The sequence below is a fragment of the Triturus cristatus genome, chromosome 11, assembly GCF_964204655.1.
Source record: "Triturus cristatus chromosome 11, aTriCri1.1, whole genome shotgun sequence".
Lineage (NCBI taxonomy): Eukaryota > Metazoa > Chordata > Amphibia > Caudata > Salamandridae > Triturus > Triturus cristatus.
The window spans coordinates 785321792-785465970 of NC_140594.1; the positions used below are offsets into that span (position 1 = coordinate 785321792).

The 144179-nt window shown below is 45.9% G+C and overlaps 1 protein-coding gene across 1 annotated transcript; it reads left to right on the forward strand.

Annotated features, from left to right (window-relative positions):
- Window positions 1-11009: 11009 nt before the first annotated feature.
- On the forward strand, window positions 11010-100162 carry LOC146785439 (uncharacterized). The gene is made up of 3 exons (XM_085633046.1): window positions 11010-11259; window positions 78890-79044; window positions 97528-100162. The coding sequence occupies exons 1-3, from the start codon at window positions 11010-11012 to the stop codon at window positions 97978-97980; spliced, it is 858 nt and encodes a 285-aa protein (XP_085489172.1). The 3' UTR covers window positions 97981-100162.
- The last annotated feature ends 44017 nt before the right edge of the window (window positions 100163-144179 follow it).

A 144179-nucleotide genomic window follows, 5' to 3' on the forward strand; every position in this document is an offset into this window, starting at 1 on the left:
GATGGCAGATGGAGTAAGTCAGTTACCGACAGTGACCAGGCCAAGCTCATTTAATGCAGGAGGAAACCAGAACCAGTTAGTGCAAGTGCCTCAGCCTCCAAGAATTCCACAAGACAATCTGATATATCATCAGATACCCTTGATGGAAGCTATGGATGGATTTGATCCAGACCTGTCCTTGTGACGGTGCCTGAGGGGGAGGGAGACTGTACACTTAGAGGTAGACCAGAGTGGACCAGATGTACAGGCAGACATAGATGGTCATCCCATTACATTCTTGATTTATACAGGGGCTACCTGTTCTACTGTGAGATCTGCAGTAACCTCATACCTGCCCCTCTCGGGAATATTGATCCAAGTTGTAGGAGTCTCTAACAAAAGAATGACAAACACAATGATGGGAGCAGTCCCATTAAAAATCAGAACTTTCAGGATCCTCATCAATTTGTGGTGTGTGATTCGAATCCAGTCTGTTTGCAAGGGCATGACCTGCTATGCAAATTGAATTGTTCCATCTACTGCACACCAAACTGAATCGATTTTCAGACTAATGATGAGGACATTGCTTTCAAATTGGCCAACAAGAATGTCCCAGGATGCTTGTTTCCGGTTTAGTGAAGACATGGCTTGGCAGTTCAGGCTGGACTGTTCCCACGAGGCACAGGGTCAAGACTGATTTGCATATGGCTGTGTCTGAACCGGGGTGGCAAGGTGAGCTAAAGAACGATGACGGATTCAACCCAGATCTGTGACTGGGGGTGAGTGTTTGCAATGTTCAGCACTCCGTTCATCATCTCCTTGTGTCAACAAGAATGTTTGTACTGCCTTGTTTCCTATGTTGAGAGTGTGAGACATGCCGCTGGATCTCAGAGAAACCGTCTATCCAGTAGTATGGTACTTCTTAGAGAAAGAGATCCAACTGATTTGAGGAGTGGAGCCGTCCACATACACGTCAAGACAAATGTAGAGTTTCCAAGAACACCCCAGTACAATCTGACCACAGAAACAGTGTCAGGGACTACACCTGTAATTGAATCCATGCTTGGGCAGATCATCCTAAACTAGATCATGGGAAGTCTTTGCAATTCTCCCTTATGGGGTTGCAGAAGCCGAGGGGGAAATAATGCATTGTCCAGGACCTTAGGAAAATCAATAGCATAGTGATACCATGTTGTCCTGTGGTACAGAATCCATCTGTAATCATATTTCAGATTCCTTGTGAAGCTGAATGGTTGACAGTGATTGACCTCTGTCAGGCTTTTTTCTCTATCCCATTGCACGAGGAAAGACAATTTTTATTTTCTTTCTGTCTGGAGAACCGTGTCTTAACATGGTGTCATGTCCCGCAAGGGTACACTGAAAGTCCATCTGCCCCGAAACTCAGTGTTTGTCCAATCCATTGATGACCATCTCATCGTGTCCAAGGTGCGAGAGGCTTGCAGGGATGATACCATTGCCTTAGTGAACCATCTTGCTGATAATGGACATAAAGTGTCTCAGAGTAAGCTTCATTACTTTCTGAATAAAGTATAGTACTTGGGCCATCAAATCGAAAAGAGCAAAAGAAAGGTGTCACCAGAAGGAGTGAAACCGATCATGAAAATAAATCCACCCAGTATTTATAAAAGAAGTCAGAATGTTCTTGGGACGGGTCGGCTACTGCCGACAGTGGATTCCTAATTTTTCTTTGATGGTGAAACCTTTGCAGGTGCTGACTCACAAGGATGAATGTGATCTAGGACCTTGGCATAACGACGGTCTACTTTCCTTCCTGGAGTTGAGAGAGTGTCTGTGTCTCGCTCCAGCTTTAGGAATACCTGATTACAACAAAGAGATTTTGCTATTCTGCCATGAAAGGGAAGGTTGTGCTCTATCTGTACTCATCCAGACATGTCCGTAGATCAGTGGCCTATTTCTCAACTATTCTAGATCCTGTAGCTGCAGCGTTGCCCGGATTTTTCAAATCCGTTGCTGCAACAGGTGTCAGTATTGAGCAATGTGAAAGCATTTTGATGGGTCATCCTCTTACAATATATGTACCACACTCAGTTGAGCTTTTGTTGAGGAGAACCAAAACACATCATCTGACAAATAACAGGCTGACAAGGTAGGAACAGGTGATTCTTGCTGCTGAAAATGTTTCTCTGAAGCGGTTTTCTGTGCTAAATCCTGCTACCTTGTTACCTGTTCCAAGTACTGATGGGTAAGAGTGAGAAGACCATGGCTGTCTGGATGTCACCGAGCTTTGTACGAAACCGAGACCTGACATTGTCGATGAGCTTTTGTCTGATCCCGATCAAGTCCTCTTTGTTGATGGTTCGTGCTTAAGAGACAATGAAGGAAATTTTAGAGCGGCGCTTGCTGTCTGTACCATCTCTGGAGTGGTGGAAGGTGCTTGGTTGCAGGGAGTACACTCTGCACTAGTGGCTGAAATCATTGCCTTGACCCATGCATGTCACGTCTCTGAACAAATCAGAGTCACACTCTATACCGATAGCCAGTATGGTCTTGGTGTAGTTCATGATTTTGGCAACTGTGGTCGCAGAGAGGGTTCCTAATGTCATCTGGGTCCCCAATACAAAATGGGGAGTATCTTAGACAACAGTTGGAAGCTCTGCAATTGCCAAGAGAAGTGGATGTTGTTAAATGCGCATCCCATTGAAGGGGAAATAATTTTGTTACAATTGTAAATAGGTATGCTGACGAAGTTGCACGTTACTGTGCTCTTCATGCATGTGTTTTCAATGGGAAATATACTGGCGACAGAGAAGACCAAACTCAACATTATGCTAGCAGCTGCTGAAACATGGGATAAAGTCAGGCGTTTGCAAATGGAGGTCACAGAGGAGTAACAAGCAGGTTGGATCAGAGCAGGTTGTGAGAAAGGGATTGATGACATTTGTATATCGGCTGATGGCAGGGCAGTATTACCGGATTGTTTGTTACATCCAATGGCAAGGCAAACTCATGGAGCAGCTCATATAGGAAGCAATGCTGTGGTGAGATTGTTCAGACAGACTTGGTTCAATTCAAGGTTTTGAGTGATTGTGGAAGCTGTGTGTCATCGGTGTGTCACGTGTCAACAAAGGAACGCTGGGAAGAGGAATGTTGTTGCCTAGAGTCACATTGGCAGATCCGGGGCTCCCTTCAATCGGATCCAAATGGATTTTATTGAGATGCCTCTGTGTAATAGATTGAGATACATTTTGGTTGTTGTCTGCATCTTTTTTTGATGGGTCAAAGCCTACCCGACTAGGAGGTGTACCTAAGTTGTTGCTGAGGTAATTAATTCCTAGGTTCTGTTTCCAACTACATTGGAGTCGGATAGAGGTACACATTTCCACAATGAAGTTATGAAGTTGCTGTGCACCGCCTTGAATGTGGATCAAAGACTACATTGTGGCTACAGACCAGAGGCATCAGGAATGGTGGAGCAAATCAATGGTACCTTGAAATCAAAGTTAGCTAAAGTGTGTGCGTCGACATCTAATGAGTCTGCACAGCATTCCTGACAGAAGAACTCGTTGTCGCCTCATGAGATATTTATCGGAAGAGCAATGTGTTTGCCTGCTGTGCCTGCTACCGTATTAGTGAACATCACAGATGATTTGGTCCTTGACTACTGTAAAGGATTGGATGATGTGGTTCGTTCTGTGTCTCATCAGGTTGAAGCTGTGACCACACAGACTTCAAAAGATCTCTACCATGACTGGAGATTGGGTTCCCATCAGAAAGAACATTAGGAAAAATTGTCTTGATTCTCATTGGCATGGCCCAACTCAAGTGATAATGGTGACTACAATTGCTGCGAAGTTGGCAGAGTGCCAAATTCGTTCCATGCCTCTCACACCCGACGAGTCTCAGGTCCCTCTGATGAAACAGCTTCTCTACCAGAAGAACTTCCAGCCATGACCGAGAGGTCACGGGAGGGGACAAGCCAAACTGTAGAGGTACCTGAAGAGGCTGGATATGCACCAGATTGATCTGAAGGGTGCCAAGCTACACAAGACTCTGGTATAGACTCTGAGGGAGATGGTAACATTGCGAGCGACAAAGAGTCTGACTCAGTGGAAGAGATTGGTGTGACAAGTGGTCAAGGAAGAAAGATGCTTTAGGTGAAATGTGGCCTTTGAGACAGACAAGAAAGAACTTGGCTCTTGTATCTGAAAGAGAACTGCACCAATAGGTGAATGTTCAGAGTCCGATTTAACTGAGACCAAGAAAAACACAGAGAGTGCGAGAAGACCCAGGAGAGCTTGAGTGACTTGTCGGAGATATTCCTCTCCCGAGTGGATTTATCTGGTTGCAAATGCTGGGGAGAGCGAGGTCTGAGAATTCGGTGCTGATTGTCGAGATCTTGCTGAGAGTTCCTGGGATTGAAGCCAATGCACTTCTGTCTTTAACTGTACCTTTCCCATCAAGGCTAAGGGGCTTACGGACTCTGATTCTGGAAGACATTGAATTCCCAAGCTTCTGAGCACCACAGTCTCCTCAAGAGATTGCAGCATTGAGAGCTGAACTGTTTTTTTTTTTTTTTAATGAACAATAACACAGGCATACACCATTGCTCGCCTACAACCCGGAGGCCGGCTGTTTCATTTCTAATAAGCACTTCACAACGCAGCTTATCCCACATCCCGGGGGCTGGGTATCACTGTCTTTTTCTGCAGTAAGTTGGCAACTCGATCAAAAAGTGTAGCCCATCTCGACCATCCTTATATTCTGGCCCCATTTAGGGACTGTAAAGTTTTCTACTTAAATCAACAGGAAAAACTAAACATCAAACACCCCCGCCCCGCCATTACTGTCGGAGGATCCCGTCAGCCGCTCACAAGGTCCCACCCGCACATTCAATGCCTGTGCATGTCACGCTTTCTAACCAGCCCACTGCGCCCAGCCAGTACGTTCACAGTTTAATTTGCTGGGCGGTCTCTTATGTGCACTACTTCTCAAACTGTACCGTGGAGCGCACGTCCCCCTCGTATACATCAATGAGCTGAGCTCGCCAGCTGTATTAGTTCTCGACTCAAGTCGCACCGGCGCCATCCGCACTCAGAGACTACAATTCTTCATCCCCAGCCCCAGACTTCTCCCCCGTGCCACTCCTCTTAAGGTATTCAACATACAATCCCCAAAAATTCTTTGGTCTACTTCTCGGGGGCAGCAGCTCACTATACGTCTCTGTCTGTGTACAGTAATAGAGCACGTCCCTTTTCCACTGCGCCAACGTAGGCAAGGGGCCCCGCATCCAACATATAGCTACCCTGCGCTTGGCAATCAGCATGCCCATGTCTACTAGTCTACGCGCTGCCTTAGGGAGCCCTCTCGAGTGTCCCAGCAGTGCCACTGCAGGATCCTGAGTTAATTCCAAGTCAGCTATATCTCCGATCTGACAGAATATCGCTTCCCAAAATGTGCCCACACGGGGCAGTACTACGCCAAGTGCATGAAGTCTGCAGCTGGGTGTGCACACCTCTCACAAGTCGAACCCTCCCGCAGGCCATATCTATGCAGTCTTTTGGGCGTGTAGTATGTTCTATTTATGAATTTGAAGTGTATAAGTCTATGCTTGCAATGAAGTGATATCCGACGTGTACCAGCACAACAGTACGACCACGTGGCATCATCTATCACTGTGTTCAGGTCCCTTTGCCAGGCCAGACGAGCTTTAGTATAGTTCTGGGATCTATGCGACATAGCTATACTATATAGCCTAGACATCAGCCCGCGAGGGTTTTTGTTCTTAAGTAAAGACGATAATTCCAGAACCTCAGGGGGTTCAGCCATATCCTCGCCTAGGTGCTGTCGCCATGCGCCTCTGACCCTGTGAAATTGGAATCGCTGTAATGGGGTGTAGTTCTCCGACGTTGATGCCACCTCGTCCCATGTTTTAGCGACACCACCCTCAAACAAGTCTCCCATCACGCGTATGCCTAATCCCCGCAGGGACCGCACAACGCTGCCATCCCTGCAAGGGGATAGCCACACTGCCCACTCGAGGGGCATGGCAGGCATATATAACAATGCTCCCGCAGTCTGCCGAAGCAGCCAATTCCAAGCATACCGAGTGGCGTTTAGGGAATCTAAGAAGCCAGTTCTGCGATCAGCTGTCTCAAACATGACCACGGGTAACGGAAGAGGCGCCGCAAACATTCTCTCAAGTTTTAGGTATGGGATCGTATCATCGCCGTGTACCCAGGCGTGCGCCTGCGCTCCCTGTGCGATCCTGTAGTATAGTTCCATGTCAGGCGTCCCTAGGCCCCCCATGTGGTATGGCAGCGTTAGGACGTTCCAGCGCACCCTGGCTTGCTTCCCTGCCCTCGCCAACCGCAACAGAGACCTATTCAACCTGGCGAAGAAAGTGCGTGGTAGGACTATCGGAATGTTGGAGAACAAAAATAAAAAATGTGGCAGCACCACCATTTTGGCGATGGAGATACGACCCATAAGCGACAGGGGGAGGCCAATCCATATCTCCATATTGTCCTGCAGTTTGTTAATGACCCTCCCATAGTTCTCAGTGAAGACCACTTCAGAATCCCTGTGCAGTTGTATCCCTAGGTATCTGACCGAATCGTCCGACCACTGCAGTGGATACTCCATTTCAAACAGGACAGTGGACGACGTCAACGGGAATGCAATGGACTTGTTCCAGTTGACCTTTAACCCGGACAGCGCCCCGAACTGCACCACCTCCCGCAACACCGGCGCTAAGTTACTCTCCGGCTCCCTTACATAGAGCAAAGTGTCGTCTGCATACGTGGAGACCACTATACGATACGATGGAAAGCTAACGCCTCTCAGGCTGTGGTACTCACGCAGGGCCCGCGCCAGTGGTTCCACCACATTGAGAGCTGAACTGTTACAACGAGTCGTTGAGGAGATTGGCTCTAACCTGATAAGAGATGTGAATTGAAATGAGGACTTTAAATAATTTGTTTGGAAACAATAGCCTAGGCCCAAGTGGAGGAAGAATACATTTAGGAATATCTATCTAGAAGAAGAAGAAGAGCTGGGGAGCTCTTCCAAGCTATGTAAATACTGTAAGCAGAGACTGTTGAAAAGAACTTTCCAAGATTTCAAAAAGAAATTTGCTAGAGAATATTGTTATACATCGATAGAGGTGGAGAAAAGAGACTGTATGTTGATTCTCTTTCGAACTGTGAACTCAGCTACTCTAAAACAGAGTCCAGCAATTTGAATCGTAGGCACAAATGTAATGTAGGTGCACTCATTGTAGGGGTAGTTGTAGTAATAGCTGTAGTCATTATAGAGTAGATTTTAAGTTCACCTGAGTGCAGGGAACATGGGGTGGGGGTACAGGGGACATCTGCACCTACCACTGCTGTCTCAAAGGAGGGTACACTAGGATCTGAGAAAGGCTTAATAGAACAAACTAGTCCGTTCTTTCATGTAGACCTATCCAAGGGGGATTATACATCGAATGCTTATGCTAAGTTGCTATACGAATTTGTGGACACTATGGAAGTTAGACATTGCTATATGTGCATGCAATTACCTGCCTCGTTGAGGAGGGAATACAATACCATCACTTACCCTTGACTTATGGTATTAGTTGTAGTTTACTTCTTAGCATGTTTTATGGAAAAGGCCATTACTAGTATTACTTTTCAAATTATGACGTGGTACTTTCAGAAATACCTGAATATAAACATCTGAATAGATAGGATTACTATAAGACAGTAGAAAGAATGGAACATTACTTCTCACCAATAATAAAACTAGACACTGCTTACAAACATAGGCATAACTTAACATGCATATTAACAGATAAAGAAAATAACTTCATAGATCAAGTAGAAGATAGGCGTAGAGATTAGATAATATTGTTGACAATAAGGACAAGGATTCTGATTGGACCAAGAAGTTAGGTCATTAAGCTAAGGGAAGTTCTGGACCTATAGCTTCAGATTGGTAACAATGAGGCAAGCTTTGCATACGTCAAGCTGAGAGTTGTTATGATTCACTATTTGTGGGATAGAGTGTGTGTGAGAATATCTTCTTAGTTAAGGGTCCTTGGAAGATGTTTTTGCAAGAATCAGTTTGAATGGTACCAGGAGTATATTTAGTGTGTGTAAAGAATGCATATGTCTGATTTCAGAGCAAATGGCATGGTGCTTGTTATTTGGAGTTTGTGTTTCCAAAAATATACCATGTGGGTGGCAGGGAGAGTTTTGTAGGAAAGTCGAACAGCAAGGAAAAACGCGGACTGAATGCTGGAGGGGCTCTGGGAGATATATTTGGAGTGATAATACCTAGTTTGGGAGCGGTGTTGAGCTACATCAAGATTAGAAGGATGTCTAACATAGTGGATAAATTATCTGTTAACACAACTCAGTCTTTGCTACTCATAGATTGGGACATGTTCTCGATAAGGGTAATGGTGATGCAGAATCAGCTTGCATTAGATGTGTTACTTGCAAAAGAAAGCAGAGGCTGTCAGATGCTGAAGGTCATACAGTGTTTTACTGATATCCCTGATAGAAGTAAAGATTTGAGGGTATATATTAATAACATCACTCACATACATCATGAAATACAGGACTTGGCAGCTGAAGAGTTTTGGGATAACATTGGAAAAGGATTTGGTGCAGTTGAAAATTGATTCACAAACTTGGGAAGAGGCTATCTTTGGAAGCATTTTGAAACTGATAAAATTTGCTATAATCTGTATCATTGTCTTGGTAGGGATGATAAGAGCATTTAGGTGACACACAATGAGGCAAGTGGTGAACTCCTAAAGAGAAAGAGAGGGAAGGATGGAAAGACTGCAGGATAGTCACTATGAGAATTTGGAGCGACTGGAGGAGTTCAGGCAGAGAAGATTAGCTACTACATGTTTAGATCGGTCTACTCTGCTGGGGTGTTTTGAAGGGTTTTATGATGACTCAACATCATCAGAGGGGGAACTCATGGAACGGAAATCTCATTTCATTTGTAGGGGTACATTATAATCATGTGTAGAGCGCACTTGCATATAATCTTGCAACTATATTAACGTGAATTGTTAGAATTGAGATATGTATTACAGTTACTTTGTGACGTATTTAGGTTATTGACAAGTAGTATGGAGAATTCACATAGGAAATGAATGTAGCTAGTAGAAAACGTTAACATGAAGAAATTGTGATGTGATGCTGGCAAATACTCATGTATTAAAAGTGTTTATTAATGGTGACATTTCATACATAGGTAAATGCATTAGTTGAAAATGTATTGACTATTATATGAATTCGTAAAGCTTACATGATGCTTTCTTATGTTAGCTGAAACCGTATGCCTGAAAAGCAAGCCCCTGACAACTCTCGCTTTAGAATTAATAGTTTGAATTTCATGTGCGGTTTGGAGCTGTTCTTTCTCACATTTTGTATTGCAGGTGAAGAAGCATTCTTTTATGCAGAATAATGTCTTTGTTTTACCAGATAGGCATGGAGAGAAGAAGTTACAGTTGAGTGACTTGGGTTGGTAAAGGAAGGACATTGGGTTTCACGTGGGTGAAGGCCTTGGAGCCAAGGACGAAATGTTACAATGGTTACACATGAACAACACTGTTAAAAAGTACGCCTAGTACTGTACCCAGAGTGAATGGCGTGTGCAAGGTGCACTATGGGAATTCCACCTGTGGATAACTGACTGTTAGAACTGTCTTAATGTTTTAATGGATTCCACTCTATACAATGCCATTTAATCATGTTTTAAATGTATTTATGTATTTATGTCTTTTTATGGTATTTTACCGAAATAAAAGTTTTTGACTGACTGACTGACTAGGGAAATGGCCCCACTTCTTTCTTGCCTTCATAGAGAGAGCATCCAAGAACAAGGTCTTTCTTTGAGGTAGTAGCTTTATGCTATTTGACCAATTGATGGTGGAGAGGCTTCTTAGGAAAACTCCACATACCGACACTTCTGCTTTCCATTGAAAATGTTTATGTAGGGATGTCATCAAAGTGCTAGAGTCGGGATAGATTTGATGCTTTTCACTTACCAGACCTCAATGCAGGGAAACTTGAAATAATACTTTCTGATTTTCTGTATCCTACTTCCTGGATTATTAGTTTTGTTCATGCTGCACCTTCTTAATTGGATGCGTATATTTGGCTTCATGCTAATTCCTTTGTATTTCTATACCCTCATGTGGAGGTGTCTCTATGTCCAGTTATTTTTGGCTTTGTAATTAACTAATTAACCTTAAGTAGTTGTCAGTGGGTTATCATGTACCAAAGAGAATTATTGGCTAATTAACTGTTCATTAACAACTTTTCTCTCCTTTACACTTTCATGCTGCGAAAAAGAACCATCGAAGTGTGTCTCTAGAAAAGGTCTAGAACTAATGGGCCCGGTCCTCTCATTTCCAAACCTTATGTTTCTGGGAAACATTACACCACTGTTATTTACTTGTTCACTTGCCACATGCCTGGGTAACAAGCATCAATATTGTTGAATGGCTTAGTGGTTCCTATTACTGCATTTAATGGAGTATGATTGTCTCCCTACTTTTTATGGATTGGCTTGACAAGCTCAACTGTCTACATAACCTACTGTGTCCAAATCTTCTAAAATATAAATCCAGTGGGCTTTTACTCAGGCTAGGCGAATATTTCTTCTTCCCCTTATGCTATTGGCTGATTGGTGTCGTTCTATTTTCTAAGAAAGGCTCAGACTATTTTACACTGTGGAAGTCAAAGGAAAAGAGACACATTAAATTCTTTATCTCATAAATGCTTTGCACACAGAAAGCAATTCAATTCTATTTGGCTTTTTTTTCACTCCTTGAAGCTTTTTTCTATAACATTTCAGTCAGGGCACAAAATGCAAGCCAGACCTATTGGTTTAGTGCATGCATGTCTTCAAAGATGACAACTTTAGATTTAAAAATAATTGTCCGACCATCCAATAGCTAGAAAGTCCAAGTGATTTGCAGATATCCATTTAAAAGAGACCTACCTATTCCCTGAAACAACAGAGAAAACATAGTCAGGTTGAAAATGAAAGTGCAGGTCTCTTCCAAGAATTTTCAAAAAAGCGGGGAGTTTCCACTGACTGCCGAGAAGCTTTCTGCATGCAAGCGTTCGCAGAGGACTGACAGCTTCACACAGGTCACATCCAAAGAAGCGCCCCGATCAGAGCCTCTGCACGGCCAGTTCGACTCGAACCCTCGGTTCATGGCCACATCGAAGCTCAGTCACGTGGATCAGGCTCAGATTAAATTTGTCCAGGGGAGGGACGACATTGCAGGTAGGGTGCGTTTTAAATCTGTTTTCAGGAACTGTAACTCACTCTCAGAAAGGTCTTGTTTTTATGTGTTTATCGTGAAAGTGGGAGGTCCGTATAGCTGCTTAGTTTTAAGTTGGTTATGTGTGACCTTTCCATGATTCAGTGTGCTTATAACTGATTTATTCCACTGCCAATGTGTACCGCTTAAAGTGGCACTGACAAATAAAAACAAGCATTGGCATAGCCAATAGGTCTCGCCTTTGGGACCTTATAAGTGTTTAGCCATGCAACAGTTGCATAATAAATACTTATAAGGTCCCAAAAGCGAGACCTATTGGCTATGCAAAGCGGCGTGCGTCCGCGAATGTTAAAGTGATCACGATCGGGATCACGATCAAACATCAAAGCGGCCGTGCGGCCGCGAAAGTGAAAGTAATTGCGGTGAAGTGCTGCGCGCGCGCCCGCGCACATGCACTGTAGCTCTAGGCTGGCCTGTTAGCACTTTTTGGAGCCCTCTCAATAAGTCTCGCCAGACCAGCGCATGCGCTGGGTCAGGCGAGACCTAACAAAACAAGGAAGTGTGTGTAAAGTCACAAATACCTCCATTTGTGCAATGAGAAGCTCGAAGAACGCATTGAAACAGCTGCATAATCCCTTCAAGATTGAGGTTGCCAACTATTTGCAAGTATTGCCTTGGTCATCTGTGTGGGCAACAATATATGAAATTACATGAAAGGTTTTGTTTTTACCTTCAGTAATCCTCTGCTTTATCCTGCTACGGTACACACTATGTTTGCACAGTGAAAATGTGCATTACGCTGCTCAGTTTAGGTTGGCATGAGTCAAATCATTTAGAAAAGTAATTGCAAGTGCCAATATTGATCGTGATCTTGTCCTGTTTGTATATATGCAACACGTTCACATGCATTGCCAATACTGTGGCTGTGTTCCTTGTTGTTACAGTTATTTCCCTACAGACATGGGTTTGTGTACATAGTCTAGAGGGTTTTTCACTTTCCTAGTGTCTGAAGTTCTTGTTGATGGGTTTGTGTGCGGCAGAAGTATTAACACCACACAGTATATGCACAGCTCATGAAACAAGGGGTTCTCTGTGATTTTGTCCAAGGGTGTAATTTGAGCTTCCTGTGATTGTCTCCCACCTGTGTGAGTTTTAAAAACCCATCTTTTACCACACCCCCATCTCAGCTCATAGTGCCTCTGCAAATGTTCATTGTCCCAGTTAGTGACTCCATTGGCATTTATTGTAGCCTGCATTCTTTTCAAGATGGCTTTCTTTATCATTTGATGGACTTTGTGGGCTGTAAATGTTTGTGCCGTATGGTCGTGTAAGCGAGAATGGATACAGATCGATTTTCTCCTCAAGCACTTCACGGAATTCTGTTCAGCACACGATTGTGCAGAACTAAAGGGATACTGAGAGCTGTGATGTCATCAGATCCCAACTTGCAACTTTTAGGGGTGATAAGAGTCATTTGCAAATCAACAATAATCGATTTGCTAAATAGGAGTCACGGTCATTGCAAAATATTCTGACTTTGAACTTCGCATCAACTCGCCTTTGTGCTAGACCTGGGCGGTAAATTCCGTTCCGCTCGCGGAATTTGTGGAATTTCGGTAATTTCGCGTTCCGCGGAGAACGCGAAATTGCCCAAAATTCTGCTTTCCGCGACTTCGCGAAATTTTTTCTTGTTCGCGTTCTCAAAATGCGTGTTCGCGAGATATTTTTCCCCGAGCATGCAAACAGCAACAGTGAACAGGAAAAAAGCATCGCGAACAAGCAATTCCACATGTTCGCGGAATTTCTGCGTGTTCACTGAGATTTTTTACCGTTTCGCGGAGATTTGAATAACGCGATTACGCAAATTCCGCCCACCCCTACTTTGTGCGCAGCTTGCAAAAACAACTGCGTTTTCCTTTATTTACAAGCAGTCGCGGCACCTGCAGGTAGGCGCATGGGGGTAGGGGCTGGAGAAGAATCGACAGATGAGATAGTAGGATTTATTTACTTATTTTATTTTCCCTATTTTCTCGTCTGTAGACTTCCCCCGCACCCACCCCCACCCACCGCGCTTACCTGCAGGAGCCGCGACTGTTTTTAAGCCTAACCAAATCACATTTTTTGGATGTGGAATTGGGCCCCTGGGGCGTTGCTTTGTCTACTGTTTCTCATTTTGATTCATGATGTATGTGGTCTATTTATGTGAGGTGTGGCCCCTGTAATTTTCTGGTCTACTTATGTATAGGTAACATCCATGTTCTAGTGCTTATGTTATCAACAGTTTACAGAACGGGTTGTTATTTAGAAAAACACGTTTTCCATTTTTAGCTTATGTTTGGCATTAGCTATCCTTTTGTTTTCATTAACTTTATGTTTATTTGATATGCTAACTTGTAGGGGTTTACAGTCACCCCTCTCCATCCATTGGTCTTTTGTGTCATTCATATTTTTCGTCACCAAATACAGGATACATCATAGGCCAATGAGTCAACCCACTTCAGCCATTGGTTAACTTCACAGTGACATCATTCTACCCTTTCACAAGGAGGACACCTGAACACAAAGTAGTACCCTTCTATGCCAGGGACTACTATGGCAATGCGAGCTATTTGAGTCTAAAACATATGTTCACTTTTAGACCTTGTTTTTGTTATATATTAGGAACGGCCTCGTAGTTTACCCCAAGAAAATTGTTTCACAAACAGGATGATGAAAACAAGCATTAAAAAGGCTGGCTGCCAACCCCAGACCTATTGCCTTTGCCAATGCTGGTGTTTCGTATCACCTCTTTGTTGTGCTTGTGTATTGCATCATGTATCCATGTCAGATAAATGTCAAATGTTGATTACCATAACACTAATAGCTAAAGGAATGCAAAGCAAACCAAATCCCTGCATCAAAAAACAAAGTGGAAGGTCAAGGAAAAGGGACCCGAGGAGACAGTGGTATTGCGGGACTGAGATATATGGAATGTTTCTTACATAGATGAGTGCCATTGTAATGAGGCAAGACCAGCACTCTGCATACTACGGACAAGGGTTGTAAGATTTAATAAGGCAAGAGACCAAACAGTGCTCAAAGTACATATCAGTCTGTCGATTGCAAGTGTGAGAGACTAATTATGATAACTGGAGGTAAACTGGTTCTATATTTAAGGAGCCATACCCTATTTATGCTTGTGAGTTTTTTTAAATTATGAAAATAACCTTTTAGAGTTAACAATTTAGAGCCTGTGATTTAAGCAATTGTCACAATAGCTCGGGAATAAGCTGTACTCCTGATACTGATTCAGCTGCTAAAATTAACATTTTTAGGACATATTTGGTACTGGAAAATGCGCGCAGCCAGGATCGATCTGAGTTTTTTTTCCAAATCAAATATCTATGAATGCGGAGACCTTTGTAGGCGATGATGAAATTGATCTTCGTTTGGAGTTGCCATGTGGACACTCCGATCGCTGCCCCGAGTTCCTTATTGCAGTGGTGCTGTACTTGCTTAGAGTAGGTAAGAAGGGGGAGGTTGATAGTGTTGTTATGTCAGATTCATCCAGTCATTGATATTATGAACTACCGGTGTCACTGATATTGGTGTTAAAATGTAATAACTTCTTACGCAACATTAATAACCATTTCACTGAACACCAGTTGCGCAATGAGCAGGTAAGCCCAAGGTTTTGTCAAAGTCTCTCAGACAACTGAAAAATGTATTTTTCATTTTATCAGAAAAACACACAAATCTATAGTATATCATTTTCCTGTTGACAAGATTAGGCTCAGTGAAATTTCCCTCAGTTCAGCTCTATAAAGGTAATTGATAATTGCCTGGTCATGCTATAAATATCTCCAGACCTCTCTTCATCTGCCACAGATGGGAATTATTGAAAGCTGGAGGATTTATCTTTTACTTTAGATAAGAGTGTGTGCACAAAAGTAATCTGCCACTGTCCAAACACATTCGACTGTCCCAAGAAAATTGCTGAGAAAAATGTACTGGTGAGTTGTAAATCTACTGGCAGCGGGTACCACTGTTACATTATTCTCCAAGGAGACTATAAAACAGCTTTGGTTATGCTAGAAATCCAGGCCTCCATTTGACTATTTTAGTCTGAGCAAAAGGATGGGATTTCCCACCTTGTCCTAAAATCATCCTCCCCAAGGATGTAGGGGATCCAGACCCAGTCAGGGGAAGACAAAACCCGTTATACACCCCCCCCACCCCCCCACAGAAGGTGTTTATTCTTAGGAATGCTTGTTGAAAAATCCATAGAAGATTCTAACCTCCATGGCACAAAAAGATCCATGGTGCAAGAGGCCCATATCCTTGTTTCTTCCTGGAGTACAGAAGGGACATGCTTCCAAGAGCTGTGATCTGTCAGGTACTTTGAGTTACAATGTTCCACCACATTTACCTGCATTGCAGCTGCATAGCTGGATACATCATTTTTCATTTAGTACTTCTCAGGTGGTTGCTCTACGAGATCTTCACCTCTTAGCGCATCCTGAAAAGCATGCTCTATTGGATCATCTCTTTGTCCATAAATTTGACTTCCTGGCTTTAGAGTGACCATTACGGACAATTAACATGGTCTTGTGCGAGCCTTATATGTTTTTTCTTCAAGCCAGGGTGATCATCTACTTGAACTTCATAGGGTGCAGGGGATGAATGGCTCCACCAGGGCCAAACACTTCAAAAGAGCAATTATACAGTTTAGGATATATCCAAATATTCATATAAATCAGAATATGCTAATAAAAGCATGCCAATGCGAACTTATTTTTCAAAATGATCACTTCATTATTCCAAACACAGAACTTCAGCAAATGCTGTTGTCATCTCGGCATCTGGGACTCTTCTAAAAGGATTCGTTCCTGAACTGAATCCCACGGTTCCCATTAACCCTGCATGCTGATGTGATTGCTGGGAAATAGGCATCATTTCCCAAACTATGGTGTAAGGAAATCTTGTGAAACATAAGAGAACCAATACGTTTTGAAAGGACTACATTGAGTTCCAAAGGTGAGCTAGGTCTCGTAACTAAATGGCAGGAACTTTTAATCACCTCAAAGAAGTCTTTAATAACAGGGATTCTGAAAAGAAAAGTAGGTGAAGGACGATTCCTGTAACTAGTAATAACTGCAAAGGGTACCTTAATGGAGAGATGTGCAGCCGTAGAGAAGATATGGAGTTGATATGAGCTAATTCTAATGGGTGAGACTTTGCACCTTTTTGTTTCAGCAAAGAAAGTAATCTTCGAAGGGTGAAGTTATTTATAATAGTGTGTAAACAGGGAAAAAAGACACTACTATGCACCTCGGCATTGTTTTACTCTGAACTACACAGGAATCCCTGGAAAGAACACTACAAATACAATTACCATGTCTTCATAAAGTATGGTGGACAGGGACAGACCACAAGTATTTTCTTATAACAGAATATAGCTTTATGTAGACTCAGTGAGACATATATGCTTTTCTAATGTAGTTATAAAGGGTCCTGTCACCCTGTAAAGACAGCCTAGCACTGGAGTAATTAGCTACATCCGAGAGAGAGAGAGCGAGAGAGAGAGTTGGGAGCTAGTAAGCAGTGGCTAAAAGGTGAATCTTCAAAGCATTCGAACAGCGAGGTATCAACTGAAGGAAGATTTGAGGGGTTTAGCATCATTGTAATAAATTAATCTCAGTTAGAAAAATCTGAGACTGAATAGCGGCAAGCTCAGTGGACTAGGCACAGACGGTTACAGTAATGTAACTGGGAAAAGGTACACAGAACAAAGAAGCTGACTAGGAGAAAAGGTGAGAGTGGCTCAGTAGATGGAAGATCACAGGCCACTGCACCCTGGGTTCTGGACAGTCTGGACAGTGACAGCACCAAAAGGCCCTAATTAAGAGGGTTTCAATAATCCAGATGTGAAAGAATAGTGACTTTGTGAATAGTTTTTCATTCTGACTAAGTAATGACAGGGTAATTTTACAAGGAAATCACAAATGACTGAAAGAAGAATATAAGAAACTTTGCTTATTTGGGAAGATATAGAAAGAGACAGATCTGAGTAGAAGCCCATTTTCCTAAATAAGGTCACCGGTGAAGGAGAAGTGGCCAGGTCTGCATGCCACCCATTTGTGGACCTGAATGTAGAATCTTTACCGACAATGAGGATCTCAGTTTTGTCATTATTGATTTGTGTTGCAGTACATCACATTCACAAGACCACTACCGAGAGGCAGGAGATGAGATTCGCATGGAAGATAGCCTCTATTTAATAAGGATTGTAGATTGCATGCAAAAAGTGGCAGGAAGAACCCTTCTTAATAGGATTCATTACTGGATGGAGGAGGGGGGAATCCTATCAGAATGCCAAGCAGGTTTTAGGAAAGCCACTAGCACCATAGACCAAGTTTTCCGACTACTCTTACTTTATTGGAAAGTGGTAGTCATTGCTAAGGGGAGACTATACCTTGCATTTATCGACCTTAAGACGGCATTCGATCTTGTTCCACGAGCGAAGCTGTGGTCTGTTTTACAGGAAATGGGAATCCCTCCTTACATCTTAGCCCTTTTAGTTCGCCTCCATGACGATACCTCTGCTAGGATAAGATGGGGTGATCGAGGACAGATTACAGAGAGTATTCCAGTAAGGAGAGGCGGCCGCCAGGGCTGTGTCTTGGCCCCCACACTATTTTCTCTTTTTGTGAACGGTGTGGTGGATTTTCTGAGCCAAATCCCAGCAGATGCCCCAACCCTGGCAGGGAAAAAAATATGTACGCTTCTCTTTGCGGACGATACTCTCCTAATTTCCAAATCCCCCATGGGTCTTCAAACGTTACTCACTCGTTTCCAGGCTTTTTGTACATCAAGGGGCCTCACTATTAACATCTCAAAAATAAAATGTATGGCTTTTAATCCTGGGAAACAGTTTAGACCTAAACTTGCTCTTGATGGTTTATATCTTGAGCAAGTCCACTACTTTGATTACCTGGGGATAAGGCTGTCGGATAAGATGTCATGGGGGCCCCATCTGAGCAAGATGTTACTAAACCACAAAAGGGCAGCGGGGGCAATTCTGAGAGAGCAGCGTTTGTCTTCCTCTAGATTGGTCTCCCCTGTCCTGGTCGTATATGAGAGCAAAGCCGTGAGTTCGGCATCCTACGGTGCGGAACTCTGGGGGTTTGAACAAACAACAGAGATCCAAAGGTCGGAGAAAAAGTTCCTAAGAGACTTGGTCGCCGCCCCCCCATGCACTCCATTAACACCTTTGTATCTCGACATGGGGAGACACAGGCTGAGCGAGATAGTTAGATTATGCCCCCTATTGTATTGGGCTAGACTAAGATCTACCCCCGAGTTATCCCACTATGCGGCAGGTCTTAGCGAACTGATCACTCTGGACACTGGCAAAAGGGTAAAATGGTTAAGAGAGCTTAAGGAACTCTTATTGTCTCTGGGCCTAGCTGATGCGTGGGAGAACCAAGTACATCTGCCAAAGGCGGAACTAAAAAAGATCTACTGGAACTGGGTACATCAACGGCTCCTACTTCACCCGAGGCATGGGAAATTAACTGAGGATTTTCTTTTTCACAAACAAGTTGGCCAATTGGAACCTTATTTTGATTTTATTAGAGTTCCCATGGACAGGAAGTTGTATATGCTTTTTCGGTTTGGGTCCCTATATCTAAATGCTACAGTTGCTCAAAGGGATCCAGCCAAAAACCTTTCACCAAGCTGCCCGTGTTGTAATGATAAGCAAGAAACCATAGCCCATTGCCTATTTGTATGCCCGGCCTATTGTCAGCCTAGGAACAAATGGCTAAAACCGATCTGTGTTCAGCTGGGAACTAAGAAGTACCAAGTTGCACTTCGCATTTTGAGATCTGACGCATCCAGGCCTGCTTTTGTGTGTGGAGTTGCTAAATTTCTGGGCTGTGCCTGGATAATTCGTGCAAAAGCCATTACCAAAGCTGTCTAAATATATGATGCTGCTATATAACGATCTTGTAACTTTTACTCTTGCAAGAGGGTAGAGGGGATGAATTGTGCATACTAGACCACCTATTGAAACGAGTAATCTGTTTACTATTGGGAATCTTCCCTTTCATGAATTACTGTTTTAATTATTTGCGCTACAGTCTGTCTTTTAATCTTTTAAAATTTCTTTTAAGTACCAAAAAAAAAAAAAAGTTTCTTTTTTAATTGTATAATATTGATCTTATGGATGCAGAAGCTTTTATGGTATTAATTATCGAATAAAGCAAGTCAACGGTTCAAATAAGGATTATCACAATCTGAGACTTATAGACATAGGTCATGAAAAGAAGACCAAAGGATGGGTTATACTAGCCCGGAGAAACAAGTACATCAAGCAATGTGGGACTAAGTGAAGATCGTTGAGGAACATCATACTTGGCTTACTTGAAAGAAGTAGGTGGATTCTTTGCAAGCAGTCAGCTAAATACAAAGCACTCCAAGAAAGAGTGTGGTCTGCAATACCCCCCCCCCCCCGTGCTGGGAGTCAGAAGTCTAGTTAGTAAGTGTCTAACATTTTGTGGCATTATAGAAATTTGAAAGTAATTTTCTCCAGGATCTTGGTGGGTAAGGGAAGCTGAGATATGGGGTGGAATTTTCTACAAATAGTGTGATTGCCTGAGGGATGTTTCAATACAGGAACAACGAGCACTGTTGTAGACACTGTAGAACTGGAGAGAGACAAATTGCAGAACTCTTGAGAAGCAGTACTGGCTGCACTGGGGATAAGGTACCTAAATGTGTATTCAGACAGAATATCGAAAACAAATATCCCCATACCAAAATATTGAGTCTAAAATATCATGATATGAAATATCATCAGCAAGAATATCAATGTCAAGAATATAGATTTTAAGGTAAGTAATATCGATTTTTAGAATATAGAAGTAATTAATATTGTTTGCAAAAATATAGTTGTTTAAAATATATTTAAATTATTGTTATGTAACTTAGTTTATATTTTAAATCTGTATGATGTACATTTTTTGTATAATTATTGTTTATATTTTTTAATACATGTGTTAGATTTTTAGTAGTTATTAAGTTTAATTTATTTAAATATTCAGTTTTTTATTAACTTTAATATATTTAAATATTCCGTTTTTTAGTTCCGGAGCGGGTTGTGGGTTTATAGGGGTATTGGTGGGAAGTAATTTAATTATAATACATTAATGTTTATTTTTTGTTTATACAAATTTATTTAATGGATATTTAATTATGTCAATTGTGCTTTAAATATTTTTGGGTACATTGTATTGCGGTTTGTAGGGTTTATACGGGTAAAGGGTGGGAAGTAATTTATTTTAAAAAAATCAGTTGTTAATTAATATTGATTAATTAGTTGATAATTAATTATGTTAATTCTTTTTTTTTTTTAGTAGTGGGTTGTGAGGTTATAGGGGTAAAGGGTGGGAAGCTATTTATTTTTAATAGTTAATATTAAGTTGTCAAATAATATTAATTAATTAATTGACAATTGTGTTTATTGTGTAATTCATTTTTTTAGATGCGGGTTGTGGGGTTTACGGGGGTAAAGGGTGGGAATGTATTTATTCTTAATCAATAATTAATTGGTTGATTATTAATATTAATTAATTGATAATTATTTATGTTAATTGTTTAATTACATTTTTGGAGAGGGAATAGTACATTTTACTCCTCCGCAATCCAACACGTTCCCTGCTGTTGCACTCATTGGGGTGGGAATTGGAAATGTTACCCCTCCTCAATCTAATAATTTTACTACTGTGGTAGTGATTGAAGTGGGAGTAGTACATTTTACCCCTTCACACTCCTTTTCCTACTGTTGTACTGACTGGAATGGGTATAGTAAATATTACATATCCACAAACCAATCCTTTCACTACTGTTGCATTAATTGAAGGGAACTTTGTAAATTTTACCCAGTTTTATTATTTTTGCGTTGTGTGAAGTGGGAGTAGTACAATAGTTTGTGCCTTTTTGGATAAATTGTAGTATGAATAATATATGTATTACATTTTATATTTTATAATGTATTTCATATTGTTGTAATTTATATTATTATGATTTTGTCTATTTAATATGTTAATATTTCTAATTATTAATATTTTAAGGTGTAAAATAATTTTGACTAAATATAAAGAATCTTAAGTTGTTTAATTTGTTTATTTAATCAGAACAGCTTGTTTTTTAAAGATTTTATGTTAATGATATATGTGTATATATATCCATATATATCCATATATATGTATATATATATGTATCACGTAGAGGCCCAATGATGGAGTTTAAGGCATTTATTCACAGGCTCAGCAGCGCTTTCCATTCCCCATTTCCTTACGCGTTTCGGCGTCAGTTGCCTTGCTCACAGGTGGGGACCATTGAATGAGTAGTTCCATGCGTGCCTTTTAAATCAAATAGTCACATAGCCGGCACTTGCAAAATACAATTACCATGGTGCATTTCACTGATAGTCAAAAGCCTGTTGCACAGAATCTTAGAATATTTGTATAATACGATATTTTTAAAAGTTCCTTTTCCAGTGCATGTATCCGATTGTCATGTTGGGTCATTTATTTACACAGCCAAGTGAAAGAATTTCTTGCATGTTGCTAAATACCTTAGTCCGCCTTGTGAAAATGCCCCGACTCCAGCACGATCAGAGTGAGAGGTTCTCCCTCTCTGAATCCCTTCCTCAGTCATTTACACTTACGCTAAATTAGCATTCCTTGTTAGGCTTGTAATGACGAGTGGGTCTTGCTCCCGTTATTGAATCCAAACAACAAGCCTCCGAGCAAAGGAGCCCTGACCCTTCAGGGCGGCCTCTGTAAATGGGCACGGAGCAGCCCATCAAATAACCATCTGTTAAACACCACGTAGAGGCCCAATAATGGAGTTTAAGGCATACATTGTATTTTGTATTTGTATTATTGGAATAAAGTGGTAACACTTAAAACATTTAATTTACAAAGGAACAAAATGAGGGGGTTCATTTTGCCATAGAAATTATGATTAGTGCTGCATAAAGAAAAATTAGGGCACATTTTGACTTCTCAAATCCTCTTCTATTCCATAAAAAAATTCTGACATGCAGACTGAAACATGCACTTTGAATACCAGCAGCAGACTTCCCTGGTGAGCAGTAGCTTTACTACAGTGATCTAATGAGCAACTAGAGTGCTAACATTCAGAATTTATGGCAAATGTGTGACACATCTGAATGCCTTCTTGATGGAATCAAAGTAAAAAACTGAAAGCATTTCCTACTGAGGAGACTGCAGTAAATGAGGAAATTAGGAAACTTCATAACAAATAAATCTCCCAAGATGGCCACCAGAGACAAAAGAGCCCAAATGCAGCACAAATATCACCCAGATGTAGCCCACATGTAGCCCAATGACAGAAGTGTGCAAAACACTTATTTTTTGTGTATTTGCAGTTTTATATAGTGCAGACTTGTCAGGTATTGGAGTGCTTTACATGAGCATTGGTTACATCACACAAGATCAAATTCATTTTGGTTGTAGACATGGGGAGATTAAGTGATTTGACCAGAATCACAGAATGTTGCGCTGAAGCAGAAACTCCAACCTGGTTCCCCAGTTGCAAAGTCTGCAGCTCTGGAAGTAACACCACATCCTCTCCCCTAGGTGCAACATTTAATCAAGTGGTAGGAGAGTGCAGAGGCAACAATTTGACCACACTGGGCAGGCAGGAAGGGTAGTGGCAGCACAACAGACTATGGAGGGCAGTGGAAAGGGGGCAGGGGCATCAAACCAACAATACAGGACTGGCAAGAGAGGCTGTGGCAATATAATAGACCATTGTGGGCAGAAGGAAGAGGCAGTGGTAGTACAACCATACATGCCAACAGAACCGTTTCAGCCAGGAAACGTCCAATGTTTTTAAGCTCAAATGGGCTTTATTTGATCTGTCTCCTGTCTACAATCTCAATGTAACTCAAAGGGGAAAATCAATACCCCAGTTTTTTTTCAAAATCTCCCTCTTACCAAGTTCAAAATGTTCGCAAGTATGGCACATTGGATCATGGTAGGCAGGAGGAATTGGGGTAGGGACATGGACTCGGATAACAGAGGACAGGAGGGACATGGAGAGGTGCACCAAACTGACCCTTCAGGGCAGGCATCAGGGTTTGCAGCAGCACAATATTCCACACAGGGCATGCGGGACAGGAGTGCAGCACAACTATCCATAGAAAGAAATAGGGACGGGACAGGACCATGCACATGGACAACAGAGAACAGAGGGGAAAGAGGCAATGGTAGCTAGCTGACCATAATGGTCAGACAGGAGAGAAAACTGCAGTATAACAGACCATAAAGGGCAGGAGGGACGGATCAGGGGCATTACAATGGAACAGACAAGCCAGGAGGGAGGGAATAGGGGTCTGCACATGAAAACAGAGGGCTGGGGGAAAGGGGGCAGGGCAGGAGCAGCAAGATGACCATGGAGATCAGGCAGGATGGGCACTAGAAACAAGACACACCATGGAGAGCAACAGTGAGACTATGATGGCATACACACAGACCATGGAGGGAAGGTGGGAGGGGGTCAGGGGCAGCTAGCTGACCACACAGGGAAGGTGGGAGGGGCCATGGCAGCACAGAAGACCATGCATGGCAAGCGGGAGGGTTAGTGGCAGCACAATGGCTATGATGGGCAAGAAGGAGGGTGCAGGGGCATGCACAAAGGACCATGGAGGATAGAAGGGAGGGTCAGGACCTGGGCACAGACAAGAGAGTTCAGGGGAAGGGGCCTCACAACAGACCGCGCGGGGCAGGCAGGAGGAGCAGTTGCAGCACAACAGACCAGGGAGGGCAGAAGGGTGTGGCAGTAAAATGGACCATGGAGGACAGGAGGAAGGGGATAGGGGCATGGCATGTGGACAGGCAGGGTGGAGGTGGCAGGGACAGGTTACAGTCATCTGACAATGCTAGGCAGGTGGGAGGGGAGTGGCAGCTCAACAGAACACTCAGAGTAGATAGGAGTGGCAGGTCCATGGAACATGGTGGGCAAAAAGGATGGAGCAGGGGCATGCACAAAGACATCGGAGGGCAGGGGGAAGGAGAATAGGGGCAACAAGCTAAGCACAGAGGCTAAGCAGGAAGTCAATGATGGGCCATAGAATTGGGCAATGGAGGGCAGTAGGAGTGGACTGGTACATCACGCTAAATGGAGGGCAGTGGCAGCACATCAGACCATGCATGGCAGGAGGGAGGAGGCTAGTCCATGGATTCAGACAACAGAGGATAGGGAGGAGGTGGATGGGGCAGCAAGCTAACTGTTCAGAGAAGGTGGGTATTAGGAACTTTATTGTTTTTAAAATATGCGTCTGTGCGAACTACTTAAAATATGAACAAGTATGCAGCATAATCTCACTTTTATTCAGGAAGAAGAGGACGTTTGTGACTGTGACTCCAGGCTCACTTGGCAGAAACACCCCCTGACCCTCCACCCTCCATCGCAAAATGTAATGCCCGTGAAAAGGGTAGGTGGACGCAGTGTTATATAGAACATAGTCCTGAGAGCACGATTGAAAATGAAAACTAGATATAGTATATGGTATAAACTATGCACCAAAAAGTGTGATATAAGATGAACTAGGGCGTGAAATATAATATGCAATACATTGTGCGCAATGACAGATTCATTGGAGAGAGCGAGATAGCTCAGGCACTAGCGCGTGCTATGCGATATGCGCCTTGGAGTTTAATATGCACAGGGCAGTGTTGTGTAACCTAACTAGTCTCTAAAGTTGTAATATAAAATATGTGCTGGAGAGTGTAACATTGCATATGCACTGTGACAAAGATATGGATCCCAGATTGTAATATGTATGGCATAGCACTGTGCGTTATAACATAGGCATCGAGGAAGGCACGTTAGATGTGGCAATATAACCCGTGCGAAGGCAAGTGTGGCATGACATATTCACGGGGTGGTGTTACAGTGCACATGGGCTAGAGAGTGTCATAGCATACACACTAGCTGGTGGAATACAACACAGAGGTGTGTGGCACTCGGCGGGCACTGGTGGGTGTAACATAGCATTGGGCTCAGCCAGGAGCACGCTGTATCTCTCAAGTGAGGTTCGTCTCCTTTCCAGAGAGTACAATAAAAAGTATTACACATCCGGCGGTGGATGTGTGTTTTATTAACCGTGAGGGGGGTTTCTTGCATAGTTTGGTCGAATTTTTGTTGAATCCCCTTTGAATGGCTTGGTGTTCGTGTGTATTAAATGTGCCCGTCAATAGCTACCCATGTTTGTATAAATAAACGATAAGGGTATCTACTTGGAGAGTACCCACCGACAGGGGCGCCGGGATTAGGCATGGTAGGGCGTCAGACACGTCAGAGCTTCACTAGCGGTGTAAATACATTCCACGTGGATTCATTGTATGCATAGTCGCCTTTTAATGAATATCACGCAAATCGTCATGGTGATGTCCTAGGTGTTTCTATATATTTAAAAAAATAATAATAACAAACAAAGGCCGGTCCCGGGGGATGGGGTCCCCGGGGCCATAAGTGGCCTGAGGAGGGGAGCAACGCAGCCCCCCTCCTAAAGAATAAAAAAAAAAGGCCATGACCCGGGGGTTGGGGTCCCCGGGGCCGATTAAGGCCTTGGGAGGGCCAAATTTATTTTTTTCAACAAAAAACATTAGGGTGCAGGCCCTGGGGGATGGGGTCCCCAGGGCCAATAAATTAGAAAAAGAAGGGGGGCCACACAGCCCTCCTTCTTACAAAAATAAAATAAATAAAAGACCGGCATCGCGCCGGAGGCCACGCCCCCTCCTTGCAGCACTCTGCAAACGCCCCCCCTGGCCAGTTGTAAGTTGGGGAATTAATTCCCCTTCAATACTGCGGGTCCCTGAGGGCCAACTAGCCCAACAGGTATCTCCAGTATGCGCCAGGGAGCTGTGTTGCAGACAGGTGTTCTGAGGCCACGCCCCTTTTTACACCTCTATGCAACACAGCTCTGTGGCGCTTACTGGAGGTACCTAGTGGGCTAGTTTGACCCTAGGGACCCTTAGGATTCAAGGGGACTTAATCTCTCAACTTAGAAGGGGCCTGAGGTAACGTGTGCAAACGAACCCTGAGGCGCGTTTTAAGTTGGGGAAATAATTCCCCTTCAATCCTGAGGGCCCCTGGGGGCTAACTAGCCCACCAGGTGCTTCCAGTAAGCGCCACTGAGCAGCGTTGCAGAGAGGTGGTCCAGGCCGTGCCACTTTTTACACCTCTCCGCAACGCAGCTCTTTGGTGCTTACTGGAGGTACCTAGTGGGCTAGTTGGACCCTAGGGACCCTCAGGATTCAAATTAACGTAATCTCCCAACTAAAAACGGCCACAGGGCGTGTTTACACAGTGGTGAAGGGAGGGGACGGGGCCTGAGTTAACGTGTGCAAACACGCCCTGTGGCACGTTTTAAGTTGGGGAAATAATTCCCCTTCAATGCTGAGGGACCCTGGGGGCCAACTAGCCCACCAGGTGCTTCCAGTAAGCGCCACTGCGCTGCGTTGCAGAGAGGTGGTCTAGGCCGTGCCCCTTTTTACATCTCTCTGCAACGCAGCTCTGTGGCGCTTACTGGAGGTACCTACTGGTCTAGTTGGACCCTAGGGACCCTCAGGATTCAAGGGGACTTAATCTCCCAACTTAAAACGGCCACAGGGCGTGTTTACACAGTGGGGAAGGGAGGGGACGGGGCCTGAGGTGACGTGTGCAAACACACCCTGTGGCGCGTTTTAAGAGGTAGTTTTAATCCCCTGCCCTATTATATACTAGGGGCTTACAGAGGAGGTCATGCTAATCACAGGGGGACCCCAACGCATAGTGTTCCCTAGTGTATATAGGTGTTTTCACTGTATTCTGAGTGTCTTTTAACATAGCACTGGCTCTAGGACTGGTTAGTCAGACTCAGTTACCACCAGTATCCGTCTGAAAAAGTTGAGGGTACAGGATGATTTTGCAACAAGGCTTCTTTCTGCTCTTCTGTTTGTTCTTTCTGCACGTTATCCTTCTTCCTGCACTTTTCTTCATCTTTGAGGACCTCTGTTGCTTCTTTCTGCATTTCTATTTTTCTTTCTGTGGGTTTTTACTTCTTCACATGTCTTATCTCTGTAGGCATATTTAGAAATTAGCATTTAAAAAACCTTTGAAATTCACTGAAAAAACCATAGGTTTCAGGCACATTATAGTTAGGAACTAGCATTTAAAAAACCTTAGAAATTCACTGAAAAAACCATAGGTTTCAGGGGCGTTATAGTTAGCTGGACTTATCAATCATACAAAACCATTGAGGTGCATTGCGGGCGCGCAAGTTATAGTTAGCTGAACTAACTATAACGGGGAATTCCAATGGTTTTGTACAAGTGAAAAGTCCAGCTAACTATAACGCCCCTGAAACCTATGGTTTTTCCAGTGAATTTCTAAGGTTTTTTAAATGCTAGTTCCTAACTATAACGTGCCTGAAACCTATGTTTTTTTCAGTGAATATATATATATATACACACATATATATATAAAACGGAAACTCCGCTGGCTGGATATCTTCTCATCCAAACAATCATGGACACGGACCCAGATCAGTGCTCAGAGGTATTTTATTCATGCGTTTCGGCTCCGTAGAGCCTTGATCACATGACATGGATACTTGGGTAAGTGCAAAATTTAAAGGGAAATGTGCTCACATTCAGGATACCTTGTGATTATAGACACAGAAGACATCTCTTTTTGCGTTACTTATTCACATGTATTTGCACATGAGGAATGTCACATATTTCTGTTACTTCCTTGAATTGTCTTGGCCATTTCGAATATTTCCAAAAATAGCAGCAAATTCAAGACTTTCATTTCAATACTGGTAAAATACCAAAACATTCTCTAATACCTATATATGTATATATTTAAAAAACTATATTTACTACAACTATATTAATGACAATTTTTTTGAAAGATTTTTTTTACTTACCATTATAAGTATAGGATGGCCATATGTTTGACATCGATATTTTGGTCACAATATTTAGCTATGGGGATATTTGGGGGGTCGATATTTTGTCAGTGCACCAATATTAGCCAGACAAGGGTCAAGGAAGGAACTTGATTTGATGGTAGACAAATATTGCAATGTTGTCTCAAGTGAAATAAGGTAAAAGCAAAGTAGACAGAGACCTTCGGGGGTAGGTGGAACAGGGAAGTCAGAAGTGAGACAGAGTCCTGGGTTGGAAAAGAACAATAGACATTAACTACTTTCTCATAACAATACTGGAAAAAGCATTACAATGAGACTGGCAGGGTACTGAAGAAGGAAGGAGTAGCAAGAGAATTGAAAAACTCATATCTATTTACATTTGTCATGTGCCGGCGCCATCCGGCAAACAATCAATTCCTATCAATTTCCAAGCATGCCACAAGAAATATCAGTCTATCCCTCTTTTTACTCACAGCTAGTTTGGAGAATACCTCTCAGCACAAGCATGTTTACAAAAGGCAAACAATCTGTAGTCACTATAGTGAAAACCGAATTGTTCCTACAGTTGTTACAGTACCAGCAATTCTAGAAAGTTGGTCTGAAGGTCTATCTCCGTCAATGACATGTTGTCTTCAGTAGTTACACCCCCCCACCTTTTTTTTCAACTCAGTTTTATTCATCCAAATCTGTGACAAGATCTGGAAAGTTTCAGAAGATAGTTCCATCATCCAGTGTTTATAAGCTCCATGTGGTATGACCATTATTAGGGGTCTGCCTGTGGTATTTATTTCATGTCTACCAAACCCTGCCACAAGTGATAGATCATAAGCCTTTGTATTGCCTTCTAGTGAATGACCACTTAAATATTACTTCAAAGAAGCAAGACAATATGTCCACTATCCTTGTTAACTCACAGGGCAAGATCATGTTATCACACAAATCTTTCTTATATGTGAAGATTTTCTTTTATAGGACTTTAGAGAATCTCCTTTGAGATATTCACCATCCAATCAAGGAAAAGCTGCTGCAGAGGGGTTATCACTGTTTTGTTTTCAACTTGTGACAAAGTCCTGGTGTTGCAAGAATAATCTAAGTTTAGGGCCGAAAGCCCTTGCATAGGAAGGAAAAAGGCATCACCATGCACATGTTTGACTTTTTATGCCCTGTCTGTTTTTTTCAGCAGTGGACTAGACAATCTGTGAGCTGACATGGGGTGCTCCGCATTTATGGTGAAGTCCTTCTGCACTGTTACAGGATCTTTGTAGCTAGGGGAAGCTCATTGTTTGCCACACACTATTGGAGGGCTACTGTACCCTTCAATAAAGTAATGCATACAACAGACTGTAAAGACGATTTTCCTGTACTGTTGAAGGGGAGAATTCTTACTACCACTCATATAGAACTTCCCTCCAGTCTCCTTACGTTTGCCACCCTACTTTAGTACGGGGGTGTGGAGTGTTTTTGTGTGTATGTGTGATGATGTGTTGTGTGCTATGCACAATGAAGAGTGTGGTGCATAATGCAAAGTGCGCATAGGCTGCCTTTGTTCTCTTTTCTTTTTATTGTCCTCATTCGCCTCAGGCCGCAATGAACAAATGAGCCACCCGTACCAAAACTCAATACTGAAAAAAAAGTAGGCTATCGGATAGGGACCAGGATGAGCGCCCTGCCTACTGGTACCATAACAGGCTCGAATGACACTGACTCCAGAGTACAGGGGGTGGTCGCTCTTCGAATCAAGCCAGGTAAACCTGGTGACTATTAGCGTTGGCGTCTTGGGGGAGGAAGGAAGTTGGAAGTGCCAAACATGGTCGGAAGAGTTCTAAAGAGGCATAATCATAGGACCCACAAATCCTTTTAAGGGTGATTAAACAATTGGATAATTAGATGATAAAGGTTGAATATGATTGAAATAAGGGGGGGGGGGCATATGTCTCACCAGACTAAGAGGTTGACCACTTTTACAAAAAGTCCCAAAATGCTTTTTTTTTCCTGCACTGAGTTCTACGCAAATCCATCCTAGATATCTCAAACAGAGAGGCCAACCACTCAGAATGCTGGGGGGGGGGGGCTTCTACCCATCTTTTACATATTTGCCTCTTAGCCGGCAGCATAGCATAAAACAGGAAGGATCTGGCGGGACCTGTGATATCGTTAGATATGCCAAAAATTATCAAAGCCAAGTTTATTTGGATCGGCAGGCCTAGAAAATCCGCCACAGAATTCCCTACTCCTTCCCAAAATTCTGTTATGGCCGGACACTCCTTGAACATGTGTATGTCAGAAGTCTCCCACCAAATCACATTTTCTACAACTAACTGGAGGCCCCTTTGACATTTTAGTCAGCCTCAATGGAGATAAGTAAGCCCTATGAACTGTGAACAGATGATTCCTGTTGAGCCAAGCTGGCCTTACAATGGCAAACAAGATCTCAAACGAAGTTTGCCACACATGTTCCCACTGCTAGTATGGTAAAGAGACCCCCTACAAATCTTCGGCCAATTTAAATTCTCCGTCTACGGCCTCCTCGATGATCCAATACCAGTAGGAGACCTCCTTCCTCCCAACCGGTCTTGCCACTAACTGCTCCTCCAAGATGTTTCCTCTGCCAATGGGTATTTTCAAGTTTTGGGACCAACTCTGCAGCTGAATATATTTAAACCTGGAGAGCAGCATATTTGGCAGGAAGTGGTGAAAAAGGTTATTTTTGCCTGCAAAGGTGGGAAAGCTACAGGGCCGGATGGGATCCCTATAGAACTCTATAGATCCCTGGGTGAGGCGATAATTCCGACTTTGACATTACTTTTTAATGAGATTCTATTAGAAGGCTTAAAGCTTCCAGGTTCTGGGGGAGAGGTCACAATCACCATGATTTTGAAAACCGGTAAGAATCCAGCGAACTGTTGGTCTTATAGGCCCATCTCGTTGTTTAATGCTGATTTTAAAATCTTTGCCGGGATTCTGGCGGCCAGGCTGGGTTCGGTCGCAGGAGATATGCTTCACTCTGATCAGAAGGGTTTTGTTAAAGGTAGGAATCTATCTGACCTCACCTACGATTTTATGGGCACGATAGATCTCGCCACTACCTACTCGCTCCCTCCCGCAGCTATGACACTTGATGCGACCAAAGCCTTCGACAGGGTCAACTGAGTTTACCTGTCGGCAGTCATGGAGACATTCAACTTGGGCAGGAAGTTCTGTTGAGCCATCCAGCTGATTTATCAAAACCCGTCTGCCATACTTCCGTTTAATGGCACCTTGACTATACCTTTTAAGATTACCAGGGGGACCAGGCAGGGCTGCCGTCTTTCTCCTCTCCTCTTCGACTTGTATATTGAGCCTTTTGCTCAACAGTTGAGAGAGGAGTCTAGTATTTTGCCATTCAAGTACGGGGCTTGGGAGAGGAGGGTGGCCCTGTATGCGGATGATATTTTGATTCTCTCCGCAGACCTCGCCATGACCCTGCCTGCAGTTATAAGGTTGGCACAGGATTTCGGACGGGTATCCGGTTATGAGATTAATGCAGAGAAAACCGAGGTCATGACTTGGAATCTTACGGGGAGTCTGCCTTTGTTCTCTTGTGCAAGTGACACTCTGCAGGGTACTGTCTCCGTGTATCAATTCCAGGGACCCTCTGCATGATTTAATAAGTTTCGTTCTATGTCAGTATCAATTCAGTAACAGTACTTGGGGTCACCACCCATTTAACTTGCGTGACACCGTCCAGGGACTATGCAATTTTGTAATTGAGAATCTGACTTTTCTCAGGCCATTTGTTAAGTACTGGACGCATTAAAGATCTCCTTTTTGATTTCCTGTGGAAAGGGCTAATCCTTCCATTAGCACCGCTCACTTAACACAGTCAGGTGTCTCTCCTTTAGAGGGTACCAGTCAGGAAGACAAAACACATCCATGGCAGTTTTATAACTATTTACTAAAAATTAAGATGTGTGCTCAACAAGACAAGCAATGTACTAAACTTTCCCTAACATCAGGGAAAGGAAAAGAGCCGAGCAATCCATTGGAAAATTTGGTTTCAAAAACTACAAATCAAGAACAAAATAGGAGCAAATGGGAGTGAATGTGACAGGAAAATAAGGAAGTGAGTGCATTGAGAGCTAAAGATCACTCTTTAATGCCTCCTTTATGTATGATACAAACAGGAACTCACATCACATAAGAAGACTCAATTTAATTTTCAATTGGGAGCCTTATGCAGCAATTCCTGGACAAACCGCCATCTTGGAAAGAGGACTTCATAAGGCTTGGTCATGCCTCTTTCTTCTAACACACGGGTCCATTTTAGCAAAATGGCCAAACTTACTACGCTGAGTTGTGTGAGAGAGCAAGAAAGAACTACATCTTCTCTTCCCCAAATAGTTCCTCCTCCCCTCCCCTGCCATTACTAGCCCTTTCAGCGCGGGGATGCCTCCGGGTCACCAGGCGCTTTACAAATCGCTAATAATAATAATATGGTACTATCCTGTTCTCTCCCTGGCGCATAATTAGGCTTCCGAGTGCTATGCACACACAACATAGTGCAAATGTGTTTCCATGAACCCAGCATAGGTTTTGTACTGGAAGGATGCCATAGCATGGTAATGGTAGTGAGGAGGCAGCTTAATGGGAACACAGTGGTACCAAAGCCAATGACATAGACCATTCTTCTGAATCAAATGACATCAGCAATAATGTAGAGGGAATAGGTACATATAACAACAAAAATTAAGGTACTCCAAATACCATTCAGGCGGGGGATTATACAAAGTATAATCTTATAAAGATGTCTCAATTTCTTCAATGTTCACCTCAGACATTTTTCTATGCGATAACATTAATCTTAAGAAACAGAATTTTTTGATCTACGAGAATTAAGTATTCTGAAGCGAAAAATCAAGACATGGAGGCACAGTTATAAGTTCATAATGTGAGAATAGTGTACATTGCAGATCACAGTGAGCAACCTCTGTTGCGTCTAGGAGAGTGATGCCTCCAATCATGACTGTCTAAGATCCCTCTGAAACTTAGATTAGTGGTGGCGTATGTGGTGCTATATAAGTCTGGGCAAAAAGAGGGAAAGGAAATGGCGGGTTGAGTTCACCGAGGGCCCGCTTCATTCCGCATCTTCCTGCTCACCGCCTGGCAACTGCTGAGGCGGCGTGTGGCTGCGGTCTCACCGCCGCCTTTCTCCATCAGATTCTTCCGCTTGTTAGAATCTTACCTGGACTGTGCTATCGCATCTTGGAGCATCGGCAAAAGGCGCCAGGGGGGGCATTGGACCTCCATCTGCATTTGCTGGATGATATCGACGGCATTTTTCCCGGCTGCATAACGTGCTGAGCGCTGAATATAGGAGAACCATCAGCATCCTGCTGCGATATCTTTAGCTGCTTGAGGGTATATTTTTATGGTGGCCCCAGGTCCTGGTCTGTGGCTCTTTTTTGGTCTGCCTCTTTTGTTTTCTGCTAATGTAGCAGTGACCCCTTGCAATAATTTCCCTGAGGATGCATTCCCCTGGTGGGCCCTGATGGCTGTTTTTTCCTGGGTCACCACCTTTCTTTCTGATCCTGCAACTCTGTGGGCACCGATTAGATGGCCTGGTGTTTTTTGTTGTGAGTTCCCGCCTCTATCTGCATAGCACACTTCTACAAGATGCAAGGATGGCCCCACAGAAGACCAATGCCTCTCAAAGGGACCAGGGCATTCGAGTGGCTCCTAAAAATCAGGGGGAAGACGTAGCAGTGCTTCAGGTGGAGAATCTAGGTTTAAACCAGGAACCCATATCCCCAGTCACTACAGCCTCACAAATGGGGTGCCCTATTATGAATCCACTTAAGACAGGAGCAGTACAAGAAACGATTATGGCTGCATCTAAAGATTTATTACCGGGGGATGTGTCCAATCTTGCAGAGGTGTTAATGGAAGCAGCGGTGGCGACCCCGGCGAGCTTATCTCCTTTTTTGCTCCAATTACATGGTCATAACCAGGCACATAGTGTGAATCAGGATGCGGACCAGGATGCGGTGAAGGGACAAGAGCCCATGGCAGTCAAGTTAACAGGTGATCGTCAGCGATCCCCCAGTCCTGTTCTACTGACTCTTCAAATCGGGGTCTTACCGGTGGCTATGGTGCTGCCCCATGGGCAGGAATCTTCATCAGAGACCATGCAGGGTGTTACACGATTAACAACTGTAAGTCCTGCCTTTAATATTGCTCATCCTCTAGGGAGGGGGGGAGCCGAGGCGACTGAGTCTCCATCCACTACATGAAGGGAAGACCTAGTGGATGATTTGGGTCTGCAAAGGGTGGTAAACTGGGAGCCATTAGACGCTACAAATGACAGTGATCATCCACCTGCATCAGGGAGTATGGCCTCCGCCCGCAGATAGATACTATCTCTACTCAAGGCATCTCCCCTCCTGATAAACCTACAGTAGCCCAGACTAAGCCAAAAAAAGAAATCCTTGGATCAAAGCGTGTTTCACCCCGCATCCAAAACTTTAAAGCACCGGCAGACCAAGTACCTAAGGGCCTAAGAGTAGCCCACTCAGGAAATGGGTTACGTCGAAGGGAGAAGTTATATCAAATATCTCTTATCTATCTGCAACTTTTTCAGAGCCTATAGGTGGGCATCAGCACCCTGAGATCCAGACCCTCCACAGGTGCTCAACCCTGAATGCGGGCTCTTCCTCCAATATATCATCTGGGACAATGTCTGACCACTCTCCCTCACTTACAGTCAAGGAGACTACAGGAGGTATGGAAGGGGCTGTGCAGGAACCAACTTTAAAAACAATTATGTTAGCCCTGCAGGCTCACAGGGCTGAGGCGCAGGCATGCTATACTCAGGCAAGAGTAGACACTGTGCAGTTACAAACGCCTTTGGAGGAGGTTTCGGGTCGAATTTAAAATCTTACAGCAGATGTCAGTGAACTACAGAAAAGAGTGGTTTCTAGTGAGGAGACAATAGCGACAACAGCTAAGGCTACCGAGAGCCACGAGGGCCATATTAGATTCCTCCAAAATAAGATTGAGGACATTGAGAACTGACATAGGAGGAATAATCTTAGGGTCTTCGGGATATCGGAGGGCAAGGAAGGCTCAGATCCCTGAAAATATATGGTGCAACTATTCAGAAGGGCCTTCCCGGATCTGAATGACTGGGACTGGGATTCGCAAATACAATGTGCCCACCGGTTCCCTTTCAATTTATAGCCTCGACCCTTGCTGATATACATTGGAAACTTCCTTCTGCGACAGACTATTTCTTTGTCAGCCTGACCAACATACCCAGTCTCAGTAGACGACATGACAATAGCAGCCTGGTCAGACCTTTGCAAATCCATGATGGACCGGCACTGGAAGCTTCAACAGTTTATAGACCCATTGAAGGCTGCTGGTGCACAAGGTTTCTTACAGGAACCTGCTCATCTCAAGATTGTGATGGACGGACCTGTCCAGATGTGCTTCTCTATGGAAGATGCAGCACAGGTACTTACTCCACTAAAGGAGGCACAGCACTAGCATGGTTAATACTCTATATACATTCTCTCGCTTTTTGCCTCATTTTTCTTTCCTTCTTTTTCTTTCATTAGTGGTTGGTGGCGGCGGGTTGGTGTGGATGTGGGGTGGGGTGGGCAGGCAGGGGGTTCTCTCCGGCCCTTCTTTTTTCCATCAATGGCCCATGGTTGGGGTGATTCCTTCCTTAGTCTAGGTGTAGGGTGGGGAGATTCTGAGGGGTGTTGGAGGCACTTGAGGGTGGTTCTAAGCCAATCTATTTAGAGCGGCCACCGTTGGCAGACAGGCTTAGTTGCAGGGGGTTGGGGATAGAGGGGGGTTATAGGTCACAACTTACGGATTTCATGCAGGTTGAATGTTGAGTTTACTATAGGATACTTTAGGCCTATGCTGGGATATCAAGTCACGGGAATTCAGCTATCTTTCTGGTGTATAGATGGCTAAGGCTACTCAGATTCGATGCATGTGCTGGAATGTCTCAGGGATTAATGCACGGGTCAAACATTCAACTGGTCTGGGAGGAGATCGGATACTATAAACCAGATTTGGTGGCACTAATCGAGACACACTTGGCATATAAGGATAGAGCTCTACTGAGGCAGCAGAATTTTAATATAGTCACCTCTACATCTCAGACTACATCAATTCGGGGAGTAGATCTCCTTTCCTCTAAAAAAATTGATGGCCAAGTTTTAAAAACAGCAGCAGACCCTAGGGGTAGATGGGTATTGGCACAACTTATGTTATATTCTTTTAAATATGTGATCTGTGTTGTTTATGATTTTATTGGGAGATCAACTATTTTATGAATTATGGCATTGATTCCACCAACTGCAGGGTGACGTCGAGTAAACCAAGACCTAGGACTTCTTTAAATGACTTGATCAAGCTGTATGGTATCTGTGATGCTTGGCGGACCCTTTATCAATTAGATCCAGGCTACTCATATTACTCTTGCCCGCACAAACACTACTCAAAAATAGACATGTTTTTTTCTTAACGCACTCTGCTAGATAATATACATATGTCAGTGTGTCAGAGGGTAGTCTCAAACCATAGCCCGATTTATTTTCACTTTTCACCTGATTTGAACTGGGATAAGCCTGAAAGTCCTAGGTTTACTTCCCCTGGCATCTATTAACTAATTATTTATTTATACAGACTGGTTCAGGTTTACTTAGAGAGTATTTCTCTAATAACAGAGGATACGCTTCCCCTACAACAGTGTGGGATACAATGAAACCCTATGTCTGCGGTATAATGTTACAATTTGTCTCTAAACAAAATACAGCAACTATTGCAGAAGCAAACACTCTTCTGTAAACAGTCCACCAACTAAAGACACAACATGCCCTTAGAATTGCTCAGGGTGCTACAGATGTACATCAGATATTCTGCCAACTGTTAGATATGCGATGTCGGGTTGGACGCAGATTGAAAGAAAAGGTAGCAGCCAAATATGTAAAACATAGACAGCTTCAATATGAATATGGGGAAAGGGTAGGCCGAGTTTTAGCATATCAAATTGCTGAAAAAGAAACTAAGGGTTGGATGTCAAGCTCTACACAAAATCTAAACTTATTTTGGAGCAATTTGCTGGGTTTTATAGTAAGCTGTATAGCCAGTCACAGTCATTTGATCAGCCCAAGTGTAGGGAATATATCCAACAGTGTCACTTACCCTCCCTTATGGTTGAGCAGGCATGTGACCTACAGATAGGAATTTCAAGTTTGGAAGTTGAAGGAACACTCAGGGCTTTACCCTCGGGCAAGGTTGCGGGAGACAATGCACTCCCCATTGAGTTCTATTAGATGTTTGGAGAAAAATTATGGGGGGAATTTCTCTATGTGGTGCAATATATTCAAGCAAGGGGGGCTGTCCCCAATAGCTGGAATACAACTAACATTGTGGTCTTTTTATAAAAGGACATGCCGGCTGACGATATGAGTTCTTACAGACCCATTTCACTGTTTAATACAGACGCTAAGTGGTTCGCAAAAATATTAGCTTGTCAGCTTGTTCCACTGATATCCAATCTAGTATCCCCAAAGCAACATGGATTTGTTCTGAGTAGAGATACTACAGAGCATATCAATACAGCAATCACAGCATTTGATATTGCCGGTAAGTACAATATGAATATGGGTATGACACTACTTGATGCTGAGAAGGCATTCGACCGGGTGGCCTGGGGTTGCTTATGGATCACGTTGTCTGCATTTGGTATAGGAGACAAATTTATTAAAACGATCTAGGCACTTTATATGACCCCACATGCCAGGGTTGCCTATGCCGGCAGTTACTCTGAGTCTTTTCGCATCTATTGTGGAACAAGACAGGGGTGTCCACTTTTGCCCCTTCTTTTTGCCCTTTATATTGAACCCTATCTACAATCTCTTTTTAGGAATTCAGACATACAACCATGGGTCCATGACGATTGGCAACTTAAACTTACAGCTTATGCGGATGATGTGGCAATTTTCTCCTCCAACCCAGCATTAGCTGTCTCGCAGATTTTCCACGAGGCATGTATTTTCGGATAATTCTCTGGTTACAAGTTAAATTTAACCAAAACACAGGTCCTTTTGAATTTTAACTCTGACTCTCCTATTCAGGGGGCTCCCACCTCGGCGGTTTATTTAGGCATCAAGGTACACCCTCGGTCTCCAATATTGTTAAATTTAACTATGGAACTTTACTATTGGCCACTATTACTAAATAAAAATCATGGAATAAGCTACCACTCACGATTATTGGGTGAGTTAATATTATAAAAATGAATATCCTCCCAAAGTTTTTGTATTTGTTTCGAGCAATCCCGCTGAGGGTTCCAGATTATATTTTTAGATGCCTCGATGGTGCTATTAGTAGTTTTATCTGGGATATGGTGCACTAGGTGCGCCAGTTGATTTATGAAATCCCCCTATAAAATAGGGGGCTTTCACTCCCGGATTTTAGCCTCTTCTTTTGGGCCGCTTTCACCGGCTGGGTGCGCAGTTTATTGACATACCGCAACTTCAATCAAATACCACTATACTATCGGCTTGCTCTAGGAGCAGAAGACATACTTTGTTTTAGTGTCTCCAGGATCCCAATTACTATAAGAAGGTGCGGTTTAAGGTACTGCAAGATATTATCTGTATTTGGAAGGGACTTTACAAGCAAAATTCCCTAGGCTTTCTGAATCAAGATACCCCCATTTGGGATAACCCTGCCCTCTCCTCTTTTTCTGCTGATGCAACCTGCTGAGTATGGTTACATTTTGGTATTACAACAATGGGCCAACTATGTGGCTCAAATGGGTTTAGATCCTTTTCAGACTTGCAGGCAGTCTATAAATTGCCTAATCATTCTTTTTTTAAATATCTCTAAATGAGGGATTATATGCGCACGGGACATGAAACGATGCGCAGCATCGACAGCTCAGGGTTCTCTGCCTATTTCTTTAAGCCTGACATCAAACCAACTATAAGTAAGACGTATCAGGCATTGTCACAATCTGTAATAGATGATACCCGATTATTGGCAGCAAAATGGAGTAGGCTGCTTGCATTTGAGGTGTTGGCAGCAGAGGTTCAGATGTCATTAGAATTGTTGGACCATTCGGTCCACTCTATGAGTCTCAAGCTGCAGCATGGGCGTATGGTTTGTTTTTTATATTATACTCCGGCTGTAATCCTAAAATGGGGAGCAACACCGCCAATAGACAGGAAAGATAGAACTAGGTGCCCTAAGTGCGACCTCCTGGCCGCCAATGCTCTGCACATGTTTGCGCTCTGCCTGGGCTTGGATAAATTGTGGAAAGGGGTGACAGACTATATGTCATTAGGTTTGGGCCTTTCAATACAACTTACACCTAAGGAGATAATGATGGGCCTTAAATATGATTTTATAGGAGTTTACAGCAATTGGTCACAATCATGCAAACATCTGTCCGACTCTGTTACGCCCGAGCATGGATTCTAGAGAATGTACCTTATGCTTTAGAATTGCGTACTCTTCTTTGTCAAATATACAAACTAGAGCTTTTAAAGGCTAAGGCAAGAGGCCTCTCCGCGGTGCTAAAATTTGACCAGATTTGGAAGAATCTTAGATGGGATTGTGTTAATGCTGGTGATGCCTAGGCTAGTTTCAGTTTGATCTCCTTTTTCTTTATGTGTCCACAGTCTATGTTTGGTCATACTAATAATATTTTCAACCTATGTGGCACTCAAGGGATTTCCTTCTGACATGAATTAATGTCAGACATTAAATGGACATATGTACATCTATTCCAGTGAATTGCTTTGGATGGTTGTACTGTGTACTCTCTCTCTTCTTTTGATGGTGCTATCCTGTATGAATTGTGCTGATGTATTGATTTATGCTTTTATCAGTGAAATTAAAAGATTAAAAAAAAAAAAGCTTTGCCACCTCAAACACACAAAGGCAAATTCGGCAAGAAGTGCTTGTGGCCCCATACCTAGTCCCTAGGTAGAGATAAAATATAACTGGGATAGAGGAAGCTAAAATCAGCAGCAAAGTAAAGCTTCTCTTGGAATTAATGAGCAGCTTCACAATTCGGACAAATCAATACAGGAGCAAATTCTAACTTAGTTGAGGAAGTTAGAAGCTCTGTTGACAAGAGTTCTTTTTTTATTTTTTTTTATTGTATCACCATGCCATGGAAAATTCATCATCAAATAATACATTTATACTTTTATAATACCTTAACAAATCAGTAATAAAGTAATATAACATGATTTCATAATGCAAGTCCAGAAAAAAAAGCAAAACCAGAAACGAAAAGAGAAGATGGGAGAAAAAAAAGAAAAAAGAGAACAGAGAGGATCATTCCCCTGCTCCTCGACTAGGTTGTCTCATCCTGTTTTACTCTATCCATCTCGTAATAGGAGCCCACAATTTTTGCCCCAATTCTCGTCTCCTACGTCCTCTTAACCTGTATACTGAGGATTCAATATTGTATATAGCTAATATCCTAGACCGCCAATTGATAAAAGTGGGATAGTCAGAGCTTATCCAATGAGAAGTAATACATAATCGCACAATGGCCATAGCAATGAATACAAATCTGATCTCAGAATGTCCTTGTCCTTGCATTTCCCTCCATTTTACATTCCATGCCCAAGATTACTGAATTTGATGACATTGTTACCGGAATACCCAACACCGTGTTCTGAAAAGACTTGATATCCTGTATGAACTTTGCTAAACTAGGGCAAGCGTAGAACATGTGTATGATATCAGCAGCCTGTGACACACATCTGCTACATGTACCATCCCTTATGCCCCCCCATCTAGTTACCTTTACAGAAGTATAATACAAATAGAAGATGGATATATAATGTTGGGTCCTCAAACTTCCTGTTATTAAAATCTGATTAGATAATTCCAGTGAACCCTTTAAAATGATTCCTTCTTTCCCAAGTTTCTCTCCCATTTGGTATTCTGACTGCATATATCATCGGGAAGAGCTTCTAATAAGATTTGTTAGATTTTCCCAATCCGAGATCTAATTCGTATTGTTTCCACCAGACATATATTTCCCAGGTTTGCAATTAGCCCTTGCACATTTGTACACAAAAAGCTCCGAATCTGAAAATACTAGCTATTTGACCTTCATTGCATACAGCCCCCAGAACATGTATTCCAGCATTCCCCCATCTAAAAGTAGTTTGGTCTTGGAAAGATTGATGGCAAAGTGCCACAAGCCGTGAATGGAGTGTACACATTTATGTTTGAGATCTTCAGTCTGCACCATAGCTGTCTACAAATCGAATAAGCTGCCTGAATTATTTTAAATCTAGTCTTTTTATAGTATCTGGGTTCTAATATCCTGACTAAGCATTGCCGAGCATCGTTTCCCAATGCTATTTTATATATAGTTGGTCTGACTGCCATCGGAATTTCAGCCTTAGCCCCAACTACAAGTATCCCTATATGTTGCAGAAGTGACACCCAATAATAAAGGAGGAGACTGGGTACACCCCATTCTCCCTGTAATCTTGGAAGGATCATCCATTTGGCCGCTCTTCTTGATCTGTGATACCCCCATAGAAATCTAGAGCACACCCTTTCTGCCTTTGCTAAGCAAAATGTAGAGAACTCCAGAGGGATGGTCCTGCAGAGGTATAACAAATTTGGAAAGATCAACATTTTGATAATGTTACTTTGTCCATGTAGAGATAAATGTAAATGATCTAATCTCTCCAATGTCTTATCAACAGTATCGATCATTGGCATAATATTTAATTCCGGTATTAGGTCTACTGCTGCTGTAATCTTAAGCCCCAGATATATTGCCTCAGAAACAATTGGGAGATCTACAGGGAGTAGAGTATCGGAATGCAGAACCTGGGTCTTATCGATATTTAATTTATACCCTGGGAAGGCCCCAAATTGCTCTGCCAGAGCCTTCACTGCTGGGAGAGCCGATCTTATATCACTAGTAAGTATCACGATATCATCAGCATACGCAAATGTCTTATACTTAGTGTCGTTAACCTTCACTGATTTAATGTTCGTGTTTGTGTCTAATTTATTGAGAAAAGGAGCGATGTATAAAGCAAACAGCAGAGGGGAGCAAGGACACCCCTGCCTAGTGCCTCTGCTTATACCAAATGATTTCGATTCTTGTCCCGATATACGAATCCCAGCTTCAGGTGATATGTAAAGTGCCTGTATTGCTTGAATAAATTCAGTACACAGCCCCTTCCATCGCAGGACAGACCACACAAACCACCAGGAGACCCTCTCGAACGTTTTCTCCGCATCCAACAGGACCATCCCGAGCGGTGACTTTGTGGCCTAAGCCCAGTCAAGAAGGGAAATGACACGTCTGACATGATCCGTCGTATCCCTACCTGGGATAAACCCATGTTGGAGAATGGAGACCAAAGGAGCTATGATCTTTCCTAACCTAGAAGCTATTATTTTTTTAATAGTTCTTACTATCAGAATTAATGAGAGAGATGGGTCTGTATGATGATGAGTCAAGTTCAGGTTTGTCTTTTTTTTAAAATACTACTATGGTAGTCTTCCGCCAAGAATCAGAAGTTTGCCCCCTTTGAGTGAGTTGAAATAGAGACACAAGATCTAATCGAAGTGCTTGCCGAGATGTCCTAAAAAGTTCTAAAGGGATCCCGTCTTGGCCCACAGCCTTGCCGGCAGCTTGCGACGTTATAGCACTTTCGACCTCTTCCCATATGATCAGGGCTGCAAGGATCCTATTTTGTTCACATGTAACCTTCATCGTTTCCTGATCTTTGAGAAACTCCTTTAAAGAGTCTTCCACAATCATATCTGCTTCCGCAGTGTATAGTTGCCGGTAAAAGTTCTGAAATACATCCAGAACTCCTGTTGGAGAGTCTTGGATCTGATCAAGATGATCTTTGATCCTACAGATTCTATTCAACACTTCCCTCTGTTGTAAACGCTTAGCCAGGACCCTCCCCGTATTTTCCCCAAGTTTATATGTATCAGCCCTATATTGTACATATTAAATAGCGAGCTCTTCTCCAAAGTGCTAATGTATTCTAGATTTCATAACAGCGATGAGCTGTTGACACTCGTCTGTGTCTTGAGCACCTCCTATTTTCCTCATAAGCTCAACCTCAGCCAACCTGAGCTGTTCAACCCATCCTCTGATCTTTTCCTGCACAATCCTCTGACGGTGAATATAAAAACTAAGAGTCTCACCACGTGCAGCCGCTTTAAACGCACCCAACACTATAGTTTCAGAAGCAGCGCTCCTATTATTTTTTTTGACAATCACATTTATTTGCATTTGAAAAACCAAACATACGTAGGACAGCGCGTAAATGCATAGTGAATCAAAGACTATCTGTGGCAGACACAAAAATCCCAGCCATGATGCAACATCTCCGAGCATATCACTCCCCCTGAGAAGCAATATAACGAGGTAGGAGAGAAATCAAGCAGGTAACTCAAGACAGTAGGTTTAGCCATTTGCCCCATACCCTAAGAAATTTCTCAGGACAACCCCGGGCCTCAAAGAGGGGTTCCTCCTGGGCCGCCCACCAATCCACCCCGTCACCAATTTCGTATAGTAGGGGGTTTGGCCTGAGCCCAGACCACAGCGATGTCTCGCGTGGCCACCGCCACAGCAGTGCCCAGGAAGCGCTTATCGGCTCTAGAGCCATCCAGACCATCAAATATACCCAGAAGAAGGCATAGAGGGTCATGAGGGACCTGCCACCCCAGAGTTTGTGTGAGTTCAGACCCCACGCCCGAGCAGAATAGTGTGAGGCCTGGACATAACCAGACCACGTGGTAGAAGTCGGCCAGAGCTTGGTCGCATCGTGTACAGTCTGGGGAGGGGCGCAGTCCTGCCCTGTGTAAGCGCGCTGGGATGAGATAAGCCATGTGTAGGTAGTATAGTTGGACAAGACGTAATTTAGAGGAGGTTGTCAAAGTTTTGGGGGCCCTAGGGCATCCCGCCAGTCCGCCTCTTCTAGGGGGCCCAGCCATCACTCCCAGCGGGTTCACAGCGAGTCTAGGGTGGTAGGGACATTGATCATGAGGGAGCTATATATCTGTGACACCCCTCCTCTGCCTAAATCCCCCATCAGGACCTGGGCCTCCAGCGGGCTAAACTCAGGGAGCGAGGTGCCTGGTGGAATGCGCGTATGAAGGGCATGGCTGAGCTGTAAGTACTTATAACATTGGGTGGTGTTAAGGGAGTGACGCTGCTGCAGATCTGAGAAGGCCCTGATTTGGTCTCCCACCCAAACGTCCCCAAGGACCGAGATCCCGACCCAATCCCACTGCCGAAAACCCTCAAGGGTCGATGTTTCATGCAACAAGAGGATCACGTTCAGGCTCCTCACCCACGCACACAAGTCTCTCCACAACCTGGGCCCCAAGTACCTCAACGACTGCCTGACCTTCCACACGCCCACCCGCCAGCTACACTCCGCTAGCCTCGCCCTCGCCGCCGTACCACGCATCCGAAGAGCCACCGCCGGAGGCAGATCCTTCTCCTACCTGGCGGCCAAGACATGGAACTCCCTCCCCATCCACCTTCGGCTGACCCAGGACCACCTCGCCTTCAGGAGACAACTCAAGACCTGGCTGTTCGAGCAGTAGCGTCCCCCCCTCCCCCCAAGCACCTTGAGACCCTCCCGGGTGAGTAGCGTGCTATATAAATGTTATGATTGATTGATTGATTGAACCATGTGCCGTGCCATAGAGGTGTGTGTTGGGTAAGTGTCTTGTCCCACCTCATATAGTGCAGAGCAGATCGCCAAACAACTAGGAAAGCCCTGGTAATGTGAGGAATCTCTTGTGGAACGGGGACCCTGTACAAGTAGGCTTGGATTTGTGGGAAGTCCATGGTGCGGAGCTCTACCGGTAGACCGGGTCAGACCAGCCTCCATTAAATCAATCCTGGACAACTATCAGTTTGGTGGCCAAGTAGTAGAGGTGAAGGTTCGTCATGCCAATGCATCCGTCGAAGGAAGGAATCTGACAATGAGCCAGGGCTATATGTGATCTCCCACTCCCCCACAGGAACCTGGTAATTACCCCGTCGAAGTCTCGAAACCAACTACCAGGAAGATGAAAGGTGGTATTTTGAAGAATATACAAGAAATGGGTGAGGATCATCATTTTAAAGAGCGCCCCTCGTCCAAGGGGGTTGAGGGGAAGAGATTGCCAGCGCTTAAGGTCAGTTTTGGCTTTCGTGACCAAGGGTGTGATGCTAAGGGCCAATTCCAGCTTATGGAAGCAGAGCCTCCAAGATCCCCAGATACTTAAACGAGTGTCTCCGTAAAGGGATATTAGACGGCTAATCAAAACGGGCCCTCGAGGAGTTGAGGGGGATCAGAGTGGACTTCGCCGGGATGAGTCGCAGACCTGATACATTCTCAAAGGCCTGGAACACCTCCAGACAGCGGGACCTGAGCTCTCTGGATCAGCTAAGAAAAGAAGGACGTCATCCGCGTATAAGGCAATTTTATCCACCTGGTGGGGATCCCAAAACCAACACCGGATTTGGGAGTCATTGCGTATGAAGCAGGGCAGGGGCTCCATGGCGAGTGCGAATAGAAGTGGCGAGATAGGTCACCCCTGACGCGTGCCTCTGTGGATTGAAAATGCTTCCGAGAGGGCACTATTGGTCAGAACTCTTGCTTTGGGGTTGGAGTACAGGACATGGATGAGACGTCTGAAGTGAGGGCCAAAGCCCATCATGGTGAGAATGTCCTCCAAGTAGCCCCAGCCAACCGTGTTGAAGGTCAAAGTCAATGAGTAACAGGGCTAGATATGGTGTGAGGAGGTGGCGGTGGGCCAGGGCAAGATGGAGACGTCATATGCAGTGCCAAGTGCCGCGCGCTGGCATGAAGCCACATTGGTCTGGATGGATCAATTTGTGCAACAGGAGATGGAGGCGTTGGGCCACGGCTGTGGCAAAGATTTTCCTCTCTGTATTAATTAAGGAAATCGGATGGTAGTCCACGCAGGGGAGAGAGGGTGGCTGGGTTTTTGGGATAACCACTATGGTGACCACATCGGTCTCCGAGGGAAAGGAGCCCTTCTCGGCCACATGCCAGAAGATGTCAACCAAGTGGGGTACCAGTAGATTACGGTATGTCTCATAATACTCTTGTGGGAAACCATCTGGTCCCAGTGTCTTTCCAGAGTGCAGCAGGGAAATGGCCCCGTGAAACTCCTCTGGGATAAAGGGACGGTCGCGGTCTGTCGATTCAGCCTGAGCAAGGCAGGGTAGCTTGACCTCCGCTCGGTCTAGCAAATCGACCAAAGAAGCCTCAGGGGGCCGTGCTGAGTAAAGCTGTGCGTAGTAACCCGCGAATACTTGGGCAATGGCCTTTGATGTGTGGTGGCTCCCGCAGCATCTCAGATTTTAGGGATAATTCTGTTAGCCTTGGGGTAGGAGACCAAGTTGTGGAGCAATTTTCCATTTTTGTCGCCCCACCCGTACACTCGGGCCACAGAGGAGCGCCACAGCATCTTGGCCGAATCGAGGGACACCTGGCAGATCTCGTCCTGGAGCACCGCAAGTTGTCTGGTGGGGTGGGTGTCATCGGAGTCTGCAAGGGTCGATTCCAGCCACGTTGCCTGCTCCTCAAGCTGGGTCAGCCGAGCAGCCTGCGCCGCCCATTTTGCGTGCACCAGGCCTCTGGCTACGCCACGGATAGTGGCCTTACCGACTTCCCAAAGTGTGCCCGGGGAAGGGACTGAGCCGAGGTTGGTAAGGAAGTAGTGCCGCAACTCTACAGCAAGCGTGTCCCTAGTCTTTGCGTCCTATAAGAACCACGCATTTAGTCGTCAGACTGTCTGCGTCCCCTCGGCGGTGCCTCCCATGCAGAGGGAAACGGCGGAGTGGTCCGAGATGCCACGGAGGAGGACAGAAACACCGGAGACCCATTGGCAGTCAGTGGTGGGCAGGAAAATCAGATCGATTCGGGAGTGGGTGTGGTGGGCCACTGAAGTGTGAGTGTATTGTTTCCCCTGGGGGTTTCAAATCCTCCAGGCGTCACACAGACCGAGGGCAGTTGTCCAATCTGACAGCTGCCTGGAGCAGGTTAAGCGTGATGAGGATGGGTGACCCGCTGTGTCAAGTGACAGTTGCATAACTGCATTAAAATCCCCCCAATTATTGTCTGACCCTGAGGCATGGAAGAGATTACCTGCATAAGGTGACGAAGAGTAGAGGGAAGTGTAGCAGGAGGAATGTATGTCGATAAGAGGTTCAGGACCTGACCTTCAAGCTTACCGGACACGGCCACGAAGTGGCCCTGCTCGTCAGTCGTCATGTGTAGAGGGTTGAAGGGAAGACCTCTTCGGGTTAGTATGGCTGTCCCTTCAGAGCCCTGCATGAATCCGGAGTGCCACACCCTATCAAACCCGTATCCTGCCAGGAAGGAGCAGTGGGTACCTAGGAGATCAGTCTCCTGAAGGAGGAGCATCTCAGGCACGTGGCATTGGGCATACTTGAGGACCACTGTACGCTTGATGCGGTCCAGCAAGTCATTCACGTTCCATGAGAGAACATGAAGGGGTCTACCATAGGTATGCATCTTAGCAGTAGCTAATGTGGGGACATGGAGGACCTAAGGGGCCTGGATTTTAGGGGAAGTGGTGCATCGCGGCTAGAGTAGGAAAAAGTGGCATGCGCAAGGTAGTGTGTCGCCTGTCTGCGGTGATGGTGTAAGTTGTAGGCTGTAATGGAAAACAGAAAATAATGGGTCAAACACGGGAGACAAAGGCTCAAACAGTGCCTGATCCTAAATACCTTTAAAAACAACAATGATTCTCTTCCCCAGAACCCCCTGCCTCCCCCCACCCTATACTTCCATAACTGAAGCATCTATCGCCCTGAAAAGGAACAAGTTAACATTAACAGGCAGCCAAGCTAAAGAGCTTAGTAGGGCAGTTTGTGGCAGCAGTGGACCCCTCCATAGTGACGGATGTGGATGGTCATCAGCCTGTTTCTAATGTTCCTGGGGGATCTACCCTGATACCGGCCTGATGAGTGTTCGCCGATCAGACTGTCGCATCTTCACTGAAGTCCTGGAGCACGAGGCTTCTAGAGAGGTCTGAGTCCGACAGGGAAGGGCACAAGGCCCCGGACAGATCCAGTTCTCAGATCAGGTGTTCCAGGGAGTTGGCACGGCTCCGGTCCTCAGTAGCGGGGGGGCCTCCGGCAGCGGATGACTGGGTCCCAAGGCCCAGTGACCGTGATGCCTCTCCCACCTGCCCTCCCCTCCTACGAGACCGAGTACATCTCTGTTGCTGCTTGGGAGGAGGCAGACTGGCCTGCCGAGGGCCGGACTGGGCAGGGGGGAAGCCGGTTGCATTCGTAGAGGCCGCTCCTTAGTAAGCCAGGTCCAGGCCACCTGCGGGGTGTCGAAGAAGATGGTTTTGTCTTGAAAGACGACTCGGAGGCGAGCCAGGAAGAGGAGACCATATCTAAGCCTGAGATTACAGGGCTTCTGTTTGATGTCCGCATAGGAACGGCGCTGGGCTTGTACCTCCCTTGTGTAGTCCGGGAAGAGCATAATGGTGTTATTGTGGTACTTCAGGGGGCCCTGGGTGCGGGCCGCACCGAGGATGGCATCTCTGTCCTGGAAGTTAAGGATCCTCACTTTAATGGAACGGTGTAGGGCCCCATGAGGGGGGCTTAGGCGCTAATGAACGGTGGGCGCCCTCAATCGCGAACCAGGATTTCAGCCAGGTCTCAAAGAAGGTGTCCGCGTAGCCCTGTTTGACCCCCTCCGGAAATCCCACTAGACGGAGGTTATTTTGCCGCGAGCGGTTTTTGGCGTCCTCCCCCTGACGATGTAGCTCCAATGTGCGGTTCTGAAGGGGGGACACCTAGGTCTTCAGCTGTCCAAGTTCATCCTCGACTGCAGAAAGATGGGACTCCGCCTCCGAGATCCGGCCCGTGGCGTTACGAAGATCCTGGCGTATCAGGGCCATGTCCACCCGGACCTCTCCGATCTTACTCTCTACCGACATCTGGGAGGCGCCGATAGCCTGCAGGATGGTCGAGATGTCAGTCCCAGGAAGGGAAGAGCCCCCAGTCGCCCGTCCATTGGATTGCGATCCGTGGTGGTGTATTGGTCCATCTTAGTCTGAGTCTGCGGGGCGGAGGTCCTAGAGGCACGATCCCTACCCATCACTGCAGCAGGCACAGGGCCTCAGATGCCCAGCCAGCAGGGAGGGCCCAGGTCCACCGAGGAGGTGACCCTCCGCCGGAGAGGCACACAGCACCCAAATCGTCTATACTCGGACCCAGGCACCACCCTTGTCCCTGTGTAGGCCCCTCAACACCGAAATACAGGTTCGAAGCAACTCCGGAACCTCAGCTCTCTGCCGCCCTGAGTGACAGCTGATCCGACATGGAGGATGCCCAACTCGGCCCAAAGCACCCCACGGGGGCAGAAGAAGGGAGGGGGTAGAGTGGAGGGGGTACGTGACCTGACCCCATGCTGCTCGATAAGTGCAGCCGAATCCGCCCCCCTGTCAGGTGGAATATGAAGGGGAGAGTGTCGCCCTGCTCAGCGCCCCCTGACTGTCAACACAGGCCCGGGCCCCCAGGGCCTGCAGGGCCCGGCAGGATCTCTTGGGGGCAGTGAAGGAGTGAGGGAGTAGAGGGGGGCCCGTTGCCAGGGACCCACACCGCTCGATAGGTGCGACCGAAGCCACACCTCCCGCTGGTGACCTGCCGCAGTGTGGGCACCACAGGTGCTGAGATCTCAGAGGGGAACCAGCACAAGGACCAGAGAGAGGTGTTCACAGCGTCACAGGAGGCGCTCCGGGGCCGGCTCAGAAGGAGGAGAGGTAGACGGGGCCCTTTCTCGGGATCCCACGCCGCTCAGTGTAGGCGGCTGACTCTAGCCCCTTGGTAGATGGGCCACGGCCTCAGACGCACCCCGCTAGCCAGGCCACAGGACCAGTCGTGCTGCCCCAGGTAGTCAGGCCCCAGTAAAGCCACAAATGGGGGGGCAAAGGAAATCATAGAAACAGGCCCCGGGTCTCAGGGATGAGCCCACCAGATTGGTGCTGTGAAAGGGGGAGGGGGGCTGTGCAGATGTAACCAGGGGCACCCCCTGCGCAGGCAAGCCAGCACCCACCTCTGCTCCACTGGGTGTAGGTCTACGTCCCATGTAAGTGAAAAGGCTGGGTACTGGCCACAGATGGGCCCCGTCGACACCTTCCAGATCAGGCCCCACACTGTGGGAACACAGATGGTGGGCCAGAGGAAGCAAGCAGCCACCATGGGAAGCAGTTCTCGTTGGCCGTGGTCCTGGGCAGATATCCAAGTGCCAGCGGTCACCGACTGTGCAGGCCCTGGGTCGGCCTTAAAGAGTGACTGCTGCTAGCCCCGGATGATCTCAGGCCGTGAAGGGCCTCACGGAGACGTCACAGGCCCGCCAGGTTCCCGACAAGGGCAGGCGCAGGCTGCAAGATGCCTAAAGGGGGGCAGGAGGGGGCCTGGTTCCAGGGGACCCGCCGCCTGATCCGGCAGCTGAACCTCCCACCACCGCACAGTCCTGCCACCACCTGCCACCCACCACTCTTCCAGGCTCAAGCGGACCCCGGGGATCCAGACAGCGGGGGCCGGGGAACTTGATCTTCGGGATGCGGTACTCAGTAAATCCACGCACAGGCGTGGTGTTGCCGGAGCGCCCCTAAGCCTTCAGAGGTACAATCGCAGGCTAGCAGTAGCGATGGAAGCGAGCCTTGGCGGCGGGAATCAGCAGCGCGCCAAGCCTCAGAGCACCAATGCCACCATGTTGGAGTCAGGCGATTCGGCGGCCACAGCCCAGATCACTCTGTGTAGACCTGATGAAACGGCACCCACCGCTCCGCCGGGCAGCGCCCACCGTGACAGACACAGGAGACACCCGGTAGGTGAAGGTGGGCTGCTGATGAAGCAGTGCTCCTATTTATGTTAAAAAATTCCATAATCCACTTAGCCATATGCTCTCAATAGGCCTGATTGAGTAACAACTTCCTTTCAAAAGTCCATGTCCTCTGAGCTCTTAAGAGGCCACTTAATGGGAATTCTACTACTAACGGGTTATGATCTGATATAATCCCAGGGGGGGGAGCTCAATACTAACTTTCTCTGCTATTTGATGTGAAATAAAAAAATAATCCAGACGGACTAATATGTTGTGGGGGGCTGAATAAAAGGTGAACCCTGGATCCCCCTGTCTATGCCTATACCAGGCATCAACCAGTCCATGTTCCCTGACTAATCCTTGAAGATCCTCGAAGGTCCTAACCGTTCTTCCCTGATACGGAGGATTGCTAAAAAGATTGAAATTACTATCCAAATGAATGTTGAAATCTCCACAGAAGATTATCGGATATGGCCATAAAGCCAGTTCTATGCTTAAATAATTTAGGACTTCCGGATCATGCAAATTTGATCCATATAATGAGCAAATTGAGATCAGGGTTTCATTAATTACAACTTCCAGAATCGCCCATCGACTCAATGTATCCTCCTTAACACGTTTACAGATTCCAACTCCTTGCTTTGCTAAAATAGCAACCCCCCCCTTGTTGTAGTACCTTGACGAGTACACGCCAGTAAGTCAAGGCCCAAGTCCCTCAGCCAGCCCTTTTTACTCCAAGGTATGTGGGTTTCATGCAAACATAGCACATTTATCTGCATATATTGCATAACCTTGGCCAATAGACTTCTTTTTTTTCTGTCATTGAGGCCACATATAGTTAGTGAGCAGGTATGAATTTTACCCCTTCTATCCATCATCTTTATGAGATACAGGCTTTTTTAGCAGGACTCGCCAAACAATACAACCAGTGCAGATGAGCTTTACAAGTAACACTGTAAGATACATTCATTTTTGTATTAAGACAAATGCCATGACAATACAAGCAAAACACCAATTGTGCTACCCTCCCAATCCCCCTAACCCCCCAACACCCCACCCATCTACCCTCCACCCTGAAACCTCCCTCCCACCCCTTCCCTGCCACCCACCTCATGAGGCATAAGGACCGACGGTCCCTGGTGATGAAGAGCTAGGCCACCACCCCTTCCTCCAGGCTAACCTCCCCTCCCGATAGGATGACTAAAGGTTCAATGAAGCACAAAACACAAAAAGAAAACTGTAAAGAAAGAGAAGAGAAAAGGGGAAAAAGGAGACCCTACTCTAACACCTAGATACGCATAAATTAGGCACCCCAAGACCACCCCATAGTGGACAAAAAAAGTTGCTAAAGCCATCAAGTTTGCGTATCCGCCCTACATTGATTGCATCAATTCTTTTGCTTGCATTTCAGGGAGAAAGAAATGTGTCTGCCCCTGAAATACCACCTTCAATTTAGCAGGATTAAGAAAGAAAACCTGAGCCCCCTTTGCCTGAAACATTGGAATTAGTTGGTGCAGTTGCCATCTTTTCTCAACTGTCGCCTGACAAAAATCCGGTCTCACAAAAATTCACAGCCGTTTCCCATCCTTTTCCTGGTCTCGCCAAGTCATATAATGCTTCTCAGGCCAGAAAATTATTAAGACATATAAGAATAGCCCGCGGCCTACCAGTAGCTTGTGCCCCTTTTTTATGTTGGTTAAAAGGGAACCGATGGGCCCTTTACAGTTCAAATTTCCAGTCCCATTGCCTGAGTTCTGGGAATGCCTCATCGAAAAGTTCAAGCACAAACTGCCGAGTGTCCGCACCCTCCTTGCCCTCAGGGATACCCAAAATCCACACGTTGTTCCTCCTTGATCGATTCTTAAGATCAGTCAATTTCCAGAGTGTGTCCTCCTTCAAGGCTTTCATAGAGTCAATTCAATTCAATTCAATTCAAATAACTTATATTCGGTTGATATACATCAGCCATATAAGCATAAACGTGAACAGCAACATATAAAAACAGAGTTATCCTTAAGACAAGTACATGGGAGTTCATAAGCATATAATAAACCCAATATGTAAAGTGCAAATGCCTTGATACAATACAAATGGATATAATATTTACTAACGGATGAGAACAATAGGTACAAGTTACTTATTAAAAATGGATATTATGAATGTGACAAATTTATCCTTAATATAAGTACATAAAAAATGTCATACACATATAATAATCTCAATATGTAAAGTGCAAATGCGTTAATACAGTACCAATAAATATCCTTATTTCATAGAGACAGAACAGTAAGTGTACATTAGCAAATTAGCTATTAAAAATGGATTTTATGAAAAAGGTATAACTAGGCAAGGACTATAGTGCAAAATACAGTAATACATAAATAAAAGATCCAAATAGACTAAGGGGCCGATTCCGATCCTGGAAAATATTCCCCGTACAAATCGTATCTGGAGTTTTTTCCGACCGAATCGTACAAGTCCCGTACAAACTGGCAAGTACGATTCGTATGGGAAAAAGTCCATACGAATCGCATTGGCAAAATTCCCCCACACGTCCTTGGGTTGGGAAAAGTCTCCGACACGTCCCCGGACATTTTTACGTACAAATGGGAAAACTGAAGTCCGAATGCGCAAGTACGATCCGTCCCATCCGTCCGATTGTACAACTGTATGGAAAAAAGACCGTCCGGAGCGAACTCCCATAGCAACCATGGAGATGTCCAAACAGGTGCCGGGTACGTGCCGAACACCCCCCCAGCCCCCCCCGTGTGTACGCGCCGTACCCCCAGCCCCCCGTATGTACGGAGCGTACCCCCAGCCCCCCGTATGTACGGAGCGTACCCCCACCCCCGTATGTATGGAGCGTACCCCCACCCCCGTATGTACGGAGCATACCCCCAGCCCCCCATATGTACGGAGCATACCCCCAGCCCCCCCATATGTACGGAGCGTACCCCCAGCCCCCTGTATGTACGGAGCGTACCCCCAGCCCCCCGTATGTACGGAGCGTACCCCCAGCCCCCCCCGTATGTACGGAGCGTACCCCCAGCCCCCCGTATGTACGGAGCATACCCCCAGCCCCCCGTATGTACGGAGCGTACCCCCACCCCCGTATGTACGGTGCGGACCCCCAGCGCTACGTGCTGGGGGTCCGCACCATACATACGGGGTGGGGGTACGCTCCGTACATACGGGGGTGGGGGTACGCTCCGTACATACGGGGGTGGGGGTATGGCGCGTCCATCCGCGGGGGGGCTGGGGGTCCGGCACGTACATACGGGGGCTGGAGGGGGCGGCGTGTACCGGGCCCCCTATACCGCTCGCATCGCGGCGTACTTACCTTTTCCGGCACTTTTTGGGTGCCGTAAAAATATTGCCGTCCGGAGTGCTGTCGGTACGAATCGTACTTGCTGGTACGTAAAAAGCTGCCAAACTCCGTCCGGACGTCACGTCCGCGGTGTCCCGGATCACATTTGTATGTATTTTTCTGTCGGTCGGTCTTTTTTCCGATTCGTATGGAAATGGTGTTTCCGTACGAATTGTACTTGCAAGTTTGTAGGGTTTTTTTCCCGGGTACGAGTTGGACGGAGAAAACGCTCCGACCGACAGTTTGTACCCGGTTTTTCCAGGATCGGAATCGGCCCCTAAATGTCAAGAAATAAATGGACATGAATTTCCTAATCCCTAGGCAGGGACTAAAGTGCAATATGCAATAATACAGTACCTGAGAGGTCCATATGGGCTCTACATCAAGGATAAAAAGACATAGATTTCCTGATACTAATGGATTTTAGAATAAAAGAGGCTAAATGGAAGCACAAGCCTGGGTTTTCTAATTTAAAAAGCAACTTCATAGCATCTTTAACCGACCTGATATTATAATATAAAAATAAAGGTTTCAAATAAAACTTTCTAAAATTTGAGTAAAAATTACAAATTAAAAGAAAATGGCAACAGCTTTGGTGAGATGTACCATCACATGGGCAACATTGGGCAGAACTCTGTTTCATGACTGGGAAATTAACTAGATGATGTAATGTGCCCAGTCTGAGGCGTGTCAGCATATAACGATGTGATGCTCTAGTCACAAATGACAAATAGGGTTGAAAACCATCTTTAACTTCAAAATTTTAGTAGAGCATGACAGTGGTTTGTTTGTTAAGTGCATTAAAACGAGCCTTTGATTGCTGTATACGAAAAGCTAATTTTATCTTGTTTTTAGAAACAAAGGCTACACACCCGGGGTCCGACCGTATATCATAATTAAAAATAATTTTGTACCAATGCGAGATATATTTAAGCCATGGAATTTTTAAATATTTTTCCATTTTAATATAGTCCCGTATAATAGATTGACTAAACCTGGTCTCTTCCTTTGACCAAATGGCTTTCCATAGGAGGAGGGGTCGTAGTGAAGCAGTGTCCGATATGTAAGCAATGCCCACTTCCCGGTGAATAAGTTCCATAGAGGCAGAAGAGGGGACACACAACAAGCGTTTTAAAAAGGCATTTTCAGCATGTAAAAGAGAAATCGCTTGGGTGTGTCCCCAAATGCCGGCACCGTAAAGGGCAGCAGAGGTACATCTAGCTTCATAAATTGTCATCATGTCTTTAATACGGCGGTTACCCAATTTTGTGGTAAATCTAAAGATGCCATTAATATTTCTCTCCATCTTGAGGCAGGCGTTCTCCTGTTCCTGTGCCCATGACCCATTTCCGGCAAAAGTAATACCCAAATAACAGAAAGATTTAACAGTTGATACTTTAAAATCCTCTATATAAAAATGTCTAGCTGTTATTGGGTTTTTGCCGCAAACCATAACAAAAGTGTTTGATTTATTAATCAATAGCTTTCTTTTAGAAATAAGTATAATAAAATTGTCAATAAGGCGCTGGAGCCCAATGGGGGTCCGAGATAATACAACCGTATCATCTGCGTATAAAAGAATTGGGATGGGGTTTCCTTCGATCCTTGGTGCATCAGCTTCAAATTTTTTCAGGGCGGCATCAACATTATTAATAAATAAAGAAAACAATAATGGAGCCAGTACACACCCCTGGCGAATTCCTCTCTTAACTTTAAAGGAGGGGGTATATTCACCTGAAGATCCATACCGCACCTTACTGGTTAAAACTTCATATAATCTTGCTAGAAAGTAAACTATATCTTTTGGAGCACCCATTTCTAGCAAGACGGGCCATAAAATCAAATGATCAACTAAATCAAAGGCGCTACTCAGATCGGCGAATCATAAATATAAGTTGCCCTCCTTTGCCCGTGTATACTTCCCAATCAAAAGATCCATGTTTACACACTGCTCTAACGTTTCAATACCTTTCCTAAATCCATATTGTGCTTGTGAGAGGATCATCTTTTCTTTAGCCCAATCTTCTAATCTTGAGAGCAAGACCCTACTCAGGATTTTTATAGAGGAGTCCAACAATCAAATCGGGCGATAGTTACGAGCATCGGTCTTTACTCCCTTCTTGTATATTGGAATTATTATAGACTGTCCCCATGATGTTGGAAAAACTGTTTCAGAGGCAACATTAAAAACTCTGGTTAAAAAAGGTGACCATAAATCCATATTATTCTTATAAAGGTCAATTGGGACTCCATTGGGGCCAGGTGCTTTGCCGCCCTTGCTACTAGATATGCCATCTAAAACCTCCCCATTGCTAATCATCAGAGGTATAATTGGCCATTGAACGGGCGCATCAGATAAAATGACAGACGGTGTATTACTATTAAAAATATTAGAAAAATGCTCCACCCAGGAGTTGCTAGTAATGTGGGAATTAAGTTCTGGTACATGGACATCTTTCAGAAAGGAGCCATTAACAGTGGTCCAAAATAGCATACTATTTTTTGTATCGGCTGCATAACTTAATTTTTCCCATGCGTCCTCTCGGAGTTCAGCTTTTCTTATCTCTAAGGCAGAATTATACTGTATTCGTAAATTCCTAATTTTTTCCCGATCTCGCGGATTGCACCCCAGAGCTTGTTTAAGATAGTATAAGGCAGCTGAGCAATTCTTATCGAACCAGCCTACCTTGTGGTTTCTTTTGCCATGGGCAGGTTTCGTCAGAAGATTCTCAATAACTTTATTGATCTTATTAAAATTTTCAAGCAAAGATTGAGAATCGATCTCCTCCCTACAGAATTGTAATTCAACCTGGCATAACTTAATAACATCACACTGGATTTGTGTCAGTAAAGGTTTTTTGCACAGCCAGCTCACCCTCAAGTGTGGATATTCTAGATTCAGCTTCGTCAATACTGGCTGCGAAGTCGGAGCAAGTCTTTGTGACCCTGCGTATTGAGTTTTGTAATTTGCGGCACGCACCATGAGTGCGAGAGCTCTCCAGCCGGGTCTCCTCATGATGAGCCATAATGCTCTGATAGATAGTGGAGAGTTTAATTTCATCAGGTTCGCTTGGGTTTACACTTGTGGCTCCTAAAGCCACCCCTCCAGCCGTTGCTTTACTCCCATCCAGTTTAGGCGAGAAAGAATAGTCACATATCATTGAGCCGACTGAGCATAGGATCTTATCTGGTAAGGCATCACCTTGAGCCCTTTGCTTGCGAACCATTCCCAGAATATGCGGAGTCTGGTCTCCTTCATCTTCCCATCGTAATCTACTTGTGTCACTTTAATCCTCAGTCCAATATTTTCCGAGGCTATCATCCCCCAAAGAATTAGAATAATCCGACATGGAATAAAATGTATCCCCTGAATCCCCCTCTTTTGTGAAACCTGAAGCTGAACACTCTTCTTAAGGTCTCTGCAGATCTATTTCCAATATGTCAGCTCCCTTACTAAATGTTGTTCCCATTCTTCTGGCTCCCCGCCACTTTTTCCTGGCTGGTGTCCTTCAGAACTACAGTTCCCAAAGTGCTTATTCCTTGTTGCTTAGCAGATAATCCATCCACTACGCCCGGCGGACCTACAGCAGTAATCAAAGCCTCTTGAATGTCAGCCTGCCCATTACTGTCAAAGGATCGAATTTCGCCTTCAAGTTCAAGTTCGAGTGCCCCCCCTCCACCAGCCCTCTCCACACTCAGCTCTTTTACCCCAATTAAGGAAGAAGATTGTTCAGTACCTTGAGTGATCTCTTCCTGGAGCCTTATGGCTGTCTCTGGTGTGACCGGCATCATTGCAATTTTGAAAGCAGAATTACTTTCTGTAGATGGATCCTGCATTATCTTATTCTTTCCGACCTGTGCCTTGAAAAGCACGGGGACCGTCGGACACCCGCGGCCCGGGGCACCTCCTTTACCTATTCGGTCCCCAGTTCCTGAAAATCTGGAAGATGTACACGGGGCAGACCAGCGTACACCAGCATCTGAAACCTCGCCATCTCCATCCAGCACAAGTTTCCCAGGGCTTCCATAGCCTACGGGCGCCCCCCGCATCTTGGTGCCTCTAGTGGACGCTTTAGGCGGCATCGGTACAATCGAGCAGGTAAACGGAGCAAAAGCTGTAGCGGGAAGATAGATATATAGTAATCACGAAAGGGAAATTGCTATACTGGAAATCATGAAGTGGAAACAGGGGGAGAGCAAAGCACAAAAGGGGTCTTCTAAGATTGCCAAATCTAAGATCAAGACAAAGTATAAAATGGAAGCTCCCCTATGAATACTACCAAAAAGGTCCCAACTGATCTTAGGCTAAAACTAATGAGTATTTGGAAACAGTTTTTTGATAACTTGGAGTTAGTATTAAAAGACTTTTGCCAAGATGTAACACATAAATTAAAGGAGGTTGAGGATAACTTACATACTTTGTTGGACACACAGTGCAACATCTCTCTGCTCTTTCCAGCTTCCATACTGCACAAGGAGGCACGCCTTATGTCTATCTCACCTTGTCCCTATATTGCCAATTGAGATCCATGAATACAGCACAGCAGCACAACAGAACACAGGTGCCTGACACAACAGAACCCTGTCAGATTTTGGACATTAACAGATATGATAATGTCAGTAATGGATGCTCTGTACATTGTTGCAGCGGTAATTTCATGGTAAATTCTGAATGCAAAACCTCATTACCTCCAATTCACCGCTGTAAAGGAAATGGACCCTTCCCACTGTATATTACCTTCAGGAGACTTTACATAAACATGAAAAATCAAAAATGCATTTAATATTTAAGCCAATAGGGAGGAGCCTAGCGCGCAACCAAGATGGCCGCGTAGGTGCGAGGCTCCCGAGGACCTCCGTGACCTCCTACATAAATCCTGAAAATATCCTGTCCTAGATGAGGGGACTGTGTTGGTGAGCCCGAGCTGAGGTGTCACCCGTTTTCCGCTTCCAAATTGGACCTCGGACACCGGCGGGAGCACCGATTGAGGTTTGCGGCCTTCTCCACGCCGGCCCCCCGGATTGGAGTTGCGGGGCGATCCGGAGACAAAGTGATCAACAGCGGCGGGCAGGGCTGGGCGACTCGCGTACCCCGCACTTTCACTTTCGCTTTTGCGCCCTCCTTGCTGTGTAGGCGAGGTTGGGTTGCGGGGCGGTGTGCGGTGGTGTGGCCTCGTTGGGGTGCCCTGCTGGCCCGCCGGCTGTGATACGTCCTGCGGACCTGTGGTTGCCCCCCCCCGGAGCCCGTGAACTGGTTTGTCGGCCTTTTCCGAGGTGATTGGCACGATTTGGGGACTGAAACCATGTCCACAAAGCAAGATGGCGACCGGGCAAAGGTGAAATCGACCCGCCGTGGCGCAGCCCATCAGTCCAACAGCATGGACCGCTACACCCTCCAGAAGGGATCTCCCGAGGTGCCGTGTAGGTCCCCTGAGGGCCCGACTGATGCTCCTGCGCTGCCCGCGGATCTGACCCTGCGAGATGTCATGGGCGCTATCGCCGAGATGAAGGCCTCGGTGGACCAGCGCTTTGACACACTGGCGCAAAAGATTGACTCGGTCCACGTAGATGTTGGCCTGGTGAGGGCTGATTTATCCAAGACCAATGACCGGGTCGATTCTTTGGCCCACACCACCTCGGGCCTTACAGCTGACGTGGCGGCCCTCCAAAAGGAGGTGCGCCGGCTTGGCCAGGCGAGCGCCCTGATGGATCGTCGACTGGAGGATTCCGAGGGTCGGGCCCGGAGGAACAATGTCCGCATTGTCGGGGTACCGGAGGGACGTGAGGAGGCGGCGGCGGACCTGTTTGTGGAGGACCTAATTCTCACCCATCTCCAGCCCCGGGGGCTGAGTAAATTCTTTGCGGTGGAACGTGCCCACAGGGTTCCCGGAGGAAGACCTAAGGCCGGAGCCCCTCCGAGGCCTCTCATTGCCCGGATTTTCAACTTTCGGGACAGAGACGCTATCCTTCAGACTTCTAGGCAACAAGGACCGGTCAGACTTGACAATATGGACGTAAACTTCTATCCTGATTTCACCCCAGCGGTCCAGAAGCAGAGACTGAGCTTTCTCGGAGTCAAACGTCGTCTACGGGACTTGAACCTCAAGTATGCGATGCTTTTTCCAGCTAAGTTGCGGGTGGAGGTGGATGGCCGCACGCACTTTTTTGATCGTCCCGAGGCGGCCGGGGACTGGTTGGACTCCTTGCCCGGGGATCGGGGCCGGGGGGGTGGGGGGGCGCGGTTGGAGGGGAGGGCTCGCCGGATCAGGACTGAGGGACTAATAGTAGGCCTCGCTCTGGACAACATTGTCGTCATTTTTGACTGTTCGTTAAGTCTCCCTCCTGTGGAGGTGGTACGGGGTCTCTTGGGGGCTCTCCCTCCTCCTCTGGGGGACTAGTTAGTTTAATCATTCATGGGGCGACAGGCACACTGCACTTTGGGGGGGCTGTTTGGGCTCATGCAGGGGTGCAGGGAGGGGGGAGTTCTGTTGGGATGGGTGGGTTGGGGTGGGGTGTTGTTCGTTTTTACCGCAAGGCAAACCCTTTATTGTATTGGTGTTTTTAAGGTGTCTCGGGGGGACGAATGATGGCTTCTGTATGTGATGGGGGGTAGGGACCTGACTTTATTGTCCTGGAACGTTAACGGACTGGGGGATAGGATTAAGCGAGGTGTGGTCCTGCAGTATTTGAAACGACTTTCGCCAGATGTGGTCTTTCTGCAGGAGACACACCTTATTGGTAATTCCTTTTGTGCCATGAGTCGGCGTGGCTATCGCTTGGTGGCCCACTCGGGCTTCACGTCGGGCTCACGGGGGGTGGGCATCATGGTGAAGAACTCGCTCCCGTTGGAAATAGACGAGGTGCGCCATGATGAGAGGGGACGCTACACTGTCTTAGTGGGGAGAATGGAGGGTAAAGTAGTTGTCTTTGTATCAGTGTACGTCCCACCGGGGTTACAGTCTACGACTTTTGCAGACCTAGGGCGCCTCCTCCTTGACCTTCCGGGGGGGCTTCTGGTGGTTGGGGGGGACTTCAATGTGGTGGTTTCTAGGACCGTGGATCGTCACCCCCCTAGGGACCTCCCCCGGGCGCAGGCGTGGCTGTCCGGCTTTTTCGATACACTGGGATTGGTGGACTGCTGGCGCTGAAAACATCCCACGCAGCTGCAGTACACTTTCCACTCGGGTGCCCATGGTAGCCTCTCACGGCTTGATTATGTCCTTGTCCCTGCGGCCTATGTTGGGAGGGTAGGAGAGGTGCGCCATTTGGCGCGGGGTATTTCAGATCACTCCCCGCTCCTGTTGCACGTTGATGTCTTCCCGAGGGGGGAGGGCAGGGTAGCTCCAATCAATGCCTGGTACCTGCGCGACCCCACTATTCGCGCTGATTTGATTAAATCCTTGCAGCGGTATTTCGATGAGAATGTGGGGTCCGTCCCCTCGGCTATCTCCCTGTGGGAAGCCTTCAAAACAGTTCTTAGAGGGGAGGCCCTCTCCTTTATTTCCCATGCCCGGAGGCGCGAGCAGGAGGAGGTGACCCGGGTGGAGGCCGAAATCGCTGAATTGGAGGGTGATCTAGAGGGTGGGGTGACGGATGCTGCACTACATGTCCTACAACTTAAGCAGGCGGCCTACAGGGCCCTCGTCACGGAGGCGGCCAGGGGCGACTGTATGATGTGGGTGATAAGGCTGGTAAACTGCTTGCATGGTTGGATAAAAAGGAGAGAGCGAGTCGTGTGGTCCCGCTGATTGAGAGGATGGATGGTGTGCGTGTCACCGAGCCAGAAGACATTGTCTCTTGTTTCGCGGATTATTTCCGCGAGGTGTATTCCCCGGTTTCTCCCTGCTCGGAGGAGGATTCCCATGCCCTGCTTAGGGATATCGCGCTGCCTTCCCTTTCGGTGGAAGACAGGGTGTCGTTAGATGCCGCTCCTACCTCCGACGAAATTGCCCTCGCCATACGCTCGGTCGCATCCGGCAAGGCCATGGGCCCGAACGGCATCCCTATCGAGTTGTATAAGCTGCGACCGGATGTACTGGCACCCCACCTCCGTGCGATGTTCCTGGCGGCCCACTCGCTGGGCTCCCTCCCGCCGGACCAACGTCTGGCTACAATCGTGGTGATCCACAAGGAAGGGAGACCTCGAGACCGGGTTACATCCTACCGGCCTATCTCGCTCTTGAATGCGGAGCCCAAAATCCTCGCCAAGGTGCTAGCCAACCGGCTGGTCGGCGTGGTGGGCGATTTGGTCCACCAAGACCAGTCCGGCTTTATTCCCCATCGCAACACGGCCCTTAATCTGCGGCGCTTGCACGGGGTGCTCGCGCGTGTCCCGTTTGTGCGGGAGCCGGCCATATTGGCGTCCTTAGACGCCACCATGGCGTTTGACACGCTCGAGTGGCCATACATCTGGGCTATGCTGGCGAAGTTTGGATTTGGCCCGGGGTTCATCAGCTGGGTCAAATTGTTGTATTCGGGCCCATTGGCGCAGGTGGTGGTGAATGGAAGAGTATCGGTCCCATTCGAGCTGGGACGGGGCACGCGACAGGGCTGTCCCTTGTCGACGCTCCTGTTCGCGCTGGCCTTGGAACCCCTGGCGGAGTGGCTGCGGTGGCACCCTTCCATCCGTGGTCTCCGTTGGACCCCCGAGTATGAGGACCGCGTGTCCCTATACGCTGACGATATCCTTTTGTACCTAGCCTCCCCGCGTAAATCACTGATTGTCCTGGTTGATGTTTTGCGCTCATTCGGCCGCAACTCAGGCCTTGTCATCAACTGGGCTAAATCATGTGTGTATGTGCTTTCCGGGGAGGCTCCCGTCCTCCCGCGGGGCTGTCCGATCCAGATTGCCTCACAGGGGTTTCGGTACCTGGGGGTTTACATTACTCTGGACCCGGAGGCCCGCTACGAGCGGAATTTGCTTCCCCCCCTCCAGCGCTTGAAGGAGGACGTCGCGCGCTGGCGGCGCCTGCCGCTTTCGCCGCTCGGCCGGGCGGCATTGTTTAAGATGATGTCGTTGCCACGCTTCCTGTACGCTCTCCAGAATACTATGGATTTAGTCCCGGCACGCTACTTCCGTGAGGTGGAGAGTCTACAGCGCCGCCTGTTCTGGGACGGGAGGCCGCGTATTGCCCTGGCGAAGTTGACGCTCCCATGGTACAACGGGGGGATTGCCCTCCCGGATATTAAACGGTATTACTGGGCCTCCCAGCTAGCTGCAATTAATCATGGCCTTTACGGGCCCGCCTTAAACCCGGCATTTGAAATGGACAAGATGCTCCTGCCTGGTGGCGACTATAATCGAGCGCTTTACTCTGGCGCGCCCGGCCCCCGCCTGACGGGACCTACGCGTGTCATGGTACGAGTATGGCACGCGGCTAACGCAGCTATGGGGTGGAAGGACCGTTTGACCCGGGCATCACCGTTGTACGCGTCTGAGAGATTGGGCTCCCTGTGGACCTCGAAGGGCTTCAAAAAGTGGGACACGATCGGCATCAGTAAAGTGGGGGACCTCTGGACGAGGGGGGGATTTAAAAAATTCGAGACGCTGCAGACGGAGTTTCAGCTGCAGGGCAGTGAATACTTTCGGTACTTGCAGGTCCGTCACGCGCTGGGCTCAGTCTTCCCAGACGTCGCCTCCATCCCGGAGTCTTCCCCCCTGGAGGATAGAGTGCTGGATGGCCACGTTCCGGACAGCACGATCTCCCTTATTTACAAAAAATTGATTAATGACCGCTCGGGCTTGCTGACTGGCCTCCGCGAGGCTTGGGTTGCCGACGGGCTGGAGTTGGACGACGAAGACTGGATTTCCGCGGTGGCCTCTCCGAAGGAGGTGGCCATACCGGCTCGCCTTCGCTTCGTCCAGCTTAAAATACTCCATCGGGTTTACATGACGGGGCCAAGGCTTCAGCGTATGGGCTATGCTGAGGATGGGTTGTGTAAGCGTGGGTGTGGTGCTTTGGCGACTTTTTTGCATATTTTGTGGGAATGCCCGAAGGTGGAGCGATTCTGGCGTGGTGTGCATGAGGTCCTGCGAGTGGTTACGCATGTCGCGCTGCTGCCTGAAGCGAGGAGATGCCTGCTGAATGTGTGGGAACCAACTGACTACTCGGTTCCGCAGACGCGATGGGTGACTCTGGGATATATGATAGCTAAGCGTGACATGCTCAACTGTGGGGATCCCAGAGGCCCCCGGCGGTGTCGGCCTGGAAAGAACACATGGATTGGTGCATGTTCCGAGAAAAGGTGGTGTATGTGGCGAGGGGTAAGCCTGGGGCATGGGTGAAAGTATGGGGCCCCTGGAACGCCTACCGCGGGGGTATCTGCGCGCCACCATTGCTGCCTGCGGCCTCACCAGCCCCGTCCCCTTAGTTGACTCCTTTCCCTAACCCCGAGCACGGAGTTCCCCCAGTCCTCGATCTGTTCCCCTTCCCCTCTTTAGACTCCTGTGGATGGCTGGGGTCCCCCATTCGGGGAGCACGTGCTGTTACTTTTGATTGCGGGTTGCCTTGCGGGTGTGGTTTTTGTGTTGTTTGTATAAAATGAAACCGTATTGTGGGGTCAGAGTGATGTGGCCCACGACGCTGATACCTCCTGATTTTGCTTCTCTGCAACGCCAAGTGTTTTTGTACGTATGTCATATGCTCCTGTCATTCTAGCGGCCGGCCGGAAGGTTGTAGGCCCATACTTGTATATTCTTGAGATTGCAATAAACGGTTTAAAAAAAAATATATATATTTAAGCCAATAAAGAGAGTTGTTGGGTATTTTAAAGGGTTTTATTTTCTTAGTTAAAAGTGAAGTTTTTCTGACCCTTTATTCATTAGCCAAATATCAATCAGGTTACAAAATTTGGAAATTAGAAAAAATAGCATTAATACAGAACATATTACAGTCTGCATATGAGCATCACATGTAGAAAAGAAAAATGTGGTGCAAAATGTCAATCAAAACACTTAAAGAGTTTCTAAGAAAAGAGTGAGTCTTGCAAGGCTAATCAATAATTAATAAATGGCAAAAATCTACCAAAAAGAGAAATAAATGCATAAAACAAATAAATCTTTAAAAAAAACTAATTAATTAGTCAAAGCATGAACCTGTTCTAGCCAGCTCCACACTCTGCCCTGGTCTGATCCTCTGTGTCTCTGTGCTACACAAGGAGTAAGATAGCCCCTCCTTCACAAGACCACAGAGGAATGTGATCTGCCTTGCCAAAAATATGATGTGCAAGGACTTCTCTAAAAACAATATGAGCAAGAACCCCCACCACTCCTCGGACACAATCTCCTCCCAGGCTGCAGCAATCTCCTCCCAGGCTGCACCCACGACGTTTCTCGCACCTAACCCATGTGATGTTTGATCTCGTCTGTCTTTTCTCCTTTCCTCCCTCTCAGACTAAGGCCCAAGGCTTAAAGAGAAGGCCAAAAGCAAACACGCCCCCTAGAGGTCATTATTTATACTCTCATTCTTGGTTGACTACACTAATAATTGTTGCAGTTTTCAGTAAAGCTTGCACTGATTGGCTACCATATATGACATGAGGGTCTCACCATCCTGTTCTCATTGCAAATCCGGTTTTAACAAAAGAAGCGTTAATGATAAATATAATCATATATTTCAGCAACATTTACTAGGAAAAATGTTCCAATCCAGCTTCCTGCATTCTGTGATATCGCACGCAGGATAAGCACATTCCACAAACACTGGTACTTTGGCAGAATAACAAGACTTTAGAGTTCACGGTGGCCTTGAACTAGGTCTTCACTCGAGGCACTTGGCAGTATGTAGCTGTTTTCTGTGCATACTCTTTCATTCAATAATATTCACAGCCTTGCTGGATTCACAGGCAGCCATTTTATCCTAGGCCCAAAAATAAAACAAACACAAAACAGTATTCATTTTCGAAATAGAACCCATTCTGTTTACCACCCCCATACTAATAGTTTGCATTATTTTTCCTAACAAAAGCTATTAGTTTAAAGCAGCTTTTCTATTATTTGTGCACAACATGCAAAAATGTGCAACATAGCATAAAACATCCACTAGTGCAAATTTTCAAAGCGCACACAGTTAATACATACTCATAGCAACATGCTCTAATGTTTTAGATAGCTTTTCATGTACAATGCTTTAGCCCCACATGTAGTGTTTGGTGCATGGTTAATTAACACACATTATAAGATGTGTTATGAACTGAATATATTTGTCTAAATATGCAAAAAAGCCAGAGTCTCTTGAGACAGGAATAGGGAGTGTAGTTTACAAGGAAAATGAGCTGGGAAGAGAGAACACATTCAATAATTATCTTCACAGCTAAAGAGGCCACTAAAATCACGTGTTTTCTCTCCACACCAAAAACACATGTTAATTCAGCACAAGCATTTCAGACTGAAAGGATTGACCAGGCCTCATTTCATGTCTTTCATTTTGAATGCACCAAAGTGCACATTTTAAAAAGTATTTGACTAGGCCTCATTTCAAAATCTCATGTGCCATGTGTTTTCCACTTGCACCAAAATCTGCGTCATTTTAAATGCAGTCTGTCTGAAGCACAAAAATTAAAGCAATGCCTAATCTTCATGAAAACTAGCTCTATCAACATCTTCAATTACCACTTTAGCGAACCCCTTATGTGGTAGTTCTTACTGGAGTCCATCCCTTGGCCAAGGGCTCCTTTGAAGACTGGAGGAGCCTAAAGAACAAAGTCACATTTTGGCTCAAAAATAAAACAGGATGGCATGATAATTTGGTAGATGAAATACTTATGTTATGGAGGGTAGAGCTGGGTGGGTCTTGGTAGGAACTGCTCAATGGGGGACTGTGTGGTTGTGAATTTAAAAAGTCCAAGATTTGTGACAGCCTTACTCTATTGTTTAAATCTAACAAAATAAAATATGCACTTCCATTGGGATTATTTTATCACCAACCTTCTACTGCAGCCACAGAGGACTGGCAAAGGTATCTGCTGCCTAACCTCACCCCACACCAGATCCACATGTTCATGAGAATCGCTTTGCTCCGCTGTCAGGACCTACCAATAATGATTGACTGAACACATCTTAACCTAATAACAACTCTAACTGGTACCGGTCGGGAGTTGATATGTATGGCAAAAGGATCATTGACAAAATATCGAGAAGGAGAATATCGAACTACCAAAATATAGAAGGAAAAATGTAGAATGCCAAAATATCGAATGCCTATCTCCAAACAGGTAAGTACAAAAATATCGAATCCAAAATATCGTTGTAAATAATATAGTCAGTCAAAATATCGAATTTTTTAAATGTCTTAAAAGTAATGTAAAATTAATTAAATAATACATATAATTAACTGAAACATACTTACAAATACTTAAATAACTTTAACATTAATAAATAATTAATGTAAGTAAAAATAAAAAAATTAATACATATATCAACGTAATATTAATTAAAAATATTAAATATTTTTTGCGTAGGATAGCGGGCGGGTAAAATTTTCTATTACCACTCCAGTAAGTGCAATAGTAGGGAAAGCGTTGGATAGCGGGAGGGTAAAAATTACTATTCCCACTCCAGAGAGTGCAACAGTAGGGAAAGCGTTGGATAGCGGGAGGGTAAATATTACTATTCCCACTCCAGAGAGTGCAATAATAGGGAAAGCATTGGATAGCGTAGGGGTAATAATTACTATTCCCACTCCCGAGAGTGCAACAGTAGGGAAAGCATTGGATAGCGGGAGGGTCAAATTTACTATTCCCACTCCAGTGAGTGAAACAGTAGGGAAAGCGTTGGATAGCGTAGGGGTAAAAATTACTATTCCCACTCTAAAGAGTGCAACAGTAGGGAAAGCGTTGGATAGCGTAGGGGTGAAAATTACTATTCCCACTCCAGTGAGTGCAATAGTAGGGAAAGTGTTGGATAGCGTAGGGGTAAAAATTACTATTCCCACTCCGAAGAGTGCAACAGTAGGGAAAGCGTTGGATAGCGTAGGGGTAAAAATGATTATTCCCACTCCAGTGAGTGCAATAGTAGGGAAAGCGTTGGATAGCGTAGGGGTAACAATTACTATTCCCACTCCAGTGAGTGCAATAGTAGGGAAAATAATAATTTAATATTTTATTAAAAATTAATTACTTATTAATACCAAAAAAAGTATTACAATTAATTACCAATTACACAATCTTTAATAATTAATTAATTATAAATATTTTTTTTAAATTAATTACCTATTAATAATTAATTAACAACGAATTAATTTTCAATACCAAAAATTAATAAATACAATTAATACTAATTAATAATTAATTAATAATACATTAATTATCAATATACAAACATTATTTCTATACTTAATTATTTTCAATTAATTTACTTCCCACCATATTTCCCTATAAACCCACAACCCGCTACAAATAATAAATTAATACAATTAACATAATTATCAATTAAACAATTAATACAAATTAATTACCAATTAATACAAATTATTTAACAATTAATAATTAATCAACAACCAATTAATTTTCAATACCAATTAATAATTACCTCATAATAATTACATTACTTCCAACCCTATTCCCCTATAAACCCACAACCCGCTACAGAAGTAAAACGCCAAATTACATTAAAAATAATTAATAATTCCTAAAAATTATTATTTTATGTACTATAATTAAATTACTTCCCACCCTAATCCCCTATAAACCCACAACCCGCTACAGAATTAAATTACACAAAAATTAAATAACATATAATTCATTTCTTTAAAAATATTCAAACATACATTCCAAAATTAATACATACTTTTAACATATATACTAACACTTAAAACACTATAAAAAAAACGATCTTTTTAACAACTATATTATTACTGTCGATATTACTTACTTCGATATTATTTAAATCCATATTTCTTACCTGATTTTCGATACTCTTCACCACTATATTTTGGCAATTCGATATTCTGTCCATTCTATATTAAAAACTCGATATTCTGTCCTGTCGATATTTTTAATTCATTATTATGTCTGTTTACCATGGCAAAAGAGGAGGTGACTGATGTTTCATCTCATTAACCAATTACAGCGGGACCCTGCTCTGATATAAGCGGTCCGACACTGGACATGTCTAATCCTCGTTTTAAATGTTTGTTTTGGAATATAGCTGGCCTAAGGTCTAAATTGGGGAACTCTGAATGGCTTGATGTAGTGAAGGATTATTATCTGACATGTCTTCAGGACACCTCGCAATGTAACATAGTGCATATTGACGTTTATTTTTCCAGCCACACTCCAGCCGTCCATTCCAGTGGGGGACACCATAGTGGTTACACTTATATCCACTACACTAGCCTGGAAGACACAAAAAAATATACCTTGCGCCACCACATTTTCAAATGATTTTATTAAAGCACAATACAAAGGGAAGGATCATCATGGGTAACTTCTATCATGGAAATCTAAAAATGTAGTGCCCATTAACACAGAGATTGCTTTTTCCCTTGACCAGACTCTTAGAAAGGTCCTGAAGGATCGAGACAAGTATTACATTGTGATTAGGGGGGTGGGGGGGGACAGCTTTCATTGTAGGTTAGTTACACATTCTAGCAATTTGGTATGTGGACTCCCTAGCACTGATATCGATGAGCCCTCATATTTTGAACACACTTTTTGTGGTGATATTTTTTTAATCTATCTTGACAAAGTATTCACTTGTTCTTGCCATTGATCCTATTTTGACACCATCATATGGCCATGTTACCTATACGAGCCGAGGGCAGGGTAGTCCTATTGATTTCATTGCTCTCCCAATTCACCACAATCATAAGGTCACTAACTTTCAGATATTGCAGATTGGCCTCAGTGACCATAATCCTCTTGCAATCTTCTTGAAACCGGGAAAGATAGCACACCAATGTCAAGCTGCTATTACTCCAGTGGTCTTAACCAACAACATGGGACTCTTTCGAAAATGAGCCATGGTGGATATACAGCATTTGCAAGAAGTCCTTGTCGAAAAAATGGGAAACATTTGTCGGACTGTTTAGATTTGAAGCTAGATACCTCCCAAATTTTCGAACTCAATTAAACAAACAGGGGTAACCTTATAACCCAAGGAACCTGGGCTTTATCAACAAAATATGAACAATGGTTCCGAAAGGGGGAAGTAATTATTTATACTTGAGAGAAATCAAATTTCACAAAACACAGCATTAGTAGATCAAAAGAAGGGATCAATCAATATTACACAATGAATAATATTTGCAAAAAAACAAATAATTTATTTTTAGAGATTCATTTGAGTATCAACTCAGTTATCAATTCATTGGAATATGAACGGAACATGAAGAAGGCTGTACATACAAAAATATTGACAAAGAAGCGACGCAGTGACAAAGTGAATAAGGTGACTAAGTGTAGTAGTGAAGATGCAAGTATTTACAATATATATACGTGATAATCAATAAAATACACAAACAATTTTTGCAGAGATTCGCAAAAAACGTCCTCAGCTTAATTATAGAGAAAGGAAAAACCTTGTAAGCCACATGTCCTAATTGTTTTATAGTATATACAAGGAGTTCCAATTGATACGGGACTGTAGAACCGTCAACGTTTCGACCCTATAGTAACCAGTCGTTGTGCATAGTCGTATCGGGTCTTCTTCAGGACATAGGTAGTGTATAACAGCCTAAAATTCAGGAGACAAGACAGATTTTTCCCAAATTGCAATTGTTGCCACTCGATTTCAATCCGAAGGCACTGCCAGAATCATAGAGGGTCCTGATTCGTCTTAGTCTAGTTTTTAAGTTTTTCTTTCTTTATACTCTGATTGCAAGGACCTGACTTCAGGGTAGAGATATGGATTATAGTGCTGTAGACATCAGGACACAAGTTCAGCTGATGTCTTTCGTATTCATCTTCTAATTAAAGGGAGTCCGTCTGCTGCATGCAACCGGTTTGGGAAAAATCTGTCTGGTTACTATAGGGTCGAAACGTTGACGGTTCTACAGTCCCGTATCAATTGGAACTCCTTTTATATACTATAAAACAATTAGGACATGTGGCTTACAAGGTTTTTCCTTTCTCTATAATTAAGCTGAGGACGTTTTTTGCGAATCTCTGCAAAAATTGTTTGTGTATTTTATTGATTATCACGTATATATATTGTAAATACTTGCATCTTCACTACTACACTTAGTCACCTTATTCACTTTGTCACTGCGTCGCTTCTTTGTCAATATTTTTGTATATACAGCCTTCTTCATGTTCCGTTCATATTCCAATGAATTGATAACTGAGTTGATACTCAAATGAATCTCTAAAAATAAATTATTTGTTTTTTTGCAAATATTATTCATTGTGTAATATTGATTGATCCCTTCTTTTGATCTACTAATGCTGTGTTTTGTGAAATTTGATTTCTCTCAAGTATAAATAATTACTTCCCCCTTTCGGAACCATTGTTCATATTTTGTTCCCAAATTTTCGAAGCTTTCAATGGGGTTTGCCACATCATCAAGGGGCTCTTGATGACAGATACGAAGGTTAAGCAAGACAGGCCCAAAAGATGCTTTGATAATGCTTGTTCTGCTGCTCACAAAGCACTTGTTGCCACCTTGAAGCGGGTACGTGTGGACAGAGAGGTGGTAGGTGTATGTAGAAGGAACTATAGGCAAGCCATTTTGAAAAGGAAGATGACAATTAGACAAGAAGCCTGGGAGAATTTGCATGTGGCCAGCACAAAAAATGATACTAGTCTATTTTGGAAGACAGTTAATACCCCTTATTTCAGTGACAGTTAAGACACTCCTTTGGACAAAACTATATCTCCTTATAAATGGGTTGAGCACTTCTCCAGGTTATACCATGCTGATCCTGATAGTGGTCAAGGCATTGTAAGAGTGGATTTCCAAGCTGCTTGTTCGGGTCTGCCACCCTTTACCATAAAGGAGGTCAGAGTTGCATTTAGGCAGAGTATGATGAATAAGGCTACTGTACTAGGTGGAGCAACAATTGATCTATTTAGTAACAATCTCGATCTTTGGGCTCAACTTATAAATGTGCGAACAAGTGCCATTGCCAATGCTCCACTTATATCCTGGTCCAATTCTATTATTTTTTCCATCTTTAAAAAGTGTGACGGATCAGACCAATGTTTTTATCACCCTATTTCCTTGCTTGATTCTACAGGCAAGGTTTAGGGAAGGATCTTGTTGGCTCATTTGAGGGCCTGGGTAGCTGACAAAGGTAGCTTGTCCCCAATACAGTATGGGTTTAGGAAGGGTCTGGGCATGACAGTGCAGTGTCTAAATCTGCCGTTGATTATTAGTAAATATACACAGGCAAATAAGGGTTGTCTTTCAATAGCTTTTATGGACCTTACTTCAGCCTTCAGTTGGCTGGATAGAGGCAAGCTCTGGCCCACAATGCTTGGCATGGGGATGGAGGAGGCTTTTGTTCACTTTTCAGTACAAATGCATGAGGATGTTATGTTATGTTATGTTAATTGCACTTATAGAGTGCACGATTGCCCTTGGGTGTCCTGGCGCTAAGCACTGGTTGCCGGGAAGTCGAGAGTCGAGAAAAAGCTACTGCGTGAAGAACCATGTCTTCAAGCCCCTACGAAAGGACAAAAGATCCGGGGCAGACTTGAGAGAGAAGGGAAGCTCGTTCCAAGCTCGAGAAGCACAGAGAGTAAAGCTCCTGCCTCCCCAGTTTGCTTTGTTTGCCTTGGGGACTTGCACTAGCTTAGCACTGGCAGAGCGTAATGCTCTACCCGGTACATACCAGTGGAACATTTGTTTGAGAAATTCAGGACCGATACCATTAATAGCCTTAAAAACAATACAGAGTGCCTTAAAGCGAACTCTTTGTTTTATCTGGAGCCAGTGCAACTTCCTAAGCTCTTTTTCACGGGAGCAAATTTGGGTATTCCAGAGAGAAGGGAAGTCTGGCTGCAGCGTTTTGGACTAATTGAAGCCTGCACATATGTTGTTTTTGTTTGTTCAGATACAGCCATGACTACTGTCTTGAGATTGCTCTCCGTAAGGAAGGTTTTAATTTTTCTAATGATTCTAAGAGTCATAAAGCATGCAGACGTCACCAGGCTTACTTGATCACCCATAGTGAGTGTGTTATCCACTGATACCCCAAGATTTTTGGCCTTCCTGATGGGTACCGGGCAAGTTTCCAGATCTTCCGGCCACCAGTCCGGTGTCCATACCAGTGGATTATTCCCAAACTTCACGACCTCAGTCTTGTTGGAATTGAGCTTTAGGCAATTGGAGGACATCCATCGAGATGTAACACTCATACATTCGCGGAAACGATCCCCAATGTCTTTCACATCTCCCCTGGTCAATGACAACACTATTTGTGTGTCGTCAGCATACGAAGTGAGCTGGAAGCCAAATGATCTGATGACTCCTGCCAGTGGTGCCACATATATATTAAAAAAGGTTGGGCTAAGGGACGAGCCCTGTGGCACCCCACAGGGGAGTACAAATGGTCTAGAAGAAAAGCCATCCAGATCCACTGTTTGAGATCTGTCAGTTAGGAAGGATTGTAAGAGTTTCCACGCAGAGCTTTTGACCCCAATATCAGACAACCGTTCCATCAACAGTTTGTGATGGACCGTATCAAAGGCCGCAGATGAGTCTAACAAAAGTAGTACTGCACTCCCTCCTCCATCAACGGCCTCTCTAATTTCCTCAGTAGACTTCAAGAGAGCCAACTCAGTGCTGTGATCTGCCCTGAACCCATATTGCGATGGGTCCAGCAAATTATTACACTGAAGAAATGCACTGAGTTGGATGTTCATCTCCTTTTCCAAGAATTTAGCAGGAAAGGGGAGCCGCGAGATAGGCCTGTAGTTATTGGGGTCCTCTGGATCCAGATTCTGCTTCTTCAAAAGTGGAAGAACAGAGGCTTGCTTCCAGATAGAAGGAAATATACCAGAGGAGAAGACATCGTTTATCAAAGGAGTCAAGGCCATTCTGATTGCTTCAGGCACTTGTTTTATGATCTACGCAGGGTAAGGATCACTGGGGGCTTCTGGACGAATCGAGGTGAGAACCTTAATAGTCTCTGATACCTCGAGAGGTAAAAATTGTTCAAATTCCACTGGGAGACCACTGCTACAAGCTTGATTGAGATTCAGCTGTGCCATGATGTCAGCTTCAGTGAAAGAAGAGAATATGATATCTACTTTGTGTTTTAAAAAGTCAGCAATTTTGTCACTAAATGATAAGTTGCTATGAGTCCTAGGGGCAGATGGGATAGGAAGTTTCTTAATAATACTAAAAAGTTCCTTAGAGTTGGATTTAGCCGAAGCTATCTGAGTAGAAAAGAACTTTCTTTTAGCTTCCAGTAGCAATTGTTTATAAGTGGTGATGCAGTATTTATATTCCTTCTTATCTGCTTCACTGTAATTTTTTCGTCACACCCTTTCTAGCAGTTTGCAGTCCAGTTTTTTAGCTCTGAGATCTTCAGAGTACCAGGGGGCCGACGGTATGGCTCGTTTAGGAGTCCACTGTTTCCTGTGAACTATTAGGTTACAGGATGTAGAGAGCCATTGATTGTAAACTGCCACAGCATTGTCCACTCCCAAGGGAGGGGGTCGCATCGAGCTCCTGAGGGAGTTGCTGAACATATTGATGTCCAATTTTCCCCAGGCTCTGGTCGCAATTTCCTTGGCTGGTTTAATATTGACTAAGCAACTTTCATAACCATTCAGTTCAAACTGAAAGGCACAGTGGTCTGACCATGAGATGGGAAGGACTGAATTACAAACAAGATCAGGATTGTTTGAATAAATACCATCAAGGGTATGTCCTTTTTCGTGCGTGGGGGCCTTCACCAGTTGATGAAGGCCTCCAGCTCCCTTAATTTGCTCCAACCGGTTAGTATCAGTATCCAAATGGTTTTCTAGATAAAAATGAAAGTCACCCATAACTGTGTATGATTCTAAACAGAGTCCCTCTTCAATCAAGGTACCTACTGACTCCAAAAATCCATTTTTAGGGCCCGGTGGGCGATATAATAATAAGCCTTTGAATGTTCTGTGGTTTACCGAGTGAACATTAAAGGCTAATGCTTCGCATGCTGTATTGGTGACCGGGAGAAAGTTAGGCCCCAGGGAGTCATGGTAGATGACAGCAAGCCCCCCCCTATTTCATGTGGCCTATTCAGGGTAAAACAGTGAAGCCCAGGGGGAGTTGCCTTCACAGGGTCTGGGCCAGAAGCAGTATCAGTCCACGATTCCGTAATGAATGCCAGCTTCACATTTAAATCTTCTAGCAATAAGGCACATTCCGTGCTATGTTTGATTAATGATCTTGCATTAAATAAAATACATTTTAAAGGGCCTCTACTCATTACGTCCTTCTTATAACCTATCCCAGCACTAGGACCATGAGCTGGTAAATTGAGAGCGCGGGTAGTTGTTGCCAGCACCTAAGGCAGAAGACACTCTCCATGCCTTTATCAATATCAATTAGCAAATTCGAGGGACAGTGAGGATTACCTCTGGCTGGATTAAGTCCATGTAGCTCTTCCTTGGTAAACTTTATAACATTTGGGGCGAAATGGCCAGAGAGACTGGCCCTAGGCCTGGCCGGCGCGCGGACGTGCGCAGACGGGGTTGCCATTGGCGCGCCAGCAGCGTGCCAGCGGCGCGTCCGCGTCAGCATGCGGGCTAAATAGCCACTCTTCCGACCACTAGACCGCTGACCTGCCTGCCTGCTATGGTCAGGGTTCGAGCCCACCCTCCTGCTACCACAGTATTGAAACACAGTTAAAAACACACCATAAGCAATTTAAACTAGAGAATTATAAAAGTATGCCAGAAATCTTAAAATAAACCAGGGATCTTAAAATGTGCCAGGAATCTTAAGAAGCGCCTCACCAGGCGAGCACTCAAACACGGCTTCGCCAGGAGACCAGCACTGCACAACTGCGTCAGCGTGCGGGCTAAATAGCCATGCTTCCGACCACTAGACCGCTGACCTGCCTGCCTGCTATGGTCAGGGTTCGAGCCCACCCTCCTGCTACCACAGTATTGAAACACAGTTAAAAACACACCATAAGCAATTGGGCCGTATTAGGTATGGCAATTATGGGGAATGTACGGACCAAAATAAAATGAAGCAAGGTATACGATAAATGTGCGTGCTATCCCCGTTCTTTTCTGTCTATAAATAAATTATCTGGAGACCTCTTTAAATTTGGGCGAGGCTGACAATCATAGGGTGGTCTCAAGAAGACTCCCTGCTCTGCTATATGCAGATGATTGTGTCCTGATGCCCAGGACAGGGGTAGGTTTATGACTGCTGTTAAATAGATTGTTTCCTATATGAGAGAATTGTGTCTCACACCATGATCTTTGGACGCACTCTCTCGAAAACCAGAGCTCGCTATATAAATAAGGAAAAAGTTACCTGTGTCACAACTTTTAATAATCTGGGCATTCCTTTTGATCACAAAAGTTCCTGGTCACACTTAATTAAAGTCAGGATTGCCCAATTTAATCAAACAATGGAGGCTCTTTTTCGGTTCACTGGGAAGCTCAGGTGCAAGCTGATAAATACCATAAGACAAACCTATACGGCTTGGTGTTGCTCTGCCATGGTCTGTGGTGCTGGTGTGTGGAGTTATCGTGACACAGCCCCTCATCAGGCCAATTAAAACATGTTTGTCAGAAGGCTCTTGTCTGTCCCTAAATCCGTGCCCTCATTCATTGTCACATGGATCTAGGCCTGCTAAAATTAGAAAACCATATTAAGCTGCCACCACTTAAGCTGTGGCACTCGAGGGGCAAAAGATGAAACGGCCCTAAACCAGGGCATTATAAAAGATTGTCTAAGCTTAGATAATGTCCACTGTATATCCAAGTTAAGATATGTGAAAGGCCTGCTTGCCTTGCTAGGGAGATCTGATCTTTTTGAGAGTCCACAAGATAGTATATCTTTTTCTAAACAACAACTAAAGATATATTTCCTTGCCTTTTGCCAGCAGTGAAGGCAAGCCAGGGAGTTGGGGAAGCAATATCTCACTAGGCACTTCAGACCAGATGAAACCTTATTTATATTTTCCTTTACTGCACTCACAGAGATTTTACTTGAAATGGTTCATATTTAATATAGTGAACTTTCTGGTCTCTAGCCAGGCTTTTCATGAATCCTAGCTCACGCCATGTCCTTATGACTCAAGTACCGCCCAGCTTACACTTCACTTTTTTTTCTTCCGCAAACTATATGCAGTTCCTAGGGGAAGGCTTTTACTCCCACTCTTGAGGACCCAAAATGTCAGGTTAAGTCGGCCTGTTTTGCACTAACTACAGCTGCTATCACCTCAATACACTTGATTGATGGTGTATAAATTATTCACTGCCGCTGTTGGACTGAGAAAAATGGTGGGGAAAGTAAGTACATACCAGACTCTGGTTCTATACATGTGTGGGGAGATGTTGATAAATTATCTGTGAAATTCTGTATATTTATAGTGGTAAAATCATGTTTTAATGGAAATTTCTTTTATGTGGTATGATGAATGAATTTTAATATTTTAAACAAGATATATGGTTTTGTATGTCTATGATTTTATGTTCATATGGTTTTTTTATCAACCCAATAAAGCTTGTCATGACTGACTGACTGGTGCAACACAGAATTAGTTTATGGTAAGTAAGGAGCCCACATCCTACTGTTCTTCCTCAGGTGAGTTCCAACAACAATTGTCTGTAGTTGGAATCCATGAAGGCTAGAGCATTACAAGGGTAAACATGCTGCGAGACAAGGATATGTCCCAGCTTGCCACCTAAAGGTAGGACAAGTAAGTATTTACATACGACGTACAGTACAATTCGTAACACTACACTGGGGTAGAGGAACAGATTGTTAGGCTGCACATATGTCTCATATAGTGAGGTAACCACTCCTTCGGTGGCAAGTGTGACTTAACTGAGCAATGGAGAAGCTGTGACAGTTGTAGCAGTGTCATTGTCTATCACTAAGAGATACTTACTGATCTAGCCATTTATTTCTCTCTTATGTCCTTCTGGCTGTAGAACCTTGAAGCTACTCTGATTGCATGTTATCACTTAAGACGTTATGTGTTTATTTTCTCAAAGGCTGCTTTTGATGGTTCTTGGATTGTTACCCTCTAATTTTTCTGCACTGGTCAGTCTGTAGGCAGACTTGGCTTTATATGTGTGTATTGCAAATGATCAATTTAACAGCAACATTTTCCATAGGTGTCAGATTGAACATGTTTTAGTACATTTATGTGACTTTTTATAAATAAGGATCAAGAGCTCTGTAAATAAATGACAACTCGTTAACTTTTCTGATTTTAGGGTAAAACATGTTTTTATTGCCCAGCTCTGAATGAAGATGGTGCATGTTGTGGGAAGGAAATTAACTTTGACCGTATCCGTAGTGCTGCAAGGTACACAGCGAAGGACCTTAGGAGACTGCCTGCCTTTGAAGAAAAATTGGATACAATGGCAGCCAACCAGTGTTGTCAGTATACAGAGGTGAGTGTATTCTATGCTAGGTCCAAGCACGATCCGACAAAATGTAAGGCTTCCCAACCTATACTGTGCACAAGGCCACCTTCACTGGTGGACATGAAACAAGTCATGTAGCTGGTCGTCCTATGTTTGAAATATTATGTGACGAATGCTCCTCTTACAGGATGAATGTTTTGTAAGGATGTGTGGAGCATATGTAGCAGGTCACAGATTCCTAAGGCTTTATCTCATCTTTTCTTATTTTCATCTTTCTTTCCTTCATGCTTTACTGCTTCTCATCTTTCTGTCTTCCTTTTCTCCATCCACCATCCTTCCTTTACATCTTTACTTCTATTGATCCTTTCTTCTATCTTTCTCCGAATCCATCTATAATACGTTTCTCTCCATTCCTCTCTCCCTCCTTTCCTTATTTCTGTACCCCCGTGACCCATTTGCTACTCTCCACCACAGCTCCATCATACTAGTAACTTGCAGTGGAACTAATGAACTTCAGTTTTTATGCCAATGTTTTCAATAAAGACAAATGCGACATAAACAACAATTTAAAGGGCTTATGTAGCACAAACCTTTTCAGTGTTCCCACTCTCACTCAAGTAGCTAAAATGGGGGATTCATGACACACTTGGCTAGGGGTGGGAGGGAAGTAGGTGTCACTAGCAACAGGGAAAGGGAACCAGTGTCTGCCTGGCTCAGCTCACCTTAACCTGAGTACAGAAAATGCGTGGCTGTGATTGCAGGGAAGTAGGTCGAGGGCTGGGGCAGCATGAATCTGTCGGAAAGATTCTAGGACCCTGCAAGAGAGCACAGTTTCGTTGCTGTACAGGTGCAGAGTGCTCCTCTACACCATGTACATCTGTGCACAGTGGAGAAGTGTGGCTCAATGATTAGAGCGGCAGACCCTGATGCAGAGGTCTAGCCCGGGACCAGGGTTCAATTCCCCGCCTCGGCGGGTCTTGGGCTCAAAAATTCCACGGACCTGACAATTCTCGCCTCGGTGCCTATTCCAATCATGGAGTCCCACTCTGCAACTCTGGGCAATAGCTTGCTTAATCTCCACAATGGCCCCCGCAACGCTAAGGATGCCTAGCCTCCACCTTGGGGGTGCCCAGGAATGGACGCCTCACAGGGAAAGCCAGGATGTGTTCCACAGCGGTATTCGTACAAGCGCCTTGAGACCCTTGCGGGTGAGTAGTGCGCTATACAAGTATCAATTTACATTTACATTACACAGACCCAAGCCTTGGCAGTGAACACTGCATAAAATGAACCCACATGTTCCTATTCTGTGTATTACCGTGCCCTTCAGATCCGTGCTGTCTGTGTGAGCAAGCTCAGTTCTTCATTTGTGTCTGGACAAAGACGGTAAATAGGTGCAAACAATGGGGGATATTTACAAGTCCCCTGCGCCACCGGAGCGTCCCTTTTTGGGATGCTCTGGTGGCGCTGTGTCCTGCTCAATATTTACAAAGCACGCTAAGCCACTTTGCGCGGCATAGCGCGGTATTGTAAATATCGTTTCCTTTGACGCAGTTTTCTGCATTAAAGGGGCATGCAATGGGTGTTGCTGTGGGCATTCCCAGCAACAATTATGGCTTTTTGACACTGCCCCAGATTTACAAGTAATTGTAAATCTGAAGCTGCGCCAAAAACATATGCCTCCCCAAGGGAAGCCTAAGGGTGCCGCAACGAGGTGAAATACTTTTATTTCTCCTCATTTTTTGCTCTTTCTATGGGTACTGCGTTCTGCAAAACACCATTAATTATTGTTTTTTTGTTGAAAGGTGTCCCTTTCTGCCCATTAACAATCATCCCTGCAACACAGGCACTCTTGTACCATGTTGCATGCAAGGGTGTCTGCGTTGGCGCACGGCTGCTGTTTGTGTGCCGACGCAGGGGTGTGCACCGTATGCTAGAAATAACGGCACATTCCTGCATTTAGACGATGACGCAGCTCGGCTCGGCAAAATTGCTTGCAGAACCACACTGCGCCATTGTTCCAATGTGTATATACAACTGTCATAACAGTGTGATACTACATACCTGCTGGAGAATGTCTTCGTTACAGCCCCATAGATTCAACGTTGAATGAGTGTACAACATGTGCTTGACTGTATAGGAGTTAAATTAAGCTAACGTGCAGATGACAAAGCGTCAACTCTCTAATGAACATTCAACAAATTCTAAGTGTTTCTGTATGCCACCTGTCTCTCAGGAAAAAACTCCTAGCAGTCAGTGTGAATGCGCCCTCTTTCTCAGCTATGATCCTTGCTGCATCCTTTCTTTCCTTCTTACATTTGCAAAGGCAGGTAGCAGGGAATTATTGGTTCTATCATTCACCGACTACCAAATGCACTCTCCAGACATTTACAAAAATGTTTTATGAATGTTGTTTTTCAAATTTAACCCCTTCCCTGCTCATGACGGAACCACTCCGTCATGAGCCACGGGTGCCGTGTGCTCATGACGGAGTGGTTCCGTCATGCTGCGGCCGTTGGCGGCCGCTCCGCCCACGCGGTGCTAATTCCCCGCCTGTGCGGGCGATTAGCGCCACGGGCGGAGTCATGACGGAACCACTCCGTCATGAGCACAGCTCAACCGTGACTCATGACGGAGTGGTTCCGTCATGCGCACAGCACCACCGTAGTGCCCCCAACCCCCCCCCAGCGCTGCGGCGGAATTCCTGCCGCAGCCAAGGGGTTAACAAGTATGATGTTCCGGACAATATTGAATACAAGAAGACTCCATAAAAAACAGGAGGTGCTATGTGAACCAACTTGAACCACTTGGAATAATTCAGTATGAAGGACAATGAGGGTTGGTCTGTTAAACATTGCTGAACATTTGTCTAACTCTAATAACACATAGAGTTATGATAATTAGGGTTGATATCTGATGGTATATCTGAAAAACCCTTTCAGCAAGATACAAGACTGCAAAGAATCCACAGAAAACATAGAGGATAGGAGATTGAACCAAATGACAAGGAGAAAAGAAAGACGTATATTCAAGAGTGAAAGGGGGGCAATGGGGGACCGAGGAGAATGGGGAGCAGGAGGCAATTGCCAGGAAAGCCGTTGGAACGGAGATGCTAATGTCTTTTGATGTACAGGCTTGTGCCAGTAGCCTATGTAGTTGGAAGGCTGTATGTCAGTTGATGTGTTTAATCTATCAAGAGGATGCCAGATGTGAGTGATTCCCTTGCTGGGAGCCTAAATAAGACAATGCGATATATGAAGGCTCCTGAGGCAGGTAAACTATACCCACCATGTATAGAAAGAATTATGGGTGTCAGATTTCTAATCAAGTAGTATCTGTTTCACAACAATACTTAACAGGTCTAATAATGCATACTCAATAAAAATCAGTGATAGGGGAAGTGTTGAAAACAGGGGGCTCAATATATAGCTGTTTGAAAATCCAGTAAAATTACGTCTAAAGCCAAAGAACATAAGGTCAAGCTCCCTGGTTCTTTGTTACAGTTCCAACATAAATCGGATTCAGATAATTTATAAGTTGACCAGTGTGCTAGATGAAGAGTGAATTACTAGGATTGTGTGATAGAAGGTATACATTTATGATGTAGTGCAGTGGCAGGAATGTTAATCCACGTTTCCTTGCTGGGAGGTTCCCAATCAACCTTACTAAAATATTTATCCTACTTGGCAGGGAATGGGTAGCATGGTTTGATTGTGTGAGAAATTAAAAAATATGTGCTTTTTAGAGGCAGTGTGGCCTAAAGACACCTCTTTAACTAACAGTTGATCTATTTGGAGGTCTCTGAGTGGACCAATTTGAATCAAATTTACCTTTAGCTTCAGGAAAGTGTAGACGTCTAGATTGGCCAGATGATTAGAAATCTTAAATTCAAAAATTGATAATGGTCTTGAGCCATGGTGTAAATCTCTGTCTAGGGAGATACCTTTCTTTCAAAAATACTCATTTTTATGCATATTATTGATTACAGTTTGTTTTACACTTCCACAAACAATGTGGAATCAGATTTTAAGAGTCTCCATTCTCCTGTCTAGCAGGTGAATTAATTGGATGGTATCTTTAAAAATATCGTAGGAATGTAGGGGGCAAAGCGAGGCATTGTAAAAACTGTGATTAAGAGGTAGGGGGCAGCTAATTCCTTTTTCACCCAATACCAAAGCAGTTGGGGATCATTCATATCTATAAACCATCTTACTCCTTGTGTGCAACAAAGGCAGTTTGGTAATGGAACCAATAGGGAGGATTACAACCACCATTTCTTTAGTGCAACACTTTTTTTACAAGGAGATTCTGGTCTTTCTATTCTTCCTAAGGAAAGAGGAGGGGATTTTGTCGACCACAGAGAAAAATTGTTCTGAGAGACATACAGGTAACATATTAGAGATTAAGTTAAGTAATGGGGTTATCAAATTTTTATGGATTCACTTCTGATCTGACCATGAGATGTGTTTGAGAAACCAAGCATCTCCTAGGTCCCAAATTTTGTCTAAGGTTTTTGATCCACTGTAGCTTACTGAAAAAAGAATGTATTTGGAAAACCACAACCCAAGATATTTAAAAAATTTGGGTTGCCAAATAGTCCGGAGTCACCTAAGCATGAACGGAGACAGTGCATGTTTAGCGGGAGGACTTCAGTTTTCTCCCTATTTAGGCAGGAGCCCGAAATTGTCAAAAAACAACGGATCATATCCAGAAGTGCAGGGATGGCTGAGTCTGCTTTCTAGAAAAAGACCAAAAAGTTGTCAGCAGAACCGCTGTTTTGAGTTGGAAGGGTTTAAAGCCAACGCCCTTAGTGGCCTTAGAACTCTTCATCATTCGCAGAAGGCAGTCAATTGCTAACAGAAATAATAATGGGGAGAGAGGGTGACCTTGTTTGGTGCCTTGATAAAGGGTAAAAGAGAGGCAGCTATTGGCTAGGACTCGAGCTACTGGGCAGGTGTATAAGGCCTTGACCATACATCCAAAGCCAGAAACCAAGTTGTGATGCAGAATTGCCTCCAAGTAGGGTCCAGTTACCTTGTCAAAGGTCGCCACAGGAGATGTGAAGGGATGGGCTCTTTTGAAATGTGACAAAAGGTACCTGTATTGTCACTTGCCATCAAATCTGTATAAATCAATTTTTTAGATTTATGAATCAAGTATGGTATAAAAGGTTTGAGACGTTTGGGTAGGATTTTCACATAGATTTTAGCTTCCATATTTATTACGGAGATAGGCCTGAAATCGATTGTGTCCGAGTGGCCTTCGCCCTCTTTTGGAATTAGAATTGTCACTTTGGCAGCAGTACCTAAGACTCTCCCTGTTTGTGCAAAGTGGTTTAGAATGGCTACAAAGAATGTAAAAATCGTCTCTAACATAGGCTTATAAAAGGTTATTGTGAATTTGTCCGGACCTGGGGCCTTCCCACTGGGGGTTGATCTGATGGCTTCAGTAATTCCTTCTCTTGAGGTTGGTTTATTTAATGTAGCTTTATCATTATTAATTAAAATTGGGAAATCAGAGTATCAGGGAGAGCCTTTGTCTTGTAGAGTGTAGTGTAAAAATCTTTTAAAACATTGGCTATTTCTTTAGTGCAGGTTCCAAAGGAGCCATCTCCCCCTGATAGTAGTGAACAGTGATTTGTTTCTTTAAAATTTTAGTTAAGCAGCTTGTGACCTGCCTGCTTTGATAAGGTGCAGTAGTTTTATTCTTTTTGTGTGTGGATCCCGAAATGTCCCTAGTTGCTGATGATTTTGTAATATATTCATATTTCAAATGTTTGAGTTTTTCAAGGGCACCCAAATTCTTTTAGTATATCTGTATTGGATTTCAGTTCTTTTAATTTCGTCATAAATGGTATCTAGTTTTGTTTGATCTGCTTCTTTTTCCTGAACATTTTGCTGATGGCCAGACCTCTAGCATAGCATTTTAGGGTGTCCCATAGGGTCGCTGGAGAAGAGACAGAGTCTGTGTTCTCTTAAGGAATAGCTCTTACCTTTTGAAAAAGATTGTGCCTCAGTGATATCCTCTCATAATTCAGTATTGCAACACCAAGAGGTGGTTTCACCAGGGTTACTTGTATTTAAGAGGGTTAGGGTCACAGCGGCATGGTCAGATATAATGATGGGTTCAATCTTTGCGTTGGCAACTGCTCAGTTCAGTTCAAAAACTTTATTTGGTTGCGAGGCAGCCATAAACATGCAAATAAGCAATGAAAGGCACACATTACAATCCAGTTTCATCAATACTTTTTCAGCGGACAGACAAGACTACATATAAAGCGGCAAATAATCATTATACATACTAATGTTAAAAAAAGAGATAAAATATGACATTTAATAAACATTAATCGTATTGCAGCACAAATAAAGGAACTTACATAAAAACAGGTCTCATATTCATATAGCTTATGTATAAAATGGTAAACCTAGATACCATGCCTCAGATTTCTGGACTTCAAAAAAGAGGTTAAGAACTGTTAGACGGCCCGGGAGGGTCGGCCGAGGTCAGGGGGAGAGGTCTCCGGGGAGAGCCGTCTCCAGCGATCGTACAGACAAGTAACTTCCCCCCCACAGACAGACACCACACCAGGATAAGATTTAGCGTTCTTTATATGCACTTCTTAAGGTACGATGAAATAGTACAAGGAGGTCTGGACTCAGGGGTCCCCTCGATTTAGGTCTCTTAGGATAGGGAAGGGGTAGCGGGACAGTCTGTTTACCAGTCAGGTAGTTCGGATGAGATGATGGTTAGCTCACAATCCTCGAGCTTGGTGGTGTAGCTGGTACGGGCCGCGGCAGCGCCAGCAGGTCCCGGTAGAGATGGTCGATACACGGTCCGCGGCAGCGCCAGCAGGTCCCAGTGAAGGTGGTCGATGTACGGTCCGCGGCAGCGCCAGCAGGTCCCAGTGAAGGTGGTCGTTACAACGGGCCGCGGCAGCGCCAGCAGGTCCCGACGAGGATGGATGTTGCAGAAGGCCGCGGCAGCGCCAGCAGGCAGGACGATAGTTCGCAAGATAGGGCTATGGCAGCGCCAGTAGTCCGTCAAGGCTGAGTTCTCTCGGTGTCTCTCGACTCCAGGATACAACTGCCATCCTGCTCCGGAGCTGCTCCAGTTATAGGGCAGGCGCCCTTTGATGTCCGGGCCCTCGCACTTGGAGGTCGGAGGGTCCGGGATGAAGGTGTCCAGACACCCAGCAGGGGGTGGAGCCAGCGCCTGGGGAAGCTGGAGGCGATCGGCACCTGGCGGGGGAAGAGCTCTTGACGCTTCGTTCTCCCATTGACCTGCCAAGTGGTCCACTCACCTCCTGGGTGGATGGTGGTGCCGGGATGTCGGGGCCGGCCAGGCCCAGGGTTAGGGTCGGGGAGAGGCCACGCGGCCTCGTGGTGCAGGGCCCAAGATGGCGGCTTGACCCGGCCGGGGAAGCCGGTGGGGCTGGGGCCCGTGATGCATGGAGGTCCGAGGGCAGAAGTTCCGTCGGGAGACGGGGTGCAGGTGCTTTCCGTGGGTCACGCCTGGCGGGCCGGAGCTTGGGCCCTGTCGTGCGGGGAGGGAGCAAGCCCTTCGTGTGGCCTGTCCAACATGCGTCCCCCCCAGCTGAAGGCGGGGAGAGTCACCCATCTTCTTGGGGACTCTCCTCGTCGAGGCGGAAAAATCGTGACAGGCCATCCGCGTTGGCGTGGTCTTGGCCCGGTCGGTGCTCCACGGTGAAGTCCATTCCCTGCAGGGAAATGGACCAGCGCAATAGTTTTGGGTTCTCCCCCCGCATCTGCATCAGCCACTGCAGGGGTCGATGGTCGGTTTGTACCCGGAAGTGGGTACCGAAGAGATAGGGCCGGAGCTTTTTGAGGGCCCATACCACTGCGAAGGCCTCCCTCTCGATGGTGCTCCAGAGCTGTTCTCGGGCCAGGAGACGTCGACTGATGAAGGCCACCGGCTGGTCATGACCCTCGGGGTTTAATTGAGAAAGAACGGCCCCGATGCCGTGGTCGGAGGCGTCTGTCTGTACCACGAATTCCCGACTGTAATCGGGGGCCTGGAGCACAGGGGCGGTGCACAGGGCGGCCTTCAGCCTCTCGAAGGCCGCTTGACAATCGGGGGTCCAGTTAATCCGCTTTGGTTGGTTCTTGGACGTGAGACCCGTGAGGGGCCCCACGATGCTGCCGTAGTCCTTCACGAACCGCCGGTAGTAGCCGGTGAGCCCCAAGAAGGCTCGGACCTCGGTCTGGGTGACGGGGGGCTGCCAGGACTGGATGGCAGCAATCTTAAGTTGCAGCGGGGCCACCAGCCCGCTTCCCACTTGGTGCCCAAGGTAGGTCACGGACCCTTGGCCAATTTGGCATTTGCCGGCCTTAATTGTGAGGCCGGCCCGCTGGAGGGCCTGTAGGACCTCTTGGAGGTGGAGGAGGTGGTCGGACCAGTGGCGGCTGTATACAGCGATATCGTCCAGGTAGGCAGCGCTGAACTCTTCGAGCCCCGCCAAGACCTGGTTCACAAGGCGTTGAAACGTGGCGGGGGCATTCTTCATGCCGAAGGGCATGACCTTGAATTGGTAGTGGCCATCGGGGGTAGAGAAGGCTGACCGCTCCTGAGCCCGGGGTGTGAGACCGATCTGCCAGTAGCCCGCTGTTAGGTCGAAGATACTGAGGTAGCGGGCGGCCCCCAGCCGGTCGATCAGTTCGTCCGCTCGGGGGATCGGATGAGCGTCGGTCCGGGTGACAGCGTTCAAGCCCCGGTAGTCGACGCAGAATCTCAGTTCAGGTGTGGTGCCGGGGGCAGCGGCTTTGGGAACCAATACAACCGGGCTGGCCCAGGGACTGTCCGAGGGCTCGATGACCCCGATCGTGAGCATTTTGGCCACTTCCTCCTGTATGCAGGCCCGTACCCGATCTGGTACGCGGTAGGCCCGGTGTCGAATAGGGGGACTGTCCCCGGTGTCCACGTCGTGCAAACACCAAGGGGTGACCCCGGGGGTGAGGGAGAACAGTGCAGCGGACCGCAGCAGGGGGTTTCGGCAGCCCTGGCGTTGCTCCGAGGTGAGGGCGTCAGAGAGCCGGACCCCGTCCACGGAGCCGTCATTCTCCTGAGTCTTCAGGAGATCCGGGAGGGGTTCGGAGTCTTCCTCTGCCCCACTGTCCGTAGCCATCAGGAGGCTGAGTTCTGAGCGCACAAAGTGTGGTTTGAGCCGGTTGGTGTGGAGGACCCGAAGGGGGTTTCGGGAGGTCCCCATGTCGATGAGGTAAGTGACGGGGCTTTTGCGCTCGACCACTTTGAAGGGCCCCGTCCACTTATCTTGCAAGGCACATGGTTCGGTGGGGGACATCACCCACACTTGTTGCCCAGGCTCGAACTCAACGGAGGAGGCATTGTGATCATACCATCTCTTCATGTCCTCCTGGCTGGCCTCGAGGTTCGCCTTGGCCATCTCTCTGAAGCGCCGGGTCTGATTGCGTAGGGCCAGGAGGTATTTGAAGACGTCTGGAGGGGTCTTTAGGGGGGCCATCTCCCAACCTTCCTTGACTAGGCTGAGGGGCCCTCGCACAGGGTGCCCGTACAGGAGTTCGAAAGGGCTAAAGCCGAGGGACTTCTGGGGGACTTCTCGGTAGGCGAAGAGGAGGCACGGGAGTAGTACATCCCACTGGCGACGGAGGGGCTCTTCCAATCCCCCAATCATCCCCTTGAGAGTGCGGTTAAAACGCTCCACTAGTCCGTTCCCTTGGGGGTGATAGGGGGTCGTGAATCTGTAGGTGACCCCGCATTGTTGCCAGAGGGACTTCATGTATTTGGAGATAAAGTTCGTGCCTCGGTCGCTGACGACTTCTCGGGGGAAGCCCACCCGGGAGAAGATCCCCATTAGGGCCCGGCCAACCACCGGAGCTGTCACGGTCCGTAGGGGCACCGCCTCGGGGTAGCGGGTGGCATGGTCCACCAGTACCAGGATGAACCTGTGTCCTTGTGCCGTGCGGGGGTCCAGAGGCCCCACAATGTCTATTCCTACCCTTTCGAACGGGGTGGTGACCACAGGGAAGGGTTGCAGAGGGGCTTTCAGCTTCCGACCACTCTTCCCGCTGGCTTGGCATGTGGGGCAGGACCGGCAGTGGTTCAGGACGTCGTTCCTCATTTTCGGCCAGAAAAAGTGGGTCACTAGGCGACTGTAAGTTTTGTCCTGGCCCAGGTGTCCAGCCAGGGGGACATCGTGGGCCAGATTGAGTAGGAAGTCTCTGAAGCGGAGAGGTACCACCAGCACTCGACCGGCCCCTAGCTCTGCGATTCTTTGTTCGCTGTACAGCAGGTCGTTGTCCCAGTAAACCCAGTGAGATCCGGTGGAGTCCCCTGCGTTCTGGGCGCTGGCTTGTTGGCGGAGTCCCTCGAGGGAGGGGCAGGTCTTTTGTTCCTGGCGGAACTGTTCTTGGGTGGGCCCCCCTTCTTGACGCCACTGAGCCAGGCCGGGAAAGTCCTGGGGTTGCGCGTCCCCTTCGGTCGTTGGTTCTGGGGGGCTGGCCTCGTCGTTGTCTTCTACTGGGGCGACCGGGGGCGGAGGTGCTGGCCAGTCCGGTTCTTCTGATCGGGGGACGGCATGGGCGGCCATGGACCGGGTGGTTATGCAGGCCCAGTCCGGGAGGCCCAGCATCCCCAGGTGCTCCCTTCTCTCGACGGTGGCCCACGGGGAACTTTCGAGGTCATTCCCCAGGAGGCAGTCCACGGGGGCATCGTCCCGGACCGTCACCTTCAACAGGCCGGAGACCCCTCCCCATTCGAATGGGACGCAGGCCATTTGACACATACTTTCAGAATTGTCGGCTGAGCGGACGGGGCAGAGAATGTTCGGCAGGATCTGCTCGGGCTTCACCAGGTGACAGCGGCCGGCCGTCACACTGGCGCCTGTGTCACGCAAGGCCTCGGCCCGATGTCCATTAATGGTCACCCACTGACCGTATTTCCTGGTGTTAGCGGGTAGGGGAGCCCGCGGGACCATGTCTCTTCCCCCTAGGCACGCCAGGACCATGGCGGCCGGTTCCCACTCTTGCTGGGCCGGCTCATACTCTTCCTGTTCCTCCGATAATCGCTCTTCCCCCAGGGCGGCGGCAGCTACCTGGCGGGGCTTGGGTGTTTGGTTCTGCGGGCAGCTCGGGTCATTGGCGTAGTGGCCGACTCGCTGGCATCGGTGGCACGTGACGTTGGCTCGGAACCCAGGACGCATCGGGGGTTGCCCCGGCCGGCCGGAGGCGGGGTGCTGGCCACGGGTGTTGCCGGCAAGGCGTCTCTCCCTCGCCCCTGGCCTCCTCCTCCTCCCCGAGGACGGTGCTGGCCTTGGTTGCTTCGGTTGTGCTCATGTGGCCCTCTCCGGCCCACTCGGGTGCTTTCCCATCGGTCAGCTTCGGCGGCGAGCTGCCGGGGGTCAGTCAGCTTGCTGTCGAGGAGGTGCTGCCTGAGCTCGACGAAACAGTTGTTCGACAGGTGCTCCCATACCATAAGGTTAAAGAGTTGCTCGTAGGTCGTGACATGGCTCCCCTTGATCCAACCCTCGAAGGCACGGCTGAAATAGTTAACGTACTCCACCCAAGTTGTGCCCGGGATCCGGGTGCAATCCCTGAACCTCTGGCGGTACATCTCGGGTGTGAGGCCGTAGCGGGTGAAGAGGGCAGCCTTCATGTGGTCGTAGGACGACATTTGGTGATCTGGGAGCTGTAGCAGGGCATCGCGACCTTCGTTGACGAACCTCCCCCATAGTCCGGCTCCCCAATCACTCCGGTCGATCCGGTGGGAGGTCATGGCGATCTCGTAGGCTTTGAACCACTGTTGTATGTCGTCTTCTCGGACATACTCGCGGACAACATCCTTGGGGATGTGTACTTTTTTCTCGGTTGGCCCCGGGGTGTGCTGTCGCTCAGGCACCCCCAGTTCTTTATTCTGTTTCCGAAGTTCTATTTCCGCCAGTTTGCGCTCGTGTTCGAGTGTTATTTTTTTTTCCTCAAGCTCTCTCTGTCTCTGTTTTTCTTCTCGTTCCTCTCGGAGCCGCATATGCTCTAGATTTAGTTTCTGCTCGGCTAACTTGAGTTCACCGTCCATCTTGATCCGTGCCATTTCCAACTCGTGTAATCTGGTTCTTTCTCTTTCCTGGATCTCCTCCTGCGAGAGGCCCGTTCCCCGCTCCTCGGGAGCCGTGGCGTTCCCCTCTGGTGCGACACTGTTTCGGTCGGAGGGCCCGGCGATCCCAGTTTCTGTCCACGACTCAAGGGCGTGCTTCAAATCATCTTTGGTACTCAGGCCGGTGGTAGCAATGCCTAGTTCCATGCAAAATTGTTTCAGTTCGCGGTGGCTGTATTCTTCTAACTTATCCATTTGGAATTTTTCAGTGGAACCGCTATCTTTGGCTGACATCGTGGTTTTGTCGTGGGGTGAGCTACTCTCTGTACGATTACGCGTTGATTCGGATCGCGCTGCTGGCCACCAATGTTAGACGGCCCGGGAGGGTCAGCCGAGGTCAGGGGGAGAGGTCTCCGGGGAGAGCCGTCTCCAGCGATCGTACAGACAAGTAACTTCCCCCCCACAGACAGACACCACACCAGGATAAGATTTAGCGTTCTTTATATGCACTTCTTAAGGTACGATGAAATAGTACAAGGAGGTCTGGACTCAGGGGTCCCCTCGATTTAGGTCTCTTAGGATAGGGAAGGGGTAGCGGGACAGTCTGTTTACCAGTCAGGTAGTTCGGATAAGATGATGGTTAGCTCACAATCCTCGAGCTTGGTGGTGTAGCTGGTACGGGCCGCGGCAGCGCCAGCAGGTCCCGGTAGAGATGGTCGATACACGGTCCGCGGCAGCGCCAGCAGGTCCCAGTGAAGGTGGTCGATGTACGGTCCGCGGCAGCGCCAGCAGGTCCCAGTGAAGGTGGTCGTTACAACGGGCCGCGGCAGCGCCAGCAGGTCCCGACGAGGATGGATGTTGCAGAAGGCCGCGGCAGCGCCAGCAGGCAGGACGATAGTTCGCAAGATAGGGCTATGGCAGCGCCAGTAGTCCGTCAAGGCTGAGTTCTCTCGGTGTCTCTCGACTCCAGGATACAACTGCCATCCTGCTCCGGAGCTGCTCCAGTTATAGGGCAGGCGCCCTTTGATGTCCGGGCCCTCGCACTTGGAGGTCGGAGGGTCCGGGATGAAGGTGTCCAGACACCCAGCAGGGGGTGGAGCCAGCGCCTGGGGAAGCTGGAGGCGATCGGCACCTGGCGGGGGAAGAGCTCTTGACGCTTCGTTCTCCCATTGACCTGCCAAGTGGTCCGCTCACCTCCTGGGTGGATGGTGGTGCCGGGATGTCGGGGCCGGCCAGGCCCAGGGTTAGGGTCGGGGAGAGGCCACGCGGCCTCGTGGTGCAGGGCCCAAGATGGCGGCTTGACCCGGCCGGGGAAGCCGGTGGGGCTGGGGCCCGTGATGCATGGAGGTCCGAGGGCAGAAGTTCCGTCGGGAGACAGGGTGCAGGTGCTTTCCGTGGGTCACGCCTGGCGGGCCGGAGCTTGGGCCCTGTCGTGCAGGGAGGGAGCAAGCCCTTCGTGTGGCCTGTCCAACAAGAACATTTTAGTAAATCTATTATAAAAGCCACAAAAGAAGATAAAATGTAACATGGTTTGCCCAGACATGTCATTACATGGGCACGGACTAGCTTCAAGAGTACTCTGGAAGCCTAGTGGGAAGCAAAGCAGGTATTTAATTGTGTCCACCCTGAAACGAAACAATAAAGAGTGTTCCCTTCATCCACTTGTGTTAAATAAATATTTTCTGGGAAGGGTTTCAGGACTCAACTGTAAGTAGGCAGCAATAGTCGTTTTTCATATTTCTACACTTAGCTTTTTCTCTTGTGCTTGGGCTAGTGATAGGGTTTGAACATGCTTCTTCCCAAGGATGACATTCAATGCTGCGTTAAAAAAAGCTTGAGTTAGGCCGTTCTCTTAAAAAGATTCCTTTACATAGGCTAGCCATGGGATGGAGAGACCTCTATCGCAAGCTAAGCAATTGATGATTACATCTCTCGTTAAGTAGGCCTCTCAGGATTCCAGATGGATAGCCATAACAGTGGTGGACGAGTTTGAATTCAGTCACTCAGGTATCATAGCTCCAGCTACTTATGGCAGATGATATGGGAAGAAGACAGGAGGATGGACAAAAGATTCCTGCAGACGCAATTTTCCTGCACCTGAATAATCAAGGGAACCCCAATGCCCCAAAATTCAACACCCATAGGATGCTACGGGAAAACATAGTGAGGTATATATCTGTAGTATCGGTGTAAGGGCCCTGCCACCTGGGGGGAATGGGAAGCAAAAAAGTTAACCTATTCCCAAGGATAACTTCGACCTGTGCTGCGTTATGTTCTATACCCATGAGCTATCTGCACTAAAAAGTAACCCACAGGTAGGAAAAGTGCTTGTGCTTAACAATTGGTTTGTGCTTACAACTAAAATTGAGAGCCGAGTGTTCTTAGGACCAAGACCTTGTAAACCTTGGAATGTGCCAAAAAGATACGCCTCCCCTGAGAGGCGTAACAAGGAGAAATGGCTCTTATTTCTTCTCATTACTTCCTCTTTCTATGTGTGTTGTATCCTGCAGCACACATAGAAAGGAAAATGCCTCTCAGGTTTGTTTTTGTGCAAGAAGGTTTCCCTTCCATCCTAAAAGCAATCCTGCATGCAAAGCAGGCACCCTTGCACCATGGTGCAAGGGTGCCTGTGTTGGGGCTAGACAGTCCATTCTGCACCAGTACAGGGAGAAAAGTCAGGAATGAGCCATACACCTTAAATACCGCGCATTCCTGCCCCTTCCCAGTGATGCTGTGCAGCCATAAATCTTGTTAATAAGGCTCTGAATGTGTTAATTCCTTATCTTGGTTTTGGAATCAGCTAGAGAGATGTTTCAGGTCACTGTTGTAACATTTAATTGCTCCCAGCTGGAGATTTCAGCTTCCATAAAAAAAGGGACAGAAGGCAGATACTTTGACCAGGACAACCTGATTGGTGTATCCAAACTCAGCGCCACCGCAGTTGGCCTGAAGTGCACCTAGGTTGCAGTCAAACACCAACAGTGATTTCTAATTAGAACTTTACTTTTTTGGCACTTTTTCTTTAAAAATGGTCACCATTATTGGATTTAAGTTTTTTGTGCCATATTCTTATTAAATGTTTCTTACTTTTTAGAAATAGGTTTTTTTTTTTTTTTATTGTGTTATGTTTTAACTTTTTGGCTGTTTTGGTTTTGTTAAATACGTTTTCCTAAATTAACCCAGCCAGCACTGTGGCATAGCAACACATTTTGGAAAGTATTATTTTGGTTGCACTCACATTGTCTCCAGCTTGTAACTCATTTTCTTGCCTTCAAGAACTGTAGAATACAATATTATTTAAACACATCTTTTTATTGCTTCCATCACAGTTCTGGATCAAACAGGGAAGTGCAATGAATCATCAAGACATTTCCCCCCGAAGGCCAGCTTTAAATCTGTTTACCAAGATAATACTTATAAACGTTAAGAGCTTTTGAACTTATTTTATCGACTTGCTCAGAATTCACTTGCTGAGATAACTTCACTTTTAGGAGGAGGAGGAAAGGGTTTGTGGCCTCTGTTGTAAAGCACTAACACCATACTTTTTTTTTTTAGGTACCAGCATTTAATTCATTCATGCCACTGCTGTTACTGGTGGGCTTAAATTGATCTCTTCTATTCATAAACATGCACCTGAACTACTGTTTACGCCTGCAGTCTCTTTTGTGCACTTAGCCCTGCGCCATTTACCCTTTATAACACTGTTACCAAATATATTTTACACTTTCGTGAATACAGCGATTCAAACTGATCTGGTGTTTTTGTTGTGTGTATCTAGATTTTGGATTGTTGATTATCCACACAATAAGATGCATCATGTTGTTGGCCTCATATATTTTCGCATCAAATTCATGGGAATAGTGGAATCATTCTCTTCCATTTTGTTGGAAAAAAAGGGACTTTCAATGGATAATAATCATAAATCTGTGATCCACAAAAGGTTATCACAAGCTCTTTGATGAGGCTCTTTTATGCCCAGTTGGATAATAATAATAATCCACATTTGTAAAGCGCAAACAATCACCCGCAAGGGTCTCTAGGTGCTGGGGGCCGTCGGGAAGATTAAGCAAGCTACTGCCCAGAGTCACAGGGTGCTGGGCTAATCTGCCGCCGGGGATCGAACCGTGATCCCCAGATTCCAGAGGCAGTCGCCCTGGCTGCGGCGCCACACCTCTTCCACTCCTGGCCGCGGCGCCACACCTCTTCCATGTGTATGCAAGCTGCTCAGAACCTTGCATGTTTGCTTATGGCCGGCTACACTCAACTGCATGAGAATTTGCAATGGATTAGCTGTTTACTATATTGGTACCAGTTTTCACAGTGTATGGCCTGGGGCTAGCATTCAGGATAAAGATCTCCCCAGCCTCTTCCTAAAGTTTTCTTCAGAAGCACCTACTGGTTTCTTTTTCTCTATAGTCTTTGTGTGGGTTGATCACTGCAGTGATTTTCCATGGGTTGCTGGCAATATCTAACTTGGGCTTGAAACTTTTTGGATTCCACCTTGAGGCGCATTTGTCTGACAGATTTGGTTCTAAGTATATTCTCGTTGTCATTCTCGTTGCTAGCAATGTCAGCTAGTTAGGTTTCCCACAATCCCAACATGGCAGCCATACATGTGATCCTGAAGGCATTGGTTTGTTATAACTGCATAATCAAAGATAGCCTTCCGCACCAACCCAGATCTCAGTGACATCAACATGAAGTCCTTCAGGGGCATATACTGAAGCATCACCAGGCTTCAATTCATAAAATTCCTACCTCATTCCTGATTCTTTGATCAGTTTCCTAGATGGTGGTTTACTAGATTTCAACTAGCCTGATTGAATGTTTGCATTTGCCAATGCTTGTTTTTCTTTTTGTTTATGCCGTTGTCCTCCCCTCCTTCACTAGTTCCACTCCTTTACAGTGCCACTGTGCCACCCCACCCCCACTCTGCCCACGGGCATTTCAGCACCATTGAATGCAGCACTGTTTAATTAGGAGCTGCGGTGCAGGTGGTAAAATGTCCATCGGCAAAACAAATGTTGCATAGAGTCTGCATACACCCAATGGGGAGCAGTGGCATATTTAGGATGGCATGCAGTACTGAGGAAGCCCACATCAATATAACTTCAGCCTACCTAGCTTACATCCTAGAGAGAAACAGCAACTCCTGAAAAAAAGAAGGGCAACAGCTCAAAACGTAAAAATATCTTACCTCAGAGCTTAGGACACCTCTATCATACACCTCATTTAACAGGGTATCGAAAGAATTGTCAACCAACTGTCAAAAATATCTCCTCTAACTAGCTGCAGCCACCAGCCCTGAATCAACTCCAACATCAATTGTCACTATCAAGATTAACACTAACCCCATTCTAAGCATACTGAAGCAGAATGTCCTGACGTATTCCTGGTCAGACAGCAGCTAGACTGCTAACCCTGAGATGACAGCATTTTATTTATTTATGCGTTTTTATACAGCGGGTTCTTTACTCGAAGGTGTTAGAACGCTTTACAATAGAGGCTGTTACATTACATAAGAACTTCAGAGTACATAAATTGCATATCAGATACAAAACAGATGCATACGTCTAAACACAAAGATGTGGAATTTAATCTGACAGAGTAGATATGATCTGCCAATATTGGCAGGCAGTGAGCACAAAGAATAAAGAAATAGCATAATGATATTATATAGCATAGCATTATGAATCAACAATGTTGTAATAAAGCAGAGTACTGGTTAAAAAATAAACAAATAAACCTGACTGAATGATTTACTGACATGTGGTCTCTTCTGCTCCAATAATCATCAGACTTTAGGATTCCTGATTGTTTCCCCTATTTGCCATTGGTCCTGCAGGGTGAGATCATAGTGCACATTTGATTTTCCACCTCGAGGAGTTTTCAAGTCATTTGTATGTTTCCTCAATCATGTCTCCGAGCTGTGTTTAGTTTCTGATTCTGCCCATAAACCTTTTCGGCTTGTCAGTTTTCACAACGATACAATTTTTTTTATGGTATTTAGATCAGATGTTAGCGGTAGCTTCCTGCCAGTACATTCTCGTATCCCTATTCCGGCTATTCTGTCTTAATTGACCTCCATCATGTGATGGGACGTGGAATTCGGGGGACACTGACACTGTCCAAGAGCACAGTTCCAGTCTCCCCCCCCCCCCACTTTGCACAAATGGATAAAAAATGGAGCTTGCACATTTGTACCAGATTAATCTTGGATGTGCTTGAACAAATGACACTTGTGGACATGCCTTTGTGAAGGCGCATAAATCAAATTATTTGCCGTTATTGCAAATTGTCACTGAATCTGTCACTTTCTCAGCATGTGTGAATCTGTCGACAACTTGTAGTACTGTAACCTCCCTGCTATTGATAAGATAATATGGAACTTTAAAAATGTGTCAACATTTATCTTTATCATGTTAGTGCCCTGGCTGCAGGTCCTCGGTGGAACGCAGAGACCAGAGCAGCATGAGAGTCTTCTGTACCATCTGCAAGGACAAGAACGGGAGCAACTATGAGTTCTGCTCGCAGTGCCTGAGACCCTGGAAAGGTGACAGCAAATCTTCTGTGGGATGTGGGTATAAGGGGTGCAAGGACCCCAACCTGGTGATACTTCAGACATGCAATGTCATCGTCCAGCCTCACGGTGGCATAAACGGCTGCCCCTCCATTCGTGCTTGCCCCACTTGCGGTCTCCTCATTGAGTACAAAGATGGGTGCAGGTACATCACTTGCTGCAGGTGCCGTGTGAATTTCTGCTTCGCCTGTCTCAACACTGCTCAGGTCTGTCAAAGAATAAACTGCATGACCAGTAGCATGCATTTTGCTCCCAGGCAAACCACAATTCCGATCTGGTCAGGGGCAACACAGTGTTAAAGATTTGCATCCCAAATAGATTAATTTTCCCTCCTGCTCTAAATGTGGAATCCTTTCTTAGGGCATACATGTAGTAGCAAATCTAATGATATTGTTGCTGTAATTCTACTTCTGAGCCCTTTTTTTAATTTCATAACATTTTAGTATTTTATCATCCATATAGCATCAACAACAATCTTACAGGGTAATAAAATCATGCTACATATCCGAGTACAATTTAGTATCACAAAAATAACTGATGACGGGGCATTCATTTGTTCTGAGCCCCCTCAGTACAGGCATTTATTTATGTGCTCATTATCATTCAAATATTTTAACAAAAATAACTGCCAAGTATTTCATTTGTGTACATTTATAGTATAACAATGTTCCTTTTTGGTTTTATAGTATGTTTCTGGTTTTTATGTTATATATCCATTAATTACAATATTTAGAACGAAATGCATTAGCTATAGATAAATATTCAAGGGAATTCCTACATTTTTATTCACACCCTACATAATAGATCAGAGGTTTAGTCTTTCTAAAAATATGGTTGAAAAATACGATATACAGCTTGTTGGGGAGACTGGGAAAGAAGAATTTCAGACTCTCCAAGGAAAGCATCTTCAAGAGAAACAGCCTCTGCCAAGTTTCGCCGCGGCGGGAATTCCGCCGCGGCGCTGGGGGGTGCGGGGGGGCAGCGCGGTGGCGCTGTGCTCATGACGGAGCCGCTCCGTCATGAGCCACGGTTGAGCTGTGCTCATGACGGAACGGTTCCGTCATGACTCCGCCCATTTGCGTTGTCCCCCCGCACAGGCGGGGAAACAGCGCCGCGTAGGCGGAGCGGCCGCCAACGGCCGTGACCTGACGGAACCGTTCCGTCATGAGCACACGGCAACCGTGGCTCATGACGGAGCGGCTCCGTCATGAGCGGGGAAGGGTTAATATCTGAAAAACAACAAAACAGGTGAAGAGTGGCCTTTCCCAAAGGCAGGTGACAGACTGGAAAAAATATCAACAGTGAGGTAGTAGGAGTGTGTGCCGTTTAGGCAGCTCCTATTTGAGGAAAGATTTTGATGCTAATGTAGACGTTAAGTGTAAAGAAGTAAATTTAGTAGATTAGGGGGTATATCAAAGATTGGCATTAATCATGGTTCCTATTTTGGTACTATATATGTGAATCTTGATTTTGTTCACCGTTACGTTTGCCGCAGCTAATTTTATTCATTATCAAAATGCTTTATTAAAATGATGCGCAAATTGTATGTTAAAATAAACAGATCCTAAATGCAAATTTGTAGTTGGTAACCATATTTAAATGCTCTAGGCCTGTGAAATGAAGAACAAATATTACCTTAAGTTAGCATGTTGACTGAAAAGTAATGAATTAACAGTGAAAGGCCTTCACATTGAATGGTAGTTTATGCAAGAAATGTTTCGACTCTTTGCTGCAAATGTTGCAACTTCAGAAGCTTACTGTTAGCTAGTGAATAGACACTTGTTTGTATTGGACAACTGATAGTAAGGTTCTCACCAGGAGGAGGAGAAGCAACAGGGAAAATGAGTCATGTGAATGTAGTGCGGACTGCTAGAAAGTAATGTTGTAAAATTCAAGGACTAATGTCTGAAAGTCTATTATGCTCTGGAGAGAAAATGAGTAGTCAACCTGTTACCAGGAGCATACTGAAATCGGATTGATCATCATGAAGAAGAAAGAAAATAATGTTGCCACATAGAATTTGTGTGTTTATATTAGTGCATGTTTTTAGAGTAGATGCAGATCCTAGGATTCCTTTCCCTGGCATTTTGCCCGGAGACTCGTTTCTGGGTTTCCTAGACTTTTTTTGCATGAGAGGTTGTAGCCCATTTCTTATGCCTGCTGATTCTTAGCTGAGAATACTTTTGAGCTTATTATGTAAAAGATTTTACGCTTATGCTTTGATTTCTCTCATCAGAACTCTTTATGGGTATCTCAACTGACACCTTTTCTCAAAATCTTAATATAGATTAGAGAATTTTCTTTTATGGAAAACGCTTGTTGCATCATTATTATATTGACTTTGATTTTGACTAATATTTTATAATCAAATGTTGATTGATGGATTATATTAACGTCTAATGATGAGACTTAAAGAAAAATGCAACTTTTGATAAAAGATGTAAAATTAAATGATTTGAAAATAAAACCCGTTAACTCTCACTAACTGTCTTTATTGACTGAATTGATGTTTTATTAATTGATTATGTTCTTATGCTGACAGTCGCTTCTCATTTCTCTCTGCCGACAATCACAGGGCCATGTGACCAGTGGCAGGGTTTGTTTATTAAGAATGCCAAGGGATTGAGGTATATATCTGCAGTTACACATTTTCATATCTTCTGCACTGAAACAGAGCTCTAATATACTGCCAAAGCCTTCCAAAAATAAAAGTGCTGGATCTTGTGTCCATGCATCCTCAGGACAAAGCGTTCTAGCAACTTACTCAAATAAAACACATTCCTGGCAGTCTCTGATGGGAGCTGATAGTGGCCCGGTATGCGTTATCTCTAGACAAAGTGAGGGATATGCATGACTCAAGGTTTTCTGTTTGTCCCACTCAAGCTCGTAAATTGGTTTAAATCCACTCTTGTCAGAGAGCCAAGGAGAATATTGATTAAAAGTCGACTTGTAAAAAAGTATCAGTATTATGGTCTAACACATCTTCTCTGGAGTTCCAACTGCCTCCAGCTATAATGTTGAGCTTCCATGACTGATTGCTCAGAAAAACATGACTTACCTAGGGCTGGAAATCAATTGCTTGCATTTCTTATCTTCATTTTTTTTAATTTTTTTTTATTGGTATTTCAAAATGAGTGCAATAGACATTTTACGCAATAAACGAACATGCCAGGTGTACATATGCAAGACATTCAGCTGATCAAAAGTACTTTAATTAATCTTAAGTCATCATGTGCCACTATAGCGGTTTATATTGATATCACCAGGAGCAATAATCATTAAGCAGTAGACATTAAGAGGCAATAGAATCTTAATACAATATCAAAGTCTGGTCCCAGCCCCGCAGTACCCGCAATATCCACATATCAGTATTCATACCGTATTAGTTATACTTCCTCAGTGTGGACAACGTTTAGCACAGCAGTCACATCACCACTTGTCTTCTTCCGAACCCATGAGATAAATGGTTCCCATATTTCCCGGGGTCTCGAGGTGGGTGGCATCAGTTCCCAGAAAGTGGACAACTGTGTGTGACTATACGTAACCTCTCTAATCCACTCCATGGTCTTAGGCTTCCTCTTCCTCCCCCAGTGAACTGCAATTTGACTTTTGGCGAATAGCAGCAATAATGCATGAAATTTACGTTTCTTGATATGTGTTTCCTTAACATAACCTAGCAGTCCCAACAGTGGGGATGGTGACAAGGACATACCCAGGATCTGATTTATAGAAGTAAAAAATCCAATATTCAGTGAGTGCAGAACACTCCCATGCCATATGTAGGAAGGAAGTGGGGGCCAACCCACACCGCCAACAGCAGTCATCATCCCGTAGTCCCGGTGTAAGCTCATGGGCGTTCTGTAATATCTATGGAGAAATTTGAAATGAATCAACCGTAGCCCATAATTCGGGGACAGCTCAGTTAGCTGATTGCAGCAGTATGCCCATTGATCTTCGGTTAGTGTGTGTGTGTGAGCTCCGCGTTCCATCTCAGCCATGCATTAGGTGTCGTCACAAGTGCCGTTGTTTGCATGTGTGTGTAAAGCCTGCACACATTTCTCCCACTGGTACTGATTTTCTTGACATAATGTGCACTGAGTCCGCTAAACAGGCGCCAGTGTCAGTGCTCTTTCCCTAAAAACTACAATATCCTCACTTTGACCCAAATTGGCAAGAACATTTGCACCCTTGCAAGTCCCTGGTAAATGGTGCCAATGAAATACCCAGGACATTAGTACTAAATAGGATCCCAATGGGCTGCAGCTAGAATTATGCCACCCAAAGGGACCCATTCAAAAACTACACGCAGACTGCCATTGCAGGATGCCTGAAAGGGTGTAAGCTCTTCAGAAACATGACATTGAACACTCTCTGCATACACAAACCTAAATACACTGCATGTCTTATATGTAAGTCACCCCTACAGCAGGCCCTAAAGCCTTAAAGACATGTTGCAATATATTACATCTGAGGATACATCTGCATCAGCAGATATGCCCCTGGGATGTCTAGTCCCATTACTAAGACATTGCCAGTGATTAGGAAGCCACTTAAATGTATTTACTGGGCACTGGTTATTACTAGTTACCCAGCTACATAATAGCTTCAACAAAAATAATGGTGTTTTTTTATCAAATACCTCATCTCAATAAATCTATACTGATGCCAATATCAGATTTATTGTGACTCACCCAGAGGGCACCTTAGAGGTGCCCCCTGAAAACCTACTAGTCCTCTAGTGGGTTGGCTGACTGGTATCGTCCAGCCTGCCACCTCAGACAAGTTTCTCACTTGGGTAGGTGAGAGCCTGCATTTTCAGAGGCAAAAAAACATACCTGCTCCAAAGGAAGGTGCCCACACCTCTTCTAGCAGGATGGCTAGTTATTTAGCATATCAACTCAAGAGGCGTCAAAGTCTCTGCCACCTTTGCAACCCTGGCTTTCCTGGATCCCATTTGGCACCAGAACAGATGGGAAATCAGCTAGTCAGAAGGTGTGTCACACTTACAGGCCAGGCACATCTTTAAGGCGGGCCCCCTGAAGTGGACATTCAAAGAAGAGCTTCACCATCTTGGTTTTGGTGAAACTAGGAACACTGGGTCAGGATTATGTCCACTCCTTCCAGGAAGTGGTCATATAGGGGGTATCGTCACCCCAGGGGTAAGTAGAGAAGAAGAAGGGCAAAGAAGAGCTGACACCACAACAACAGAGGACCTGCTCTGAAATTGGCACCAAACCCTGCCTGGCTGCTGGTAAACTCTACAATTACAAGAACGACTCACCCAGAAGCTGCACATCCTCCCTAAACCCTTAGAAAACTGTCCCTCACTTCAAAAACCTCACATCATCTTGCTTAGGGTAGAGGAGCCATAACCTTGCATCTGCAGGCACCAACTGCACTTGTCTGTTACTCTGTTTTGCCGGCCATCAGGCCCACCGAGGGAGCATCTTACCAGGAGGAGGTCAGCTTGGTGTCAGGAAGTCAGCCTCATCTCTTCAGAGAGTTTTGAGAGGCTATACCCTCCGCAAGCCTCCCAGCACCAATACCTTGGATACCAAATCATTTGCTGCAACCAAGGCATTTTAAGTGTCTAGCCCAGAAAACCAACTCCACAAAACCGACCTGCAGATGAGGGACTTCGGACCGATGGCCACACCAAACATAGCTTTGCTGCCCAGTTTTCTTCCCCACTCCATGTCACCCAAAAACCATGAAAGCCTCTAACTCAAGCGACGCGCTGGAGAAAACCCCTCTGCAACAAGCTCCCCAGCCTTAGCCCATGGTAACTGACTTTGTCCCCTTGCTCCAGAGACGCTTGAGAGATGGGCCCCCCTTTTGGTTCTGCTGGACGTGTCCCCAAGTCCTCACTTGCTGACTTTTTGTTACAGATACCATTGACTTTAATGTGTAGCGCTCAAGACTTCCAACACGACCAGCAATGTCTGCACCCAGACACCCCAGGGCATGTAAAACCAAACTGCTGGTGGTTCTTTGTACCATGGCTTCCTAAGCACCTTAAGTACTAAAAGGCACCTTCAATAATCGTTCACAAGTATACGTATGCAATGTATGTTTCTCCCAAAGGATAACATAACCACATTTGAAGCTCATACCTCAAAAACCATTATTTGATCATGTAACTGATTTACTGTGAAATCTGTTTCTCTGAAAGTACTTACCTGATTCAAATGATCTTGGTGTATAAAAATCTGTGCTATTTTTCTAAATTGGTCACAAATTTATTCTTGAGTGTGTGTCTCATTTATTGACTTTTAGCAACAAATGCTCAATAATCCCCTCTGATAAGCCTAAGCCACTCAACCACACTACAGCAAGTAGAACACTTGGGATGATTAAAGTAAGCCCTGTAATCTTTTTTTTGCATGGTGTGCATCTACATTGGCCCACTACATAAAAAGCCAGCTTCCTACAGCTCAGCAAGATGACTTTCAAAATAAATTTCAAATAAATGAGCCCCTTTTTTCCGTATTATCAGGCCTACTCTTCAATCAAAATCATGAATCAAAAATACTTTATTTAATTAAGAAACCTACTCATAAAAGCATATATTACATAAATCACAAAAAGATAAAAACATTTAAAAAATGTATGGATTTTTTTAACACAAACTACTTTTTTTAAAGGAAGTAACTCCGAGACCAGTTGCCTGATTATCAAGAGTCTGTAGAAAAATGAGAGCAGGTCTGCATCGTCTAAAATTATACGTTTTCACAATTGGCAAAAAGAAAGTGCTAGACAGGTCTATAAAGGCCAAGCACAACAAGCAGTGTCTGGTCACAACATACTTGCCAATAATCAGTACAAGATTCAGGCACTGCTCCACTGTGCCAAGGTGCTCCTTAACGCTATACTGTCAGAAACTTAAAATATTGTGATCATTATCCCAAGTTCTGATCCAATTAACAATCACTCCCTCATACCTTTAGCTGTTGATTCGGTAAGGGAGATCACTTGATAGCAGTGTGAATAAGTTTGATGCCCCTTCTTAAAAATGGTTACAATTTGATGAGCACTGACATTTACATTAGCCTCCTAGTATGCTAGTGAATCCTCGCTACGACAAAGACAATACATTAAAAAAAATTAGCTGCGGTAATGTATGAGGTACGTGACGTCATTCATATTCCTACTACTATCTTTTAGTCAACTAATCATAAGCCAGAATTATTTGGGATCTTTCTCTTATTTGCCTCAATTACAGTCTCGAAATTGCTCGTTCTAATCTCAATCCTACGTTTTTTTAAGGATAAGTTTGTAATGGGCCCTGCAGCTCCTCACCAACTCTGCCTTCTTCAGATTGGTAACCAAAACAAGTCTCTAGTTACGATTTGCCAGGGAACAAGCCTGATAAAACCATTTTGGGAGCTGAGCATCAGGACTGGGGGCTGGCTTCATGAGCAGTTTTCTCATCATCCTACAAATCTCAGAAAATTATTCAATGTTTGCACCCTCTCCTGTCAGGCAGATAAAAAGCCCCTGTGATTTGTCCAATTTGTTTTTGAAGGAGAGTTACAAGGTTGGATAATTTCCATACCAGGTGTAAATTGTTATCTTTGGTGCACATATGAATGTTGGTGCCCGGATTAGGAGAAAAATGTGCTATAGGATAAGTGGATTATGGTCTCCAATACATAGGTTTACAGTTTCACAATTTCACAGGCGTTTGAGAGCAATGAAGACCATGGGGACATATCAAATGTGCCTCAAAGTTCCAAACTCAGTGCCTCTCAGAATTGAGCATGTCAAAGTGTTGTACAAAATATCTGCCCTAAGATCATAATGAAGAGTATAGACATGTGAAACAGTATTAAAATCCCCACATAACATTGTATTTTCACATTGCATCAACCCCCCCGTGTCCCTTGATGACCAAATCTATACAATCCTCCCCACTCCCGAGGAAACTGTGGTACAGCGCCACTACACTGACCTCCCCAAGATTGGCAAAAAGGATGCTCACATAGCGCTGGAAATCCCACACAGCACCTAGAGAAGGGGCATGGGGAGAGGAAGTAATATGATGGGCCAGTGCAGAGAGAGAGACCCTGAAGCATGAGGAATTCAGAGGGCTTGGCAGGAAGCTCATCTGGATGGAGTGGTCTCACCTGTTAGAGCAACATAGGTCATTCTCCTCCGACGGTTAGGGAACGCACAAAATGAGGCCCTCGTTCCCACTAGACTGCTACACACTAGGAGACACACAATTAGAATACCACTTTGAGGTCATTGCCCCCCCCCATTGGTCCTTCGCTCCCTTTTCCCAATGCATATGCTAAGGGCCTACCAGACCACCCAAGCATGTTTAGGGCGGGAGGGGGGGAAAGGGGTTGAGCTGCTTGATCCTAGTTGTAACAAATATATATTTCTTTGTTCTTGGATACGCTATAAACATATACTTGCATCTACATGTAAGAAATGTTTACTGCTGTAAATGATTGAAACGATATTATATACATTGGCTCTTTGTTGCTTACAGTCTATTTGTAATGGATCACTACAGTGAGTCAGTAATGATGTATATGCAACAGCCCCTTGAAAACTAATAAAGGATGAGTTAAAAAAAAATAATCTATACAATCCTTTATAATTTGCATTATTAGCATAAGAAAACTCACAATTATAAAAGTTAAATAAGCATAATTTAAAATGGTTATTACACTTGCTCACTAAGGCTTGTATTTCTCAACTATCTACAGGGATGAGGCACACCTCACAGTTCAGTAATAGCTTCAGCCAGATTGAGAAAATAACTTTTGCTGTACCAGATCTGAAAGGTTGAGCTGTGATGGAATAACAACTGTGTCCGTTGTGCTTGATATCAGTCACTTCCCAAGTCTTCTGCACCAGCACCATATCGAAACTCAGTAAAGGAAGACCAGGCTCTACACTCATTCCTGGCTGTATAGCCTGCAGGGTTCCAGCTTACCACCCTGATAAGACCAGAGCTTTGATCAAAAGACAAATCTGCTCTATAGAGAGCCTGTGGGATATGTTTAGCCAGGATTGTCTTCTTTACGGGTCAGCTGATAAGCCACCATAGCGTGTCATGCCTTTTAGGATAGTCCTGTCATGTATACCCCATTTTACATACATTATCCCAGCCACACAACAATAGCGATTCTAAACAGGTAACCTTTTACCTAGTAGCATGCTCCTGTCTCTTCGACACCAGAATTCTGTTACTCTATCATAATCTCTGTACCTGACGTTCATAAACTTGTCCCCACGCATGGCAGAATCTTTCTGTATAAGGGTCACCACTTTTTTCATCCTTGGCCAACAGCCAGCTGTGCATGATCACATTTGTTTAGAAAAGCATTGGTGATTGTTTTCAAAACATTTATGATTGTTTTCAAAGCATCCAAGATTGTTATGAAAAACACATTGATTCTGGAAAAACCCCTGGAGTGACCACTTTAGTATAAAAGACCCTCACTCCCCCCTACAAATTAGAAGAGAATTCCTTCCAGGCTTGACTGAGGTTCTGCATGTTGATACTTCGACAAGCAGCAATCTGACATCCCTTGCGGGCTGTCGTCCTCGGAGCAGAGACAGGGTTCTTCGTTTTTTACCATCAGGTGAGGGATTGGTAATTCCCTGGGGGATTCTTGACTACATTTTAGCACACACATATACGCATATACATGCTTCACCTACATATCTAGGCTAGGTACATTTAGGCAAGGTCGGTAGGCTGCGCATTGTAGGAGTAAGCCAATGCTACTGTTTTATATAACCGGTTTATGTTAATCTTTTTATTACTATGGTAGAAATGTATCTAGTGTTTATGATATTGTGCTTCTGAACACTTTTGTCTGCTCCTGTCTTCTGATTGTCGCAGCAAATAAATTTTGCATGAGACTGACGCTTGACCAATAAATAATTATTTAAAATGTCCCAATCGTCATTCTGTGTGTATTCTGAGAAAAAGTAAGCACTAGTGACTGAGCAAAAAAGTGCTGTACTGTTTTCCACGTTGCCTGAGGAAACAGGGTTATCATCTTTAGCGGCGGCCAGAAACTACCTACTTCACTGTAGGATACAGGGGAGTGGTAGTGGCACTGTAGAGCTAGCTGGTCTAACTGCTGACCTATCCTGTGGGGGTTTCCAGAGTCTGTTTGCACACCAAGCCCTCAGTTTAGGTCATCCAAAACTTGCTGGTCCTGGGAGGTCTTAGGAACTACACAACATAGCGCAGCCAACGTTTGTTTGGTTCTTATATTAAGAGTTAAAATCTGATTAGTTCAGTCGTGCTTTCTCAGAATGCCCTACTCACACTGTTCAGAGATGTCTGAAGTGGGAAGGGATATCCGCCTCAGCTGAGCAGGTACACCCTGTGTGTTGGCTGAAGGTTTAAGACAAGCTTGTAAGGATAAAAAGTTCCCACATTGTACAAAACCTTACCTCTTTCCAATTTTACTATCTTCTCCTTTAAAAATGCCTGACCCTGCAAGTTCAGGTGAAGAGGAATTAGCGAACGCTCTTAACATTACCGAAAACTGCAGACAGGCAGAAATTAAGAAATTGTTAGACCATGGCAAATCCTCTGTTTCCTGTCATAAAACCTGACAACAGGTATCGTTTGGTTTTGGATTACCGACATTTAAACACATGCACGGGAACATTTGCATTTCAAAACGCACACAGTGCCGCATTAATGAACAACATTGTGTGAAAGAAATACAAAATAACACCAGATATCGTGAATGGATTCTTCTGCCAAAATATAGATCCTGAAAACAGATATTTGAGAGGATTTTCTGCCCTCTGCACTCAGCGTCAGTTTTGTCGTTTGTCCCGGGTGTATAAGAACAGACCCGGGCTATTCGCAGCAAGAGTGTCAGAACTCCTATAGACTTGCGAAGAGGAGGAGGTGTCCTATGTAGATGATATTTCTCTGATGGACGATGAATTACTTGAAAACTTGTGCAGGGTGAACAACATAATTGTGGGATTCGCCAACATGGGCTATAAATGTAATTTCAAAAAATAAAAAATTGGCCATCTCAGTGTCCTATTTTTGGGATATGAGCTGTCAAGTGAAGGCAAAAGCCTGACCGCTAACTTTTTTTGGAAGTTGCACGCTGCTCCAGCCTCCGAAGACCCTGAAGGGTTTGCACTTTGCAATCCATTTTAGGATTTCTAAATTTCAGCAGAACATACATTCAATACCACGCGGAAAGAATAAAACCTTTCTTTTATTTAATCAGACCTGATTTCACAGCGCATCAGTGGTCACAGGAACATACAAACACTCTCCGTTCCGTTCAGGCTGCCATGATAGCATCCAAACATTTACACACATGTATGAACACAACTAACCTGGTGATCCGTGTGGTCGCGGGTCAATCAGGATATACTTACATCACTTTTAACAAAGGAGAAACAGTCCTGATTGCATACAAATCGCATCTATACACAAACGCTGAAATGCGATTTGCGGCCACCGAAAAAATACTGACAGCAGTACAGACTTCTGTACTGAGAGAAAGAGCAATAGCACAGCGAAAACTCATCATTGTCATAACCCCAGTCCCGACTTTAGAAGCGGTTACCAAAGCCAGCATTCCAAATGCAAAGGCACTGAATCCACAATAAATACAATGGGCTAATTCTCTCACTGCATCAGATGTAGAATACAGATACGATCCTCCACTGAAAACACAAGCATTTCTGCAGTACGAACAAGAATACTCTCTCCCGAAAGAAATCTTGCCTCTAGAAAAAGATGAACATATCAATTAGACTGACGGTTCTGCTCAGCCTGCCATTGGCAGTAAACAGCAACATAGGGCAGCATGTGCTATAGTGAAAGGACATATGCAGGACGGTAAGTTCCATCCCAGCAATACAAACACACAATATCTAGGAGATTGCACAGTGCAGCTGGCAGAACTAAAAGCCCTGATACGAGCACTACAAACCACGGATTGGGAATTCTCCACACTGATTGTGTGTGATTCGTTTGACTGTGTACAGTCTTACAATGAATATCCAATTCCGATGGTTACAGGATAAAACACAAATTGTTATGGGAACAAGTGGCAAAGCTGAAAGAACGCCTGCCACATGTGTCATGGTGGCAGTGGATTCATGCCCTAGATTCCTGTGGGTTTGGCCTCAGCGCGGGGCTGATGCCCGAACTGTTATAAAGGATTTGCAAGTCTTCAACGGAACATACGCAATTGGCACGTTACATTCCTACCGATGCCATGCGTTTAGCTCTCGGACTTACAAGGAAGCCATGGGAAGTATGGGCATGGCCTTGCGGTATTCCTCCCCCTACCATACTGAGGAAAATTCAGGGGAGGAGAGAAAAAAACAGGACCTAAAGCAATCCTTACCAGCAAGATTATTAGATGTGGGTGGTATTTGGGCCAATCACCTATACGGGGTCCAGAGGGCACTGAACAATATGCCAAGGAAATCCTTGGAAGTCTTTACCCCTTATGAAATCCTGTTCGAGAGAAGAATGTGGGTACCTGATCTTGATTGTGCCAGCATAATGGTGGGTGCTAAACCATTTGAACTGAATGATCCTTTGGCTGTTTACAAAGCAACGTCCAAATAAAACACCACCACTGGAGAAGTGAAACCAGTTTTGGCAAGACCTGCCTGGGTCCCGAAGATTAGGGACCTGGTGACAGAAAAGATGGTGGACAAGAGAGAGTTTGGTCCATCTTACAGAGCGCCTGTACCTGTCCTGGCAGTCGTAGGAACAAGAACAGTACTTCTTCTGCCTCTTGCCGGCAAAAAAGGAAAAAGATTTGTCTCAATTGATCTGATCAAACCACACCATGTGGACAATTCTCAACAGTAGGCCGCATGGGTTCCTGAGTAGCCGCAGATTTCCTCTAGCTACTATACAGGAAGTTCAGATGGAAAGACTAATAACCTTTCAAGACTTCCCTGCACAAAGTGAAGGAGTATCAAATAACAGAGTACAAATCACACCAGTTGACATTGAAGAAAATATTAATATAACTGAAACACAAATTGCAATTCGGCCCAATAATAACATTTACATCAATGTGCCTCTGGAAGAGACACCAGCAAGTTCTACAAACCCTGCGGAGCTAGGAGCTACCAAAGATAGGTTAAACTACGTCTGGCTACTTCATCAAATTCAATGACTTTTTTCAGATCCAAGTGAACCTGAGCAAACACCATCTATTTCAATGAAAGAACAACTTTGACAATTCTATCTTTGTCTCAAAGAGACTTATTTAGTGTCACCTTGGTTACATTTTTGGTTTGCAATTGGAATGCTGTTTCAGTTAATTTGGATAGGCACAATAACTGTCTTTTTCCTGCTATTGAACGGACATTATTTCCCACAACGCTTGCAGTACAGCCTGTGAACTTGGTCCTGAAACCACATACGTCTCCCCATCGTGAACAGGGAGACCTGTCCCTGTGAGCATTACAGTAGTTCCAGTACTGAATAGTATAGTTTGGGATAAGGTTTCATATGATGTATTTGGTCCGACTGAAGATTTGAAAATTCCACATGTGTTTAAAATTTCTTTGAATGATTTCATTACCCCAAGTACATTCGCTAATAATTGGGTCATTGAAACTGTAAATACTATGCTCTGAGATTTAGAACAGTATGCTGCATCTTCTTACATGGAATGTTATGAGTATACTACTGATTTTGACACGGTGTATTGTTTCCAGCATTATGGTCATCATTGTTTACATAGAGCAAGCGTCCCACGCACTATCAACACTTACCAACAATGGGAACATTGCCTAACACCACCGAGAGGTAGTTCTGCCACGTTCACCCAGAAATTTGTATACTTTTCAGGGTCCAATACATCAGATCCAGCGTCGTATTACTACAAACTTGCACATGCTAATTCAACGATGAAGAAAATTATGCCGACAAATACCAAGCTGATATATTCAGCACCTTTTATCTCCCAACTGTCTATACAGCGTTTCGACTATTGGAGAGACACGGTAGACACCAAATTGATCTGGGGAAAAAGAAAATTGAAGGTTCAGGAGACTGAGGCTTTATTTAGAGCTTGCCTCGTACCTTTGCAGATTATTTACCTAAACAGAACAGTGCAACAGACTACCTGTTACAAGTTTGCAAAAATCAAAGACCTGAAAACACCACGCATCCCCTCACCCGTGCTAATTGAAGGTATATCAAATAAGGAATAAAAAACAACAGTGTGTCCTTTGGCCCACCAGTGCTGTAAATCTTGTTCATTCAAATATAATTTCTCTCTCACAGATTCAACCGAAGGGGACACAATTACTATTGCAAAAGCAGTGTGCCAACACACTTAAAGACTTGTTATGTCTTTTAGGATAGTCCTGTCATGTATGCCCCATTTTACATACATTTTCCTATCCACACGACAATAACGAGTCTAAATAGGTGACCTTTTACCTAGTAGCTTGCTCCTGTCTCTTAAACACCAGGCTCTCGGTACTTTAACATAATCCCTGTACCTGACATACATAAACATGTCCCCAGGCACGGCGGACATACACACTAGCCTGCTCAAATGAAACATTATTAAGAACCCAAATCCAAGTTCTCAAGTGAAACTGCTGATTCATATATAATGGGTCTTGTGGGATGTTAAAGCTCTTCATTTTTTTGCAAGGCCAACGAAATAAGAAGCAGCACGGAAGTCCACAAGGCAGCAGCATATTGTGCCCATTGATAAAATGGGTTTCCTTGCTGCAGTCCAAAGAGCCAAATAGTGATCCACTTTGGAGTAATTTTTACGGATAATACCCTGTTCTCTTGGAATAATACTCGATGTAACTGACCAGTTCTCAAGGAGAATTAAGATCATTTTCTCATAATTCTTTGAAATAGTGTGAAGTAAAGAAATTAGCCTGTAATTTGCAGGTTTCAATCAACTTCCTTTCTTGTGGATCGACTTTATGAGAGCACCTTGCCATGGAACTGGAATGATACCAGTAGATGAGATCCACTCAAAGAATAAACTAAGTAAACTCCCACACAAATGGGTGTCTGCCTTGAGCAAGATAACTACAAATTAGAGGAGAATTCCTTCCAGGCTGTACAAAGGTTCTGCATGCTGATTCTTTGACAAGCAGCAATCTGACATGCCTTGCTTGGTGTCGTCCTCGGAGCAGAAACGGAATCCTTCGTTCTTTACCATCAGGTGAGGAGGTTGGTAATTCCCTGGGGGAAACTTGGCTACATCTTAGCACACACATATGCACATATACATAATTTACCTACATATCTAGGCTAGGTGTATTTAGGCAAAGTAGGTAGGCTGCGCATTGTAGGAGTATGCCAATGCTACTGTTTTATATAACAAGCTCATGTTCATCTTTTAGCACTATGGTAGAAATGTATCTACTGTTTACTATATTGGTGCTTGCGACCACTTTTGTCTACTCCTGTCTTCTGATTGTTGCAGCAAATATGTTTTACACAAGACTGATGCTTGACCAATAAATAAATATTGAAAACATCCCAATCGTCATTCTGTGTGTATTCTGAGAAAAAAGTAATCACGAGTGACTGAGACAAAAAGTACTGTACTGTTTTCCACAATACCTGAGGAATCAGGGTTGTCATGTTCATTGGGTACCAGAAACTACCTACACCACTGTAGAATACAGGGCAGTGGTAGTGGCACTGTCGAGCTAGCTGGTCTAATGGCTGACCTATCCTGTGGGGGTGTCCAGAGTTTGTTTGCACACCAAGCCCACAGTTTGGGTCATCCAAAATGCACAGGTCCTGGGAGGTCCTAGGAACTACACGACAAGCAAGCATCAAACCTTTTAGGATCATTGACCTTGGTCTCTACAGAGGTTTTTAAAACACCCGCCTGTTTATTACATTTCAGATCATTTGAAAAGCTGAGACGTAAGTACTTATACACACTAGCCTGCTTAAATGAAACATTATTAATAAACCAAACCCAATATCTCGAATGAAACTGCTGATTCATATATAATGGGTCTTGTGGGATGTTAAAGCTCTTCATTTTTTGCAAGGCCAACAAAATCAGAAGCAGCAAGGAAGTCCACAAAGCAGCAGCATGATGTGCCAGATGATAAAATGGGTTTCCTTGCTGCAGTCCAAAGAGCCAGATGGTGATCCACTTTGGAGTAATTTTTACGGATTCTACCCTGTTCTTTGGGAATAATACTCCATGTAATGACCAGTTCTCAAGGTGAATTAATTTCCCCATAATTCTTAGAAATAGTGTGAAGTAAAGAAATTAGCCGGTAATTTGAAGGTTTCGATCAACTTCCTTTCTTATGGATCTACTTTATGATAGCACCTTGCCATGAATCTATCTGGAATGAAACCAGTAGATGAGATCCACTCAAAGTATAAACTAAGTAAACTCCCATACAAATGGGGGTCTGCCTTGAGCACGATAACTGGAAGGCAATCTGGACCTCCTGCACATGAATATTTCATGTTGCTGATTATATTTCAAGTAAACCCTGCTTTTTGGAATTTGATTAACAGTGCAGATGGCAACTCCCCTGCATTAGAAATAAGTATCAGTTGCTCAGAGGGACTTCCATATAATGCAGTGATATAATTTACACATTGAGTTTCACAGACTGGTTGTTACAGGTTGCTCAGGATGCAGTTAACTCAAGGCCTGATTAACAAAGGGCCTCCCACAGTCGAGGAGGGGACCCGCACTCGTGGTAGGACACTGGCAATGAGCAACTGCAATGTGGAGGTCTCACCAGGAGTACGGGACCGCCAATGACTGTGGGGCCTCCACCATGAGTGAATTGCTTCCTCAGTGTTTATCAACGACCACAATTTTAATGAGTTGCCCTGTAATATCTGTAATATACTTTCTTGCACTTGATCCCAAAGGGAAAAAAAAACTCATATTTCTTTTCCATCACTAGAGAATGTTATTTTCATTTCAGTCTGTTAAACTCTTGCTGATTCACTCCCATTATTCATTAAACTTCAGTGCATCCTATCGATCATGTTCTTTTGCAAGAAGCATTCTGAATCAAACCATCCCAAGGAAAATCTTTTTCTATTGGCGATTTCCAAAGGATGCAGGTTATATTGTGCTTGCAAATGAGCCTAATTTTTCAATAATTCATTTTACCACTCTCGATTGCAAATATCGCCAGAACCTTTCAGAAGTTTAACAATTCTCATGGTGAGTATTCTGTGACTGTAAACCATATTTAATTCAAATTTAGTTCCAATTTTGTTCTGTTCCCTAAGTGTTATCTCTATAGTAAGATAGTTAAAGTTAACCAGAATGACTACCTCAAAACCATCAATTTGTTTAAGCTGCTCTAGTGGTACAAGATAGTAGTTGATCCGGACCAAATGTTTGCCATGTCTAAATGTGGCAAAGCATCAATGGGAAAGCAGTTTTGTTGCAGTGTGAAGCTAAATTGTGTTGCACTAGTAGGCAATTCACATATTATCATCTAACTGTTATATTTCCATCTGCTACAGCCTTCAAAGGTATTTTTTACACATTTTCAATAAGTAGGTCGGAAAATCATCAAAATTACTTAGCAGCATTTTCAGGTGAAAATCTACTGCCAGAATAAAGCAGGTTGGAAAACAAGAATGAAGGTTAGTCAAATCATTATCAAATTTCTTCACATTTTCCTCAAAAACTAGGAAAGATTTATATATTATTACAGACTAAATAAAAGGCACTGGAGGAGATTTAAAGTTCTACAAAACAAGCCAATAACCAGTTACAGGTAATTTCTATTGTTAGAACCTTCTTCACATAGAGAAAAGATAAGATCAGCTGGTCAAGATGCCAAGATCAACTAGTCACCTGAGAAGCGACATTGGCAATAAGTATTTTATGCACAGATTACATAACTTGTAACCCACAACTAGTTGTACCTCCCATAACCAGGTTTCCCTCCTATGACCAGGTATCTGATAGAGACATCTAGCTACAGATTCCTTACCTTTGAACTTCCAGGCGTCAGGCTGGATCTGGAAATGTATTCTTAGCAGCAGCCCTGCGTGCAGGTAAATGGCGTTGGTCGACTCTGCGCGATGTCATCGGCGTCGTGTTCGTCATGACATCCGTGTCATCAATATAACCATGACTCCAACACTCTGACGTCAGTTCTTTTCTTTCTGTGACATCAGCGCCAATTCGTTGAAATGAGCTACCCCCTGCCATTTTTTGACAGACTTTTTTGGACCTTTTGTCGACTTCATTGGTGTGTTAGGAGTAATGTCACGCAAGAAGACTTCGGGGTTCAATCTGTGTGGCGCCTGCCACTGCACCATGTTGGTCACAAACCCCCATTTAGTATGGCTTTGGTGCCTGGTGTGCAACTACAACTCCAAGTCGTGCTCTGTCTGCCAGGCCATTGCGCCGAAGGCTTTGAGGGAGTGACCCCTAAAGCTTCTTATAGCCATGTGTCCTGCACCGCAGAGGTCGCCTTGTCGAGCTCGATTCCAGTCCAGGTCTTGGTCGGGAGGAAGGTCTGAGCACCGCTCCGGTGAATCGAAATCTTCTTCGTCAAAGTCATTGAAGTCAGGTAAGAGGCACCACAAGAAGCACAGTGGCAGAGGCATCTCGGCGTTCAATGCCCTGCTCCGCGGAGATGGGTGCCTGGGTCAGCTCCCAGTTTCCTTCCCTTCCCAGGGCAGGGAGCTACCCCCACCCACCTGAAGGAATTTTATGACACCATGTGCGCCATAATTGGGCAGCCTGACCCTGCAGGCATGCATTTGGGCCCCGCAGACTCAGAGGACAGAGGGGCCCCTGTAGTTCTCATGCCGGTGGCACGGGCCCTGGTGCCACGGCCTCTGAGTGGACCCATTCCCGGATCTGGACTGACGCCGGCACCTCCACAGCGACCTTCCACGTCATCGCTTCCGGCGCCGAGGTCCTTGGCATCGCTGGCATCCACCAGCGGCAACTCCCCCATCCTCATTCCCGAACGACAAAGAGCCGGTCAGGCATCCTCCGATGCTGACAGAGCCATAGAGCTTCATGCCTTTCAGCCTGCCCTACACCGAAGGGATAGGGATGGAGGAAGAGGATGGGGGGATAGCAGGATCCCTTAGAAATCCTGCACCAACAAGATCTGGACTGATATGAGGAACTGGGTTACGCCAGTGGCCTGGACTCCTCCCCAGACTCTGGCATGCTTTCCCCTCTTACCCTGACTATGGAGGAGGGAGCATCTTTTGCCATGGTGGTGTGAAGGGCTGCGGAGGTCCTCGACCTGCAGCTTCCTACAGTGGTGGTCAAGACTAATGTCTTGACAGAGGTCCTGCAGCCTGGTGTCTCGAGTTCAGAACCCCTACTGCCTTTCAATAAGGCCTTAACAGACGTCCTTCTGGGGACCTGGTCCAAACCCAGCAGAGGGGATCCTGTGAATAGGCCAATTGCCCGCCGCCATTGCCCTGTACCAGGCGACCCCCCTTTTCCTAGCCACCCACCCCACCCCTCAAAGCTTGGTGGTCCAAGCTTACACTTCTCGTGGCGCATTCCCTTCCACGCCCCCGGACAGGGAATCCAGACTGGAGAACTTTGGCAAGAAACTGTTTTTTTCCGCCAGTCTAGAATTGCGGTTGGTGAACACTGCATGTCTTTTGAGCCGTTACTCCCATTTCATATGGGATACGGTAGCACCAGGACCAGCTCTACTCTTCCAAGCTATCGCAGACGGGAGGGACGCTGCTAAGTTCGCCATCAGGTGTGGCTTGGACACAACGGACTTGCTAGATAGAGCCATTTCCATGATGGTGGCGGTAAGTCTCCACGCCTGATTGAGAACGCCTGTTTTTTCGGGGCATGTCCAGACCAACCTAATGGGCATGCCCTTTGATAGCTCCCATTTCTTTGGAGTCAATGCGGTTGCTGCCCTTGAGCACTTTAACGACTAGCAGCCACGGCCAAGTCTTTGGGCCTCACCACTGCCCCAGTGCTTCATCCACTTTTCGCTCCTTTCATGGCTACGGAAGGGGCTTTCAGCCGGGCCAACCCTATTCTGGCCAGAGGGCCCCGCAAGTTAAGCAACCTCTATGGGGCCATGGACATGGTTCACCCTGGTCTTGTGGGTCGGGAACCCAGAAGTCGAGCCAAGCCACCATCCCCTCCTCCAACGCAAAATCTTCCTAGTGTGAACCCAGAGGATCACTCTCAGCCAGTCGGTGGCAGAATACCCCATCATCTCCATCACTGGCAAAACATTATATCGGACAGGTGGGTGTTGCAAATAGTCCGAAGGGTCTGTTCCCTCCCCTTCGAACGTGCCCCTCCATCTATGCCTCCAGTGTACGATCGGCTGACGGATGATCACCTTGCTTTGCTCTGCAAGGAAGTCACAACTCTCTTGGTCAAGGGAACTATAGAAAGGGTTCCCGGGCCTGAAGTAAACAGTGGTTGCTATTTCCACTACTTTCTGGTCCTGAAAAAGGACGGAGGACTTCTTCCTTTTCTAGACCTCAGAGTCCTCAATTACTTCCTCAAAAAGGAGAAATTCAAGATGCTCGTCCTTGCTCAGGTCCTGTCTGCCTTGGACCCAGGAGACTGGATGGTAGCGCTAGACTTGCAGGATGCCTATTTTTATATTACCATCCTGCCTGCCCATCGTCGCTATGTGCGGTACACGGTGGGTCACGAGCACTTTCAATATGCGGTGCTCCCCTTTGGCCTCACCAGCACCCCTATGGTGTTCACAAAGGTGATGGCGGTTGTGGCAGCCCATCTGCGGAGATCGGGATTTCCAGTCTTCCCCTGTCTCGACGACTGGTTGTTGTAGGCGGGCTCACACCAAGCAGTTGTCCCACCTCCAGGCTATGGCGTACCTCCTGCATTCGCTGGGGTTCACTGTTAACGTGCCGAAGTCACACCTGACTCCCTCTCAGACGCTCCTTTTCATTGGGGCGGTTTTGGACATGGTGCAGTTTTAGGCCTATCCTCCGAATTGCGAGTCCAAGATATTCAGGCTATGATACTGATATTTCAGCCTCTATCTTGGATAGGGGTGGGTGGAATTTGCGAAATCCACTTTCGTAAATTATCGTGAAAATGTTAAAAATTATCGCAAACACGTGGAAATATCGCGAAGATGCAGAAGATTTTTTCACGCATGTTCGCGAGATTTTCTGCATGGTTGCGGCTCGCCAATTTACCCATGTGGTTGTTCGCGGGCGCGGCCATCTTGTTTTCAGTTGTCTCGCGGTGCATGATCGCGAGAAGAAAGACGTGATCGCGTGACGCATGACGTCACTGCGGGCGCGAACTGTCGCGAGACAGCGCAAATGGCTAAAAACAATACATCTCATGGAGAACCCGACCGGATCAACAAAACTTGTCGGCGAACGCAGGAATTCAGGTAAGGCGATCGCGCGCGCGCGAGAAGTATTATTTTACAGCACGAGCAAGAAACAAATTATCGCCAAGCTGCGGAATGCGGAAATTTTGACATTTTCGCGCTTTCCGCAGAACGCAAAAATGTCAAATTATCGCAATTTCCGCGAACTGAACAAAATTTTAGCCCAGGCCTAATCTTGGATTCTGGTGAGAATTACTCTGAGGCTGTTGGATCTCATGGTCTCCTGCATCCTGCTAGTGACCTGTTAGATGTCAGGCTTCATGTACCGTATTCGAACTACTTCTCCCAGAATGCTCAGCGAGAGATGTGGGTTGTGTGCTGTCCCATACTGCTTTAGGAGTGGTCAGGTGATTGGGAGGTTCTTAAGCCTTCAGCTCCTGTGTCTCAGTGCTTGTCTTTTCCTTGTTTGAACCTTGCCCTGCTCTTTGTTTGCATTACCTCGTCTATCTCCTGTTCCCGGATTTACTCTACGAGTTTGCTGGAGCTGCTGCCTCAGAAACTCTTAATTCCTTTTTGTATTGCCTTAAACACGAGGGCCGCTGTTATTCACAGCTGTGTTATTTTTCCCGAGTGCTGCCTCCGCTTTTATCCATACCTGCCAACAGCGTGAGGACGAGCTGCATTCCTCATCGTAGCGCTTTTATGTTGTCCTCAGATAGAACCCGAGCCGGGTAGGCAAAGCCGGACCCATTAGAGGCCCGGGTCAAAACGCCATCCGGGGGCGGCGGCCCTCCCCCGCCCAACCCCCCCTGAAAATTTGCATGGGGGCTAGGCCAACGCGGCCAGGATTGGCCCGGGGTGCACGGGCAAGCACCCCCCCAATCAGGGGGCGAGCATAGGGGCCGGGGGGGGGGATAAGAAGGGACGCAGGGCTCCAGTGGAGTCACAAATCCCCCCCCCCCCGAGCTGAGGACGGAGAAAGAGACGACCAGCGACGATCGGAGGTCCATCGGAGTTTTTGGCGCCAAACAGAACAGCGGAAACCTCGTCGGGAGCCAGTGGCGCCAGGGCCCACTCGGGGCAAGGAACAGCGTCCTCAGGGGCGGCAGGGACGGCGAGCAGCGAAGCCCAGGGGGAGGTAGCAGCAGCAGATTCCCAGCACAGCGCCGTCCTCACAGCGCTGCCCCCGCCATCTTGGGCACGAAAGGCGGAGGAGGGGTGCAACAGCCACCGGGAGGAGCAAGCGGCGACGGGGACCGCGGGAAGGACACGAAGCCTGCGATCCTTGCAAGTTGAGCGGACACCCTACGGAACGTGCCACTGGGTTAGCCTTGCGTGGTGCGCTAAGGTTCACGTAGAAACCCATCCTTTCCGGGAGTCAGCAGGTGCGAGCACCACCAGGGGCCGTTCGGCGCACGCTCGGAAAACAGCGGAACAGCCTCGAGTGTAAGCGCTCCACTAAGCCAGGACATCGGAGGTAGCGAGATACCGAGGGACGCGCCCTCTTAAAGAGACAGGATCCCCTTTTTTCTCCGTGGTCTCTCACAGGCCGGGCGTTCGAGTCACGCAAACGCTGGCAAATAAACATAAGCGTAAAAAATTTCGAGCTCTTCTCTGATCCATCCAGCAGAAGGAAGCCAGCACACAAGGGGAGACAAAAAAAAAAAAAAAGAAGCAGCAAGGAAGGATGGCAAACAGGAAGGGAGCAGCAGAAAGGAAGAAGCAGCCCCCGGCCCGCTTCAGGGAGCTGCTGACAAAGCCTGCCACATCAAAGACAGAACAGAGGAAGCGGAAGGAAGACGACCTGGATGACGACCTGCAGGACATGCTCGAGCAGGCAAGGGCTCTGGTGGCTTTGAAGGGCCAGAGCTGGGTGGACCAGCAAATCAAGGAAGGGCCCCCTGGGAAAGATAAACGGATACGCCGGGCCTCCCCAACACCGCCACCACAAAAGAAAGCCGCAAAGAGGGGGTCTGTGGCCAAAACGGCGGCCCCCCGCAGGAGAACAGCCAGGTCAAGCGACGGGGGAACCCCCCCACAGGCGGCCAGGCGGAAGACCCCAGTGGCAGCGGAGCAGGCTGCCAGCTCCGAGTCGGACGACGACAGCGACGGGGAGGGGTTTGTAGCCAGCACGGCGGCCCCCCAGGAAGGACGGCGGACGCTCACCCCCCAGGAAGGACTGCAAACGAGCACCCGGGGTAAGCACGGACTGCCGCACAGCTCGCAGGGGCGCGAGGGGGGCGCGGGGCCACAGAGCACAAGGGGGCCACAGGGGAACATGGCGGGACAGGGGCCGTGGCACGCGCAATCCCCATGGCAAGCAGGCGCAGGCCAAGGGGGGCTGAACTTCCAAGGGGAAGCTTGGCCGGAGGGATCTATGCAACCTCCACCATGGCTGCCTTGGTGGCAATGGCCAGGAAGAGGGGTCCCATTCCCAGGGAATGCGCCCTGGGGCATAGGGGGCCCCATAACGATCCCAGCTGTAGAGGGAACAGCCAGCACACGGGTACAGGTAGACATGACGGCAAACAAGGACCCTACGGGGCTCAGCCAGGCAAGCCAGGGCGAGGGACCAGGGGTGGAGCCGGTGCAACAGGGCCACACGGGGACCACGGTAGGGGAGGGCTCAGCTATAACCTGGGCAGGTGAGGGCAAGCCAGCGAGCGAGTACATGCGCCCGTCCCCAAGCGAACCCCCCACAACGACAAGGTTACTGGGCCTGGCCAACCTTATCCCACTCCCAATAAAGGAGAGAATCTGGAGGAAGGAATTTATAGATATTTTTTCCCTCCTGGAGGTGCGTCAGGCGGGATTAGATCTCACCACACAAGGCAAGAAGGACGAGGACAGGAGGGGCCCGAGGAAACCCAGGGTGGACAGAAGTATAGAGAACTGGCTGAAAGCCTTTAGGACTTTAGCGTGCGTTTTTATTGAGAAATTCCCACAGGCTGCAGCATCAATAATCCTATATGAGCAGAAGGTGCATGAGGCGCAGCAGCAGTTTCAAGGGGACGCATGGCTCCAATATGACGAGGGTTTCAGGGAAAAAATGCAGGTGTGGCCAACAATAGGCTGGGACTGCCAGGACATGGAAGGTTACTCCAAGCACATGGTGGCAGCCAGGGAAGGGGTGGGTGCGAAAGAGAGTAATTTTCGTCCCTACGGGAGTAAGGGCAAGTTTGAAGGGCGCGGGCACGCAAAAGATCCCAAGGGGAGGGGCCCTCCAGCCACCAAATCCAGCAAGGCGTGCTGGAAGTTTGACAAAGATGAGTGCAAGTGGGGGGCGGCATGCAAATTCACACATGCCTGCGGGTCTTGTGGGGGGAACCACCCTTCGATACGATGCCGTCGAACCACAGGGCCAGCGGCAGAGAAACCAAATGCGGGCCCAAAGAAATGAAAAGCGGGCCCCGTCAGGAGGGGTCATGGGGGAAGAGGGCGGAGGACAGGCGCTCCCTACACCAATAAAAACAGGCAGACTTCTACACCTGTTACACACTTACCACAAGACAGCGGATAGGAATTTATTAGCGAAGGGCTTTACCCAGGGTTTCCCAATCCCTTACAACGGCCCCAAAGGGGCACGGGAAAGCAGGAATTTGAAGTCAGCCAGGGATAACCCCGAGGTAGCGAAGCAAAAGGTAGCGAAGGAAGTCGCGCTGGGCCGGGTGGCGGGCCCGTTCCCCACGCCCCCACTAAAGGACATGATAATATCCCCGTTGGGTATAGTCCCCAAAAAAGAGCCAGGTAAATTCCGCCTGATCCACCACCTTTCATACCCGGAGGGGGAGTCAGTCAATGACTGGTTAGATCAGGGGGCCTGCTCGGTGGCCTATGCATCCGTAGACGATGCGGTGGACCTGGTTAGACAGGAAGGGACGGGGGCCCTAATGGCCAAGTCAGACGTAGAATCAGCATTTAGACTGCTGCCAGTGCACCCAGACAGCTACCATTTGTTGGGGTTTAAATTGGAAGGGGGCTACTACTATGACAGGTGCCTCCCAATGGGTTGCTCAATATCCTGCGCGCATTTCGAAGCCTTCAGTAGTTTCTTGGAATGGGAGCTGGGACAACGGACGCCCAGAGGTGGGCGCGTCCACTACCTGGATGATTTCTTGTTTGTGGGTAGGGCAAACACAGAGGACTGCGCTACCCTCCTCAGCAACTTCATGGCGTTGACACAGGAACTAGGCATCCCGATAGCTCAGGAGAAAACGGAGGGTCCCACAACGAAACTGACGTTCTTGGGGATAGAGATAGACTCAATGGCAGGGACATGCAGGCTGCCAGCCGAGAAGGTGGAGGGCATGCTTGGCGACATAAAGAAGTTGAGACACCAAAAGAAGGCGACTCTGGGGGAGATACAGCAGCTACTAGGGAAACTGAACTTTGCCCTTAGGGTAATTCCTGCAGGGCGCCCATTCGCCAGGAGATTGGCATGGCTCACGAGGGGCCTGACACAGAGGCATCACAGGGTTCGCATAACGCAGGGAGTGAGGGACGACCTAGGCCAATGGGAAAGTTTTCTGACAGATTTCAACGGCACCCTGATCTGGCATGCCCCTTGGGCCCTGGCCAGCGAGCTGGAGCTCTACACCGACGCAGCAGGGGGGTACGGCTTCGGGGCAATCTTAGGGAAGGCGTGGACAGCAGGGGAATGGCCAGAATCATGGTACGCATCCGGGCTGACCGCGAACATAGCACTGTTAGAGCTGTTTCCCATAGTAGTAGCCTTCCACGTCTGGGCCTCACGACTGGCAAATAGGCAAATCACGCTATGGTCAGACAACCACGCTGTGGTGCAGGCAATCAACACAGGGGCTGCGCGGTGCCCAGCGGTAGGGACCCTACTGCGGAAGCTAGTGGGCTGCCAATTAAGAGGCAACATTGCACTGAGGGCAAGGCACATCCAGGGTGTAGAAAACTTAGCTGCGGATGCTATTTCTCGTTTCCAGTGGGAGAAGTTCAGGAAGCTGGCCCCAGGCGCAGACAGACGGATGACCCCGATGCCGGAGGAAGCGTGGGCATGGGTGGAACCGGGCTGAGACGGCTACTGGAAAATGCACTGGCCCCCAAGACCAACGGCCGTTACAGGAAGTGCTGGGGGACTTTTAGGGGCAGGATGGGACTAAAGGAGGGGCAATGGGCCCAAAAAAAGGAAATCCTGGAATTCATCGATTGGGCTTTCCAGGAAGGGAAGTCAAAGACCTGGGCACAAGCGCATTTAAGTGCAATAGCGCACTACACAAAGATGGCAGGGAGGGAGGACCCAACAAGGGCGTTTGAATGTCGAATGGCGATGAAAGGGTGGAGCAGGCTACAGGGGGCACCAAGGGACGCCAGGCGCCCTATCCATTTCAAACTACTACAGGCGATGCTGGGAACCCTGGACGGGATCTGCCCCTCACAACATGAAATCACACTATTTCGGGCAGCATTCGCAGTAGCATTCTTCGGGGCATACAGGGTCAGCGAGGTGGTAGCCCCTTCAGTGGTGGACTCGGGAGCAACATGCATACGTAGAGAGGACGTAGACATGCAGGATGGGCACATGGACATACTGCTACGGAGGTCCAAGACGGACCAGACGGGCAAAGGGATATGGAACAGACTGCACTGCACGAAGGACGCCGGGCACTGCCCAGTGTGCCTCCTGAAAGGGCATTTAGAGAGCCGTCGAGGGAGGAAGGGGCCACTTTTCCAACATTGGGATGGGGCTTTTCTCAGCCGCTTTCAGTTTATAGCGGTAATGAGAAAGACCATAGATGCGCTGGGGCTCCCCGCACAGGAATATGGGTCACACTCATTTAGAATTGGGGCAGCCACCACGGTGGCAGAGCTGGGCCTGGGCGGGGGGGTAATCAAGGGGATAGGGCGTTGGGCATCCGGTGCTTACAAGCGGTACATACGCCCAACAGTGTACTAAGACCACCCCCCCCCATGTTTTTCCAGGTCCGAGCGCTTCACGAAGGAAGGTCTGGATCGTGGGGCACTCTTACGTGACGCGGGCGCAGAGGTGGGCAGCGGCCAGGCGGGACTTTGGCGGAATATGGTTGCGGGATACCGACATCGAACGGTGGGGGCGTCCCGGGATGAGATGGGAACAGCTGCTGCACACGGTGCGGGACGCGCTACAGCAGGGTAGCAAGCCAGACGCGGTGGTGGTCCACCTAGGCGGGAATGACTTGGCGGCAATGGGGCGGAGGGCGCTCCTCGAAGACATGCAGAAAGGCCTCACGGCAGTGGCACGCATGGTACGCCCCGCTGACATAATTTTTTCGGAAATCATAGTACGGAACACCTGGCGGGGGGCAATTGACCTGGGGGCGGTGGAAAAGTCCAGAAGAAAACTCAATATTACGATGGCGAAAGTATGCAAGGCCAACGGCTGGGGTTTCGTACGGCATGGGTTCATCAACCTAAGATCCCCGGGGTATCACAGGGAAGACGGAGTACACCTCACAGGGGTGGGAATAGATATGTTTCTGCTGAATATTGTGGGGGTACTGGAGCAGAGGGGTTTCCTATGACAGTAAGTCGAGGCAGGCGTCGGTTGGAGGGGAGCTCCCTCTGATCGTGAAACCATAGGGAGCGTGGCGGGACGAAACTAACAAAATTACCAAACAAAAGGGAAGAACTCAGTAGAAGATAGATTTGAGGCTCTCACAGGGCCCTGGGGATGCCGCACGGCAGGGGCAGTGAGCGAGCCAAAGGGCGGCACGCCGCCAGCAAAGTTTAGAGGTAATGCTCTCCCATGACCCTTGGGATGCCTCACGGCAGGGGCTCAGAAGGAGACAAAAAGCAAAGGACCCAATCGCAAGAAAATAGAGCAGATGCGCAAGAAAAGGCCCTTGGGATGCCAGCCGGCAGGGACCTCTGGGCGAGGGGAGGGCCCTCGAAAGGGCACAGGGCGAGCGGGACGGCACTTGCAGCCCGGACAGGTCCAAACGGAGGCCCGCCAAATCGGTAGCAAGCTGAAGCCTAGACCCGAAAGCACAGAACGCAAAAAGGGTCCCCTCCTCGCCTAGGTGATTGCTAGAACTGGGTCAAGGACAATGATAATGCAGCATGTACATAACCACGATCAATGTGATACAAATGTGTAAGTTGTTATCATGCTAATAAAACTGCGACCTTTTCAGGCACCCAAGAAAGTTGTCAGTGGTGTTTTAGGGTTGCAGAGTGGGGAAGCGGGGAGGGGAGACTCGCCACCTGGAGGGGGTTAGAACCCGGGCTGGGTAGGCAAAGCCGGACCCATTAGAGGCCCGGGTCAAAACGCCATCCGGGGGCGGCGGCCCTCCCCCGCCCAACCCCCTCCGGAAATTTGCATGGGGGCTAGGCCAACGCGGCCAGGATTGGCCCGGGGGGCACGGGCAAGCACCCCCCCCAATCAGGGGGCGAGCATAGGGGCCGGGGGGGGGGATAAGAAGGGACGCAGGGCTCCAGTGGAATCACAAATCCCCCCCCCCCCCGAGCTGAGGACGGAGAAAGAAGAAACCCACCCACCCACACCTAAGAGTCGGGCGTCGCAGCTGCACAGTGGAGGGTAGCGGGACGAAACTAACAAAATTACCAAACAAAAGGGAAGAACTCAGTAGAAGATAGATGTGAGGCTCTCACAGGGCCCTGGGGATGCCGCACGGCAGGGGCAGTGAGCGAGCCAAAGGGCGGCACGCCGCCAGCAAAGTTTAGAGGTAATGCTCTCCCATGACCCTTGGGATGCCTCACGGCAGGGGCTCAGAAGGAGACAAAAAGCAAAGGACCCAATCGCAAGAAAATAGAGCAGATGCGCAAGAAAAGGCCCTTGGGATGCCAGCCGGCAGGGACCTCTGGGCGAGGGGAGGGCCCTCGAAAGGGCACAGGGCGAGCGGGACGGCACTTGCAGCCCGGACAGGTCCAAACGGAGGCCCGCCAAATCGGTAGCAAGCTGAAGCCTAGACCCGAAAGCACAGAACGCAAAAAGGGTCCCCTCCTCGCCTAGGTGATTGCTAGAACTGGGTCAAGGACAATGATAATGCAGCATGTACATAACCACGATCAATGTGATACAAATGTGTAAGTTGTTATCATGCTAATAAAACTGCGACCTTTTCAGGCACCCAAGAAAGTTGTCAGTGGTGTTTTAGGGTTGCAGAGTGGGGAAGCGGGGAGGGGCGACTCGCCACCTGGAGGGGGTTGAGCAGCCTTTCACTTTTGTTCAAACGCGAGGGCGCGTTGATTCCTTTCACGCTGCCGTCTCCAGTGCAGGACGCGCAGCCTTTCATTTTCGTTCAACGCGAGGGTGCGTTGATTCCCTTCACGCTGTCGTCTTCGGAGTGGGACGCGCTACTTTCCCCCACCTTATCTGACTTCCCAGAAGCTCATTAAATGCTGCAACAGCCTCTTCATTTTTAAGTCCTTTGTGCTGGCATGTAAAAGTTCTGTTGAAGCACCGGAGCGCTCAATATTTCTCGGACTTTATACCGTTCATCCTGTTTACACCAGGTCAAGGATCTGTTGGAGTTAAATTCATTATTTTCACGAACTGCACCTTGGAGCAAGAGCAGACGTATGCTCTAGGATCGTTTTTTATTGTTTAGAAAGTGAAAGACTAACCCCACCAGCCTTCCCATTTTTTTTATTTTAAAAGAGACCATCTTCTGGGACATTTATGGATTATCTTCTGAGATAACAACCAGTTTTGAACAAAGTAAGTGTGGGATAGTGCACAACCTAAGTTACTAGTTTAAGTCTTGAGTGTGCTGTATGTTTCGTAGACTTCAGGTTCTTTAAGTAACTGTGTCTGTTTATTTTCTTTGTCATATTAATATAGATCTCCCGTGTCTAATTGGACTGGACCTTCTCCCTATTGGCTGCGTTGGGACGTCTCTGATTGTCCTCTTGGTCTCTTCATTTTCTGGAGATATTTGCATTCCTCTAGTGTGTTCTGTTTTGGCACTGGGGAGATTATATCTCTGGGGAAGGGAGGGGCTCCCTCTTCACTCCTGGGTAATGGGTACTTCTGCCTGGGAAACCCGTCTCTGCCCGACATGACCCATGCACGGTGGCACATGCGGTCTCTGCAGTGGGACCTGAAGTTCCAATGAGCACAGCGTCGAAGAAATCTCACCGACCTGGTTCTGATTTCAGAGGGCAGTGCAAAAGACCTGCAGTGGTGACTAACGGACTGCGATTGGTTCAAGGGCAGACCCCTCTAACTTCCCCACCCAGATCTCACAGTAGGGATAGATGCGCCCATTCTGGGATGAGGTGGCCATTTGGGGGAGGCGGAGATCAGAGCAATCTGATCTCCGGGTGAAGCTAAGCTCTATATCAATCTGCTGGAGCTTTGGGCGATCCGGCTGGCACTGAAAGCCTTTTTGCTGTCAATAAAGGGAAGGCGCGTACAAGTGTTCACAGACAACACTACCGCCATGTAGTACTGCAACAAACACGGTGGAGTGGGGTTGTGAACTCTTTGTCAAGAGGCCTTACGTCTCTGAACTTGGCTGGACATCAGGGCATTTCCCTGGTGGTTCTTCACCTGGCTTGTTCTCTGAACACAAGGGCGGACGAGCTCAGCCGAAGGTGCCTTGCAGATCACGAATGGCATCTCCATCCATAGGTTGCACAAGGTCTCCGAAGAGAAAGCGCAATGTCAGCTGTTTTGCGTGTTGGAGTTTCCAAGGTGGCTCTTGCTTGGCAACGCTTTTCATCACGAGTGGAGCTCAGGGCTCCTATGCGCCTTTCAGCCCATACCACCCCTGCCCAGAGTACTCAAGAAGATTAGAGCGACCGGGCACACGTTATTCTTGTGGCTCCGGACTGGGCAAGGAGAGATTGGTATCCTGAGCTTCTAGACATGAGCATCGATCCTCCGGTCAGGCTGCCCCTTTGGAAGGATCTTCTGTTGCGACAGCAGGGGTGGGTTCTCCACCCAAAACTGTCCACTCTCCACTTCCTTGCGTGGAGATTGAGTGGTGACAGTTGACGTAGGCATCTCTGCACCCGTTTGCCAGACACTACTGCCTGTATTCTCAGGTTCGCAGAGAAGGCCTGTTTGGTCGCTCTGTGTTACAGGATTTTCTGGTCTAAGCCGTTCCGCAGTCCCTCCTCCGGTGATGGTATTTCTTGGGTATCTGTTCACAGGTAAGGAAACTGCGGCTAGATGTCTCTTTCAGATGGACAAGTTACTTACCTACGGTATCCCCTTATCTGGTAGAGACATGATCTAGGCGCAGATTCCTTACCGACCCACCCATCTTCCCTGCAATGCGGAATTGGTTTTAAGTGTCAGGGATGTTCTGTGGTCAGCCTCTTGTACGAGAATCCTAGGGCAACGGTGCATACGGACAAGACGGTATCTGCCGAATATTCTATAAATAGCGGGAGCCGCCAGGGATGCCCCCTATCACCATTACTATTCGCTCTAGCCATGGAGCCTCTGGCAGAGCGACTCAGGCAGGAGGGTGAGAGGCTGGGAGTAGCTCTTGATTGGACTCCCCATATCGTATTGTTATACGCAGACGACATACTGATCTATATATGCAACGGATCTTGCACGATCCCAACAGTGTTGCGCGTCTTGGAGGAGTTTCCTGAGTTCTCGGGACTATGCATAAGCAAAAAGAAAACATATGTGTTCCTGTTGAATCCTGCCCTTATCAGACCACCAGACTTCCCTTTGGACCTGGAATGGGCGTCGACATCCTTCAGGTACCTGGGAATACAGATATACCATCGTCAGGTGGATCTGCTTGAGGGGAACCTTGGCGGTGCCCTATGAACATTGCGAGCAAATGTGTCCTTCTGGCGCTCACTCAAATTACCGGTTATGGCTAGGGTGGCATTATCCAAGATGGTGGTGCTACCACTGCTCTTATACTTTTTCATTAACCTGCCTGTCGTGATCCCGAGGAGCTGGTTTAGGAACCTGGACACACTGCTGAGAGATCTGGTGTGGGATGGCGGTCATAACAGGGTATCCCTGCAGACATTGTGACTTCCACTCATGGGGGGAGGACTGGGTGCTCCGGATTTTGGAGCTTATTTCTTGGTGGCACAGCTCCAGTGGTTGGCTATTTGGCTCGATGGACTCGGGCTTGACACATTATCATTGCCCACTGGGACCACTCCAGTGGTCCTGCTCCCTAGAATGCTTAACTTTCGCCAGAAGATTAAACACATGGGGACATTACTCTCAGTAGGTGGTAACATGCTGGGATAGGTGTATGGCAAGAGCCAAAGATGTACCTCTCTATGCACCAAGCATCCCACTGACGGGATTACCGCAGGCGGGGATGGGCCCACCTCTCATGCAGCGGCAGTTGAAGGGCTGGGAGGAAGCAGGAGTGTTGTCGGTTGGAGACTGCTACCGCGATGGTGAACTGCTGCCGTTTGCTGAGTTCCTGGAATATCATGACCTGCCACCTGGACAGTTTTTGAATTATCATAAGATACGGGGGCGTTGACTGAGTTGTGGGGATAATACTTGAAAGAACCTGTCACTCATACGGTCAGGCGGTGGTGACCTTGGGGTTGGCAGGGCACCTGGTGAAATGGCTCTAACTGGCAATAACGGGGATGACCCACCGGCCCTTGCCTCATGTATGGGGACGATGGGAAGGCACCCTGAATAGGCAGTTAACTGAGAAGGAATGGAAGAAGGCCCTAGAAAACCCCCAAAAAGTGTTCAGGAATGCAGCCTTTAAAATTATACAGCTGAACATACTCCATAGTACCTACCTCATTCAACACAGGTTGAATGTAGTATACGGTAGCGATGGCCAGGCCTGCGCCAGATGCTCGCAAAAAGACGCCGACTTTGACCATATGGTATGGTCCTGGGCTTAACAATTACTGGACCAGGATCGTAGACACTGTAAATAGGGTCCTGGCTCGTAATATGATGTTCTCCCCAGAGCTATGCCTTCTGGGACTATTCCGGAGACCCAAACCCAAAAAAATGGCCCATAGGTTTGTGGATCTGCCATTCCTCTTGGCTAAAAGAAGAATAGCTCTCCGGAAAAGCACAGATGAACCTGAGGGGCCAGGGGAGAAACATGACCCCTAAACGTCAGGTGACCATTGTAGAACTTTTCTGTGATTCTGGGCCCTCTGGGAGAGGGTTCGATCAGCCTTTTCCTATTAGGCCATTACTTGGATGACCCCTTCAGCAGATTGGATGCCGGTCCTTTCCATCGCCCACCTGGGGCTCTCCTTGCATTATCCTTGCATTTCCCCCTCCCCCTTGGGCCCCGACCTGACGGAAGCACCAACCATACTGTTTCTAATGTTCCTACTGACTGAGAACCCCTGGTAGACTTATATAAGTTTCATTGAGCATGTATTTTATGGATGCACTGAGTTTGTATCTTTCCTTTTTGCTTTTCTTTGTTATTTGAGTTTCTGTATGACAGTCATATACACATTTTCAATACATGCATATACGAGATGGCTATTGCTGATGGCAACCTAACCACTCCCCTATCAGGGGTTTTCTTCCTTACTACTATAAGCTAGCAGACAATGGACATCCTATGGCAGATAGTACTGGGTGAAACGATGTGGGGCAACAATGTTTTAACCCAGAGGCACTTAAAATTGTAGCATGTAGAAAGAAGTTTGATAATGTCCTACGGATTGTCTTGCTGCTGTGACTATGAAACTGTATTGATTATAACAATGTCAATTTTACAAATGCCAATAAAATATATATATATTTTTTGAAAGTGCCAGGGATGTTCTCCTTCAGGCCCTAGCTATTAATTTTTTTAAAACACCATGGTCAGTCACTTCATGGCTTTGCACTTCTGGGGTGGAAAGTCTTGAAAAGTACTGATATCAGCGCGCCGGAGTGGTGGTTATATTGACGATGCGACCGTCACGATGAACACGAAGCCGACACCTGCTCCCACGGGTACTGCTAAGAAAATTCTTCCGGCTCCAACCTGACGCCTGGAAGTTCAAAGGTAAGGAATCTGCGGTTAGATCATGTCTCTACCAGATAAGGCGTTTCTGAAGGTAAGTAACGTGTCCTTCCTGAAGAATAAATATAGGCTATTTCTGTATTGTCAATTTGGATCAAACATTTTAGAGGTTCTTGTAAACGTGATTATTCCATAGAACAAACTTTACAGGTGTGGGATGCCCAATAACATACATGCAATCGCCCACGCATCCTGAACCCATAAGACTATATGTAGGTCCTATATTGAATTGAAAGGACATTTATAAAGCGCATGGCTACCCTAGAGCATCCCAGGGCTACAGCAACTCCCAGAGCAAGTAGAAGAAATTCCGGGAACAGAAAAGTTTTTAAGCATTTACGAAACGGATTATAATTGGATTCAGATCGAATGGTCAATGGTAGGCTATTCCAAAGCTTCGCAGCATTGTAGCCAAAGCATCGTCCTCCACTACGCATTCGTTTTATAACGGGTACTAGGGCCAGGTGTTTATTTTCTGATCTCAAGGATCTAGCCGGACAATAAGACTGAATAAGAGATCTGACAACTGGGGGGCCCTTGTTAAAAAGAGCCTTGTGAGCAATACACAAGGCTTTAAAATGAATCCTTTGGGGGACCGGCAGCCAGTGAAGTAATGCAAGAGAGGGTTTGGCAGACATCCACCTAGCAGAATTGGTGAGAAGTCGTGCTGCACAGTTCTGAATGACTTGAAGTCTGTTAATGGCCGCCAGAGGAACTCCCAGATACAGAACGTTTGCATAGTCCAGGCGCGAAAGAATAAGCGCCTGGACTACTGTTCTTCTGAGAGTGAGTGGGAGTAGATGAAGAATCTTCCTTAACATTCTGAGCAATCCAAAGCAGCCCGCGGCTACCTTACTCGCTTGCTTCTTGAAGTTCAGAGCATGGTCGATCCAGACTCCCAAACTCTTAATTTCTGGTTTTGGAATCGGGGGGGGGGGGCGAGATAGTTAGGCCAGAAGGGAGCTATGGTGGATGGGGAACAGTTTCCAAGAAACAAGAGCTCCGTCTTGTCACCGTTAAGTTTTAGGTAAGAAGCATCCATCCATCTGGTCACTTCTTGCAGACACCGCACGAGACTAGGAGCAGACTTATTTTCTTGGCTAAGAGATACCACTAGCTGGGTATCGTCTGCGTAAGTAATAATCTGAATTCCATGAGGGATTACCAGTTCGGCAAGGGGACTCATGTACACTGTCTGGGGGAAAGAATACGCTGATATAAGTCAATGTCGAAGAAGTCATTGTTAACTTAGATTGTTACATTTGGGCCTTCTGGCCAGAGGTTCCAAATTAATCTCTTATTTTCCCACAAACTGGGAGATTAAGATATAAAAGTTCAATTTGATTGGAAGACAAAACTGTTTTAGAAACTGAGCTTGAAAATTGCTAATTGCGCTCGGAGGAGTTGATTTGAAAGGCCCATCACACTTTTCTATACCATAAGAGTGTAGCTCAGCTACCACCTCTTGAATAATACCTGACACTAATTTTGATTGAAATTTAACTTGTCACTTCACACCCATTTAGATCATTAAACCCCACCAAAATAAATCAACAGAAGTAATGTTTTTCAAAATGAGAGGTTCAAAATAGAAACCATTGGTGATTTTCATGTCATACCCAGAGAGCCCTAGTTTGATGCTGGAGCTTTCTATGTTGACTATTTCCTTATTAATTTATTCTATACACACACACAGAAATCAATTTTTGCACTGAATTAAATGATTAAGATGAAGCAGGAAGACCAGAAAAGGGACCCATCTTCCAGCGAGGTTCATCTAAGGTTACATTTCTACATTTCTATCCTGTAGTGCTGTTCTAAATTTAGTAACAATATTTAGCTTAAATGATAATTTAGAGACCATTTGCAACATTCTTAACAATAGGTGACCCTCCTCGGGACCTTTAACAGTATTTTCACAAGGTCACGCTTTTAAAACACACCTTGACCGTATCTTGTTGTCGCTATTACATGTCATAGACAGGAAGGGAGGGCAGATTGGGTAAACACACGCCATACATCCCTTCCCTACATGCGTGAACGCCGGTTTGCCTGTTGCAAGAGCCACTACACTACAAGTCCCATAAGGCCATGGGGCGCATTAGAGGAATACGAAACCGGTGCGTCCAAGAACCGCCCTTCCTGATATAAGCACCGCCTCTACAGGAAGTAGGTGCTTGACAATCTTTCTAGATCGTACAGCGGAAGGTGTTCCCCGCTGGAGGACCTTCGAATGCAAAGTCGCAGAGGCGTTGCTTTCTTTCCGAGGAATTTCCCTGGTGGCCATCAGAGCACTTGTGTCCAGGTTTTCGGATCTTTTTGGACTGCGAGGCTGAACTCCCGGCCCAGGAGTTTTCAGGAATTTCGTAGGGAGAGAAAGACGCGCAGGAGTGCTCCCCTCTCCAACCTGCCATGTTTTTGTTGTTACGCCCGGATCACGCACGCTGGAACAATACCAGCGAACCAGTGCTTCTTGGTTAGAACTCCCGTAATTCTTCTTCCCGTTTTGGATATTGGGGTTTTGTTTCCCTTTGGTGCCAAGACTCATCCTTACCAGGGTGCTCCAATTCCTGGTACACTTGCTGTGAAGTCCAACAGCGGTGTAGGGATCTCACTAACTTTCTTTGAAAGTGATATTTCGTGCACAAAGGATCTTATCATTTGTCTATTGGGTTCTGGAGGTCATGTGCCTCAACTACGTTTTGGGAGACGTGCTGCTGGGCTCTCTGAGTGTGTATGATAGCACGAAATTCATGATGTTACAGTATGCTTGTATTTTCTGTGCTGCCTCTTATACCTTTTTTCTCTCTTTGTACTTATAAAGCGCTACTAGAGGGAGATAGGCGTTCTAGACCTTGACCAGACCTAGGAGGCAAGAGTGATCCCACTGCGATTCTTTATTATTTGATCCCCTTCCCTTTTCCCCAGGGTGCTCGCTTCCATAGTGTGGTATAATTACATTGTGGGGGATAGTGCTCAGGGAAGGAGGGAGGTTACTCTCCAGGTAATGGTTCCTGCTGACGCTACGAAGAGGTCAGTGGCGTATTTTCCTTTTCTTGTGCTACTGACAACCTGACACTTGTGCCTTCCTCCAAAAAGTTTATTTTGTGACAATATCCCTCTCCTCCCATATTTCCCAAGGAATACAAATGAGAATCTGCTCCATTCAATAACAGTTTACCTGCTTTATTACAGCCAGATGATGACTCCAGAGGCACCTTTTTGAACTGTTTAGCACTTTTGTCATCCTAGATTTTATACTCTCAAGCAAAGCAATTTGTTAAGCTTCTTGGGTGTTTGACAGAAAAAGTTATGTCAACATACCCATAATGTTGTTTCATCAATGACAGCATGTTAAGCATTTATAGGTCAGTTGTTCCACCCAACTCAGCTAATCTTAAAAGTAAAGATCTGATCTGTGAATAATCAGGTTAGAGTTCTTCAGCATTTACAGTTACAGGCGATAAAGGAACTACTGAAAGTGGGGAAATGGCCGGAATAACCCAGGCAGAGCCACTCATGCCGTTTACCCAGCAAGTGTAACCACCCTTGCCTGAACTACGCATCTGCCTTAACCACGTGTGGCTAAGGAAGATAATAGTCTAGTGTTCAGGATGGGTGGGGAGAAGAAGAGGAAGCACCAGAACAGGTAGCTCGGATGCAGACAGGTTAGTGGGGTTGGGGCCGGGTTTAGGGGGGGTAGTGTTTTAGGGGTGGAGGTTGCTTTTAGGGCTCAGGGCAGGAGGGGTCGGGGTACTTTTGGTAAAGTGCAGGGTTTTAGGACTCAGGGTGGGGGAAGGGACCCTTAGAAGGGCTAAGGCTGGGTTTGGGGGAGTTTTTAGGAGTAGAAGCAGTTTTTTGACTCAGGGCTGGGGGGTTGAGGTAGTTTTTTAGGTTGTGCCTAGACAGCGCTTGCGCTGTCTGCAAGACATGTTGTATTGTATTCTATGTGTATAAAAAAATAAACTGCTTTCTATTGGCTGTTGGCTGTGTCATTAAAAAATGTAGCCTTGGTATTGGTGTTGGGTTGTAAAAGTCTATCCCTGGCGAATTTCACTTAGTGAGCATTTAGGTTGGCCATCACACTGTGTAGCGTGTGATGGCCCCTGTTTACAGAGATGTGCATCTGTTAGCAATTATCCTTATTGCAACTGCAGTCTGACTTCCATTCTGACCTAAAGAAGCTCTGTGACTTTGTTTCTGTTTCAGCGTGCATCTGTTAGCAATTATCGTCATCTTAACTGCAGTTTCACTTCAATTCCGAGCTAAAAAAGCCCTGTGCCTTTGTTTATGTTTTAACGTGCATCTGTTATGAACTATCCTGATGGTAACTGCAGTATGACTTTTATTCCAACAGTCAAACTTAAAAATGATATTAAAAAATAAATATTGTGTGTTATTAACTAAATAATACGGTAGAGCGTTTTTAGTTTACTTTGCTGTTGAAGTTGTTGGGGTTTATTTTCCATTTTGGCAGCGGACATAGGCAGAGATGCTGGAGTCATTTAAGGTGTGGCTAGAAGTAAATCGCAGTGCATATGCACTTGTTTCGGCACCAGCTTTTTAGAGCCAACGATGGTGAGCAACGGCAGGACCCGGGCTAATGGAAGCTGCTGTTATTAAAAAATACATTAGAGCATTTTTAGTTTCTTTTTCTTTTTACGTTGTTGGGGTTTGTTTTCCGTTTTGCCAGCGGACAGGGGCAGAGATGCTGGAGTCATATAAGGTGTGGCTGGAAGTAAATCGCAGTGCATATGCACTTCTTTCACCACCAGTTTTTTAGAGCTAACAATGGTGAGCACCAGCAGGACCCGGGCCAATTAAAGCTGGCGGTATTAAAAAATATGTTAGAGCATTTTTAGTTTCTTTTTCTATTGACGTTGTCGGGGTTTGTTTTCCGTTTTGCCAGTGGCCTTGGCAGAGATGCTGGAGTCATGTAAGGTGTGGCTGGAAGTAAATCGCAGTGCATATGCACTTTTTAGAGCTAACAATGGTGAGCACCGGCAGGACCCGGGCCAATTAAAGCTGGTGTTAGTAAAAAATACGTTAGAGCATTTTTAGTTTCCTTTTCTGTTGACGTTGTCGGGGTTTGTTTTCCGTTTTGCCAGCAGACATAGGCAGAGATGCTGGAGTCATGTAAGGTGTGGCTGGAAGTAAATTGCAGTGCATATGCACTTATTTCGGCACCAGCTTTTTAGAGCTAATGAGGGTGAGCACTGGCAGGACCCGGGCCAATTAAAGCGGGTGTTATTAAAAAATATGGTAGAGCCTTTTTAGTTTCCTTTTCTGTTGACGCTGTTGGGGTTTGTTTTCCGTTTTGCCAGCGGACATGGGCAGAGATGCTGGAGTCATGTAAGGTGTGGCTGGAAGTAAATCGCAGTGCATATGCACTTGTTTCGGCACCAGCTTTTTAGAGCTAACAATGGTAAGCACCGACAGGACCCGGGTCAATTAAAGCTAGTTCTCATGTGCTCATTAATACAACTATATCAAATAGTCAAACTTAAAAATGATATTAAAAAACCACGGAACATTTTATTTTAGTAATATTAAGCATTGAGTGTTATTAAAAAATACTGTAGATTATTTTTTTTTCCTTGTCTGTTCACGTTGTCGGGGTTTGTTTTCTGTTTTGTCAGCGGACATGGGCAGAGATGCCAGAGTCATGTACGGTATGGCTGGAAGTAAATTGCAGTGCATATGCAGTTGTTTTGGCACCCGTTTTTTAGAGCTAACAATGGTGAGCACCGGCAGGACCCAGCCCAATTAAAGCTGTGTCTGTTGGTGTGATTAATACAACTATACTGAAAAACTGAAAAATAATATTAAAAAACCACAAAGCATTTTATTTTACTAATATTAAGCATTGCGTGTTATTAAAAAATACGGTAGATTGTTTATTTTTTCCTTTTCTGTTGACGTTGTTGGGGATCGTTATCCATTTTTCTGCCATTGCTCTTTAATACTTTTACTGCCCTCTAATACTTTTTATATACTAAACTCCAATATACGGTGAGACCTATTGACACTGCCAATGCTTGTTTTAATTTGGGCAGGGTTTTAAGCTTTAGGGCAGTTTTATGGACAGGGTGGGGGTAAGTTTTAGGGCTCAGGGTGGGTGAGGCTGGGGTCAGGGTAGTTTATGGTAGGGGTAGGGTTTTAGGCCTCATGGCAGGGGGAGGGGAAGAGGTAGTTGTAAAGGCAGGTTTTAGGCCTCAGGTTGGTGGGGTTGAGGTAGGGGGATATAATTTTAGGGCTTAGGGTTTGGGTAGTGCAATTTTAACCACGCATACCCCCTTACCAATCATGCCTTTGCAACGAAATTCCTTAGTAAATGCATGCTTGGTAAAGGAATGTATGGTTAAGACGCATCTGTGATTCGGGCTGCTAGATAGAGGCATGCATTGTTTAGCCATGTGTGACTCTATCATACAAGCCTGAGAGTGAGATTCTTGTTTCCCTCTTTGGGCCCATGACCCTCCATTAAACTAAAGCACAGAGAAGAGGATAACTGAGGTCCCCCTCAGCTGCATGCATTAACTAGTTCTCCAGTGAAGAATCGAGATTATGGGATGTAATATTTTTGGGCAATATAGTTGTTTGAATTCGCTATTGGGCCAACAACAGGCTAGGAGCCAAATTAGGAGCATCTGGATTTGCTATACCCCTTTGGAATTCCAAGGACAACACGATAGGACCAATTAGACCTCAGTAGCCACCAGAACATCCATTCCAGATCCTAACCCTGGAGAAGTCTTATTCAAGACCACATTTTCAGTTTGAGCTGTCTTCATTGTGTCTGGAAGATTAAAAATGCTGCATAACAAAATGTTGTAAAGTTGTTGATAATGGCGAATAAATGGGATTTGTTGTCTCATACTACCGACAAGGCCTCATACTTTGCATAATGCCTCTAAAAATGGAACCATAAAGATTGTTTTGCTCCCCTGTTCCCACTGTGGCCAAGACACAATTTATCAAAGGAATACATAAATATATCTTTGCTCCACGGTTAGAGCATAAGGATCTTGTAGTTTTAGCTCATATTTTTATGATAAGTCATTCTAAATTTGCAGCTGCCCCAAACAAGCCTCAGCGAAGGATTTGCTACACATCACAATTAGTCAATCGAGAGAATACTGCCAGAACACTGCCAAGACTGTTATGAAGGCTAAAAGGATCAAAGACAAAGTCAAAGGCCTGGACTGCTGACCGCATGCTGCGAAAACTCTGCTTGGGCCCATACCAAACTCAGAACACCTCCACCAACATGAGACTTACATTGTCCTCCAAACCCCCCAAACGCCTCCCACTTACCGGTCGACTGCTTGGAATGCAAACACAAGTCTTGTAAGGATTAGGGTAGGTAGGTAGGCTGAGACTGAGTTACGAGTGTCTGGGTGTTGAACATGTCAGCTGATTCCACAGTTTCTTAATTACACTGCATCCACCTCAATCTTCTCACTCCCCACTCCTGGCCCACAGGCTATGTCATTGAAGGACTTCATTGGAGATGTGAGCTTCAAGCTTCTTCATCGCAGGCTCCTCCTACTAAGTGTGCATGCTCTTGCGTCACTTGTCTTAAAGTTAGCGCAAGATCTGTTTTAAAATGGATTATACCAATGACATAATAATGATTGAGCTCTTATTCCTAATTTGGTAGAAAGTTATAAATGAGGTGCAAGCAGTTTATGGACCCAGCATTGCTTTGCATCTATTACTGGATCAATAAAAATTGCCTCCACTCCCGAGTTTTGATTGGAGAATTTCTTAAGTGTCTTACATGGAAGAAAAGGTACATACAAAATACTGCAGTACTACTGTGTGCGGAAAATTCGATTTTTTTTTTATATTTTCCCTCCGAAAATTTGAGTTATCAGGCACGAAAAACAACCCATTTAAATAATGATTTAACCTGGGTATTTGCTCCTGTTAGCATTTAGGTATTCCGATTAAATTTGCTTCTGCAGACCTGCAAGCCGGTGCATTAACCTGTTCATGTGCCTCTTACCTCAATAGGATGTATTACAGTGTATACACATAATAAAGTTAAAGACAAAAATGTATTGCTTGGAAAGCCTATGGTAGAGGGGGATCTAAAACTTGTGAGTGCCTTTATTAGTAAGCTCTTCACATGTACATTGTAATAAAAATGTAAAACAGTGAAAGGTTCAGCAGGAAATAATGGCTTCATAGAGGCTACCTGATGATTTGAAAAATAAATATTGTTTTTTAACCTGGTGGCGTTTTGGATCTAGAAACAAAATGTTGCTACTAGTGTATGTTTCTGAAAACCCAGGGCCTGTTTGCAGTGTCCCTTCACTTTGTGTCCCCATTTTGAAAACTAGATGCTGGTTTTCTGACTATGATTGTGCCCTGGCCTCTTATAACCAGACCCAGGACCTGTGCTTTGATTAAAAAGTACATGGCAATTAGGTATAATTACAATTGGTACTGACACCCTACCTATAAGTCCCTAGTATATGATAGGACATGTAGGTTTAGAGTCCCAGTAGATTCATTGCACTTAACTGTGCACTACTATCGTGCCTGCTGCCCTTTTAAAAGCCAGCACTGCCTTGCAGGCTGCTTTTAAATTGAAATTATATGCAAAATCAGCTTTGGATCGAAAGGTACATCCAAAGTAGTAAATGACCTTATTTTTACATACAAGTCACCCCTAAGGTCTCACCGAGGTGCCCCGGAAGGGAAGTTATTGAAACTTAGCCACACCTGTGGGATAGCTCAGCCACATCTAACTCTTCAGGAGAGGCTTTGTCCATTTTGGATATTGGAAGAATGGTGCTTGCTGGGACAAGTATATGCGACACTCTGAAGGAAGTGGCCATACACCTGGGTGGCACCCTTCATTCCTTTGGTCTGGGGTGCTCCCTTGCTTGACGCACAGGAACACTGAACAGAAATGGGAGAGCTGCCAAGCAACTCCGATCCCTTCCCTGGAAAAATCAAGAGAAGAAGGACTGCCCTGCTTGAAACCCTGGTCTGCACCCCAAGAGGATTGCACTCATAAGGACTGCACCTGCTGCACACTTTGGAATTACAGTCGTAAGGACTGTGCTTTGCTTCAAAAGGATTAAGGAGGGGCTCCCTGAAAACAACAAGTACAACAGTGCTACAAGGATCCCTGCCTGAAACAGCAAAGAGAAGGACTACCCTGCAGGAACCCTGATCTGAACTCGAGAGATTGCATTCATAAGGAGTGCACCTGTTGCACACTTGGTACTACAGCCCTAAGGACTTTACCTTGATTTTGAAAGTGGAAGGAGTGAACGCCCTGAAAGCAGCTGGTTATAGAGCTTACCTGCACCAACTCCACCAAGAAGTCCGCAGCTTGGAGTGCATCCAATAGGTGTTTAAGGATTTTGCCAGGTGCATTGTGAGAATTGTAGTCCGAACATCCGAAGGACCATCTCAGAGATTCTAGACCCCTGGATTGGTATTGTAGACACTTTGAACCCTCAAAGGGACCTTCTGGAAGATTTTCAAGAAGTTTGGAGCAACTTTTGTAAAAAGCTCCATAAGTCAACCAGGTGCATTGTGGGAGTTGTAGTCCCAGACCCCAAAAGGCAAACCAGAGCATATTAACCCTTGGCTGGTGCTGTGGACCACTTTTCTGCATCAAGAAACACTTCTGAAAGTAAGTATAAAAATGTACTATCGTGGGTGGCCTGAACTCTGGACTTTAATCCCGTCCAGGTCGACCTTTTATAACCCTTTCAGTGCTAGCTGCTTCTAAGAGCTAAATTGAAGATTTATCAGTAAAAGTTCATATCTATGGTTCCCTACATTGGATGTTTGTCGTTTTGGTGTTTATTTGTTTGTACAAACATAATCTATTTTTATACATTGATGTTGGATTTTTATTTTGTGTTGTGTCTTACTTATTTAATGTATTTGTGTTGTTAAATGCTTTACACTACTATCGCCTAAGTTAAACCTTTTTATTGTTGCCAGTTGCCAAGGGTTGAGCAAGGGAATAATTTATTGAGACCTTGACTGAACATTTTATTGTGTTTGTGACCTTATCACAGTTGGTAGGTCCCTACTTATCAATACTAATAAACCGCATCCCAACAATGTTCTATTATTTATTAGTGGAATTTTAGTTTGCTTTGTTTTTTCACATCTACTGCCTATGCACCTGTCAGTTGGTCTCCCTATCAGATAATTGCTGGGCCCTCTACTATTTTACCTCTACTCCACCTTCTTTAGAGACAAGAGCTCCCCACTCATATTCTCTTTAAATTCTCAGTAAACAGCACAGGTATCTTTGCCCATCCTTCATCTTCTACCTTCAGTAAACAACACCCCAGAATGTATCACATTCGTCCAACATTGGGAAGCCCTCCAGTCCCTCATACTTAATTGTTCTGAGACCATATTGAATTACTGTCCAGCCCATTTCACTGTAACGTCTCCAATCTCTCTTACTCTGGACACACTTACACTCTCACTCCCTACCACAACTTTGAGTGCAATTTGACTCAGGCATAATATTGCATATTTCCTAACCACTCCTGCTACAAGATTCCAGCTACAGAGCATACAAAAACTTAAACAAAACCTCTGCATCCACACTGCTAAATTCCCTATCAATATTATGGTCCTGCTATCCATAACTTGAGCATGCAATTTAGCAAATTTCCAGTCGACTACTACCGCAGTTGTTTTGCAGGCACCTTTCAGTCACATTGTTAGTATGAACCTGGACTCTCCCCATAAATTATGCAAGAACCCAAGTGAGGTTGTTCAGAAATAGAGAAGTGTTGAAGCAGAGCAGGGATCAGAGCCAAAGTGTAGTAAAAGCAAAGGAGACGGATAAGCTAAAAATCTGACCTGGTCCCAGCGTAGTGGTGATCAGGAATGCATGTTTGATGTCTGCTTGAATATGTGTGATTGTGAAAGAGAGATAGAGATAACCTTAGTATGTGTGACAGGGTTTCCATTTAGGCTGGCAAAGTCCATCCATAACAGTCTTGCAAACCCTAGCATTTTAAAGCGCCCATCATCTCTATGTGGCCTGCCCACCAACAAACAATGTGGGTTACCCCTGGCATACTAGTACCATTCTTGTCATGGTATCCTTGGCATGAAGGTTCCCAACCCTGACATCAGGCTGACCCTGGCTTAATTATGGTCATTTTGGTATGTCATCCGCTTCACATAACTGTGTCTATATTGATTATGATGGTAGAAATAGCTGCCATATGATTGGAAACCCTGGCATAGGATGGTAAAACATGGGCATTAAAGGCAGAATCAGTCCATGTGTTGAGATTGCACATGAGAGTAGTTGTTGAAACGTACATGCTAATTTAATGAAAATTAAATTTTCAATGGAGGAGATGAGTGCATTTATCCAAAAAAGAAACGCTTGCATTTGGTAGCAATATGTATTTACACAAATACGTAAGCTCACGTTTGTGCAGTCAACAATTGGCTTTCACAACACATGAAAGGCTGATATTTTTATTATAATTCATGTTGAGGTCATGAGAGTTAATACTGTTGTTTGTTTGGTGCAAAATGGCTCTTGGTGCTATAAGAGCATGTCACCATCTGTAATGATAAAACTTTTCGTGACATTGCTGTTACTGGTTTCTGAAGTCTGACCCCATTGATTAGTATAACCTGTCTGTTCTAGGAACCTTTAAGTTTTCAGTAACCTGACCTGAAATAATGTTGTAAAAAATCTAGCTAGATCTGCTGTCTAAGGCCTAAGGTTGTGAGATGTACGTATTTTTTTATGTTTCCACTTTGCCCCTCCCAAGTAGATTCCCACTCACAGTGCTCAGTTTGGAGTTAGTATTGAATGTTTCATCACTTTCAAAGATCACCAGTTGCCATATATACATTATATTAAAGGTTTGGAGCTTTGTGTATTATGTCAGTTACAAAGTATCACATACATATACACTGTATAAAAACGGAGCAAAACATTTGATCTAATAAGTAGGGTGAAACCTGTAGATCAGTCCATGCCTGTGTATATGCTCTTTGTTGAAGCAGTAAAAACATATCCTAATAAAAGACTGCAGAACGATTGCCATTTCATTGAAATCATAGTTAAAATGGGTTCCAGATTTTTAGGAAGATTGATAAGCAATCTGTTAAAGGGGGTGTTTTTACAGATGGGGATAGCGCTTCATGTTATAATACAAGTAGAGCTGAATTGTACATGTGAAAGCATATTTGCTTTCAAGTAGATC

What these genes read in the sequence shown, in the direction of transcription:
- LOC146785439 (XM_085633046.1), top strand. Translation starts at nt 11,010, where the DNA reads ATGAAAGTGCAGGTCTCTTCCAAGAATTTTCAAAAAAGCGGGGAGTTT. An exon ending in GGGGAGGGACGACATTGCAG is followed by an intron (nt 11,260 to 78,889) that starts GTAGGGTGCGTT and finishes TTTATTGCCCAG; the next exon opens with CTCTGAATGAAGATGGTGCA. An exon ending in AGTGTTGTCAGTATACAGAG is followed by an intron (nt 79,045 to 97,527) that starts GTGAGTGTATTC and finishes TTATCATGTTAG; the next exon opens with TGCCCTGGCTGCAGGTCCTC.